The 144,179-nt window shown below is 37.0% G+C and overlaps 1 protein-coding gene across 4 annotated transcripts; it reads left to right on the top strand.

Annotated features, from left to right (window-relative positions):
- The first annotated feature begins 45,361 nt into the window (after nucleotides 1-45,361).
- Nucleotides 45,362-102,153, top strand: LOC131060974 (mitochondrial ATP-independent inner membrane protease subunit 2). Of its 4 annotated transcripts, none has more exons than XM_057994468.2 (5): nucleotides 45,362-45,650; nucleotides 57,360-57,532; nucleotides 63,672-63,855; nucleotides 101,244-101,350; nucleotides 101,597-102,153. In XM_057994468.2, exons 1-5 carry the CDS (start codon nucleotides 45,579-45,581, stop codon nucleotides 101,676-101,678), a joined length of 618 nt encoding a protein of 205 aa, XP_057850451.1. In that variant the 5' UTR covers nucleotides 45,362-45,578; the 3' UTR covers nucleotides 101,679-102,153. The 4 variants fall into 4 exon arrangements, with proteins under 4 accessions (XP_057850451.1, XP_057850448.2, XP_057850450.1 ...); XM_057994465.2 differs by having other exon boundaries at nucleotides 101,553-102,153; XM_057994467.2 differs by having other exon boundaries at nucleotides 63,672-63,861.
- Nucleotides 102,154-144,179: the final 42,026 nt, after the last annotated feature.

Genomic DNA, 144,179 nt, shown 5'->3' with positions numbered 1-144,179 from the left:
TAGACCTTATTTGTTGGGACTCATTCATGCATGCATTTTTCATTCATCATTAACTCTTTAGCTTATCCCTAAGATAATCTTAAGGGGCGGTGTTGGAGTAATTATAGTATAATTATATAATTATTTATTATTTAGGTCCTTTAATTTCTTTTTCACTTAAGCTAAACTTAGGTGCTTTTTTATTATCTAGAGTTTGTTATTCTAGTTTTCGTTCTAAATTTAGTTGAGCATAATTTAGCTCCTACTTTGCATTGCTTTAGTTTTCCTAATTTTGGCAATAGGGTTTGCACCTATGGTTTTATTCATCCTTTATAAGGATTCATTCATTCATTGTTATTGTAACTCTAGTATTGTGTATCTCCAACTCTTTTGTGGAATAATATAGAATTCTCTAGTTGTTATAGAACATACAATGTTTGCTTGATCTCTTTTCTATGACAAGTGTTTTTATTGCAAATGATTCTTGGCTCCTATGGTTGATCATCAACTTCTACATCACCAAGGAGGTTTCATCTTTCTTTTTTTCAATTATAAATTCTCTAGTTAGATGGTCAAGATTGGGGACTACTAGGTGTTGAAAAACTCATCAACTTCTCTATCTAGATGTTCAACAATGTGTTGGAAATAGAAAAAAGAAATGTACTCTTTGTAATACAAATCCTAAGACCGTACATGAATGCATGTTGGTTAGCCTTCACATTATGTACTATCAAAAAAACATTTCTATGTTGTTATGCTTTATCTTATTTTTTCTCTTGTGTATATAAACCTTCTCATGTGATTGGATCAAATCATCTTTATTTTATTTTTAATATCAACCACATGGGAAGATATTATTCTTATGCTTAATCTAATCTATGAAGAGTGCACTATTATGTATCTTGCCTTTAAATAATAACCAATACACCAAATAACATTTTCAAACAAAACGATAGAAACTTGAAAGGAATCCTCCTCCTTTGCATCGAAATGGTAAAAGGATTACATGTGGAGAAGCAATGATTGGAAAAACTATCTTGAGCAATACACTACATGTTAGTCAAATTTCTTAATGAATGAAAAATAAATAGTGCATCAATGCTACCCATTTAGTCATATGCTAAGAGGAATTTTACAATTTCATATAGAAAGGAAAAGATTGTGTCCATAAAAATATCTCATGATTTAAATTGATGTTCATTCCATCATTGACGGTCGAAATATGCAACATAAGAAGATAAGACATTTGTACTTAGATGTAATTGATAGTAAGGTGTGAGAAGTAAGGAATTTGTTCCTGGTTGTAACAAATAGTATTGAAAGAGTGGTCTCTTTAAAATAAAGGAATCACCCTGACATTTATCCATTCATAGTCATGTGAGTAGAAGAACAATAGAGACCATAATATTTTGCTTCTCAACAATGACAAGAATTTCACATTTCAATAGAGGCATATTGAATCAATATTCCATCAAGTATTTATTTCATTTTTATAATATTAAATGATTTTTGAGCTACAAAATAATTAATGACCTTCTTTGTAGTGTTTGTGATCAATCTATGTTTGTCACCATATGTAACCATTCACATAGAATCTTAGATGTAATAGGACTTTGAACAAGATTTATTTGACATCTATAAGTTTTTGTTGTAAAGATTGGATTGGTCTATATTTGTCAATATACATAACAAATCATGCATTAATAGGTTGGTTGTTAACATCCAAAGGACCAATATTTAATATTTCACTCCATTGTAAAATATGTACTATCTCAAACCAAATAGTTCACATTTAAGAAAAATGAGGTGGAGTTATAATCCCCAAGTGAGCATACCATCTATCCATGTATGACAATTTGATTGCATTACCAACGATAACATTCCAACTATAATGCATATTTAATGCAATATATATTCAGTTTCAAAATATTCATCTTACTTTAATTATTAAAGAAATATATAATATGGTAATGATTTAATATGATATGGATAGAGGTTTTCATCTTGTAAAAATCATAATCACATAAAATGTGAATAATATCGAAAGAATATTAGCTAGAATCAGGTCTATTTGGTGGTAGTAATGAGATAGTGATTATAATTAGTTAAGGAATGAATTTCCCTAATTGAGAAAGAAAAACCATACAGAAAAAAACAATGAAGAGCCATCACCAATTATGGAAAAAAGAAGAATCATTCTTTTGTCTGACAAGAGACACAAAAATTTGTATGACGAAGTATTGAATTGGAAATATGATAGCAGCAAGAATGCAAATAATGGAACTATCTTGTATAATTCATTAATTTTTTCATCATAAAATTACATGTCTTTATGTGTATAATACGATTCAACAACTTCAAATAAAATTGTTATAGAATTTGAAAACTAATTATAGCTTATCAACAACTAACGTGAGGTTATTAACAACTAACTAAAAATAATGATAGTGAATTGGAACTTAGAGACATGTTTGCAAGTGTCACGTGGAGCTCTTGGACTATATATCTAGATTCTAGTGAGAGTTTGACATCTTTAGTTCTATTCATAATGAATGTGTTGTGTTGCATCTTCTTGGTTTGGAGATCATTGTTTGGCTCTTTCCTTTTAGAGATCTTGATGTTGAGTTCTTTAATTGTGTTTGGATCATGAAGGATCTTTAGTTGGGAGATGGTTATCACAATGCTTAGAGAGCTTGGTTATGTGGTTCAGTGGGAGATTTGGTAGTGATGTGGATTCATCTGATTAGAGATGGTGATATTGTTGTTTACCATGGAGGAATCTTGAGTATTTGGTGAGGTGTCAATTTATGATATGTTATTTAGAGCATATAATTTATTAGAAGGATGCATTAGATCATGATGTCATGTTTGTGTTTCTAATTCAGCTATTTGAACTTTGAAATGGTCTCGCTTGTTCACTTTGGTTTTGAGTATTAATCATTTTCTTGTAGCTTCATGATTTTGCAAGATAGCATTCAAAGTTAGCATGAATTGATTGGTGGATTCTCATGGATACTAGATACAATTGGGTGAGGCTAATATATCTCATGTTTTTTTGGGATCGTGTGTTGATATGGTTAGTCTTTGATGAGGATTTTAGTAGAAATACCAAAGAGCCTACACCTATTTATGGATGTGAATGCATTATAGACTTGAAGAGCAGATTTTCATTTATTGTAATCTTTAATTACTTGGTGGTGTGTACTCATAATTATAATAACCCATTGTTTCTTTATTTTATAATTATATTTAATGTGCAAAGATAATAAAATCATTTATTTTATATTTTAACATTATTGTTTTATATGAATGGTTTAATATATCAATATACAAATCATTTTAAAATAATAATAATAATGAAAAGGATATCAAATTATTTTTGATGCTATGCTAAGACAATACACATGAAAAATGGATTTAAATTTAAGCTTGGGGAGCAAGCACATTGAAGTCAACCCAAGTAGAAGGGCGACTCAACTTACTACACCCAAAATAAGGCACAAATTGTAAACTATAGAAGGAAAAGAAAATCAGGGGACTCTACAAAAAAAGCCAACATTCTACCAAGGAAGGAGCAGAAGCATTGAATTTTAGCAGGAGATGTAATAAGGAGAAAGAAGTGTGCAAAGTATTGATACTTACATGGGTTGGGTGAAGGAAGACTTAATACAACAATACCATTGACCGTAAACACAACCATAAACTAGGTAAGTCTGTTGTTAGATATTATTTTCTATTTGTCTTCTCATTTAACATTGATTTGAAGTTCTTGATTTGCTAGAAGAATCAGAATGATAAGTGATTAGATAGAGAATCTATGCATTATCTTCACTAAATTGGATTAAAAGAGATTTAGAACTAAACATAATTTTATATGAAATGTCTGGCAAGATTTGTTCGTTGTTTCCCTTGCTTTTATATTTGAATGCTAAAATCACACCACCTACATTAGACATCCTTTACCAAATAATAAAACAATGCCTCAAATTCAACCTTACTTTTGCGTAGTTAGTCAATGTTCCTTTCGACATACCTAGTTTATGTTTTGATATTTTGCAATAATCTACCAAATTTGATAGATCCCTTTATCCTATGAGCTTTGGTGGATTGTCACATTTGATTTGAATATTCATTTTGGCTCTAGTAAGATCACGATACCATTTTTGTACTAGTTTATTGTAATTGAATAAAACTTCTAAATTCTCATGACTAAATCTCTTCATGTATGCATTGATGAATGTTTTCATTTTGATCTATAGAATATCTTATCTATTGAAGCTTCAAAGCTCTGATACCATGTTGAATTTTCAAAGCTTGGATACCATTTTGAATTTTTCAACATAAAAATATTGCAACACAAGCCTGCAAGATCAAACGATAAACAAGAACACCTTCCACAAACAAGAGCTACACAAAAGAGTAATATATTACTCAGAAGCAAAGACTACAAAAATACAACATTAATTACAATTGTACAATGAGGTGCTTATAAAGAAAGCACAAAGCTAAATCTAGGAGAACTAAAGTGCAAGCATGAGGGGCTAAATTAAGTTCAACTCCAGCTAAACAAGATACATAAAGGCTAAACTAAGTGCACAACTAAAATAAGCACTCCTAAGTAAAAAAACAACTAATACGTAAAAATATTCTAACATTATCATGACTAGGGGGATGTTAGAGAACAGTGGACTTCACCTTAAAGTCTACCCACATCGCTTGTATGGATTTTTCTGAAGCCTTTTCAACATTTCTATTTTTCTACAAATATTGCAATCTATGTTTCCCATAGTAGTCTCACAAATTACATCCTGCACCGACTCTAGTATATGCTAGTTCATTTTGCATAAACTAATAAGGATCAAAACAAATATCAATGCGTAGTTTTGTGGAGTTCTGATATTGGTTTTCATGTTAGACAAATTACAATTTGTTATGATAGCCAAAGTGCCATTAACTTAGCTAATAATCCTACTTTCCATGCTATAACAAAGCATATTGATGTACAATTTCATTTTGTTCGTAATATGGAAGAAGATGGAAAGGTGAAGTTGGAGAAGGTTGATACTTTGGCAAATGTCGCAGATGCATTGACAAAGCCAGTGAACACTGAGAAGTTCAAATAGCCTTGGGGCCTAAGCCGTTGATGATGTAGACTCTTGACAAGTGGGAGAATTTTGGGATTAGGTGTCTCAACCTTGAAGTCCTAACATTGGTTATTTAATAATTGATTTATTCTAATTTATTAATTTTCTAAACTGCCATTCACTTTGTGGGTCCTCTTGGTGAGGTTGCATCTTACATGGTAGTGATGAAATGGCATAATCTTCTTTTTAAGGAAATTAGCGTCCACTTGGAAGATTCTACATTTTGGGAAGGTGTTGCCATATATTTCCAATTTGGAGTGGAAATTGATTGGGCAATTTCCTATGTTGAATAAAGAGCCTTGGCTTGTGTTTTCTATTATGGATTGGAGTTGTATTTGAGTAGCTAATATTTATGGTGGAGTTCACTTTTGACAAGTGGTGTGAGGTAAGGAAAGCACCTATTCCTAGTCACAGGAGTTTCTATGATGAACATGCATTGCATTTGGCAATATATCCATGTTGGGTGAGATAGGTGTTAGTGCTTTGGAAACACAACAACGTGTCATGATAATAGTAATTGTATTGTTTATGACATGACTTACCTCTTAGGCTTTCAAGTTGGTTTTGGAAACCATGAAAGCCTACTACTTTGTGTTGAGCTTTATAAATATGTGATGCCTTGGCTTATTTTGTAAAAGAGAGGTTGAAAATTTTGAGAGACATCATTATGCTGCCGGAATTACTCTTGAATCCTATAATACTGTGAAGACTCCCGAGGCTCTGTGAATTGTATTGTAACTATTGTTATTACTGATAATACAATTGAGTCTGGCTTTTGGAGTGTGGGTATTTTTCCCAAAAGGGTTTTCCCACGTATATGTTGTGTTATGTGTTTATTTTGTTTTGAATATCTATTAATGTTTAATTAGATGTGCATCTGAATATGTAATTGTTAAAGGGTTTAGAAATTTTTGCATTCACTTTCCTGATAGTTTAGTGTAGGAAGTTGTATTCCGCTACCTGGTCTCCTTTAAATTTCCTTGTGCATGATTGCTTTACCTTCCAAGATAGGTGTTGAATACGGTCTAACAAAGAAGGTTGATCCTCCTTTTGAGAAAAAATAAGATATTTTTAAGTGCTTTCACCAAAGGTTTATTTCATTGAAATAGATGAATGTCTCGTAGAATTTTTTTTATTAATATGTTTCTTTTCCATATCCCGATAGTAAGAAATTGCATGTTTGTGTTACAAATGCATGTAGATATGTCAGGTCACACTACGGTTCCCTCCTGCCTATTATTTCTAGGTTGCTAGGCATTTCATGTAAGGTCGAGTATCTTCATGTTAGGAAGAATTTCAAAGAAGCGTAAGCTTTTTGATTAGGTGGAAAAGACCTTAACCATGTTCTTATCTCCAATACTTCTAAATGACAATTGGGGTTAGTGGCCCCAAAGACTCAGAGATTATATTTCTTATATCATTAGTTATATATTAATTGTAATTGTACGTCCTTGTTTATATAGAGTTGAATAAATGACATGAGATCCTAAGTTGTATTATCTATATATCATATTTTATGCACTAATACCTAGATCAGACACTTTTACATATGAGATGTAATATGACATTTTTATACATAATGAAGTTATTTTCATGTAATTTTTATAGTTATGGGAAATTAAGTTATAATTTATTTTTGTAATATAGTTAAGAGGTTTTGAACCATACTTTTGGTTTCAAAGCTCTAGGTTCAACACTAGGGGGGCCTTAAGTTCACCATTTTGAGTTGCAAAGATTGGTCGCAGAACCCTTCAATTAAATGGTGCCCAGTGTGTGTTGCGTAAATGTTAGTTGCATGACTCAATTATTGAATCAATGTGAATCAACTAGAATAGCAAGGGAGAGAGCCTACTAGTTATTGCTACACCTAAAAAGAAGGAAAGGTGTCCCTTACTTTAAATCCCTATGCATATATGTGTGTAATATGGTCACATTATTAGATAGGTTTTTGTTGTTGCCTTGTTTGACCTAGCATGATATGTTGAGAGTTATTGTTGTACAGGATTAGTTAGACCTTTATGTGTCTCGAGGAGTTCCTTCTTGGGTGATGATCTCCTCGATGATTGATCCTTGTTTAGCATAGATGTTAGTTGCCCTTGAGTGGTCCTCTTTGCCCGTCTATGTTTATTGTTGGGTGATTGAGATATCTGTTGGTTTTGACTTAAATATTTTGTTATCAGCTCTTTATTAAGCATTATAAATTACATTAATGTGAGTGTTGCATTTGAATGTGAAAGATATTTAAAATAATTTATGTGCATGAGATAATTAAAATTTTGATATTGTGTATGTGCTTGGTATGCATGATACCTTGTTCCTGTAAGGATGAATTATTGCATGTGTAAAATGAAAGTGTTCATAAGTGAAACCTTGGCCAATGTGTCTTATGTGTCTGATATTTTATCGCCAAGAGTAGAGAAAATTTTAAAAATTCCAAATTGACCAAATTTGACCGTGTTCCAATAAAAAAAAATCAGTTTTCACAACCAAACTATCCTTCAACGTCTCTGCCTCACTATTTCAACATCTCTGTCCTTCTTCAACATCTTCACCTAAGTCAAATACCCCAATCAGTTTTCATCCATCCAAATGATCATCAATCCCCAACTAATATTTATATTCAATCATCAATCTAGTCTTGGGTAACCTTCTCCTTCTGCCTATCATCGATTCATTCTCCCATAATCATTTTACTCCCACCTTTGAGGAATTAGCACATCAACTTAATCAGTCCTTTAATCCAATCATCAATCATAAATCCTAATCCAAGGTTAACACTTTCGCAAAAGTTTGATTTAGACCTTTATCTTTAATCAATTAGCAATTAGCTCTTGTGCTTAGGAAAGAATCTCCCCCAAGTACCTTTGCTTAATCATTTTGGGTTGATCAAAACCCTAATACTTTTACCCTCTTTTTCTTAGGAACATAAGGCTATCCTAAGTTGAAGAAGGCTTGGTCAATTGCATTTTATTCCAAAGGTCTAAATTTTACCTAGCTTGGCTATCACCTTTCTTTGTGGTTAACATCATCAATCCCCATCTAAGTTCTAATCCAAGGGCTAAGGTGTCATATTAATCTAATCAATCTTGTCCTAATCCAAGGACCAATCCAACCCAACCCAATCCAAGAAAATCAAATTGAATCCAATCAATCCTCAATCAAATCCAAAGTTGCTAAGTCCTATTCCTCGTCTTCATCTAACATCATCTCATCACCTTTCTTGACCATGTCACATTCATCCAATTCCAACTTATCACCCCATTCTCAATATTTTGAGTTTGCCCTTGCATGGTCTACATGCGCTCAAAAAACAAAAGATGGTTGCCCAAAGAGTTGAACTTCTCGATCACAATTCTTATCAAAGACTTTCTCCAACCCAAATACAAAATCCAAACATCAAAGCTTGGTATGAGAAAATGCTCATGGAAGTTCATAGATCACCTTATCAATCATGCCCACCCCAATCCACTTGCCAAGTTAATCACATAACCTCTCATCCATCTACCATATTTTCATCCATTCCACCTCAACACATTATATCCAATCTCAGTCCATCTCATATCCCTTATCCTTCCCCTACCTTTGACAAGGTAATTCCATCTTATTCCCCATCCATGTCTTCATATTATCCTTCATCCACATACTTCCCCTATCCAACATCTATCCCCCCATCTTCCCCCTCAATCCATAATCCCAATACTCCATCTAACACTAAACCTCTGCATAATCCTCATCCTCCAAAATCCACATTATCCCCATCCTCCAAGTCCGTTCTCCATAATTTTATCCAATAAATACTAGCAAAGGAGACAAAATACTCACCTCTAAATGAAGTTTACCAATCTCCCCAAGTCCTACATCCCCCTCCGTCCCCTCTGAATCAAGACAACCCTCAATCTGCTAAGCTTCATGATACCACTGTCCCCCTATCTACCTAAGTTGAAGAACCCACCTCCTCCTCCATCACACCATCCGCCCAACCCCAATCATGTCAAGCGTTTGATATAGAGAATGCTAGCATTGATTCCTCTCCACCTCAAGATCAAAGAATCCCTCTTTCTCATGATGCCACTCCATTACATGATCCCATCCCCTCCACTCCATCTCAAGAAAAAATAATCCCTCCATCCAATCCTCTCCCTCCATCTCAAGATCTAGTCATCCCTCCAACTCCACCACATGATCCTATCCCAAGTCGAGATCAAAACATTCCTTTGTCTCCATATCATAATCCCAATCCATACAACGATCCTAACATTCCTCCTAATCCCAAACATGATACTCATCCTCCACATGATCCTAATTCCCCACAAGATCCCACTCCTACTCAAGATCCCATCATCCCTATCCAAGTTATCCATGAATCCCATACCTATCAACTTAGCTCTTCCATCTTCATCCACTCTGGTTTCCTCCAACAACTCACAGTCCCTTCCGCATCCCATCCACCTCAAAATGGACTCGTATCTTTTTTCCAAAATAATAAGTATCCCATTGGAAAAAGAATTTGTCAAAAAATGAACTATCAAGGCATAGTGTTAGGCCTCTGTGAACAAGGCATATTGGAACCCCTTCAAGTCAAAGAAAATGATGGTTCATATGGCCTTGGATACAAATCTCATGCTCAAGATGTTGGTGTATCTTCCATCCCTCCTAAATCCATAATCCTTCCATCTAAATCCAAATATTTCCATCACCCATCTTCTAAACTCCTTTTGGGTTCTCATGTCCTAGAGTCCATTCCTTCCTCATCTACGACCAATTTTTGTCCTTGTGTTCCAACACTAAACCCTTCATCCCTTCCATCCAACTTGGGTCCTTACATCCCTCCATCCACCACTCCATCACCTCAAATGATCCCTAAGCAAGATCAACAAAGGCACACATCCTTGAATTCCTTCCAACATTTTCCCTTCATCATCCCATTCATAAAATATCTAAGTCATCCATCCTCATGCAATTGTACCATTGTTGTTGGAAGCAATTTGGATGTTAAATATAAAAAGCATAAAGCTATAAATCCACAAAAATCCAAGGATCGATATGTCCCCTCAAAAATACATGCTCAAGAAAAGAAAAATATGATCCAAAAGCAAGAAAAATCGAAAAGGCCACAAAGGCCCAAAAAGAAAAAATCAAAAACTATGTGGAATTTCAAGCTACTCACAGAATAAATTCACCTCAAAGTAAAATCCAAATTGGCATCCAAACTTGTTAATCCAAAATCTCCCTCCACTCATAAGTCCTCCAGTCCTCCATCTAACAATCCTCCATCTTCGAAATCCATTTTGTGTCCTTATGTCCCAAAATCCACCATCCTAAGTCCATCATCCCCTTCATCTATTCTGGGTCATCATGTCCTAAAATCCACATTTAATCCTCCATCTAATTTCAAATCCTCCCCTCCACAACTTCACCACCCCTAAGGGTGTGTGCCAATGTTGATCTTCCCAACATGTCCATCCATTTATCCACAAATCTTTCACAACCCCATCCATTATTGAATATCCATTTTCCATAATCCCATCCCTTTAATTCAAGATTTTTCATAAATCCTTATCCCCCTCCATCTTCCATCCATTCCATCTCCTCATATATTTCTACCAACATCTATGACCATACCTTCGATTCTCATGGTTCATTATAGTATATCTTTAAGGGAAACTATCAATGGAACTAGATTCTTGAGTCTTCCCTCCATCTCCCTTTCACACATCCACTATCTTCCTCTTATTTTTATCCTTATCCGTCCAAACATTTCCCCAAAAATTCAAAAAAAAAAGGGGAAGAAAAAGAAACAAAAAAATAGTAAAAAGAAACAAAAAAAAAATAGTTAAAAAAAATTTAAAAAAATCCATCCAATGGTGAAAACCACATCTTGTGGCGCCTTGGGTAAGAACCATGATGAAAACTTGGTAAATAAGCGTCATCTGTAATCCCCTCATCCTCTTGCACTCTACACTTGGAGGCAAGCTTCATCCCTACCATCCTACCATCCACATCCTCCATATCCCTTATCCTTTATCCCTGTCCTATCTAATTCAATTCTCGTTTCCTATCTTGGTTCTTGACTATCCTATCCACATCCTCCATATCATATCCCTCATCCTATCCAAATTCATCCTCTATTCATACTTTAATCTTGATCAAGATAGAGGCAAAATAATATTCATGCATGCTTTGGAAAATACAAGCCTTAATTCCTCCACCATCCATATCTATTACCCATTATCCTTCCATCCCATTCATCCTTTATCCACCATCTTTACATCCCATTCATTGTTTATCCACCATCCTTCCATCCTTAATTGCACTACCCTTAGTGGGGAATTTCACTCCTTTGCACAATAGTTCTTGGATCCCCATTCCACCTATCTTTCATCATTTAGTCCTCCATATCCTATCACTATCTATCTACTTAATCCACCCATATCCCATCTAAGCAATATATTTCTCAATTCCATCCTTTTACCAAGCCTTGTTTCTCCCTTGTCATTGGTTCCAATCCATTTATCCTATATCCACAATCCAATCCTATTGTATTCAATCATATTCCCATCCCATCCAATCCTATCCAAACACTTATTCTTATTCAATCATTTCCAATCCATTTATAATCCCCCATCAAACTTCACTCTCCCCATCATATTGAGCTTATTCCATCTATCTGAGCTTATATTGACTTGCGCATAATTTGAATGCCCATCCATATTGTGCTAATCAAATCTTAGTAGAAATCCTCCCATCTGCAGACCCAGCACAACCAGCTTGTCTTTTGCCATCCAATCAATCTATCCACACCCTCCCCATCAGGATGCATCCTTTCCATGCCCTACTCTTGGCAAGAGATATCAATTGATCATGTGCATGTTGTTTGCATTATTGAGCTTTTCTCTTTGATTTTTATCTTGTGTCCCGGGACTATACCTATTTAGGTCTACCCTAATCATCCTATATCTCGGTATGTCTTGGTTGGTGTATACTGGGGCATGTTTGATGGTTTCTCTTGTACGATCCTACAATCTTGCATTTATACCATCATCGGTGTTTTTGAACCTGAGTGCATTGAGTTACCTATTGTCTGAAAGTCTAGTCCACGCATCGGATATTCACAACATCCTGACTTCTATAGTTAATGGTGTAGATAGTCTGTTGCAAAATCAAAACTAGGTTTGGTCTCCACATCTACACAACAAGAAATCCCATCCACTTACTTCATTTCATTCACTCATCTCATTTTCATCCATTTATCTTGGATACTTTAATTCATTTACCCCCCCTTCATCATCTTTATCCTTTTTACATTCTTTCATCCTCAATCCTCTAGTCCTCTAATCCATTTCGAGAGCACACCCGTGTTCCCAGAACCTGCATGTCCTCTCGAGGGGGCACACCACTACCTCCTCGTCATCCTTCCTCATCTCACTTATGAGTGGGACATCATGCTACTAGTCCTTATCCTTTCCATCCACTATGTTTTATTCTTCTTTGATAGAACATTATTTCATGACGCTATATCAAAGAGGGGCAAAATGTAGACACCTAAAATCAATTAAGTTAATATTTAATTAATTTAAGTCTCTCCACATAATTAATTAATTTGTTTGTGCGAGTCACTTTCTTCTTAGAATTAATTAAATCAAATTTAATTAATTTTATGACTATAGCCCCTATAATTAATTTATCAAAATTAATTATTCCCCATTCTTCTAAAGTCTTTTCAATCATTATTTCTTCTAAACTTCTATTAGTTAATTAATTTCAATTAACTAAGCTAATCATGTGATTCCTACAAATCACTTATTCTAATCCTCACTTAGCCTAATTAATTTATTAACTTGTTTGTGCGAGTCATCTTCTTCTTAGAGTTAATTAAATCAAATTTAATTAATTTAATGACTATAGCCCCTATAATTAATTTATCAAAATTAATTATTCCCCATTCTTCTTAAGTCTTTTCAATCATTATTTCTTCTAAACTTCTATTAGTTAATTAATTTCATTTAACTAAGCTAATCATGTGATTCCTACAAATCACTTATTCTAATCCTCACTTAGCCTGATTAATTTTTCTAGAAGCGTGATTATCATTATGCCTCAATTTTAAATTCCTCCACTCATTATCTCTCCTCATGTCACATCCCCCTAACTTTCTCACTTGCACCTATAATCCCTCATTAAGCCACCTAATCAATCCCCTTAATCATTTGTGCATCCCTAATCACCTTGATTAGGGATGGACCAACATTGATCCTTTCAAGGAAATTCAAATTCTTTGAATCTCCCCATGCATCTTCTTCCCAAGGAATTTTTAATTCCTTTAACCATTTAGTCTTCCCACACATCTCTTATTTTGAAAATTTTAATTCCTTCTCCCTTCCCCGAAGGAATTTTATATTCTTTTTCTCTTCCCAATGTACTTGGGATCTCTTCCCCATGTACCTTGAGGGGTGTGGAGACAAGAAATGCCTTTATGGAATATCTTTTGGTCTCCACAACTTTTCCTCTCAATCCTCTCCCACTCTTTCTTTCAATCCTAGCCCTCCATTTCAAAATCAATCTTGGCCCTCCATTTTGGCCTCTGCCAAACTATAAATTGGGGTCTCCTCCCATTAATTTTCATCCATCAAGTTAGTAATATTATGTTGTCCAAGTGTGCTTAGAAATCTTCCACTCATGTCATCATAATGCCAAAATCATTCCACACTTACCCAATCCATCTATCTACATTATCATTCCTATCTTATCTTTTGTTGTGTACTGGAGGGCAATCCACATCCCATATTGGAGCCAATCCAATCAATTAGAGACAGGGCACTTCTATACTTCATCAAAGGCTCAATCATAGGACAAGAGAGCTTCACATGAAGGTATAATGGTTTCTATTGCATTTGATTATATGTTTTATTCTTATTTGATTTGAATATAACCATTATCCATCTTGTGGATTTTCCCTTGGTTTAGTAAGGCTATTGTATATTTCCTTGGGATTGTGCGTCTTAGTAATTAAAGTCCATCATATCTTTCCCTAAGGTTGAGCACCTTAGTTTTGCAAGTAAAATCAGGAATAGTGAGCTACCTTGGCCTTGGGCCTAAAACACGGTAATCAATTACTCATATTGTGAGTGATTCTCATTGTGGGTTTTTTTGGCTTATGGTTTTCCATTTAAATCTATTGTGTTATGTGATTTCATGTTTCATTATTATGAAGATAAGATAATTGTGGTTTGGGGTTTAAGAGCTTGAAGATATATTAGTTCAAGGTTTAGACTGATTCAACCACCCCCCCCAACCCCTCTCAGTTCTGTGGCATGTTCAACAATGTCATGGTTTCAACATCCTTGGAAAGTTTTCTAAGGCACTTAGGATGTATTGAGAAAATATTTTATAATATTTATTCTCACTATTGTTTGTAATACATTCACAAGGGGTGATGGGTTCTACTGGCAATAATTAAAGTAGGTTGTGAATATAAATATTTAATATTGTTTTCCCAATGTGTGAATGCCTAGAATTGGATAATTAGTGGCGTGATAAATGGACAAATGAGTGACCTTTGGGCTTCTCCAAATGGGAGCTTGGAAAAGACAACAAGTGTCTCTTGCTATTCCATCATTTAATATATTTAATGTAATGTTTATCTTCCATGGTTGTATCCCAAGGTTTAGGGTCATTTGGCATGAAGAGCCTTCTTTGGATGCTTTGTTTAGTTGTTTGGAGCTCTTATTGGTCTATATAAACAACTCTTTGGATGTATAATTTAGGAGGAACAAATGAATGTAGAGTTACTTTGTAGGAACAAGGATAGGTGAGAGGCACAAGGAGGTTGTTCATAGGTACACGAATTCTGCCATGTTGGAGGCAAAGAAGAGAATGGAAGTAAAGGTATTTTAATCACATTTATTTGTTGATAATGTATACTTGACATCTCTTTTTGGTGGAATTTATTCTTGCAAGTGTTTCTCCATATAAATATTGTGTTATGTGATGTTCTTATGTTGTTGATTTGTGCCTCATTGTTGCTATCTTGTGGTGATGTTATGATTTTTTTATTGTTGTTAAAAGTTCACATAAGTTAGTGTTAATAGCATGACGGGAAGGCTATTTTTTAGCATCATAGACAAGAATGATCTAAGGATGATAATTCAATATCAGGCAACTTAATTTCATATATGTATAAAAGATTCAAATTTTCATGTTATTGTGGTGCAAGCCTTGTAGCACATCCTTCAATTGGTTTATTGGGTAGAGATTTAATTCCATATCCATTGGTATTGAACCTATATATTTTTTAACACCATACACTCCATGCATGCAATTGTGAAAGGAAGAACATGCATTGGTTCAAACTTCACCTTCTAACCCAGATGCAAAAAATACTCAATATGCAAGGCATTTGTCATAAATTATTGTGTTATATTCAATCTTCTCAATATTCAAGGCATGATACTTCATGCAAAATATTATCCTCAACATGCGAGGTGTCTAACTCATGTAAGACTAACAATTGCCAATTTTGAACACACTTGCACATGCAAAACTACAACTTGCTAATTGTAACAACCATACACGTGCAAAATATATCATGCTAAATGTAATTTCATCTCCAATATGCCCATATTCCATGCAAATATAATATAAAATAAAAATTACATTCATGCCACAACTCCACCTATAAATAGCAACTTTCCAACTTTACTCCTCAAAAATAGAAATTGCAAGTTGTAACTCACAAACCAAAATGAGATAACTATCAAATAAGACTTCAATCAACTCACGCAAAGTGGGACTCCTATCTAATAAAAAATATGAAACTTCTCATCCATATCTTGTAAAAATAGGAAACCTGCCACCATGTCAATTCACATGTAAGATGACAACTCAAGTCGCCACTCCCACAAAAGACATCATCGAGTGCACAAATAACTGAGTTGTGTAGGTAAATAAACTCTGGATAAAATTAAATAAATATTATCAAATAAATACTAGGACTCTAAAGGTTGAGACACCTTAATCCCAACAACTCGTACCTATTCTAAATTTGTATATAACTATCCTACTCTATTGAAACCACAGCCATATACCCACATATTACAACTCTCCCATCTTAGAGTGTTTCCCTCTTGAATTGTATAGAAACATGGCTATTCAGTGCTCCTGTATAGGAATCCTATTCCTATTTCATTGGATTCAAAAGTGGGACATATAAATTTCCATGCACGTGCGATTGCACTATCTACTCCACTAGTATCACCAAAATTTTGCAATGAACTATATGATTGATTACTATGCTATTTACATATCACTTGCAACATGTATGCTAGATCTTATATAATGATATCTTGCTATTTTAAGTAAAAATAATGTATTAATTATCTATCATGTATTTTTTCTCTATTGGACCTCATCTTGCACATATATTTTAATGTTTCAATACCCATTGGGGCCCAATAATTGCTCACAACATGTTATAGCTCATTTGCTACTCCTACTTCTCCCACCACCACCCTCACTAGATCATAAGTCTCGTCATCATTTATAATTTTCTACAAAATAAATGAGACCCTATTAATCTCCTTTGGCATAAAAGGAAAATATTAATGTCTCATCTATATTTGAGGCCATAGGGACAAATCTTGTTGAATGAAAAATTAACAATGTAAAATGAAACTATTGTAGTTAATTATTGTTCCTCCCATTTTTATTATGATCAATAAACTTGATCCCTTTGTATTATTAGTCCTATATACATCACAATACAAATACACTTGTTGTATCTCCTCCATAATTATATATAGAATTTGACGATACAATCACAAAAGCCAACATTCGTCTAGAAGCAAAATATCTATCACACAAAAGAGATCAAGCAAAGATTATATGCTCTATAACAACCAAAGAATTTTGTATCATTACACAAAATAATATTAGAGATACAATTACAATTAATGAATCCTTACAAAGGATGAATGAAGTCATAGGTGCAAAACCTAATGCTAAAATTATGAGAACTAAAGCAATGCAATGTAGGAGCTAAATTAAGCCCCACTACATCTATAACTAATACTAGAAAAGCAAACTCTAGATAATAAAAAAGAACCTAAGTTTAGCTTAGGTGAAGGAGTAATTAAAGGACCTAGTTAATAAATAATTATATAAATGTCCTAATTGATCCAACAAACCCCTTATGATCAACTTAGGGATAACCTAAAGAGCTAATATTGAATGCAAAATGAATGCATGAACGAGTCCCGATGTGAAAGTCTGATTGGGTCCTCATGTACAAACCAATGCAATATAATACAACTCAAACCAATGCAACTCTCACAAATAGAGAAGAGGAGAAAAACCCAATGGGAGAAAAATCCTCTCCAAATGAGAGAAAAAAATGAAAACGAAAGTACATATGACAAGCATGAAGTACTCAAGATGTCCCTGCCAAGTACCAAATCAATCACAAAAGTACAATCTGTTGGCATTTTTGATGTGTATGTTGTGATTGTCATTGATGGACACACACTTACTTTGAGATCATATTTTGTATGTATGAGTTATGCTCAACCGATATTTGTTCCAAACCGATATTGTGTTATAGTCTTTAGGCTATCGGTGTTTTGCAGAAAGTGTTTACCGATCTCAAGCGGTATGGAGACCTCAAGCGGTTCGAGGATCTCAAGCGGAGCGAAGAAACTTAAGCGACAGTTATCATTTTCCCAGTCTTCATTTTTGACAAACCGGTATTACTCTGTGATGAGTTACCAACTGGTAATTGATAAACTTGTATGAACCGGTAATACTCCATGATAAGTTACCAACCAGTATTTTTGTGATGAGTTACCATCCACCGACACTTTGATGGTGATTTTGTGACGTGTTACCAAATGTGTCTAGATTCAATGAACCTAGGAACTTGCAATGTAATCCTATTGGACTGACATGAAATCAAATTCCTTTTAAGGACATCATGTCTAGGGTTTTATATAGAAGTTGGATAGCTTTTAGGGTTAGTGGTGGTTGATGAGTTTTTGTATGTGCGATCTTAGAAGGGAAGATCGAGTCTGTGTGCTGTAACAGACTGTGGATTTACTGAAGACTGAAGTAATGCTGGAATGCATTAACAATGAGCTATCAAGGATCTAATCAAGCACACTGTGCTAACTTTTAGATCATTCACTTGTTGATTACTTATATCTTCGACAAGTCTGAAACCCTTAACCAAGTAGGCTTGGCAAAGCCTTTGTAAATCCTCTACCAAGGTGGTTCACATATGTGGATTTGAAATCCTCTTACAAGGTAGTCTTTAATTGGACCTATCTCCTAACAGAGATTGAGATTCCTAACAGGATCTGTTCTGGTGAAGAACATTATATGACCTTAACCAGTCTGGTTACTATTCTGCAGATAGTTACTTGTGAGTTTCATCTCACCGTGGTTTTTCCCATTTTGGGTTTCCACGTCAAAATCTCTTGTGGTATGGTGATTGTGCTTTTGTGGGTGAATGCCTTATTTGTTGTTTGGTTTGTATTTGTGTTAACCGATTTATTATTCAAACTGTTTCACTGGTTTACTGCTAAACAAGTGTTTAAGTTCAATATTTTCTTGTATACTAATTCACCCCCCCTCTTAGTATTCATCAATTAAGATTCCCCCATAGGAGAGAAAAGAATAGATTATTTGTCCCCCTCATAAAAGAGAAGATCCAATATCGAAGATGAAGTCTCGAGGATGAATGTTGATGAAGATCCAACAATGACATTCCACGTTCCTCCCCTTGGGAAGAAACAAATCAAATGGCCAAGGCAGAAGAAACTCCATGAAAGGAGATGGAAGGAATAGTATCAAGATATGTGCCATGGAAGACTAATCAACCGTCCAACTGTCTAAGTCACGATATGCCAAATCAATTGAAGCAAATCCAAACAACTATGAAGATACTTGATGAACAACCTCTGAAGGCACTGAAGATTGGATGACAAGAATACTCAAACTACCAACAAAGAGGAATGAGATATCCTTAATCATGTCTCCAATGTCTAGAGTGTGTGATGTATCAAATAACCTTGCAACACCTAGCAAGTACTCGTCCTACTCTATTGAAATTGGAAAGAAATAATTAGCCTACTAAACTGAACTAATCTGTGAAGTAGGAGGTGGAGGAGGATCAAAACAAGTCTTAGGAATCACTATGAATGATTGAAACACACACGGCTTCAAGTGACCAAAGCTCTCCTCAAATTTATGATCTACCCTTGATGCATCAGAGATTGGTCCAGATACGTGCTCAATTGAAGAAAAATGAGAGAACTCATACAACCGTGATGCATGATTAACACTGCCAACTTTCTACTATGTATATCTTTAATGAACATTGAATGAGGGGTGAGCTCAACTATCTTGCCTACCCTATTGTAAGTAATTTGGTAAATGGAAAGGAGTTTGTAAGATAATGCATGGACACAAGGAACACTATTGAATGTTCCATCATCAACCTCAATAGAACTACTCCCATAAACACTCATGTAAGTGTTATTACCCATCAAAATCTGTGAAAAAGAACGATGTTGAAAAGAAGAGGACACACTCTCTGATGATACCATATGATGTGAAGCTCATGAATCGAGAAGCTACCTAGAGGACTGAGAATGATTTGATGCAAAGAGAGCATGACCTTTTATCTTTTCTTCACCACATACCATAGATGAAGACCCGTAATGTCTGGATCCTGAAGTGGTGGAAGAGGATGCGCTAGATGAAGACGATTAAATATTATTCTTTCAAAGTTCTTTCCACTCATTAATTTGCTTTGCATAACAACGATTCTCATCATGTCTTGGCTTGGGGCAATAAGAACACTTAGGGTTGTCCTTATAGAGGTACACAATATTTGTATTAGGATTCCCACATCTTCCAGTTTATGAGAGTGGCTTTTCATATCTTCAATCAATTGTGTGTATAACAATATATATAATTCTTACGTTGTTATAGAGCATACAATCTTTTATTGATCTCTTTTGTGTGATAGGCATTTGCTTGCAGATGATTCTTGGCTCTTGTAGTTTTATCATTAACTCCTACATTATATATAATAATATCACTTCATGTCCTAGACTAGATAAAAAAGCCATAATAAATTGACAATCCTTGACCATATATAAGAATCAATACTATAAGTATCAACAACCATTTGTATCCCTTAGACATCATATGAATTTTTTTTTTCTAATGATACTTGTTCTCATGCATGACTTGGTCTACTTGTACAGTATTGAAAAACAACCTTATCTCGCAATTACATGGTGTGATTGTCAACAACTACTCATTGTCCACACATTAGTAATCTCAAACTTTCCGCACAAAATTGAATGCGATGGTCATTTCTATTGGGATGGGTGGATGTTGTTTGTATATAAAATACATCTAATTGTAAGCATTTCAAGCATACACATATCACATATCACATCTAAAAGTTGGCATGTCTCTCATATGTCCAAACCTAACTGTGGCCACCATCTAGATCTCAATAGGTTCGAGCTCTAATCTATGGAGACTATATATAACAATAGTGTGATCACTATCTAATCTCAAGCTCATCTTACACGAAAGTTAACAACAACAAAAATATTAGTATGATACAGAGAAAAAATAACAATACAAAACTAAATTGATAGAAAAATTAATGTTTTTAATATTTTTAAAATTTCCACAAACATCACTCAAATCCACAGATCACCTCTATAGATATAGGTTTACTTCTATAGAAGTAAAGTTGCTTTCAAAGATATTGCCAATATTCATATAAAACATATTATATAATATTTATATAACATTCTAATATTTTTTAATATTGGGACGGTTAAAAAAAAAGGAGAATTGAGACAATTATTGACTATGAAATGTTGTTTGTATTTATCTAGGTGCATAATATCTTAATCTAGGTGGGGATATGTCCTTTATAATTTTTTGTTTCATATAATTGAAAATCTCTTTGTCATGGGCGATGGTGAAAATGAAAGGTCCTTTTTACCTTGTATCCCTTTATATATAGCAACGATCTACCATCTTCCATACTTAATTTTTATCCCAATTGTGCATAATTGACATGGATATTACTATTCATGATGTCTTATCCTATTAGTTACGACATATAATAGAGTCACACATTAAATAAAATTCACAATCATGCACTTATTATAATGATTGATCTTTGAGATAATATTTACGGGCCACACGGCTATAAATGATTACTACACTTACAAATATATTTCATTATGGACATTTCACAATCATATTTTCATGCATTATTGTACAATTTTGATGGTAGGTTTATTTTTATATAATTCCATTAATAAAAATGATAGTTATTGGATACATGTTCATATGGTGTTGGTGTTTATCATTTTACATGATGGATATTGTTCTACGTGGTTATATACGATACACTTGGTGATGCATACCTTACTGACTTACCCATTCTTCAAAATTTGTAGTTTTGCTAGGCGCATATTTAGATTGTTATCAATCCTTCTAGCCCATTATTCCCTCACTTGCACATTTTACCCATGGTTATGTTTATCATCACAAGTAGCCTCTTTTCTTCCTTCGTGCCTTCACCCTTGTCATTGGAAGATATACTCTTCTAGGACTATTCTATAGGTAAGTATTCACATTGTTTACACCTTCACAACATGTATCATTAACATACATGTTTTGCCTTAGCATTGGGGAAAATGTTATGGCTCTACATTGTTTGTGCTTGCATGAGTATCACTTGATATCTCTTATTTGATTACTACATGATATTGTCTTAGTTTTTTTTTAATATGTTTATTGTGTTTTAGATGATGCTATACTTTTTCTCTCACCTCCAATTCTTTGCATCCTTTGCATGCAATCAATTGGAGACATATATTATCATTGTATTTCCTTTATGATTAAGTCTATATTTATGGTATTTTTTGGGTACTAGAAAGAGCGCCATCACCATTTTAGATGGATTATGTTTTTACATGGTTGAATCCCTTGCCATGTTATTTAAAAATTTAGATTGTTTTTCTACATGGTTTAAGTCCTCTCATGCCTCATCTATTTGGTTATTCCTTTTAGACTTTACATTTTATGAAAGTCTTTTGAAAATTTTCTACTTGGTTAAATTCTTTTTTGTTTGGTTAGAGACATACTATTTTCACTGATTTGAAACTCACACTCTACTCCTTTTATTTTTCTACAGATAGTTTCAATAGTTATAATTATGCTAATTTCAAATACTTGACATTTGGAACTCATTGGAATTTTTTCTCTTGTGCTTGCAGATTGTCGATTGGACCACTCATGGTAAGAAGAGTATACCCAATTGACATCCATACTTCCTATATTTCAAGCATTTAACGTACTCATTTTCCATGTTGAATAATTTATTTTATTTTTCATTCACCATCACTATTAATTTGCATGCTAGTTAAAGTTAGAGCAAAATGTAATGGTGAGAAATACAAACTCATACCATTTTTCTTTTATGATTTACACCCACAATAACTAGATTAGCCTTGTACACTGACTAGTGTGAAAGATGAAATACATTTGAGTGTAAGTTGACAAATAACCTTATCCCAACCCTTTTTTATCTTCACACGTCTCAAGATTCTAACCTTACCTACTAAATAGCTCATTTGTCATCTTGATTTACATCGACTACTGTTGAATTAATTTAGGTCATCATTGAGTCCATGAACATGAATACTAAATTGTTGAATTCAAAATTTTAAAAGTAAGCTTAGATTTCCCTCCCTTACCACTTTTTATGGGCCAACTAGAATGTGTTTTCCCCGTAGGGTGTCAGGTTAAGACATTGCATAAATGACAAAAGTACACAGAATATATGGAACTCACAAGTGTTCTATTGATTTATAATAAGCCAGTACATACAATGATAGCAATATGTTCGACTACAATAGCATGTCCAAAGACTGGAAACATATACAATATAAAGGAGTTTGGTCAGTTACCTGGTGCAACCGACGAGTTAACTGTTGATGCTAACACAATTTACCTTAATGCTTAATTACCCAACAATATCATCCCTCCCCAAAATAAATGTCGTCTACGAATGACAAACAACCAAAATGGGAATGATGTACAAGCAAAACTGAAACCCAAAACAACAAATCATTGGGGAGGGCAAGAGGGTGTCCCTGAAGAAGAAGGGGTTGCTGATGTCGAAGCCAACTACACCTACAACCGCATCACCTGATTAGTTTGATAAGCAAGGTTTCGCTCGGCCATGAACTGGTGCTCCTGTGACTGCTTCACCCTGAATACAGCCTCCATGGGCTCCTTTTGCTTCGCCTCCAACTCTGCCGCAAGGCTAGTAACCCGGGTCTCTGTTGTGGTCCTCGTCTTTGACTCAACCGCCAATGCTACTCTCATAGAGCTCAATTCTCTCTTCACTGTGTCTAGAACCTCCTCCGCATGGCCAACCGGCTCGGGCCTGATGCTGGGCCAACTCCGTCTCCAACGACGGGATGCGAACGTCCAGCTCTGCAACTATATCTGCCTGGATCTGAGCCTCCCAGAGTTGGTAATAGCCATCCCGCACAACCTGCTCAATCTATCTCACCAAAGTCTGCACTCGACTCTCTCTGGCCACCTCCTGACACTGCCACTCTGCTCTCATCTTAGGTAGGTCTATGGTCGGTCATCCCCGTGCCTCAAAGCACCTCTAGAATGCCTCTCCTACCCCCGTAGTAGCAAACTCGTGTAGGCTCTCCAAGGCTGGTTGAATAATGGATTCCTCAACTGTGAAGGCTACCAACCATTGAACTGCCCCCTCCATCTCAACAAAAAATTGTGCTACGACAGTAGGCTGGGTCCTCCCTACACCTCCATCCTGAAGGCCCATCTGTGAAGGTATCTCCTCCTTGCCACTAGTGGGCAAAACCAGCTCTGTAGGATGCTCCACCAACTCGACTACCTCTACCTGCGTAGGATGGCGAGGTGTAGCAGGTGGTGGCCCTACCGAAACTATGGGTGGGAAGACATACCTGTACTCGTACGAAGTCCAAAAACAACCCGATGGCATGGTACAACATGTAAAAAGCTTTGTGCTTCAGCATCAAGAAATCGTGGGCTTTATCCGATAACAAACTCGCCCAATCATATACCGTACCTTTCTTTAGGCCCTGCATCAGTACAATCATAGGAACCGCTGCATCCAATGCCCTACTTGCACCAATTAATTGACTCTGCATCAAATCGAGCAAGCACTGCTAGATTTTAGGTTTTAGGAATGTTTTCTTTAACCCTCTGCCCTGTCATGCTAGAATCCTTGCCCAGTCGACTGTCGTCAAGTCATCCCGACACATTTCTTTTAACAGTTGCATTTTCCGTTCTTGGGACATCTTCATTGTATTTTTGTCAATCTTTATCCCTTTATCCAGGATGCCAAAAACCCTCTTGAAATCATCTGGATTGAAAGAAACTATGATATATGTATGTTGAAACTTAAATGATGACGTACGCAACTCTGGATCATAGTGCGCAAGCATGGTTCAAATTCCTTAATAGAAAAGATGGGCATCTGTACTGCGTCATGGACACGTGCTTTGGCCAGGGCTACTTTGACCTCAATGTTGGCTAGGGTTAGGGTCGTTTTCCACCATTGTCTGCACGTACTGCTAGTTAGTCCCTCAAATGTCATAGTGTCTGGCGTGACTTTGTGCGTGCGTACATCCTACACCATGACCTTCCCCCGGCTCGTATCCTACTGGTCACCCATTGAATCCTTTTCGTGTTGTCCTCTTTCTTCCTGGGATTCCTATAGCCTCCTTCGCCAATCTAATTTCTTCAACCTTCTAGTTGCGACTGAATTTTGTTTCCTGCATGAGGTTCAAATGCTAACCGTTCCCAATGTCCTAACTATCTTTTTCACTAATTTCGGTATGGTTGTACGGCTGCCATAGTGTGTACAACATGGCCAATTTTGCTCTTATATGGTTGCAAGATGTTTCGACTTCTTTCCCTGACTATGCTCACGTACTATGGTGGATTTCGCTCCTCATGTATAGTGTTGGATGAAATGGTGTACAAAATATGCACCTGGTAATCAAAACATCTATCAATTCAAAACTATACGAACCTTTCTCTTTCCTTGCGATGGACTAATTTGCCATCGTACGACCCTTTTGCCTTTTTTGACACCAATGACCGTACAAAATTGTAAGACTTTTTTCTCTTTCATGATGCTTGTGTCCGTACGGAACTGTGTGGAATTGTTCAATACTAAAATGCCAGAGTCCGTATGGTGTCCTTCTTCCTGCAACTTCATACAAAATTGTTTCGTACTAACAAGTGATTTCATTGACCTGGAAATGATTTCCATACTAACAACTAATTTCGTCGACCTGGCAATGATTTCCGTACTAACAAGTAATTTCATCAACCTGGCAATGATTTCCGTACTAACAAGTAATTTCGTCAACCTGGCAATGATTTCCATACTAAAAAGTAATTTCGTCGACCTGGCAATGATTTCCATACTAACAAGTAATTTCGTCGACCTGGCAATGATTTCCGTACGAAAATTTCCTCCTCATTAGCCCCAATCCGTATGAAATTAAGACTGTTATTTAGCCATTTCCAATGTATGCCGCACTTTATTTTCCTTCATGTCTCCACTGACTAAGTCCCATTTTAATATTTGCCAAAATTAAAAACATTGCTTGTAAAAGAAATATCAACAATGTTTTTTTTTTTTCAAAAATTTTCAATTTTCACGGTCTGGGCGTTCCCGTCGTTCTTGGTACACCTTTAGTTTCAAGTCGTTGACTGCATCGGGTATTTCCTTGCCATCAAGTGTCCACAGTTTAGTGGCTTCGTTCGTGCCGACTTCACGAACCTTAAATGGACCTAGCCACTTTACCTTGAACTTGCCAGGCTTTATCTCATTGCATCCATTAAACTTGCCAGGCTTTATCTCATTGCATCCATTAAACTTCAGCACAAGTTGTCCAGGAGTAAACTGCATTCTTCACATGTGTTTATTGTGCCACGTTTTCTGCCTCTATTGTGTCATCTCTGTCACCCACTAAGCCATCATTCGTCACTCATCCAATTGTTCAAGGCGTACAACCGCTCTCGGAGACTCTCCATGTCACCTAGTCTGTTGTCAATGGTGATCTGAAAACTCGACACCATGAATTCCACTGGCACCATCGCTTCCTGCCCGAACATTAACTGGAAGGGGGTCTGTCCTGTGGTGACCTTATACGTCATTCGGTACGCCCACAGTACCAATGGTAAGCGTTCCTCCCAATCTTCCTTCTCCACTCCGCAAGACTTGTAAATCATAGAGACGATTATTTTGTTTGTCGCCTCAGCTTGCCCGTTCGCTCAAGGATAGTTGGGGCTTGATAAGGAGTGGAATATCTTGAACTCTGTCGTGAGCAACTAGATTATGTGATTGACAAAATATCCTCCCCGATCACTCATCAATTGGATTGGAATCCTGTACTGTGTAATGATTTGCTCGTAGATAAACCTTACCGTACTGACGATCAAATTATCTGCAAGAGCCCGTGCCTCGATCCACTTGGTCAAGTATTTTTTGGCCACCATGATGTATGTGCATCATCGGGCTCGACTTTCCTTCAAAGGTCCAATGAAATCCAGTCCCCCTCGTTCAAACAGTTCTTGGGCATTGGACGGGTTGAGGGGCATAAAATCCCTCTTTAGCAGCCTCCCCGCCCGTTGGCACGTGTCACAACTCATCACCCACTCCTGAGAATCATTGTGCAGTGTTGGCCACCATAGCCCTACCAATAAAACTTTCCTGGCCATGGTGTCGGGCCCCATGTGCCCTCTTGTCGGGCCTTCATGTGCTTCCCGTAAAACACCTTGAATTTCTTCCTCCAGGACACATCGCCGTAGGACTTGGTCAGGTCCCATTTTATACAAAAAGCCATTAATGAGTTGAAACGTCTTACTCCTTAGTATGACCTTCCTTCGCTCTCCTGGTGGTATCTCTCTAGGAAATTGTGATGTCGATAGATATTCTTCGATGCTTGTGTACCAGGTAGGAAGAACGACAATGTGGAATAAGTGGGCGTCTGGGAAGTCTTCATTTACTCCTTTCGTCGGTTCCCCTGACTTGATTCTAGATAACTGGTCGGCTATCACATGACTTTTTCCAGTTCGTACAATAATGTTGAATGTAAACTCCTACAGCAGTAGCAACCATCAGCTGATTCGCCCCTGAATGATTGGCTTATTCACCAGGTACATTAACGGCTGGTGGTCCACATAGAATGTGAACGGTGTGGCCAGTAAGTAATTTCTAAACTTCTGGACATAGTACACCATCCCTAGGGCTTCCCTCTCTGTCATACTATAGTTTTTTTCTGCCTTTGACAGGAGTCTGCTCATGAAGTATACCGGGTGATCTAGCCCGTGATCGCCAACGTACGTCAATGTGGCCCCAATGGCAAAATTTGATGCATCGATGTGTATATGGAACTCTTTGTCCCAATTCGGATATGTCAAGATTGGCGCACCTACCAACCATGACTTCAGTTCTTGGAAGGCTTCTTCCTGAGCCGTCCCCCATGCGTACGGTTCACCTCTCCTCCTCATCTTGTCCAGAGGGCAGGATACTTGAGCAATTTTTTTGATAAACCGCCTGTAATACCCTATGTGCCCTAGGAAGGATTCGACTTCCGTGACATCTATCGGTGCCTCCATTTCCACTATCACCCGAACCTTGTCCGGGTCAGTCTTGAGTCCAACCTTACACACTATGTGTCCTGACAGCTTCCCTTGAGGCACCATGAATCTGCATTTTTGGGGATTGAATGCTAGGCGGGCTCACCTGCATCTCTCCAAGCATTCGCCAAGTGCGGCCAAATGTGCATCCTGGTTACTGTAGATGGACTAGTCGTCAAGGAACGCCTTGAAGTTCCCTACTGACATCTTATCAAATATGTGAAGGATTATCTGCTAGAATGTCACTGGCGCGTTGCATAACCCGAACGACATTCGGTTATACGCATACACGCCATCTTCCACTATGAAGGTCATTTTTAATTTGTCATCTTCAGCAATGGATATCTGGTTATACCCAAAAAGTCCATCCATAAATGAATAAATTTCATGACTGGCCACTTCCTCCAAGATGCTATCCGTAACTGGTATTGGAAACAGGTCCTTTATGGTGACCGCGTTAAGGCATCTGAAATCCACACAGATTCGGATCTGGTTTGCCTCCTTTTTAAGGGATATCACCATGAGTGACACCCACTCGTTGGTTTGCACTTTAAAAATAATCTCGGCTTCGAGCATACGCTCAATTTCATCATTCTCTCTCGCAGCATAGTTTTTATTCATTCTATATGGCCTCTTCCGTACAGGTACGACCCCAGGTACAAGTGGAATTTAGTGTACGCACAGTTCTAGCGGCACCCCTTTGAGGTCCTTGTACGTCCAGGCGAATATATCTTTGTATTCCATGAATATTTTAACCGCGACGACTTTCAGGACTGGATTCCAGTCGTCGCCAACCAGGATATTCCTTGACTTTACTTCCGTGTCAAGGTTTGTAGGTTTTACGGACTCTTCATACCGGATTGGTTTCGTCATGTCAAACCTATGTGTCGATGCCTCATTGACAGGAGCATCCCCTTTCGTGTATTCCCCATACGCTAGTGGAAATTCATTTTTGTTTGGCTCCTCATCAACCTGCAACATGTTGCACCCATACATCAGCTCATAGTCTTCCATTTGCTAGTGGAAGAGCCCATTAAAGGAATCGGTATCATCTTTCGAACATCCTTGGATTCCCAGAACGCCTTCCTCATCCGGTTCCCTTTTGTACTTTCCTTCATCAACTCTGCCCTCGCCATCCGATTCTAATTCCGACACGAGTTCTTCACTCACGAGTTGTGTTTTCAGGTCAATAATAAATTTTTGCCCAGCTTTGTCCATGGACAATGTGTTACGCTTCCAGTTATGATTCGCTTTAGCCGCCACCAACCACCCTTTACCAAGAATAGCGACGTATCCTTTCTTCGCGAGCGGAATCACCACGAAGTCGAGGACAAATGGTTGTGTCCCAATGGTCACTTGTTGCGCCATGAGCATTCCAAGAGGTTTGATACCATGTTGATCTGCTCCCAGTAAGTTGAAGGTTGATGGCCACAGTGTCGGCTTGCCAAGCTTCTTCCGAGTTTCTTTCGAAAGCACATTCACTCCCAACCCGTCGTCGACAATTGTGTCAATCAAAATGGTGCCAAGTATTCCCATTTCTACCACCGTCGGGTGTCGACCACTATATAGTGTCAGGACCAATGGGTCTGTTGGTGTTCTGCCAAGAACATCCGTATTCCGGGTCACCCGACTCTATGGAGTTACTTGCACTATATGTAAGAGTGTCGTACGTAATTGCGACATCATTTCCAGGAGGTCCTTCATATTCACAGGTACTTCAATCTGCAACATTTGATTCAGGATATTTTCCTCAGCCTCAGAGGGGAAAGTAATTTCCGCTTCCTGAGTGTTCCCCTGTGCCAACATTTCCTTTACCACTTCAGCCTTCACCTCCAGCACCCACTACTTCTCCATGCGAGGGTCCGGGTATGTGGCCTTCTTCTCTTTGTGACCGTGTGATTGCCAATACCCATTCCTCCGTCCTGTCAATGTTGAGCAGGTTCACTTTAGACTTTGGGCAAGTTCCATCATCGTGGTCTCCAGGCCCACACCATTTGCATAGTTTTTGTGGAGTTTCTTCTGAGGTGCATTGCCTGGCAAATTGGCCCCATTGATTGCAAGCTCAACACTGGATCGTTGGCCATCCCTTCACATCATATTGGATCTGGCTCCTATTATTATTGTTATTATTGGTCTTCCCCCCTTGTTGGTTGTTCTGGTATCTGCTAGATGATGCATTATTGTTGGCGGTTTGCGAAGTCCCGATGACTGACTACTCTTGCATGAAGATAACTTGTTGGCTCCTGGTTTTCATATTGTAGGAACATTCCTTTGTCAAATGTCTGGCAATCTGACAAATGTTGCAGAAAGCCTTCTTAGGGTAGGACCCCTTGGTGTGTCTGTCACTCCTACACTTCGTACACCACACGTTGTTTTCTTTAGTCTTACATGTACTCCCCTTCATGGATTTGAATTCCTTCAGCATTCACTCCATATCCTTTTGGAGCGCGTGCACCTTTTTACTCGATTTGCCACCGCTGCTGCTTTCCCCGGCAAAGTCTTCATCATCGTCGGATGAGGATTTATTACTTTTCTTCTTCTTTGACGTTTTGTGTTCACTCTCCAGGTCCATCGCCCTCTTATAGGCATCGTCATATGATGTCGGGGGTACAATTTTCATCTTCTTCCATAGGGAGGATTTCAACCCTTCAACGAACCATCGTTTCTTCAATCCATCTGCCGGTTGGCTTTCCATTTTACCCAACAATTCTTTCAGCCTCTGGCTGTAAGCCCATACTATCTCCTTGGTATCTTGTTTGGTACTGTATATCTCAGCTACGATTTCTTTGTCATCACGGAGCAACCAAAACTCCTCCTTGAATTCTTTCTGCAAATTGGCCCATGTGGCCACTTTTTGCTTGTCAACATCGGAGTACCAATCTATGGCAACTCCACGTAATGTGGTTGGGAACTGTTGTACCCAGTCATATGGGTTCGTCACTCCATTGGCGGACCAAATAGTTTTACATGTACGACAGTGTCGTAAGGGGTCTTCCTTACCGTCCCCTGTGAACTTTGGTAATTTCTGTTTACTTGCCATCCCTCCACTGGGTCTCGCTCCTCCGGTGCTTTGTGTGCTTGTACCCAATGATCCTTCGCCTCCGCCTCCTGCACCTGACCCTCCACTCATGGGTCCTTCAGAGAAGGTTACTGACCCCGAACCGAACAAATTGCCTCCCGTACGGTACCCTTGTGCTCCCCGCCACCTTCGACCATACCGTCACCTTCGGTCATCTCCCTCTAGTTGGTTGTCTCCCTTCGATTGTCCTCTGAAATGGACAAGTTTTTTAGTAGGTCTCTGGTAGAGTCGATCGAGTTTAGATTTCACCTTGTTTGTTCCACCAACTCTTCGCGACTTCTTACCCTACAATGCCATTCTGGCAAACTATAGAGTTCTCCATCAACACCCTCCGTGAGTTCTTCTAAGTTCCCTTCGGGCAACCCTACAACAGTGTAGAGAGTGTAATTCTCTCCGTCTATCTCTGCCTCTGCAACCTCCATGACACCTCCTGGGTTCCCTTCGAGCAACCCCTCAACCGGTTGTCCATTAGCAAGCTGCCTTAGCCTATGCCTTCGTTCTATCTGTTGTCTAAGATTCAACACTCTTTGTGCCACTTCCCATTCGTCACTTTGTATCTTTTTGTTTTTGTCCTTATTTAGTATATTGGGCATAAATCACTTCTGTACATAGCAAGCACACACCATGTATAGAAAACAAAAAAAACCTTTTTTTTTACTTCATCCCTCGTACATAATGTATGCCACTGACATACTCATTACAATGGGGGTGTTCTTATTTATTCTCTCTGATCGTCAAAGTTCATGTATTGCGTTCATCTTCATGGTGCTCCCTAAATTCCCGTAGAATTTGCTATCGTCGGTTCTCTCGGTAGATGTCTTCCCTTCGGTTCTGGAGAGCCAAAAATCCTTGTGCCAAAAGGTTAGGCAATTCGCTCATCAACCGATTCACAACGGGGCTTACTCCGAGTGAACTCCACATAGCATCTTCTGCGACATCTTCGGCGGTGGCTTCCCTCCATATGTGTGTTTCGATTGCCACCTGTAGGATGCAGGAGAAATCTTTCGTGAGTGTCTTTTCCCCCTCGAACAATTCCTTGGGTTCTCTGTCAGGGTCACTCATTCCTTTTGGTAATGGTTGTCCCATTATCCGTGTGCCATGTAGTACGTACTTTTCCCCGTTGCTCCCAGGTTTTTACTTAGGCAACGACGCCAGATGTTTTCCCCGTAGGGTGTCAGGGTAAGACATTGCATAAATGACAGAAGTACACAGAATATATGGAACTCACAAGTGTTCTATTGATCCATAATAAGCCAACTTACATACAATGATAGCAATGTGTTCGACTACAATAGGATGTCCAAAGACTCAAAATAGATACAATATAAAGGAGTCTGGTCAGTTACCTGGTGCCAACTGCCAACAACCGACGGGTTAATTGTCAATGCTAACACAATTTACCTTAATGCTTAATTACCCGACAACAGACTGTAAATTATTTTAAAATGCACTCATGGGTGGTGAACTTAAGGACCAATCTTGTTGATTTGAATCATCTAGCAGCTATTAAGTAATCTATTAAGTGCATTTAGAATTCAATTGCAAAAAGAGAAAAAATTACATTAGCAATGCATCAACATCTTAGGAGTGTATTGCATGACTACTCATTATCTTGATCATTTTTTATTGTCATTGGATTAGCCCACCCAAGGTCTTGTCCAAAGGAGAATAAATCCTCATCTTGCAACTCCCAAATAGTATTTGTAAACACCATTTTCTTGGATATAGATGATATATAGAAAGCCAAAAAAATAAATTGTAAAAGTTCAAATCAAAGAAATTCAAATATGAGATCCGAAGTTCGTTTTTGTACATAAGTTTAACTCTATACAGAACTTATTTTCACACTTTGAAAATAAATCAATTTGTCTAGCGAACCTTTTTTTAACACTGTTAAATTTTACATGAAATTCATAACCGAATACCTTTTATCTATTTTTTTACTTGCTACATTAATTAAACAGTTGTATTATCTATGGTGGCCTCGTGATGTCTCTTTGGTGGGCTGTTAAGAATCTTTCAACTTCCAGGATCGTCCTTCACTCTCATGAATAATCCTCCATAAAAAAAATTGTATTGTTACTACTTGCCATAAGCAATGCTATTGCATTCAATGGAGCCTAACTAAGTAATTACTTTTCACCAATCAAAAGAGAGTATTATTTTTGTTTTCAAAATAAACTTTATTTTTATAAAGTTAAGAATTTTTTTAACCTAATATATTATATAAATGATTTATCTACACTATGATTGGTTTAAAAAAATTTGGTGTTATAGGATCAAATTTTTAGGAATGATAGATTTTTTAGGTTTTTTTGGGATTTCTTTATATTTTAAAAAATAAATATCTATTTTAAATAGTTTTTTGTTTATTTTATTTACAATATTGTAAATAAAGCGATATAGATATATAAATTTTAATAATTTTTTATTTCTCAAAACATGGATAATAAATTAATTATAAGGATTTCATTCACACTATTTAAATTAATTCAAATATAAATATTTTTATTAAAAAAACCTAATTATTATATGTATCTTTATATATATCATTCTATTTTTCGTACTTTTTAAAAATCGACAAAAGACTTAAGCCAGAGATTGTATTGATAATTTTGAAACTATTACATATTGTTTCAAGCAAATATCATTTATGCTAGATCATATCCATTTGAAACTACATCCCAAAATGTCAAAATGATGAATTTCTTACAAAGCCAAGCAACCATAAGCATTTATCCCCAAAAGATAACACCCAGACCCCATACATAGCATTATATAGGAAATATTGGCAGATATGAGATATAATTTGGAACTACATAACTAGACTACTAGATACAAAAAGGAATATCATAATAGCCATAACAAAAAGCACCAGAGATGTATCACACTACCCTGAAGATGAGCTTTCACTGGCTAAGAATTCATCATCGTCATCATCTTGGAAGCCTTGCAGAATTTTAAAGCTCCCAACCCAATCTTCTTGAACATTCACGTCATCTCCTATAATCACCATCGGTGTCTCGTCCTCTGCAAAGCCCATGAATCGCTTGAGGAAATCCAAATTCCTTCTAATGTTCGACTTTCTTAGCTCCCATAAATTTTTGTTACCAATGATTAAAATGGGGAATTGAGGAGTCGGTTGCCCATCTTCTCCAGCACCCCATAATCCACCACACAAGGAATTGCGTGCTTAATATCAATTTATTGCAGAACTCTGTTAGTATTTCCTAGTAGATCTTCTTTGAAGGCCCTTTTACATAGAATGTAAGCCTCAATCTTCAGCTCATCCACCTTAAAGATTGTGATGAGGAAAAAGGTCGGGATGTCAGGATTTACCCGATATCTATGTGTTGCAAAGCCCAATATTTCCTATAAAGCATACATAAACAATTCATGAGACCATTTAGTGATTGTTTTCAGCCACTTCTTCGTTATGGCCCCTATGAAGGCCATTTGTATTTTAGACAATAAAAGTATGATATTGGAGTCCATAGCCTCTGCCTTAGTAAAATTAAATTCTAGAAAGAAGGGGTAAAAATGAATGAAAAAACACACAATTTGAAGACTTCATCCTCTAGCTTTCTCGAGAAGTTTCTAGATACACATAATAAATGTCGGGTACATTTTAGCAAGCCAATTTTGCCAAAAATGTTACCAAAGCTCCTACTCACACGAGCCAACATTACTGCCTGGTTACTTCATGGAGATAAATTTAAATCATGCTTCAAAAAATTAAAGATCCCCAACCCCACTTGCTAATTAGGTAGCTCAAGGACTATGAGTTGCCACCAACTAGGCTCTGCCTTAGGCCTATAGAAGGATTTTTGAAATCCAAAATACTGCCAAAACTGAGAAAGCCAATATCATATAAAAGTAATAACACCAAATAAAGCATTATATGAAACAATAGCATTCCAAACATTCATCAAATAAATAGAATTTAAATGGCATTAGAAACATCTAAGTGAACCCCATCTATCGCCTTATTAGCGAGTTCATCTGCCATCTATTTTCCTTCTCTGTATATGTGGTTGAACATAATTGCTTCAAAAGATTTAATGATATTCAAAGCACTTCTAAGAAAGGCGTTTAGTCTCCAATTGTGAGTTGCCTCTTTCCTTAAGGCATTGATCACTACGGTAGAATCACTTTGGATTTGTAATCTTTGAATACCTAACTCTTTACATCTTAGCAATCCAATTAGTAGTGCTAGAAATTATGCCTAATTATTGGTTCCCTGAACTAAGGGTTCAACCATACTTGCTATTTTCCTTCCATCCCAACTATGGATGACACAGCCTGATCCCAAAATACTTGGATTCCCTCTAGTTGCTCCATCAAAATTTAGCTTAAACCAACCCTCTCAAGGGATCTCCCATATGCAATCGAGTCTAGCTTGTTTACTATCCACCCCCCCTTTACCAAAAAATTGAGGAATTTTGAGACCATTCCAATAGCCCCTAATTAGACCATTCCAACTAGAGATTTTTGTCTTATTATGGTTATGCTTGTCATTTATGCTATTCACTACTTCCACTATGGTTGCTTCTATTCCGTTGAATAGATTTACACTCTACATTTTGACATCTTTAAAGATCCTCTGATTTCTTTCTTTCCATATTTCCCAAACCATGATAGAAGGACTAGTAAGTCAAAGACCACTAAATAGTCTCGATCTATTTAAAAGAGGCCAACTCCTAAGAAGGCTTAAAATATCTATAGGAAGATTTGTTGACCAACCTAATTTGGCACAAAGCCACTACCAACACTTCATAGAATAAGGACACTGTAAAAAAAGATGATCGATAGATTCCTCTACCTGCTTGCATAGTACACATCTAAAAGGACCCGAGATGCCAATTCTCCAGATCCATTCTATCGTAAGGACTCTGCCTTTTAGCATTGCCCATAAAAAAATACTTGCTTTAGGTAAACACCCTTTGCTCCAACACAATTGAAGAGTTAAATTAGAATGACACCATTCTTGTTGTTTGGTTAATTCCTTAAACCCATCCTTGGCTGAGTAGGGACCCGATTTTGCCCTAGCCCATAACAATCTATCCTATGAATCTCGAAATGCCAATTGTCTGGGCCCTATAAAATGTCCTTCAATTATCTGACATATTCTCTATGGGCATGGGCATTTTGAGTAGATATGCATTCTCATGAAAATTCTTGTCTTGCAGGATTAAAGTCTAAATAATTTTGAACATGAATACCCTATGTCCTCTCTAGACTTTCTTTTAACCTGTCGGTATTTATCAGAGAAATAAATAGGGGTAACCTACCCAAGAGTCATCCCAAAAAAAGGCCTTACAAAAATCTACTACATCCCATGTCAATTTCTTCATAATCATCCCCTTACACGAGAGGATAAAATTACAAACTCTAGAACCTCTTGGTGGGGGGGTTATTTGTCCTAAAAATTGCAATCAGGCCCTCACCAATAAGGCATTTACCTTGTAGTATTTTTACCCATTTAAGATGAGGTTGTTCATATTATTTCCAAACCAATTTAGCCCCTAGAGCTCTATTCTGCCATACCTGGTCTTAAGATCCACACCTCCATACTCTTTGGGTTTGCAGATAGAGTCCCAGACTATTAGAACCACTTTCTTTTTCTCATTCAATCCTTGCCAAAAAAAAATTATCATCCTTTTATTTAAGTGCTATGAGGCTCCTATAAGGAGGGCTAAACATGACATAAGATAAATGGGGAGAGCAGATAACACTGCCTTTAAGATAACCACTTTGCCCACCCAAGTCAACAATTTGCCTTTCCAAGATGAAAGTTTCTTATCCATTTTTTTTTCTCTTAGGGGATCCCACAACTTGGATGACCTAATACCACTTTCAAGAGGGATACCTAGGTATTTACATGGGAGATCACCTTTATGAAATCTCATAATTCTCAAAATCTCTATCTCCATCCAAGCCTATAAAAAGAAAAAGAATTCTAGTTTTTCTATGGTGGTCTGTTTACCTGAAGCCTTGGTGTATTTGTCTAAAATGAGCTTAAAGTTGGATGCCCCCTGTAGAGAACCTTCTCCCATGAGCATTGTATCATTCGCAAACTTTTGGTGGGTTATACAAGGGATGTTGCTGGTTATATTGATTCCTTTGATAATCCTTGAGAATTGTGCTATATGAATATTTCTCCCCAAAGTCGTTGTCACAATAATAAACAAAAAGGGGGAAAGTGAATCCCATTGCCTTAAACTTCTAGAAGCCTCAAAGTAATCCTCTGGAGATTCATTTATAATCATTGAGTTTTTCGGAGTAGATCTGCAATAGAAAATTAATTCTATCCACCGTTTATTGAATCCAAAGGCTTCAATACATTTGCACAGGAACCTCCAATCTACCTTATTGTAAGACTTCTTTGTATCTAATTTGATTAGCATACTTGACAAATTTTTTCTCTGTATCGAGTGAATAGCCTCCCGAGCTATTACAATTCCATCTAAAATAGACCTCCCAGGTACAAAACATGACTGCTCTTTCAAAATAATTTGAGGAAGTAATGTTTTAAGGCGATTTGCAATTGTTTTCACCAAGACTTTGTATAAGGTATTAGATAGGAATATTGGTCTAGATAGTCTTCAAATCCTCTTGTGACTTCCTTCTTTGGAATTAAGACTAGAAACACAATATTTATTTCTTTTAAAAATCTCCCACCATTTCTAGCTGCCTCTAAAGCTTCAACCATATCCTAATCGAGAACATTCCAACATTTTTGATAGAAGCTAGTTGGGAAACCATCCAGGCAAGGGCCTTTATCTAGGTGAAGCTGGAACAAAGTTGAATGTATTTCTTCTGCCATAAATTTGGCTGTTAGTCTTTGGTTCTGAAATCAAATATATGGGATTCTAGAAATCTATTATGCTTGCTCCACTAAATTGGATCCTTCCCAATTATTAAAAATTTCTTTAAAATACTCGACGCTTTCTTTGGCTATTTCTTTCGGCTTATCAACCACTAATCCTTCCTCAATGGTAATACTTAGGATTTTATTAACTCCTCTTCGGACCTTTGTTCCAACATGGAAGAATTTTGAATTACTATCCCTAGTTTCCAACCACGTTTCCCTAGATTTGGGTCTCCAAAAGACTTCTTCCTTGGCTAATAAATCCTGATACTCAGCTAGCAACTCTCTTTCTTTCTCATATAAATCTGAATCCATACCCCTCTTGATGACCTATTCAGAGGTCATCAACAACTAATCCTCCACTTCCTTTTTCTTTTAGAAAATGTTTTGAAATTTTTGTCTATTCCATTTTCGAAGTTTTTGTTTTAATGCTTTCATCTTAGAGACAAAAAAGATTTCCTCTCTCCACCAGCTATCAATTAGATAAAAAAATCCCTCATTTTTCATCCATGTGTTTTCAAATTCAAAGGGACTATGAATAGGTCATCTTTCCTCCACAATACCCAATACCACTATATAATGATCCGACCCTACCTGAGCAACTATTGTAGAAGTCATATCCACTTTGAAAGACAACAAGTTGCCTTTGAAGAAAAACATGTCTAACTTCTCTGTAATATTTCTAAAATCTTTGCACTAGCTGTTCCAAGTGAAAATGGCATTACCACACTCAATATCCACCAAATTGTTCTGGTTCACCTAGTCTCTGAAATCCACTTGTATTTGGAGTTCCTTTGAATCCCACCTTTTTTCAGCTAAATGTAGGATTGCATTGAAATCACCTCCTATGATTGTATGTGGATATTCATGACTAGAAAGATGTTCATCTATATCTCTCCACACTGCTCTTTTCCTATTTGTCTGAATAGGCCCATACACATTTATCACTTTGAATTTGATTCCTCCTTTAATACCCCTAACAAAACCTGTCATCCAATTGCCTCTCTCTACTATTACTTCCACATCCAACTTTTTTGGATTCCAAATAATAGATAGCCCACCTGAGGCTCCTTCAACTTGGATTGCTATACCTCTCCAAAAACCTATCCCCTTTTTAAACACTTCCATTTCCTCCTTATTTGGTTTGGTTTCTTTTAAAAAGACCACCTCTACTTGACTTTTGTTTAAAACCACACTTATTTAAGTGCTTTTTGTTAGGAGCATTGAGGCCCCTAACATTCTAGGCGAGGAGCTTCATGTTTCGTTGGGAAGGATCTTCCCTTTCCCTACATTCAACAATGGCGTTATCTTTGCTTGATCTACAACAATTCCATCCTTTATCCTCAGTTTATCTAACGATTTCCTTCCTCTTTTCTTCCCACTAGATTTCCCACGATCCAGATTATCCCTCTAAGGGCAACATAGACATAACCCCATGCACTCTTGACCATCATCTTTTGCAACCCTAGGATCTTGATCATTTACATCAAATAGAATATCTTGTTCCATTTCTTCGATTCCCTTGTTTTCCAAAACATTCTGATCATTTTGAAATTGGCTTCTCTATAAGCCTCTAAGTTGCAATTAGTTGAGGGGGATAAACCTAAAAATTTGCAGACTGCTTCTAATTCTATTGGCTTGTTACCAAACTCTGGGTTTTCCATGCAAGTTACAAGAACTCTATCCTCAATTGAAAGCCCTATCCGAGTTCCACTATTATTTGCATCCTTATTGCTCATATCCTTGGAAAATTTAGATTCAAGTTTTGTCTTTGAGATGTTTTGACTTAATAGATCATTATTTTATTTATTTATTAGGATGTTCATCTACACATTAATCTCATCACTTAGAGTTTCACTATCCTTCTTAAGTTCATTTAATTCTTCAAGAGTTGTCACTCATACTCCTTGATACTCTGGATTAATGGGATCCCTTGCAGTATTCTCCACACCCTGTGACGAGATTATGCTTGAGGATGCTAAATTCTTGCCACCTTCAACCAATTTTAAAATTGGGCTCCTCAATCCATCTGAGGACTCCTCTTGGTTTAATGTAGGTGAATCCATTGCTTGGTGGGAATGAGAGACCATTTTAAACCCCTTGTTCTCTTTATATGATTGAAGGCTGTCCTTTTCCTCCTCTCCTGAAATTTGAGTGTTTATCCCTTCTACATCAATCAATCCCTTACCTAGCTCTATTTGTTCCTCAATGTTTCTCATATCTACTTTTAAGGTTGTAGGATTCTCTAATCCATAGATATTATTAGAGCACATGGAATCCCTCGTCAAACATTTTCCTATGATTTTGTCCTTCAACACCTTAGTTCTTTGAGTCCATTTGACAAACTTCGATAAAATTTCTATGCCTTTGTAGATACCCATATTTGAGTCAATTTCTACAAACAAATTGGCCACATCTCCTAGTTTCCCATTTGGGAAGTCCTTTGCTATGCCTATGAAGGTTCCCAAAGCATCCCCTATTCTGATTAAGCCTCCATATGCTAGAATTCTGCCGGAAGCCCAATCAAGCTAATCCAAATTTATTTTTTGATGAATTGATGTTTACTAGAATTGAAACTAGGGCTCCAATTAATCACATTAAAATTAAATCCTTCGAAAAAATGAGAGCTCCAAAAAGCAAGTCCATTTTCAAATTACCATCTATGCATTCTATTAAAAAATACTCATTTGGCAGAGGGCGAATGCATAACTTGCCTGGGAAAGATTCTTTCCACCATGTCATAATTTCCTCTTGCGATCCATTTGATCCATTTCACTTCACGAATAGAGCCCTTTCCTTCAAGCGTTCCATAGAGGTCTTAAAAAGATTAGGGGGTAGCACAATCATTTTACTACCAAATCTCTTAACCTGTTGTGGGTTTGATTTATGCTGAACTCCACTTACACCTCTGTTAAAACTTGAAGCTCCTCTATTCCAAGATTTGAAATTTCATTGTCCATTTCTAAACTGATTTTGAAATTTGTTGTCTCGCATCGGTTCCTGTTTTAGCCCGAGAGGCAATTTTGAATGCTCCATTACTACCCATTTGGCCCTTCCCTTTCCAAAATCCATTTTGGTTTCCATTAGGGTTTTTCTTCTCTCGAATTTGTGCCTTTTTTGGGGATTTTCAACCCTAATCGAGATGCAATTCACCCTTGTAGCCACCATTTTGTTCCTCGAGGCATTCTCAAACCCATCCCCTGCACTCCTTACAGATTGTCTCCATGAAGAATCGTGCCCTCTCCATGGCCTCTATTGCAGAGGCTCCCAACACACCATTTTTATAAAAATCATTTTTTTAAAAATCATTTTAGTATCTACATGTTGAGTTGTCACTCACACATACACACTCATTATTTATCCCTTTCTATCTCTATCTCTATCTCTATCTCTATCTCTATCTCCATCTCCATCTCCATCTCCATCTCTCTCTCTCTCACATACACTCCTCTCCCTTCATCTCTCTCTCTCTCTCTCTCTCTCTCTCTCTCTCTCTCTCTCTCTCTCTCTCTCTCTCTCTCTCCACCTTTCTCTATATATCACTTCCTATATCTTTATCTTTATATCTGTTTATCTCCCTCTCTCTCACATCCTATACCTCTTTCTATCTTTATTTCTCCCTCTCCATTTTCTCTCTCCTTCTATCTCTCACTCTTTCTCACTCCCTCTATATTTTTCAAGTTACATTTACTTTATTTCACCTCTCTCTCTCTCTCTCTCTCTCTCTCTCTCTCTCTCTCTCTCCATCTCTCCCTCTTTTAATATCTATCTACTTATCCTCTGTCTAATGCACACACACCTTGTTTCTCCCTCCCTATCTCTATCTCTATATCTTTCTCCCTCTCTATAAACCTTTTTCTCTGTCACTTGTCTCCATCACCTTCTTTCTCTCTCACTCTTACCCCCTCTATCTCTATCTTCGTATCTCTCTCTCATCATCTCTATTTATATATCATTATCTCCACCTCTTTCTCACTTATTCACTTAATCTACCTTGTATGATATCTCTATCTCTCTCCTGATCCTCCTCTCTATCTCTTTCTATACACATCTCTCCATCTCTCCTTGTACCTCTCTGACTATCTATATTTTCCTCTATCTACATCACTCTCAATTTTCTCTATCTATTGATCTCTCTCTCCTCTCCCTATCTCTTTTTATCCATATCTTTCTTTACTTATATCTCTCTCTCTCTCTCTCTCTCTCTCTTCCCCCCATACCTCCCTCCCTACCCCCCATCTCTCTCTCTCTCTCTCTCTCTCTCTCTCTCTCCCCTAATATATATATATATATATATATATATTTATCTCACCCTCTATCTTCCCCTATATCTCTCACTCTCTCTCCAACTTTATTTGTTTATCTCTAGTTGTCTTTGTTTGTCTATCTCTTTACCTCTTTCTCTCTCCCTCTATCTATATCTCCTTATCTCTCTATCATTGTATCTCACCACCTATATCTCTCTCTATCACTCCCTCTTCCAATATAAATCTCTCTATCTCTTCCTTTTTATCTCTTGCTCTCTATCTCCCTATATTTCTCTATTTATCTTTCTCTACCTCTCTTAATCTCTCTATCTAGTTTCCCCCTCTTCCTCTCTCACTCATTCTTCATCTTTCCCCCTCTATCTAAAGACATGTCTCTATTTATTCGTCCCTCTCTCTCCCTCTCCCTCTCCCTCTCCCTTTTTTAGACCTTTATATATGTATCTATTTTCCTTGTCTATATCTATATCTCCATATTTCTTCTTTCTTCTTTATTCCTCTATCCTCTCTTTTCATCTATCCACATCTTTCTCCTCTCCATCTCTATCTCCATCTCTATCTCTATCTTTTTGCCCTTCTCTCTCTGGCTCTTCCCCCCTCTATCTCGCCCTCTTTCTTTTCCTATTTCTACATTTCTCTCCTTCTCACCCTTTGCAAATATAACACAAGCTTGTTGGTAACAAAGCTTGATTATTTTATTGATTCCAGATTTTATTTCAATTATGATTGGATCCTTGTAATTGGATGCATAGTTGATTTGGAGCTATCACTTCTCCATTGAGACCTTTGTTGCACTAACATCATTTTCCAAATGGCCTACCAATTGATCTCATGTAATTGTTGGCATTGTGTTGTCATTGATGTCAACCGATATAGGATGGCTACCGGTATAAGAGATGTATGTGCAACAATGTCATTGATGCACACTGGATGTGATGTCTTTGATGTCATCTAGCTTAGTAGGTCACCAGTAAGGGAGAGAATGTCTTTCAACACAATGGCTATTGGAGTCACAGGTACACAAGTTAGTGTTTGACTTGTGTTGAAGATATGGATAGGAGTCCAGTGTGATATAACAATCGGTAAATGATGACAACTATAAGTGAGCAAGATGTTGGTTGGTTGATTGTGATGATGAGGGGGAATGTTAACTAAATCACAACAACACTGAAGGTGAAGTATGTGTAGGCCACCGGTATGCTATGTGGATGAGAAACAACAAGAATCCCACCGAATGAAGAGATGACTGATAGTGATTGTGCCCCAACCGGATCACGTGTGCTTGTTTGAAGATATGCTGCTCAAACAGGGAAGCCACATTGGTGCATTACAGTATGCAGATGCCTCGGAAGGAAACAATTGAAGGTTGATGACATGGTGTCATCAAGGTGGTTAACCGATAAGTATGTTCACCAGTAAAGCTGACGAGGTGACAAGTGAAGAGCTCTTGTCTGATGAAGATAAGCATGTTTGATGATCGACAAAGGTGTTCCATTGACAGAGCAACCAAGTGCAAGGTGATGGCAGATCGGTTAGGGTATAACCGATAGGGTTAGTGTGCCGGTAGATGAACTCGGTAATGGATTTGGTTCGTGATCCTATCCAGACTGACACAGACGACCCAACAAAGATGGATGTCGATAAAGATGCGACATAGAGTTGATGTGGCAAGCATGCATAGACAGGTTGGCATGTTGAGCTGGTAAAGTGTCAGGTGGTGAGGTAGATGGTGACAGATCGACATTTATGTTGACTGCGTGTTTCATGGGATGCGTAGCAAAGGTTTGCATCTCAAGGTCAAATGAACAACATAGATCCAGGACAGACTGATTGACTAGATCGAAGTAGGTGAAGGGTAACACAAAACCATTCTTGGTGATTGACCAAGAGATCAACCGATAGGTTAAAAGCAAACTGCTAAATGAGGAAGGCGTGTTCTGGAAGGCATGACAATGGCAGGGTTGATTGATGTGTTGCAGTTCATCAATCAAGGCAATCATATCTGATGAGATCGGATTGGATTTAGTTTGCCTCGAAGTCGATGAAGAAACCCTAACTGCTTGAAGTTTGAATTGGTTTTTGGCGGGAAGACTTGGTTATAAATATGCAAGTCGAAATCGATGGAAGGTGCTACTGAAAGAGAGTGTTGCCGTTGCTGAAGAGAGCAAAATCAATCAAGTGTCAAAAGACAACCAGAGAAGAGATTGAGTGTGAGAAAGAGAGAATTGAGTTGAAGGGTTCAACCGACAACAGTGAGATAACCGATAGTCAGCCATTGAGTTTGATAGAGGAGTAAACCGATGGTGACCAAACGGATAAAGAGCAGAACTGACAAAGAGGATTGCAGATAAGAGAAGAGCACAGTGAGAACCATAAGAGAACCGGTAAGTTGATAACCAACAATAACCAGATAGTGGATATCTGACTAAGTGAAGTAGACTGGTGGAGAACAGTAGTGTAGCAGAGAGAAAAGATAACCGACAGAGAGAAAAACCGACAAAGAAGAAGAAGAGGCTGAACTAGTAAGGTTGCAGCAATGAGAGGGTGAGCAGATAACCGACAGTGATTTGGATAGAGGATTCAGTGAAGAGATTTGCAGAAGTGTTACAAAGTTCATTTGTGACAAGGCTATTACTTTTGTAATTGATTATGTTCATTGAAGATCACTGAGTTGGAGTTCGGTGCAGGGGTTGGTGCTCCTTGGGTTGGTGCCCTAAACATTGTAATGAGATTTCCATTGTGAGGTTAGATTGGAGCAGTAGATTCCAACAACATTTCTCACCGAGGTTTTTCCCATCTTGGTTTTTCCTCATACATCTGGTGCTATGCGATCTCCCTTTCATGTTTGATTGCATTTGTGTTAGTCTCCCACCTAACTGGTAAGACTGGTTTTCTGTTAGATCTGTTAACCGGTATACACACAAAGGATAAAAAAGGGAAAAGTTGTAAATCACTGATTTACCCCCCCCTCTCAGTGGCTCATTGTGTCTAACAGTGATACACAAATTTATACAAAAAATAGACCAATTTTTTCCTAATTGACCTTCCACACCTCTTCAACACACCCATTACATACCAAAGTGCAATTGTTAGTAATTATTTATATTATTTTATTAAAATAAGAGATATAGTAAATTTTACACAAATATAATTAAAATAATAATAATTCAAAATTATAAAAAGTTAAGAATTACAACAAATGTTTTTATTACAATACTATAAAACAAGCAGTGACCACTCAACATATTTTTTTTTTTGATTTTTTTAATTATTAATCTAATCATTTGTTCCCTACAGTTGGTGTGGATATTTATGCGCATAGATAGATGGCTTGTTTTCTGTTAACAATGGAAAAAAGTCTGCTCGGACCAACAGACACATAATTATACTCGCCCTCTTGCCAGGTAGGATCTCAATTGAATTGTTGGCATACTATATATGTTGTGGAAGAGGAAGAGAAAGATTTTGGTCCATTACAGATAGACAAGATGGGTTCCTTTGCTACATGGTTTCGATATATCATTCACAAAGTTCAATACTCTGTGTCTCTCAGTTGGAAGGTCAGTTGCTTCATTCTCTTACTCTTAGGGTTAATGGTATTTTGAAAGATTTGGGAGCTCTGTATCACAATGCACAAGGACATCAAGATTTCTGTTAACCCCTTAAATATCAGTGACATGGAAGAATAATTTTGTCAAGAGAGTCAATAAATTGCTTGTTTTGCAATGGAAATCATAATTGATCGTTTTGCTGATCAGACCCTGAATGTAGATTATCAAACAATGTGTCCCATCCAAAAAAAAATAGGGGTTACATTCTTATACGGAATGGGTTTAAGCAGAGCCTTATCTCATTCTAGCATTATTAGAAAGACGGTTTCCCGCATGGAATTTTCTTAATATTTATTATAATCTGCTAAAAGGAAAACTATTATATCTCAAAATTCCGAAGTTCCAGGAAATAACGACGTGGAGTTCGAGGGCGCAAAAGTTGAAACCCTTCATTTCAAAGACATTGCAGTGGATTTTTCGATAAATATTTTAAATATCAGCAATTACATCGTATCTTTCCAGTATTTTCAAACCCGAGCATTAGAATCCAAATCATAGCTTGCTTGAGTCGACAGTCCAAGATACGGAAATTCATATAACTTTTACAGAGTTGCTAGAAGTCTGTTGTATCTGGCTTAGGTAATGTTTAGAATCCGCATCTCCAAAGTACCCTCTAGGCTAATATCTTGAACTTGAAGGGTTGTTAGGTTGTGGAGCATCCACTGCAATTTCACTACTTATTCCTGCCCCTATTATATGCCTCCTGACATCCTCCCGCTTCCTTTCCATCCGCAAGAGGATATCTGAAGGATTCACCGGATTAGCATTTACATTACCCTGCAATGTCCTTCCCATGCCTTGAGTTAATTGTTTGGTAATCAATCTTGTTTGCAGTTTCTAAAATAAAGAACAATGATCCTTCATGTTGCCAGGGCATACTGATCCATCAATCTGAGTTTCAGCTTTAAGATTCTTCCAATTTTCACCTTCCTTACGTGATTTTTACCCTTTTCCTTCCCACTTTTGTAGGTTGGCTATCTGGCTATAAGACTAGTCAAGCTCCCTTTTCCATACAGCCTGTCATATTTCCTTGACTTTTTTTCATAAAACTTCGTTCTGTCTATGTTCTTTATCATGGTACATAGATCAGTTACATATCTTCTTTTGGTACATATTTTTCGTCTTAATTACATCTCAAGACAACAGACATTCTACGTGGAAAAGTTCTTATCGATGTCTATTTTTACTTATATTAGCATATAATCTATTTCTGCGATCAAGTTGGTTATTATGTGTATCTATAAAGCTATTAAAATTACCCATATCATCTAGGCATTTACTTTTCAAGATCCAGTCGAGTAAAAATTGGGCAATGTGTTTTCATTTCGAATGTTGCCTTGATTTAGTAGATCCTTTGCCTCGTATATGCTTAAAATTGATATTTCATTCTTGTATTTGTTAAACTTTTTGTCGTTTTAACTCCCATTTACATATTTGGTAATATCCGATATTTAGTAACCGAATTGTGACTAGTTGGCTGTCCTTGTCAGCCTCTTCCCACCCTTCTCTCTCAGTTACTGCCAATGAGATGCTGGTCCTTGAAAATGTAAAGTACTGAACGGAATTTTTGGGAAGCAATTTGTAAGGTATAATAGTGAAAATGGGCCGATTACCTATTCAACCCCCTGGTTTGATAACTTTTATACAGCCATCAGTCTTGGAAATGGGAATCTTCTAGTTAGCCTTTGATTTTAATGTTATCTCCTTTGGTTCTTTTGATTTCCTAGGTTAACAAGGTTGCTTCTTCCCCATATTAATAATTCCCTCATAAGGCTTTTGTTCATCATGATGATGTCTGACCTCCAGTCTCTGACCACATGGACTTTGCTGACTATCTTCTACCCTATTCCGACCTCTCTTTCCTCTTTTGTTCATTGTTATAATTGATTAGTTTAGGTCTTTATTCATTTGTTACACATTGTCCCTTAATCCAACAAAGGCTTCTACGGCTTCTTCTACTAAATGTAATTTGTAATTAATGGTTATCTTTATTATGAAAATCTGAGTGTGAAGGTGTTGTACATTTTTACTCAACACTAAGAAAGTGGCCTTGTTAGCACTGTTATAAACTCAAACGTAATTTAATATGACTACTGTGAACCCAAGAACAAAAACCATAGGTTGAAAATTGAAAATGTTAGTTTAAGCTCCAGAAACCTATGTTAAATAACTTAAATTGGCTTCAGGAATCAAGAAATTGTAGGAAACACATTATTAAAAGTATGATGCCGAGGGCCCAAAATATAGGAAATAGAAACACCAGCAAACATTAAGAAAATCTGGACATGCCTTTGGAAACAAGAAGTTGATATAAACATAAAATATTAATAATTAGACTGTGGAGACTGAATATTTCTTTTTTTATTCTTATTCCTTTGATTTAGGGGTTTTGCAAGTTGAGGATGCACGGTGGACTGCATTTCTTCTCACTTTCCTCCATTTTTTGTTTCTAAATAAAAGGAAAGGAAATGGGATAGGCTAATGCTGGAACTTTCATGCTGTTTCTGGGAAATATTTTGGAAGGGTTTCAGGTAGAATGGGAACTGTATGTGGGCAATAACAGTAGAAACAAAATAGCATAAAACTTTCTGAATGCTCACAGTTATCTTTGGGATAGAAAAATATGTTTTTGACATTCCTTGACTAGCGTAGGGATCTATAGACATCCCCGACATTTTTGGGTTAAAAAAATAATGATAAAAAGTGGGTGTGAGGACTACAATTTTTTTTTTGACATTTTGTCAGTTTGTAGACTTGGGGCTTTTTGTTGTCGTCACCTTTTGTTGTAATGACAACAATGGATATTTAGTTTTTTGTTTCTGCAAAATACACAAACTGATTAAATTGGATGCATTATGCAAATCTCAAAACTCGAAACTTTATGTCATGTACAGCTAAACTTGTAAAAACTTGAATTTCCATATATGTATATACTTTTTATACAGCCATTCCTTCAAAAAGGCCTTACAGACTGCTTTCCCCAAAATGCCATGGGACATTGCATAAAGCAAAACTGAGCTAGGTGAGCACTGGAAACTCCCTTCCATTTTTGAGAAGTTTCTCAGCATGTTGCAGTAGCGTTTTAGGTTGAATGGAAACTGTTTCCGGGTAATGTACATAAAAACAAAAAAAATCTTGAAATTCTGAAAGGTCAAGCTTAGTGTAAAACTTTTTAGTTTTTTATTTAAAGATTTCAAAAAACAGAATTTCTATGGACACTCTACTTTGTTTGGAAATATAAAGAATGTATGTACCACTGAAATACGAGCTTCAGGCAATACATACCAAGCAAGTCTGCAAGTGAAGCATGTTTGCTGCACTTGGACAAATAACAATCTACATAGCCCTGTGCACAGAAATCAGTTGAAAACATTTGATTCACATTATGCAGAAAATAAAGGGTCTATAAACGTTTCTGTGGCATTTATCAACTTGGGGGTTTCCCAGAAACATCTTTGGGCATTGACAGCTGCAAATTGACTTTTATCTCCTGTTTGGAGCTCTTTCCTCTCACTTGCCCTAAAAAACAGAAAAAAGGACCTTAAAACTGATTATAAAATTAAAAAAATATTAAATGTGGTTGTTTGTCATATCCTTTCCTGATTATTGCTGATAATTATGGTTGAATATTTAAGAACATCAAACTCAACAGCATAATCTTATTATTACACCAACAAGGATTTTGCAATCAACAGACAATCAATATTAGTTTAGGATCCAACTAGAAATTATACAGCCAATATAAGATCAAATTTGAATAAAATATAATATTATAAATATATTAAGAGGAGGTCAGTCCAAAATTAATGAGTTATTAGATAACCCAGTTTAGGAACACAATTACCTGCAGTTTCCTGTATAACACAGTTATAATAGCTATAACAGCTAGTAAAAAAGTTTTTCTGAGTATAAACAGAGGCTAATATTTACTAGAAACACATTGACAAACTGAAAACCTCCCACTGGACACTGTTGTTTCGGAATAACAGAGTGGACTGGGTAGTCTGCTGCTGTACACTGTATCCCTGCAGGCTGTAAATTCTGTGTAACTGCCGTGCTGCTACTGGATTGATGCTAATTCTGATTGCTATAATGCCTGTTGAAATTCCTAGAGTAGCAATTCTGGAGCTGGAATCACTTACAGAAACTCGATGGTTTTCATCCCTAATTTCTATTTGAGATGTTCAAGGGTTTTCATCCTTGAATTTCCTACAATCATTTTTTTATTTGTCCTTTAGATTGAATGAACAAGTATTCAAAATAAGGACTTGAAGAAATATGAACTGAATGTATGCTTCTTCTGGTCTCCACTTGTTTAGATAGACTCCTACGTCCCTAGGGCAGTGGCTTCTAGGGTGGCCACCTCCTTACACTCATATTTTTAAATATTATATCAAATATGACAGGTTGACAGCCACCTTTTGGCCCCAATATTTTAGTATAATATCAGATATGACAGGCTGTCAATTTTATTTTTTTGTTTTTAAATCCTTTTATTATTATTTTTAATTTTTTGGCTACTTATAATGTTTACAATAATTTAATATTTCTTTTTCCAGCTTATTGGGAAGGTACATGCCATTGTTTATTTGGAAATTTTTACCGAGCTAAATAAAAGCTACCCATTCTTCATTTCCTTTTCTTGAGCAAGGAGAAGGGCTTTTTAGATGCTTTTATAATAAGAAAGGTCAAATGGTGGTAATGGAAATAGGGAGAAGCAGAAGGGATCGTAAGGAGGGTTTTCATTGTAGGGAGTTGTTTTCTACAACAAAATACACCACTAGATGGCAAGAATCATCTAATTTTCTATCAGCTATGACATGATTTGCATCCCAACCTGCTCTAAATGCAGCCTTCGTCAAAATCTATTTACAATGATCTTTTTCCCCTTTGGAGGCATATGAAGTAACTGAGAAATATATCAGGAGTTGGTTGTCTAGAGTCTTGCTTGCACTGAAAAAGATTTACTGGTATTACAACACAAGAATGAAGGCCCATGTTTTGCAGGAAGCTGACATGTTTGGTGGCTGGTCAAGCATCAAAAAAATGGATGGAGGCTAATAGTCCCAAAGGATGAACTGCCAGACTTACTTAATCCAACCATAAACAAATGAGATGCAAGAATTGTTCAAGCGGCTACAAAAAGAAAGAAGATCAAGGAGGAACACATGGCAAAGTACAAGTAGGCTTGTTGGGAAAGGCTTTGACATTAGTGGAGTGGTAGAAATGGACAACCAAATGGGCAAGGGCAACTTTTGCAGCTAGGACCCAATTAATTGTTATATGATTTCCCTATAGGAAAGACATGCAAAGGATGATAAGCACTATTCCCCATGGTTACTAAAACACATGATGTGAAATTTCAAATCATGTTGCTGTAACAAGAGCAAGAACTAGTTGAAGATATGTCGACTCTAAAACATAGATAGTCACCCGGAGAGAGGTACAGGTGTATTGGATATGGGGACTGGTTTTGTTACACCATTTTTTTAATAATGGGAGGCAGGTACTTGGAGATGGCAAAGCTAATTTAAAAAAAATTAAATTTAAAAAAAATATAAGTAATAAATGTATAATGACTAGGCACTAAAATAAGTGAAATGATTTTTTTTTAACATACTAATTTGTAATTTTTTTTTAAAAGTTAGAAGCTTACATTTTAAAGTATAGATGTTAGAAATAGACAACAATGGAAGTTATTAATTTTTTACAATCATATTGAATGTTGACAATTATAAATTGAAATAGGCACAGTACATATGAAATGTCATAAAGCAAAAAACATAAATTTTATATAGGAATTATTCCTGTGATTTCTTGTAGTAGCTATGTCATCAATCTCCATGTCCTTGGCTAGGTTACTCTCTAGAATCCTAAATATACTCGTCACTCTCAATCTCTGCAAGTAACATCTTCAACTTCAACATTCACATCTTAAACAATGATTTTATTACTTAATATTACTATATTAGTGTCTTGAGTTAAATATGAATTAACAAATAGTTATAAAAGAATTTTTTTTTTCAGTTTAATTATTTTATTAACAATTTTTAATTTATAGTAAATTCTGTTATTTAAAATTTAGAATTTAGTTAGTAAAAAAAAGCTTGAAGTTCAAAAAGTAAAGATAATTTAAAATGTGACCAGATGAAAAAATAAAAAACTAAAAGCAAAATTTAAATTTAAAAATAAAATTATAAAAGTATTACTCTATAGACATATAGTTTACAATGGCTGAACATAAGTTCAGAAATCTTAATAAAATCAAAATTTATTCTGACTAATTGCTGCTTGGCTTCGATGCAAATTTTTTGGTGTGTTTTTTTGCAATTAATTGGTCAAACTGATATTTGACCGAAAAATTGCAATTCAGTTGTAAAAATATAGCAATTTTTTGTTTTAGCATTTCTGCATTGAACTTTTTTGCTAATTTTCCAGAGCAATTGTGGATGAAATTTGACCCTAACTCTAATCCTAACCCTAACCTGATTTTTTTTTTCCAAATTGAAGTCCAATTAAATTGAAAAAATCCTTATATTCTTCTGGTTTGCTGAGTTATTTTTCGAGAAATATTTTTTCTTCTATGGGTCACTTTACACAGTTTGTATATAAGATTCCAAAATCCATATTGTCATTATCAACATATTAACTTAAAAAGCTTGGGTTCCATATTAAAGTTTTGCCGTCAATTTTTTTTTGAATTATATTTTTAAGTGGTGATAAAAAAATGTATAGAGGTTTACATTTTAACTTAAAATTTGAAAATGTAACTGCAAAGTAGTTTTAAAGTAGTTTTGTTTTAATCTATTAATTTTATGCAGCTGTTACTGAATCATCCAACACTTGATCATGTCCTTTAGGGCTTTGAATTTGGGTTTCACCTATGAAGCCCTGATACTTGTCATGCCATTCGATGATAATGCTCAATTCTATTACTACATTTTTTGCTTATTCAATACATGTTTTAAAAAAATCATGACTTGGGGTGTCTCTTTCTTAATCCATTTGCCTTGCAATGTCCTAAACCTACTCACTACCATCAACAATAATGCGTAATTTATCTGTATACGCCAGCTCAACATGATGAAGTTTGAGACATATTGTGTCTTATACACTTCCAAGTTTCAGCAGCTCCAACTTGGAGTATTATTGGAAAACTGCTTAAGATCATTAGTGATTGGCATGGTTACCAGGTTCAAAACATTCCATTTGTTTGGGATGTCAAAAAAAATTGGAAATCCAGAATTTTAAAAAATTTGAAATATTGTTTTAAAAAGATTCAGTGAAATTTCTACAGGAACTGAAAAGTCCAGACTCAATCAAACCAATCCATCCCATCCAAAAAGTCCAGATCCAGCCATATTTGGTTCAAAAAATCCAATTTGGACTATAACATTTCATCAATTTTTTGAACCAACTAGAAAACCCACATCAACATATTTTGGAACATCCATCTCCGAGGGGGTTCAAAAATATCATACATTATGGGACTCCGTGTTATTTTTAGATCAGACTGATAGCAATGAACAGAAAACAACACAATGCACACACAGAACACAAGAGTACCCTGGGAAAACCTTCCTCTTGGAGTTGAAAAACCCAGCAACAAATCACAATCTTTATTATGCAGAAACAGATTGTAACATTACAATTTTGCTTCAACACATGAAGCAGCAGATAACTCAGAACAGCAGAATGATGACATCAAACTAGGGCACAAACAATAGCATTAACTTATCTGCAAGATCTCAGAAGTCTGTTCGCTGTCATGCACAGATTATGCAAGTCAATTTGCTGACCAAGGATGATATTCGCTGCTCTCAGACTTGCTGTTCATGAATAATAAATCGCTGCCTCTAGAGAGATGAATCACAGAAGAAATTCGCTGATCATATGCTGGAGAAATTCGCTAGTCTTGCAGAGATAATTCGCTAATATTATATATGTCTTTGAAGCATGAAATGACCTTGCATATATATGAGCCTTGACGCCTTGTATGCCTTAGGTCGGCCTTGCTATTTGGATTCATAATAATAATTATGCTTTGGCGCCCAATATAGGGTCAGACCAATAAGCATATACAAGTTACATGATATAGGGTCGGCCCTATCAGATCCACGAGTTACGTTTACATGTTACAAGTTACATCGCCCATTTAGGGGCCAGCTTAATTCACAAATTATATTGCCCATTTAGGGCCAGACTAAAGTACAAGTTACACATTGAATTTTGCATGATAATGTGGCCAAGGCCGATAGGCCAGTTAGCCACCCACATGTGCTAGGTCGGCCCTAGAAGGAATCCGACTTAGCTACAACATCAACACTCCGAGACCAAACCCTGCCATTATCATCAACTCCATCAGGCTCCATAATGGCTTTAATGATATTCAGCTGCCTTACACTAGTGCAATTGAATATATTCTTCAAAGTTCAAACAATGGTCTGTCTCCTGCCCATGATAGTATGGGTCTTGGGAACTACTTCGACAAGACATTAATATCGTGCCCACATAGAGACCAATCGGACCATATTAGAATGCTGACAGAAAGACAAATACACCGAAGACAACAAAAGTGAAAGCCAACTTAAAACCCTGATTACACATCATTAATTTCAATATGCTCCATGCTGAATGCATAATTAGTGATACCTTGCGCAAATGGAGATAATAAATGTTGTACAAGTGATAGGACAAATATCATATATTCTGCTGCCGAAGATAACACTGTACACAACTCTAGAGACTTTTACTGTCCAAGAGAATCGGTTACAATGCTAATGGGGAGACTAACAATGTAGCAAGGTTAGATCCTTCAGTGACCTCGCTACTTTCCATATAAGAAATCTCCTTTAGGAGTACCCCTTTATGCACCAAGAAATTTGCAGCCCTATTTTATTCACGGAAACAATGATGGACCTTTAAAAATCAAACTTGTTTTTTTTAATAAATCACTTCCTCCAACAGTGTCCTAAGAATCCAATTAGGAAGGAATTCCCTATCATTGCAGTGCTTTCTTCCTTAATGAAATGATACCCTTCTGTATATGCTGCTTGAAGACCTGCAAGCAGGGCCTTAATCTCTGCTTTCATTATGTGAATGATGCTTCTAACCAGCCAAGGAACCTTATCTGATTGCACATTGAAAGCAGAGAATGTTGCTCTCAATTGATTGCAAACCCAAATAGTACTGCAGCAGAGGTGTATTTTGTTTGTTCTTGCCCAAGAATAGACTTTTGCTGATAATGGCTTTTGGGAGTAGACTTTTGTTGGCAACCATTAGGTCTTTTGAATAGATTATGTATTATCAAGGAAAGTAGTATGATCTAGTTGGATCAACTTTGATTCTTGTTTGACCATCTCTAGTCTTCTTTGTTATAATTTCATGTGCAAATAAGGATTTACTTTACTCCTATGTTTGCTATGCATTGTCATGTCTATCATTAATTCATGTATAGTTTTTATTCTTTTTAGTCTTCCAATTTTTTTCTCAAGTTGTCTGGAAGACAACTCTTTTTCGGGGGTGTAGTTAGAAAAATATTCCTATTAGTTTTAATTTGTTTCTTGGTGGTCAGCAGGATTAGTTTCTCGAATGTAGCAGTTACTCTTGGTAGCTGTCGATCTCAGCAATCGTTGGCTACTTTGTATACTTCTATTTTACTTGAGAAAGGGGACTGTATCTTATGAGCATTCCTTGAACTGAAATTATAAGTGCACATAAATAAAATTACACTGTGAAATCTTTATGCAATTATAGGTATTCATCTATCTTACTCAGTTATATTCAAAGCATATTGAATTAGGCTGTAAACAGAGAATAGTGTGAAGTTATGTAATCAAAAAGAGTTGATGAAACAGTACCTTCTTTGATCTTTCATACTTCACAACAAATGGTGCAACTTACGATTAACTAAGAAGAGAAACCAGAGAGCCAGGGCTAGATGTGTCTTATATAGTTGTGATGTAGTTGACACAAGACATATTGTTTTCTCATTAGATACTACACAAGCAGTCAATTCTTCATCTTTTTACTGGAAGTGGAGCACCTATGGTTTCATTCATTTTTTTGCAAAGCAATCAGTTGGGGTTGAAGAAGGCATAGAACTTGGTCTACATTCATAGCACACATTGATTCTCTCATATAGACTAGAGTGTGCAAGGAGGGTCCTTTAGCAAAGTGGGTTCAAATTTGACGTTATGGAGCAGCTGTACTCTTAAAGTTCAAGGTGATTAAGGCACATACCTTGAGTAATTACCCCAAGCTCTATTTTATGCAGAGGGGCTGGAGCTTGAGAGTGATAGAGGACATGGAGAGCATCTTGGCGAGGACCTGGAGATTGATGACATTTGCTGATATGGGAGAGAAACCTGTTTGTTTGGATGAGACATGATTCACATTTATAATTTCTGTTCTTACTATGTCTATTTGTTAGCATTTAATTCTGTAGTATTTACCCTTAGTCAAGATTCCTGGCACAATATTGGTCTCTGTGTTATCATTTATAGTGTTCAGTTGTTTGTCACAATGACCACTACATATCAATATAATAAATCTTTGCATTCGTTGACATCTATATATTTACCTAAAAATATTGGTTTTTAACTTTTAAGCATTGTACTTTTTTTCAAAAGTTGCATGACTACTGCATTTTTTTTAATATATATATTTATTCAAAACTTTTGTTGATGTCTCCAAGCATGTCTCCCATTTTATAAAAAAATAGCATACTCATACTTATCTTCCATACTGGTACCAGCCCTTTCCCCTTGGTAATTATTAACATTATGTATACATATTCAAATAGATAATTATTATCAACTATTTGATCATAGATATAGTTATTATAAGATAGTCAGCTGTGCACTGAATGCTCAGATTATAATGATTTCTAGTCCAATCCTATTATTTCCTATGTATCACTCTAAATATTTCTGTATTATTGTTTAATATTGTTTTGGCATAGAACACTCTAGATTCTAACAAATTGGAGTATTGTCCCATGAATATCTCCTGGGATCTGGATCATAGTCACTTCATTGAAGATTACGCAGGCTATTCACTTTTTCCATCATAAAATGTCCTGTTTGGAATTTGCTAGAATTCAACAAAATACTTTGTTTGCTAAGATATCACCAAGTTATTTCCTTCTTAGTACATTCTTGATTCTTATTTGATCACCTTAGAGTTATTTTACGATCTTGAGTCTTTGATTTTGCAGTCTTGGTGATCAACTCGTTTCTAATGAAAGTAATTGTGAGGAGAAATCAGTTTCTTTTTTTATAGTTTTCTTATCCTGTGGTTAACAAAGGTTATGTTCCTATATTAACTAAGAAATTTTGGCCTTGTCAAAGGTGAATAGTTGGTATCAACAACCCGAAGTAGTAGGTTTGAATGATGTTGACATTTTTGAACATCATAGCTCTACCATATCCACGTCACCATTTTTTGCTATCTCATTTTAAGTCTTTAGTAGGATGGTTGCTTCCATCTTACCTATCACAGGGTGTGGGAATTTTGTATGTTAGTTAAATAATGAATCATTGTTTTAAAATTTCTAGAAATTCTTTTGAGCTTTTCAAGCTTTATTACTTTGTTATGAGCAAGGCTACTCTTTTTCAATTGCTATCACTTTCCTGATACAATGAATATGTTATGCAGAACTATAAAATAGGTGAAATTACAGACAAGCAAGTGAACGAAAATGTATTTAAGAATGTTTTCCAAGGAAAGTTGACATATTTGCATTATAGCAAAGGGGAAGAGATGGCACCTACTGTGTCAAGCCATGGTGGGACTCTGCTTGTTCGAAGATTACCTACTGTAGATCCAAAGTATGCATTTTTTCTCCAAAATGCTTTAAATTTATTTTGTTAAGTAATCTATCAAGTGTACGGTCTTTTATGGTAAGTTAGTTCATTGTTATTGCTAGGGGCAAATAATCATCCTGTCAAAATTGAAAGAATTCTATACAAATTTTTAATCTGAAAATATCCAATTTTTTTGTGGACTTGCTGAGAGATGATTGACTGTTAAGTTGCTATTTTGTTTCTATTTTTTGGAGAGTTTTCAACTGTCTTTTTATATTCTTTTTTAATATATAATTCTTAATTTGTGATTCATGACGACACACAGTGATGAGTTTTGAACTGTCTTTTTATATTCTTTTTTAATATATAATTTTTAAATTGTGATTCATGACGACACACAGTGATGAGTTTTATAAGACTTAAACTATGTCTCATTTCTGTTGTTTCTCACCAAAAATATATTATAGCTGTATCTTAGATTACATTTTGAAAGAAAATTACATTTGGGCACCAAAGCTGACTAGAAATATATAATTTGTTTTCAAGTGTATTCAATTTCAATGTGCTTACATTATTAATATTACTTTTTGTTTTGGTATTAATCACCATTTAATGCAGATGCTTTTCTGCATTCCTGAAGACTTGAATTTTCTGTTTGAATGAATATTTTTCATTTGAAAATTGTTTTGTAAGAGTAAGAAACATAATAAGTAATTAGCATTTATGATGTGAGTTAGTAAAAGCGAAAATACTTCTAGGAACTTGCGACTCTTGTGACTCTTAGACATCTTTCATGTTATAGTGTCTAGAAATATATGTGAAACACTAATGATGTAAAGAAAGTGATACAAACTACATTATAATTTTTTGACATTTTTATAGAATTTATTTTGGAAAATAATAACACAGAGAATGATTATCAAAATATTTGATATTAATTAAGAAGCGAAAGTCTCCTTAAATAAGAGTTACAAAGATATATCCAATAAGGATAAGATCGACAACTAAAAAAGCAGAGGATGAGAACTTATCTAAAAAGAATAAAAGAATACTCCTAGATTCTATCCTAATGACTTAATTGACTATTATAAACTAATATTACAATTTTACTTTAATACCCACCCTTAATGGTTAGTTATTAATGATACCAAGTTTATCTCGTAATTTTACAAATTTGAAAAGACTGAAGGACTTGGTAAGAATGTTTTCAGTCTGGTCCTCTGTTGGACAATACTGCAATATCACCAATCCATCTTCTACAAGTTGCCGCATCAAATGGCAATGAAATTCCACATGTTTGGTACTCTCGTGGAAGATTGGATTCTTGCCAAACTTTAGCACCCCTTGATTGTCACAAAACAAGGGTGAAAGGCCCTGCTTGAGACATGTGCATGTCTAAAAGAATCATCCAAAGCCATACTGCCTCACATGTTGCTTTCGTTGTTCCTCGATACTTTGCTTCTATTGAGGAAAAAACTACTCTCTGCTACTTCTTACTGGTCCATGTGATTGCACCCGTACAAAGGCTGAAAATTTATCTAGAAGTGAATTCCTTGTCATCAACAAAAACCTGCCCAATCTGAACTTGTGAACCCATTCAGCCTAGGATCTTTGCTTTTGCTATATAGAATGCCAAAGTCAAGTGTCCCTTTCACATATCTTAGCAATCGCTTCTCAGCAACTCAATGTTCTGCCTTAGGTGCTGTCATGAATATGGAAATGTAACAACATATCTTAAACCAGGTCGAATGGCTGTATTTTAGATAAGGCTGCCCGCTAGTTGTGTGAATGTTGACTTATTGGTCACTTTGAGTTTGTTTTTGGTTGAAAGCTTCAACCCTTTCTCTATAGGTGTAGACAAGATTTTGCAATTTGCCATTTTGAACTTGTCAAGCAAACTTTTGGCATATTTAGATTGAGAAATAAAAATACCATCACCAGTTTGCCAAACCTCTAGTCAAAAGCCTTACTTAAATTACATTTGATTTGTTCAATAAAATGTGCCTCAGTACCTGTAATGATGATATCATCTATGTAAATGACCAATAGAATGATATCATTGCCAACGCTTTTGATGTATTTTGGATTTGAAGGACTAATGTGGAATCCCTATTGAACCAAATACTTGTCAATTTTTATGTACCATGCTTTAGGCCATAAAGAGCTTTCATCAGTCTACATACGTGATGCTCCTTTCTTGCAACTTGAAAACCTTGAGGCTGAGTCATGTACACTTCTTCCTCCAAGTTGTCATTGAGGAAGGCACACTCAACGTCTATTTGATGGACTTCCCAATCTTATGCTACCATGGCCAAAACTAGACGAATGGTGCTCTTTTTCGTTGTAGGAGCAAAGGTTTTCTCATAGTCAATACCTTCTCTCTGTGAGAACTCTTTAGCCACCAACCCTGCTTTGTACTTGTCAAGTGAACCATCAACTTTGTACTTGACTTTGTAAACCCATTTGCAGCTAATGAGTTTCTTCCTTGGTGGAATATTTGAAAGAATTCAAGTCTTATTTTTCATGAGACTTTGATGTTTGGTTTCCATGACCTTTTCCCCTTCAAGTTTACCTTTTGCCCTTCAAGTTTACCTTTTGCTTCCTTAAACACCTGAGGTTCATAACCCTCTTGAATGTTAACTGTAAGAGCAAAGTTAAATATATTTTTGTTCTTGCCTCTGAATGATTTCCTCTTGATCATTTCAGCTTCTTGAACATTAGCAACAAGTCTTTTACGTCATTGACATTACTTAGATTGCCTGTTGAATGTCATCTTGATGCTGATCCAGGTTTTCCTGAAGAAAATCCTTTGGTATTGGTATGTGCCTGGGAGATTGCACATTCTCAGAATGAGATTCATGATCAGAGTCATCCACCCCTTGGTAAACTACTATATATATTTTTATGAACATGATCAGAGTCATCCATAACCTTTACCAAGTAAAGATTAATTCTTAACATCTAAGTCATAGAATACGACTAATTTCAAGGATGGAGTTTGGATTTTTTTCGAATTTCAAATTTTTATAAAAAAGGTGTTCAAATTCGGCCATAAATTCGTACGGCCAGAACCTCACTTTTTTTTTTTTATTAAAGCAAAAATTTAGAGAACATTTTTTCAAGGGTTTTTGAAAAGCATTTAGGGTTTCCATTGATTTTTCGGCGGAATTTCTTTATTAAATACTGCTCTCCGCCTCTGTAAACACACAACGTAGATTTTCGGTGGATCTTCTTTAGGGTTTTTGAAGTTGGAGTGCGTGAAGAGGTCACAAGGGAGTGCGTGAAGAGGCTGCGGAGTGTGTGAAGAGGCTGAGTTAAACTGCTGCAAGGGCTTCTTTCTATTCTCCCATGGCTGCTGGTTTGCCGTTGCTGCCGGGTTTAGGCTGAGTATTACATATATTTAAAAATAAACAAAATTATATTTAAAAATAATTTTGATATAAGGCAAATTTTAAACTATCATATATATTTACAATAGTATAACATATATTTAAAAATAAACAAAATGATTAGAAGTATTACATATATTTAAAAATAAACAAAAATTATATAAGGCGAATTTTATCTGATTTTTTTTTTTTTCAAATTTTTTCCTTGTTGAATTTCATCCGAATTTCATGGCTGTCGAATTCGAATTCGAACTTTGTGACTTAGCTTAACATAACAAAATCAAAATTATATATGTTTTTATAAATATAATATTTGTTTTTTAGTAGCCTGAGTTTTTGCTAAGTTTTTCCTGATTTAGACCTGGCTGATTGAATTCTGTTCACCCTTTTGCCACACTGTGTAAATGTTGAATACATGGAATGCTACCATGGTTTATTATGGCTATGGATGGGCTGATATTGGTGCTTGTTTGCAGGAGAGATGATTTTGCTTTACGTTCATCACAGACTAGATTATTGACCAAATTCATTCAGATTTGGTGAGATCTTTTCAGATGCAGATTTTTCAGACATATCAAAGTTGTCCAACCTGATCTGCACAATTTCTTTTTCCTTTTATATAAACAATTTCAGTTCTCAGCAAACCCGTTCCCCAGCTGACATGCTCTGCTCAGTCTAGCAATTAAATTTAAATATAAAATGTTATACTAAAAAAAATATTACATAAACATATATATGGCTAGATTTGAGCAGTAGAGATGCCCACCATATGCGGCACCCTTTACTTACCAGAAGGAAATTCTCCTGCATTTGCAACCATATGATTACTTTTAGTTGCTCGAGATTAGTGTTTCTTCAAGTTTCATGACAGGGAGAGGTGGGGACATGGTTTTGGGGTTAACGGAATTTTGTTTGGATTGTAGGGCAGCAGGGGGATGATTGCTCAAATGATATATAAAAAACAATACTAAATTTCAAAATACAAATATAAAAAAAAAGTTAAAACTAACTTAAAAAGAAGTATAAAGAAGCTGGAAAATTAAAAAATTAGTACAATGTGCTGAATTTGCAATGATAGTCTAGCTATCCAATATTCTGTCTAATAATCACAATATGTTCTTTTTTATTAATTAAAGTGTTTAGTTTTTTTGTCCTGAGTATAGCTCTTGCCTTGCATGCAATGAACATTTCTGTTTAGTATCATCGTAGCATGTGTAGAGTCACCAATCTTGTCTGATCATGGTTAAATTCTACTACTGTTATGATAATGATGAATGAGGGCTTTGTAAAGGTGCATCAAAAATGAATGTGCTTAAGACTCTGGGTATGCACTCAACTAAATTGACTTTATGGATGAAATACTCGGCTCTTGGCAGACAATTTTTAACTTTTAGTTTATTTTTTCTTTTAAAGCTGTTTTCCAACAGCAGGCCATTGGGGATATCCTAACATCACTGGGTTGTCAAGGGACCGTGGGGATGCTTAGGTGTCACTTTGGCATTTCAAATTTGGAGAATATCCCTGGAAGCATTCCCCAAATAGAGGGATATTTCATTTTACCTAGATTTTTGGGATCAGGCAGGGACGTTGTGTCCCTTCCCAAGTCTCTTGAAATGTTCCTGTTTCTGGGGACAAGTTCACAATCCTGGGGATGCCTTGGGGAATGCTACTTGAGATTAACAATGGAAATACTGGATTATTGAATTTAAGAGGTGTTTTCATCCAATAGGCTAGATTGTATAGTTGGAGACATCACTTTGATTGACACTCCTGCTCTACTCAGGCTTTGTTAGGCTTCAATTAGACCTTCTATTTGTGGCCTGATACAGGTCCCTTCAGTATAATGAATACTAGCTTTTACTTTGGATATGAATAACCTATTTCTTCCAGTTCATCTTTAGTAGACAGTAACATATGATTGGTTAATCACAAGTATGCTAATCTTAAGTAACCGCTTCTGGCTATAATCATTAAAAACTTTGGGATATTTGCTCTCTTGTTTTGCCCCCGTACCCAAACAATTGAAATGCTTCCACTCTGGGGAGGGTTTCACAATCTTTGGGATGCATCCTTGGGATATACTACTCAAGATTCATTGTGGCAATATGTATTGTTGAATTTAAGAGGCTTTTTCCCTTTTCATCCAAGAGGCTACATTACTCGTTGGTGTTGGTAGCCTTTGACAAAATCTCTTATTTGTGGCCTCATACAAGTTTCTTTAGTTTAGTCAATACTGGGTTTAACTTTGGATGTTAGTTACCTATTTATTTCAGCTCATCTCTATTTGACAGTAAGTTATGATTGGTGATTCACAAATACTTTAAACTGAAGCAATCACTTCTGGCTAGAATCATTAAAAAGAATGGCAATATCTGTTCTTTATTTCTTCCACTCAGGATTTGTGTTCATTAAATCAAAACAAATGCATTTTCATTTCCTATATTCCTTTATTGTGTCCTGAACTCTGGTTTAGTAGTTATTTTTAGGTAAGCGAAACCATGAATATTCCTTGTATTTGTTCTTTTTGCATTGGCCCGTAGTTTGCTAGGGAAATGACTATTGCATGAAACAGGCAGATTTGATTTGTTTCCAAGTAGATATGTTGGAAGTAAAGTTTATCTTTCAAGCAGAAGACTGAAGAAAGTCAGTGCATGTAGGAATTCATATAGATTTGCTTGACAAAGGTGTTTATTGGTGCATGTTTCTCAAAATTTTTGTTCTTGCTTTTGTGGTTCTTCTTGGAGCAACAGTAACATTGTGTGACCTGGCCACAGGACAGTGTTTGTTGGTGATGTGGTTGCATTGAAGGATCCTCAGAATCCAGATAATTCCATTGTCCGGAGATTAGCTGCAGTAGAAGGAGAAGAAATGTTGTCAACTGATGAGAAAGAAGAGCCCTTCTTTCTAGAAAAGGATCAATGCTGGGTGATTTCTGATAACGAATCTTTAAGCCCTAAGGTAGCGGTAAGCCAGTGATTTGAATTTAACTGGGAAGATCGTTGTATAAAAGATTTGAAAAACTAGATTAAGGTGTGGAACATAATGATATGTACAAGTATGACTTAAATTAAGCTGCATTTTACTAATATTTTTGAGTTTTGGCTGCAATTAAGTGAAACTGGTGGGCATTTGTAGCTTCTTTTATCATCCATAGAAAATCTAGATTCTTTCAACAATAAGGGGTCTTTTCATATTACACTAGGTGATCGAATCTTTTTAAAGTCTCTGACACAAATGCCAGGAGGTTTTCAGCATAGTGCACTAGAGTGGAAGTGGTCACAAATCTTAAGTTCGATGTACTGTTAAAGATCAGAATATTTAGTAATTTTCATATGAAGTTGGACAATGCTCTTTTACCTTCATTTAAGTCATAAACGGGTATGTCTGTAATTGGTCAAATTTTTTTATGTTCAATAAAGGGTTAGAAAACACATAACAGCTGCATGAATTTTTATGTTTAAGTATCAGTTCCATATCTCTTTTTAACCTTAGCTTTTTTTGAAAGGTCTTATGAACTTCAACATAAGTGCCATTTGCTGGATGGAAAATATACTCAATATAGAAAATCATCACCTGGATTTCTTTACTTCTTTATTCCTCTTCTATTTAGAAGAGCCAAAATCTTGGTCTATTGATTAATATGTTTACTATCAAAGCGCTTTGCCCATTTGACCTTTCTCCTGCATTGGCCGAGCCCCTTGGCCTGGCTGACATGAGCATAAAGGTAGCCCTTACATAGGAGTAGGAAACATAATGATAGGACATTGGTCAGACTATTGACAATTGCAGACGAATGTTTTCAATATTGATGATACTTTGTTTTGGCTTCATCTTAATGAGAGGGAATCATTGGAGAGAAGGAAAAAAACATTACCTTTCTCCTAAGTTGAAACCAGCAGCATAACATGTAATACTTCTAGCTCTCCAATTAGCTAGTGCTATCGTTGGCAATTATGGAATGGCAACTGTGGAGATCGGCATTAGACACTTGGAAATCCCTGGCTTCTTACAATATAATAAACTGTATAGTGGCTCATCATTAATCTAGGAGATGCACATTTTGTTGAATGGATACTCATATTGTGAAATATCCCGTCCTAATTGAGGTTAAAAACCAAGGAATATTTGCTGTCCGAGTTGCGTGTTATGCAGTTTTGAAATTTGTGTGTTATGCTGACAGAGTTTTCAGATTGTAATGTAGACCAACACACATGAATAACTCAAGAATAATCAGCTCCTGATTGATTCTTTTGACTGATAAAAAATTAGAGATGCATATACTACTATCTCATGTGGATATATGTCAAACTAGACTCAAAATCATAAGCTAACAGCAAACTGACATATTGATAAACACTTGTCACACATCCTCAGATAATCATGAATGTTAGAATAATGAAGATGCAAAATCAAACTCCTTTCTCCTTTATTTCATTTGGCCATCTAAAGAACATTACATGGGCAACTAAAGATCAAATACATGGACTGTCATTATAGATCAATTTTCAGACATTCTGAGGACACTTGGACTGCAACTAATCTCATACATTCAAACTGATAATTACAATGAAGACTAACTTGTAAATGAACCTGGGTAAAGCGCTGTGAAGAAGCAAGCAATATCACATGTGAAAGAGCCTCCAATGTGCCAGTTCGATCCTCTTTTTATAATGCCCTTGCTGCTGTAAATGGAAGGTCTGAGATGTCAATGTTGGACTGCGGAAAGTACTCCAAACCTCCTTCAAACTGATCCCCCTTATTCCTTGAATGGAGCGCTTCCCTTATTTGATGTGTTTCGATGCCAAATGGTGAAGATATGAACCAAATCAATGATTCACAATGCACAGGTCTGATTCTGATTCCAAACTGATATGAGGCCGATTCTATCACAAAATCTTCTCAAGTTGCCACAAAGGAAATCGCCTTTACCTCTCAATGAAATCACTTCCTTATTGATGAAGCTAGATGCCAAATGGAGAAGATATAAGCAAGTCGAAAGATGGGGCTGACTGGTACGATTTGCTTCAGACTGAGTCACCACTAATTCCTCCACCCAAACACTCCATTATTGCCTCAAGAAGAATCGCTAGTGTCCTCCAACAATACCACTGTCCTTTATTGTGGTATATGAAGCTTCAATGAGCAAAATCCTGGTTAGAGGTTAGGCAGTTCAATTTTTTACTTCAGACCTTGAATATGACCAGCAAGCTCATAATACTCCTCCAATACTCCTGCAAGAGGATCGGCTGCCCTCACTAATCAAAAACTACATTCAAAAGTCCCTAGATCTGCCAATCTGAAAATTCAATGAATTCATTCACAATGGCAAACAGCAAGAACTCGCTATGCACAATTAGGAAGATTGAGGTGTCTCCCTCTCAAAATAGCAACCCCTTGGAAGATCTCTCACCTCCTCAGTTATGCCAACCATCGGGAGTTTGTGTTCCCAAATTATTATCTGCAGAAAACCTTCCGGCTCCACAAGTCTACACAAGAAGAGATACTCAACAACTGATGATCAGCAATGAATCATCTCCCTCTATTTATTACTTTCTTGTCCAATCATATGATTCCTTCGAGAAGATCTCTTCTTATCGGGTAGGTACACTTTATTATTATTTTATTACAAATTAATTTAATTGCACTTATAAAATATTATTATATTAAAATCAAAGTGCACACGTCTCGCAATACGTGTAATCTCCTTATTTCGCCAAAAACCCGATAGACATGAAATGTAAAGCTGTGAATCGATGCAACTCGATCCCCTAATCAATCCTCTTGGCCTACAAGGGTCGGATGATAGGCCAATCCCGTGAAAATCTGAAGACTAATGAGAAGGGGACATTACATATTGTTAGAAGCCTAGATATGTAATGTCTCCACTTTGAAATATAATTTAATAATAAATAATAATAATAAAATTAAAACATTAAAAATTAAATTAAAATATAAAAGAATATAATTAAAATTTAAGGAAGTTAATGAATGGTCAAAAGACATGAAGGAAAAGTTGCGACTCCCTCAAACATGAGATTCAAAAGGGAGAAGAGAACCTCATTTGAGAAGGGGATATAAAGGGAAGGAATCAAAAGTATTTAGTGACATTAGCATCGATCAGATCAGAACTGTTATTAAGTTACAGGCAGTAACATCCTTGTTCTTGGTGGTATGCATGGGGATGTGCTTAATATATGAAGCCTGATAATGTTCTTATGCAGAATTTATTAGTAATATTAATATGACTGTAATATGTATGACAGTCATACTTAATTTCATATATATTTATAATACACGAGAAGTTAGCATACTTATAGTCTAATTCTTGTTATTTCTGTCAGTATCTAAGAAAAATGGACTGAAATGTTTCCAAAGAGGGGCAGTCTTAATCCAATCAATAGGATGATTTCCAAGATAGGGTAAGGATCAACATCCCGTAAACTTTGAGGGCATTGTCTCAAGATAGGGTAAGGGCTTGGATCTGTAAACTTTGAGGGAGCTTATTGTATTTTGGTCTCTAAGTGCTCTGGTAACTTAGACATCCTCTTCTTCCTTAGAACTGAAGTAGTAACAAAGGTTGACACTTGCATTAAGAATTATGGATCATAAAATTAATTAGCTAGTATGATAGAATTAATAATATAATACGGTAGATGAACAATTTACTTATTAATAATTGATAAATTAATTGAACTATGGAATATCACAGATTTGATTCATGTTAAGATAGATTTGTCTCCTAATCAATTTAGTTTTAGTCATAAGTATATTGAAATAGATTAATTATGGTTAAAACAGGTCTAAACCTAGTAGGGGACATCACAAATGGTATGAGAGCTTTTATCCTGCCATCTTGTAGGGTAAAGATGAATCAATAAATCAATCTAATCAATGAGAAGAAATCTAACAATACATGTATTGACCTGTATGCTCCGTGTTTGCATATATCCAAGTGTATGCTCCGTGTTTTGATGTGTATGCTCCGTGTCTGATAAGTTTCCAGCATGCTTATTCCATGTGTGTTTCCCAAGCCATTTCATACAGGAATTCATTTTGAACACTCCATGATCATTGCTTGAGGACAAGCAATCTTGGGTGGGGCGGACAGTAATGCCCCCACTTCGAAATATAATTTCATAATAAATAATAATAATTAAGTTAAAATATTAAAAATTAAATTAAAATATAAATAAAATAAAATAAAGTTATTGAATTGTCAAAAGACATGGAAGTAAAAGCTGTGATTCCCTCAAACGTGAGATATAAAAGGGAGAAGAGAACCTCATTTGAGAAAGGGATAATTTGGGAATCATAAGTGCAGATCTGATTTAAATAAGATGTGCAGATCTCATTGTGAAAGGTTGTGTCCCTTTCAAAGGGCAGAAATAATAAAGAGTTGCACTCTTTCAAAGGTTGCTAATGGTTAAAGGGTGTGTCTCTTGCCAAAGGGCATGGTGAAGAGGCGTGACCTCTCCCTCACATTGAGAGATATCAAGGGAAGGAATCAAAAGCATCTAGTGACATCACCTTTGATCAGATCAAATCAGAACTGTTATCAAGTTACAGGCAGTAACATCCTTGCTCTTGGTGGTATGCATGGCGATGTGCTTAATATGTATGCTTAATATATGAAGCCCGATAATGTTCTTATGCAGATTTTAATAGTAATATAAATATGACTGCAGTATGTATGACAGTCATACTTAATTTCGTATATATTCATGATACATGAGAAGTTAGTATACTTATGGCCTAATTCTAGTTATTTCTGTTAGTATTTAAGAAGAATGGACTGAATTGTTTCCAAAGAGGGGCAGTCTAAATTCAACCAATAGGATGATTCCCAAGATAGGGTAAGGATCAGCGTCCTGTAAACTTTGAGGGCATGGTCCCAAGATAGGGTAAGGGCTTGGATCCGTAAACTTTGAGGGAGCCTATTCTATTTTGGTCTCTAAGCGCTTTGGTAACATAGACATCCTATTCTTCCTTAGAACTGAAGTAGTAACAAAGGTTGACACTTGCATTAAGAACTATGGATGATAAAATAAATTATCTAGTATGAAAGAATTAGTTATCTAGTATGGTAGATGAACAATTTACTTATTAATAATTGATGAATTAATTGAACTATGGAATATCACAGATTTGATTCATGTTAAGATAGATTTGTCTCCTAATCAATTTAGTTTAAGTCATAAGTATGTTGAAATAGATTAATTATGGTTAAAACAGGCCTAAACCTAGCAGGGAACATCACAAGATATCATCGGGATTGATGCATATTGTTATAACTTTGGAAGGGTGCAAATCTTCATATGCTTTAAAGACTGAAGAGCTGATTGGATCAAGTGCTTATGTCAAAGGCAAAGCAAAAGCAAAGATCAAATAGTAGTGGAGCAACTACTAATTTTCTTGAAGGTAATAAGGTGAACTCATATCAAAAGTTTGGTTCTAACTCAAAAGGAAGAGGACAAAATAGAGGTTGTGGTGTTTGAAGGGGCAGATAAAGATTCAATGTAGGAAGGTGGTCAGTGTAGTGTTATTATTGCAAAAGTTTGATCATATAGAAAGATTGTAGATTTGAAGAATTAAATGAAGGAAGGCGACTATGCACAAGAAAACACAAAGAATGCAAATGAAATATTAAAGAAAGGAAAAGATGAAGATCCACCTTGTCACTCTCTTTCATGCAACAAAGTTGAAAACAAAAATCCACTGTTTCTAGATTTAGATTGTTCTACTCATATGAGAGATTGTAGGTAAACATTTTTAAAGATTGATGAAAAATTTAAAAGTGAAGTAAGATTGGGTGATGATAAAGTACTTGAAGTTTGTGGAAAAGGAAAATTGGATATATAGACCAGACAAGGAAAAGGAAAAGCAGAAATTGTTGATATATACCACTCACCACAACTACAACATAATTTGAGGAGTGTTCGTCAGCTAGCTGAGAAAGGACTTAAAACTTACATTTGATGATAAAGTTTGTACTATCTATGATAAAAGACAAGGAAAGATTATTGCCATTGCAAAAATAACAAAGAACTGAATGCTCCCATTGAGAATCGAGGTAAGTGAATCAAATATTTGTTTTGCTAGTATTGGGTATGCAAGTTGGTTATGGCAACATAGGTATGAGCACCTTATTTTTTAGGGGTTGTACAAGTTCACAATTCTATCTGAAATGATAATCGATTAATTACAAAATAAATAAAGAAAGTTACTAAAACTAACAAAACGACTTAAATGACCATTATAAGCTAAATATAACAATTTTGCATTAACCCTCCTTTAATGGTCATTCTACCAACTACACCAAGTTTACCCCTAAATTATACAAATTTGTTCGGACTCAGGGACCTTGGTAAGAACGTTTGCAGTGTGATCCTTAGTTGGAACATACTGCAACAGTACCGATCCATCTTCAACAAGTTGTATGAAGTGACAATGAAACTCGACATGTTTTGTATGCTCGTGGAAGACAGGATTTTTGACAAGCTTTCGCACCCTTTGGTTGTCACAAAACAAGGGTGAAGGCCCTGCTTGAGACATTTTCATGTTAGAAAGCATCCGTTAAAGCCATACAACCTCACATGCTGCTATGGTAGTTCCTCGATACTCTGCTTCTGCGAGGAAAGAGTTACTGCGAGGAAAGAGTTACTGCCTGTTGTTTCTTACTTGTCCATGTGACTATACTTGTATGAAGACTACAAACATATCTAGAAGTAGACTTCCCGTCATCAATAGAACTTGCCCAATCTGAAGTCGTGAAACCAACTATTCTAGGATCTTTGCTTCTTCTATACAGAATGCCAAAGCCAGATGTTCCTTTCACATATCTCAGTACTCGCTTTGCTGCAACCCAAGTTCTGCCTTAGGGGCTGTCATGAAATGGAAATATAACTCATAGAATAACTTAAATCAGGTCTTGTGGCTGTAAGATAGATAAGGCTGCCTACTAGTTACCTGAAAGCCGACTCATTGACCACTGGTGAGTTTGATTTGACTGAAAGTTTCAGCCTTTTCTTCATAGGTGTAGATGAGATTTTGCAATCCATCATTTTAAACTTGTCTAGCAAACCCCTCATATTTAGACTGATAAATGAAAATACTACCACTTGTTTGCCAAACGTCTACACCTAGACAATAATGTAGAAGGCCTAAATCTGTCATATCAAAAGCTTGACACAAATTCAATTTGATTTGATCAAGCAAATGTGCCCCACTACTAGTCGTGATCATATCATCCACATGGATCCACATAGATGACAAGAAGAATGATGTCACTACCAATGCTTTTGACGTATAAGTTAATATCTGAAGGACTTCGTTGAAAGTCCTATGCATCCAAATACTTGTCAATCTTTATGTACCATGCCTTGGGGGTCTGCTTTAGGCCACAAAAATCCTTCATCGGTCTGCATACCTAATGCTCTTTTCTTGCAACTTGGAAACCTTGAGGCTGCATCATGTATACTTCTTCCTCCAAATCTCTATTGAGGAAGGCACTCTTCACGTCCATTTGATGTATTTCCAATCAAATTGTGCTACAATGGCTCGAACAAGATGAATGGTGCTCATCTTTGCCGTAGGAGCAAAGGTATCCTCATAGTCTATGCCTTCTTTCTATGAGAATCCTTTAGCCACCAATCGTGCTTTATATTTGTCAAGTGTTCCATCAACTTTGTACTTCACTTTGTACACCCATTTGCGACCAATAGGTTTCTTCCTTGGTGGAAGATCTGAAAGAACCCATGTATTGTTCTTCAAAAGACTATGATGTGTAATTTTCCCAAAATTTTGTAAAGTGCTTAATTGAATTAATTAATTAAGTTGTCAAAAAATTAATTTAATTTCTTAAGGATGACTTTAATTAATTTATTTAATAATAAAAATAAAGTGAAAATAAAATAAGTCACTTTATTAAATAGAGTTCTCCAAAATATAATTAATATTTTAGTCATCCAAGTTGGCCTAATGTTCTAGATGCTTCTTGGAGTCCTTTATAAGGAGGCTGAGTGGAAGAAGGAAGTCATGATTGAGTTTATTTCTTCTTGTGGAAAATTTTCCTGCTGGCTGTAACTTGGTTTCAGCTTCATTCCAAGGACAAAAACCCTTGTGAATTCGGTGAGTTGAATGGAAACCTAGCTCATCCATTGGAGATTCTGTTACGGGGATCTACTTGTGTTTCATTGTTGATTGATTGGTGAAAAGAGCAAAAATTCTACATCAGATTTGAAGATCAGGTATTAGGGCTCTTCATTTAGCAAGTTGGGCTATTATTTGTCTAGGGTTTCACCCTAGATTTGGAGCGCCATATTGTAGACGAGGTGCAACTTGCCCTAGAGAACAAATTGGGTGATTTTGTGGAGCTTAGGGTTTTATTTCATTTTCAGATTTGGACAGAGCTGTTCACCATCCTTGGAGTAGTGATTTTGATGCTTGCAATCATCATTTAATTAGGGCTTTGACCTAAGATTGGAGCGTGATTATTTGAAGGAGATTTGTGAGTTGTTGGACAACATTTTCACCATATGGAGCAACAAACCCTAGCCGGTTTATAGCAGACTTGAGCACCTCAATTTGGAGCTGCATTCTAGGGTCTTTGTAATTAATTGCACTAGGGTTTGAAACCCTCATTTTGGGCATTATAACTTGGCCATCATTTCAAGGACAACTTTGCATGTTTGGTATATAAACCCTGTAATTTATTTCTGTTTGTGGACAGTAGACTTCTGGGCAAGATGGGTAGTAAAATTTGCATATCTATCTCTATTTTATCTCAGAAAATGTAAGGGAAGTTGTCTTTCAGTATGGAAAATTTCTAGGCAGATATTAAGGTGGTTGTTGTATGTTTCTAAACTTAGAGAATAATCTGAAAACTATTTTGTCAGTTGGTAAATTCAGATCTGATTCTGACATAATATCTGGGATTGTAATTGAGGTTTTTATACATGCAAATAAATTTTCAGAATGTTGTGCCCTAGTTTGTTGAATTTGTTATCTTCTCTTAGTATCCCTATTTGAGGATATTACATGATATTCAAATTCCATTGTCTTTTCCATTCAGGTTTTCCTGTCGCCTCTAAATAATCTTAGGGCTCATAAACATTTTGAATGTTGGTCATAAGAGTAAAGTTCACTGTACTCTACTTGCCCTTGCCTCTAGATGATCTACCCTCAACCAGTTCATTATTCCGGACATCACCAATGAGCTTTTCCCACCACTTAGGCTGCAGGGTAGATTCACCTTTTTCCAAATCAGGATGATCACCACGACTTGGGCTGCCTGGATTGAAATCATTTGGATGCTGATCCAGGTTGTTCTGTGGAAAATCAGTTGGAATGGGAACTTGCGCAGAAGATTTCACAAGGTTGTGATCGTTAGAATCCCCCTCTTCAAGTGGAGCTAATGGAAGTCGAACACCCAAGTCTTTAGCATGCAGAGATTGATCTTTAAGACTCATGTTAGAAGAGAGTTGAAAAGGCCCACCTTCTTCATCAAAAACAACATCCCTACTGAATATTTAACGGTCAGTGCCGTTGATGTGTTTTTTATGCACAATGCAACAAAGAATAAAATACTAAGTATTCTATCCTCTTGAACAAAATCCTCCCAAGTGCTACATTGCGTGATCAAATGGGATGAGTCCAAGGTTCTGAATGCCAGGTCTTGTAATTTTCCCACTTTGAAATATAATTTAATAATAAATAATAATAAAAAAATTAAGATACAAAAAAATAAAAATAAAAATATAATGAATATATTTAATGATAGACATTAAGTTTCCACAATCCATGAGATAATAATCTGCTGTTTCGGATTAGATTGTGTGAATTTTTGCATTGACATTTCGAATCACACTCCGTGATCCATCATTAGGATGATAAGAGTTAGAGATGAAAAATGAACAAGCAATGGATCGGGGTTGCTAAAAAGAGGGAGGGAGGAGGCACAAAGAACAAGGAGAGAGGTAAAAAATAAAAATAAATAATAATAATAATAATACAAGGGAGAATAGAAACAAACAAACAAATGAATTAAAAATATCAACAAAAGAAAAGACAAATAAAAAACAATTACAATAATAATATAAATTGTTGAATTAATGGTAGTGCTCGTTAACCACAGGCAAACATCAGATCTATTGCCTTCCCAACCATAGACGATAAGCTCTTATCGTCACCCCTGAGCACACTACATGTCCTTCATGTTGTTGAATTCGTATCTATTGATGCAATCATGACCTTGCATATATATGAATCAATACCTCCTAATAGACCTCAAGTCGGCCATATATTTTTGGCGCCAAGGAAGGGGTCAGACCTATATATTACAAGTTACATATGAGTCTCCCTTAGTTGCAAGTTACATTTAACTTAATCACAAGTTACACACAAGTGGTTTGCCCAAATAGGGCCTGCCCCAAATTAGACTCATACAACTGAGATATCCAAATGCCAAGGCCAATAGGCCACTTGGCATTTTGTGCACTAGGTCGGCCCTAGAAGGGATCCGACCTAGCTACACAACAACATAAATATATACAAAGAATCTATATATACATCGAGAGACAATAAAAGGGAAAATATTAAGTCAAGATATTAAAAAGGAAATGAAGAATGAATACCCAAAACCTAAGTCACAGGGTTCGCCGAATTTCAACTATGAAGTTCGAAATTCGGCGAACTCCAAAACGTCATTAAAAATTCGTTCAAATTTGCCTTAGATTCGTATGACTGAAGGGCTTAGTTTTTTTCTTTCCTGCCTCTATCAATAACAAAACCGAGTGTGGAGCAGGTTGAGTTTTGAAACATCGCGCAGAGGAAAATCGATGTGTTCCGGTTTTTTCTGTCTATCCCTTATAGTTCTCTTTATCTATCCTTTGCGTCACGGTTCTTTCGATTCTTTCCTTCGCGCCAAGGTTTTTTCCATACCATCCTTCATGAATTTCATAGGTTCTTTCCGTCTCTGCTGCATGAAACTTCTGTAGATTGTGCTCGTGTGCTCCTTCCTCTATTGGTTTGACTTGTTAGGGTTTTCTGCGAACGAGCCTTTTATTTTTAAGTTTTGTTTTTCTTTTAACCTTTTGTTTTTTTCAAATAAAATTTAGTAGCTTTATATTTAATGATTTTAACCCATGACATTCGTTTATTTATTTAATTTTTTATAATATATTTAAATTTAATATTTAAAATATTTAAATTATAATTTTAAATAATAATATATTTATTATTTACCTTTAATATCATTTAGATTAAATTTCAAACATATTAATATTATAATATTCTTTAAATTTATTGAAATTTAATATAATATTATTTACTTTTTAGTTTATTATTTATATATTAAAAAATTAAATTATTTTTTATATTTTTTATAAAAATGTACAAGGCGAATTTAATGTCGAATTTTTTGCCCTTGTCGAATTTCATCCGAACTTCATTGTTGCCGAACTCGAATTTGAACCTTGTGACTTAGCCCAAAACAATCAAAGAATAAACAAAAAGCCAACAAATATATAAAATAAATATAAAAAACTAAAAATAACCCTAGACAATTGCTATACACACACATATAAAATAAATATAAAAAACTATATATATATATATATATATATATATATATATACACTTATACATAAGCAAAAAATCAAGACAAATAAAAATAACAATGCCAATAATAAAAAAAATTAAAAAAATTATATATAGGTGTATGTATGTAGGTCTACAAATATAAGCAAATTATATATATAACTACTTATATTTGTAATCAACATATACATACATACATGCATGCATATATATATATATACACTAAGTCACCGTGTTCGCCGAATTTTTGGCTTCTGGTTTGAAATTCGGCGAAATTTTAAAAAACGTATGAAAATCACAGAAATTCATTGGATAACAGGTCGAGGTTTTGGCCGTTGGTAGATGACTAGTTCTCTGTCGTCGTTGAGAGGTATGGGGGCCGTGGAAGGGCTACAGGTCGACGGTATCCCTGGCCGCCGGTAGGGTTTGAAGCCATGTCGGAGACAAAGGATATAAGCTTAAAATCTCGCCTGATATAATGTTGTTGCCCAATATAATGTTAACTAAAATGCACGATATAATGCTAACTAAAATGCCCTATTTGATTGACCTCCTATAATGAAAGCATTTTAGTATAATGTTGTTGCCCGATATAATTTTAACTAATATTTTTTTTTTGCTTGGTAATAATCGTTATTTTATGGCTATGAAGAAAAGAGGTACAATATTCATAACTTCAAAAAACCTCCACCCATCTCATCAAAATTGCCTACAAGACAGACTACCCATCCATCCTAATCTCAAAAAAAGTTCATCTAAAGATATAACTGTTCAACAAAAAACCTAACATAGTCCATATACATTGACATCAAAATAAAGTGGATTTCACCGTAGTGATCAACAATAGCAATGTCCATCAAATTACACATGCAACATCTTAAAAAATGGGAAATCTAAAGGAAGTTGCCTACAATTTCAACCTCTGCGAGATGAGCTCGCCTTGCCACTCGTGCTGGATCCAGTCTTTGCCCTTCGTGGACGAAGTGTACACCTTCTTGCTTCCGCCTCCTCTGCTTTCGCTTGCTCGATAACCGCCTCCAACTCCTTAATCTGAATAAGCAGCTTCAAGGCCTCCCACCCCTGTCGAGCCTCCAACCTGCAGTGATACTTGCATTGCCCTAGAGCCCATCTCAGAATCGGTATTATGACCTTCTTTATCCCATCACCTTAATGATTAACACCTTCACCAACATCAAAGCCCACACTTGTGACTGCCCATTCAAGCAATGAATCCAATTCCCCCAAGTAGTTGATGGGGACCAAAGCCTTTATTCACACTTCTCACCATTTTCGTGTCTTCACCACTCTCCAAACCCCAAGCTATTAGAAGAGAGTACATGTCCATTCTGGTCTTGTAGCGATGTTTAATTCCTTCAAAAGCTCTACCAACAATCAAGTAGATGCAGGGCACCAAATACTCATCCTAGAACCTAAAGAAACTCTTCACCCTTCGAACGTTTAACTCCTCGTGAAATGAACACAATTGTTTTTGTGTCTTGAGAGTAAAGTTCGCTTCTATCTCTGCCCCTGCTTAAAACCTGTCACTGCCACAACTCTGCAACTTCACCTCGGCACTTAAGAAACACCCAATAAAACCCTCCCCAATCGAAGTCTACTCTATTTTTACTTTGATTAAAAAACCGGAGAATGAGAATAAATCTCATCAACGACTCTCATTCCCTCATAATGGCTCTGAGCTTCATTAATGCAGCGCCGCCAACCTTACCACACATCAACCTCTTAAGTACTCATCCATTACTCGGGAGCCTCGAGGCTGTAATCAGCTGATATCACCCCCTTACCAAGAAATTAATCATCAAAACTTAATTGTCGCATGTCTTCGAATCTTGTTTCTCCAATTTCATTGAAATTCAAAGCCCATTTTGATAAAACATCAGCTTCCTTGTTGCCCGTCCGCTTAACATGGCTAATTTTAAAGTCATCAAACTTATTCAACTCTTCCACAATATTGAGTATTGCATTTTGCAAGTGCCATGCTTCAATCGACCCTTTCATGATTGCTTGTATGATCAACAAAGAAACACCTTCCAGGTGAAGCTTACTCACCCCTGCTTGCCTACAAAGTCTAACTGCCATCAAAGCTGCAGATACTTCCGCAACATTATTTGTCCCTGAATAAAGTTTCTTAGCCCCCAAAAACATCACCTCCCCATTCCAATCCCTAACAATAAATCCTGCACCTGATGGTCGTGGATTACCCTTTGAAGTACAATCAAAATTTGCTTTCGTCCAACCCTCCTAAGGCTTTTCCCAAACTACCTCCTGTTGCAAAGAGGAATTGGATTGAGCCTAGCCACGCCCATTAACGGGCCAATTTCAACTAATATCAAACATCTAATATACATTATTAATTAATAACAATGTTAACTAATATATTAACATTTATTATAAAAGTTGTCAGATTTAACATTAATATATTAAAAAATAAATATTTTAAATTATTTAATTCAAATTTTTAATTATTTATATTTAAAATTTGATAAATTAAAAATTAAAATATATAAATTAAATTAAACTAATTTAATGTTGTTTATTTTGACATTTTTTAGATATATTATTTATATTTTCTAAAAAATCAAATTTATATAAAGTGAATTTAATGGCGAATTTTTATTTCAATTTTTTTCTTCTTGCAGAATTTCATCCGAATTTTATTGTTGGCGAATTTGAACTTGAACTCGAACGTGGTGACTTAGTATATACACACACATATATATATACATAAAGGACAAGGAATGGGAGCACCTAACAAAGGAAAGAGGGGGAAGACACAACGAAGGAAGACTCAAGGATGAAGAAGCAAAAGACCACAAGGGACATGCAATGGAAGAGTGAAACCAGAGGGAGAGAGGTGTCAAGAACGATGATTAGGACAAGCATGAAGGTTTGAAAGCAAGGGTTGCCAGTCAAGACTAAGATCCCACCCCTCATCATGATTAAGGTTAGAGGCATGGTTATTGATTTCAATGGCTTCTTTGAGCTTACGCTGGAATGGGAGCATCTAACAAAAGAAAGAGGGGGAAGACACAACGAAGGAAGACTCAAGGACGAAGAAGCAAAAGACCATGAGGAACATGCAACGAAAGAGAGAAATCAGAGGGAGAGAGGTGTCAAGAACGATGATTGGGACAAGCACGAAGGTTTGAAAGCAAGGGTTGCCAGTCAAGACTAAGATCCCACCCCTCATCATGATTAAGGTTAGAGGCATGGTTATTGATTTCAATGGCTTCTTTGAGCTTACGCTGGAAAAAGTTATCCTCTTTGCACAAGATTTGGGTGCTTTCCAAACATATGTGCTTTGTGGAGGAGGCATGCTCAGCCAAGGTGGATTTCGAAATGCGCTCATGCCTAATGTTGGCACTATGCTCTTTGATCCCGGTGACAAAAGAGCTGCCCGTTTCACCAATGTAAGGAGTGCTACACGAACAAACAATCTTGTAGACCCCAGAATCAAGAAGGATGTCTCTAGAGTCTTTAAGAGGAGGCATCTGATCTCTCAAGGTAGAAATAGGCTTGAAGGCACATTGAAGACCTTTCTTTAAAAGGATCTTGGTGATCTTGTGGGAGATGCCTTCAATATAAGTGAGAGAGGCATAGGGGGAGGAAGAAGAATGGATGGAATTGGAATGCGAAAAGATTCGAGACTTGGCTTGAGAAAAGGCTCTCAAAATTTGCTTGCAGTTGAGCCCATTTAACAAGAACACACGATGAAGATGGTCTAACTCAAGCTCTATAATGTCCTCGTCGCAAATGTGAAAGGCCCTAATGGCCAGGGTCTTGAGAATGCTAGCTTTTTGGGACGGATGGTGATGGGAGGAGTGAAAGTAGAGATCAGTGTGGGTGGCTTTACGAAAAACGCAACGAGCTAATGGGCCATCATTCTTTTTAATAAGGAGAATGTCCAAGAAGGAGAGTTGGTTGTCAAGCTCAAGCTCCCTGGTTAAAGAGATGTTGGGGACCATGCTATTAAAGTGTGCATGAAACGCTTCTAAGTTTTTTGCTCCATGAAGCCAACACACATTGGTGTCGTCCACATACCTCTTCCACCATCTGGGTTTAAGGGGAAAAGAAGAGAGGGCAACTTCCTCAAAACGTTCAATGAAAAGTGGGGCAATGACCGGTGAAAGAGGAGAGCCCATGGCTACACCATCCACCTGCTCAAAGAAGTTACCTTGGAAAGAAAAAAGGTTGATCTAAGGCAAAATTCAACCAATGAGGCAACTTCATCATTGGACTTGCTTGTAACGATATCAATGGCATCTGGGGTGGGGACCTTGGTAAACAAAGAGACAACATCAAAGTTCACCAATTGGTCATCACTCTCAAGGCGGATGTGCTTGATGAAATCAATAAAGTGGGTAGAGTCCTTGACGAAGGAGTCTAAATGGCCTACAAGAGGGGAGATAATCTTGGCAAGGTGAGCAGCTAATTTATAGGTGGGGGAACCAATGGTGTCGACAATGGGTCTAAGAGGGACCCCTGCTTTATGAATCTTAGGAACCCCATAAATACGAGGGGTGACTTCCTTGGAAGGGAGAAGGCGTTTCTTAGTGTCCAAATCAAATGAAGAGCTCAACACTAAGGATTTAACCTTTTTGAAAATGCTAGAGCAAGGGTTATTGCTAAGGATTTTGTAGCTGCTCGAATCAGATAGAAGATCCTCTATTTTGGTGATGTAATCGATTTTGTTCATAATGACTGTCGCATTCCCTTTATCAGCCTTAGAAATGACCAAGTCATTATTACACATCAGCCTTTTGAAGGCTCTAAGCTTAGCTTTCGGGATGTTGCACTTTGGTGGTTTGGCATGTCGTAGAGATACCGCACAATCTTGCCTAACCTCTTCTGCAAGATCCCTAGGAAGGGCTTGAATGGAGTTCTCAACCTCCACGAGGAAGTCAACATAAGGAATAGAGTGAGGAGTCATCGCAAATCCCAAGCCTCTCTTCAGAGAGTTGAAGGGTAGAGGATCAATGTCTGCACTCGATAGGTTGACCACCAGTTGTTCTCCCAATCAGAAATTGCGTGAGGGGTGAGAGAACTCGGAAGCTGCAAATGGGAAAGAGAGCCTAACCGGTCAGAGGGCAGGGAGTTCGAGGGGACAATATGTCGAGAGGGATGGGAGGTCTCAGCCAAACAATTAAGGGACATCCCATCCAAAGCTGAGGAGAGGGTATAGTTGGAGGGAGGGAAGAAGGTGGAAGAGACAATGAAAGCTAGAGAAGATACGCAGGGAGGGGGGTGTGGAGCGTGTTGTGACCATATCACACATTGCCCCATCAAGATGGGGACCCCTCTTTTTTTTAGGTTTTAGGAGTAGTCTCTCTCTCTCTTCGCCCTTTTCTAGTGAGTGGAGTTGAATAGTCATCAAAATGAAGGGTTTAACATAGATCGAGCCAAGCTAAGTTAGATGAAGTTGTCATTGCACTGAAATTTGTCATTTAGGTCTCGTCCCTCTGAAGGTGATAGAGCGAATTTCCTATATAGATGTTTTTAGGAGGTCGAATTGATGATGCCTTCACGTGGAGAAGTTTGAAAACCTTAGATGATGGTGAGTTTCATGATCATGGGAGTCTTGTCCTTAGAAAGGTCGTTGAGCGAATTTCCCACATTATAGCCTTGTCCTTTGAAGGGATGGTGAGCGAGCTGCACCTTGAAGCCTTGTCCTCAGGAGGGTTGGTGAGCGAAATCTTCAACTTGATTCATGTCCTTACCTTGGTCTTAGAGTGATTTTGACTCTGTCCTTACCTTAGTCTTTGAGCGAAAAATTGTTGTAGGTCCCGTCCTTGGAAAGGACATTGAGCGAAATTCTTCTTCTTGCTGATGGTCGACCAAACTTAAAAAGGGTCTTGGAGTGAAGTTTGTTTTAGGTTCTGTCCCTAGAGGGGTCATAGAGCGAAATTCACCTTAAAGATGGTGAGCGAGCTTCTTCACTAAATCTTGCATCCACTTGGACCGAATTCATCTATAAGTTTTGTCCTTAAAGAGATCTTGGAACGAACTATGTTTTAGGACCTGTCCTTGGGAAGGACAAAGAGCGAAAACCTTAGTCATGCCTTGTCTTAGTTTTAGAGCGAGATTGATCAATTGAGTTTGTCTTTAGAAGGGTCCAAGAGCGATTTGAATTTTGTCCTTAGCAAGGTCAGAGAGCAAGACATGTCATTTAGGTCCTGTCCTCATGAAGGACTCAGAGCAAAATGTGTTATATGTCTTGTCCAAAGGCCGGTCATGGAGCGAATTCTAACATTATAGGGCCTGTCCTTGGGAAGGACGTATAGCGAACCCCTTGTCTTAATATTGATCCCCAAGCAAAGTGAAATAAGTTAATGAGAAGCGTACCTTTCAAAGGTCAGGGAGCGAAAATTTTCATTTTGGTCTTGTCCTTAGGAAGGATAATGAGTGATTTTTTTCAAATAGGTCTTGTCCTTCGGAAGGACAAAGAGCGAATTATATGGTATGAGTCCTGCCCTTAGGACGGTCTAGGAGCGAAAATCTCACATTAACATGTACCTTACATTAGACCGAATTACTATTTGGCGCCTAAAATAAATTGAAATTTGAATTGATTGAAAGGAAAGATCAAGTCGGCCAACACTTTGAAAGTTAATTTATATTTTTATTCATACTATATCAGGTCGGCCTTGTATCTTTAGCCCAGATCGCATATATAAAGGACTTCACAAGATCATTTTAAAAACAAATCAAAACATTGTCTTCTATCATCAGCGGATTTTATTAGCAGCTTGAGCAAATTTATCCAGCAGTCAGTGAATTTCAACTTCAAGGACAGCGAAGTATATTTAAAGAAAGCGAATTCAATCATTAGCAAGGCGAATTCACCAAAGAAGCAGTAGCATGAAAGACAAATTTATCATTTGAAAGTTGGATTAAAAGCGAATTTGTTCAGCAAGGGAGACTGTCACATAACGAATTCATCCTTAATCGGTCCAGATTTGTCTTTAGCTATTAAGATTTCGTTCATTAGTTAGTGTTAGTCCTTGGTTGGAAATCATCAAATCATAGGTGAGGACTGCATTTAAAATCAAAATTCAGGTCTGATTAAGAGCAGGAACTCAGAATTCATTCAAGATAGGGTGCATATCAGTCTTATTTAGCAATTGATTTCATATTTTAGATGCAAGGTTCAATTAATGTTCAAGTAGATAGGCCTCAATGCATTAATAATTCATCAAAACACTAACTTGATCGCCTCTCATAGGTAAATCATGGCAGCACCTATGGCAAGTGGATTGTCATCAAGGCAAGTTCTCATCAAGGAAGATCAAAGGAGCGATGACTTAGAGACCAAGATTACATCCCGGTGGAGCAACATTGGAGACACAAATCTAGGAAATTTCAATGTGAAGAAGTTTCGCGAGGCACCATACATCGGCAAACCATCACCTATAGCCAAGAGGATAATAGAGAGCGGCATCATCAAGGCAGACGGCTTCCCTCTTGCAGATCGATGTCATGAATTGATGATCGAGTGTGCCAAGCATTATGACTCACACTCAAGGATGATTGTAGCCTACCTATCAGAGAGAGCCATAAGTGAAGCCTTCCATCTACCAGAATAGAGAGACATGATCTATAGAAGTCTAGAAGGAGCCAAGTCGATTTATGAGGATGATCCTTATGCATGCGTATCGATCATCAATAGGGATTGGTTGCAAAAGAGTAGACCCCGTCTTAACAAGATTCCTAATGGGCCACATCGAATTGATTTTCAAGAAGAATTTAGAGATTTGATCACCTTGCTTGGCCGAGTTGTAGGAGCTCCTCAAGCCTTTTGCTTTGACAAGTGGATGTTCTTTTTCATTCAAATCATTATTCAAGGGAAAGGAATGATTAATTGGGCAAAGGATCATTAGTAATTGCTTAGATGTACAATTGAGAAGGTTGATTCCGACCAAGTCATTCCACATGAGCTCATATGTCATATATTCTTTAGCAAGGAGCTATGAATATGCGGGGCTACCACATAGAGGCTGAGTTGGAAAAGGGCCCAGAGAGATAAGGGTATGTGATTCTTATGAGATATTGCACCATCCACCAAAACAACACTATAGATTGGTCAACGATACTTTCACGATGCACATCACCATGACTCTACACAGAGGAATTCATCAAAGGTTGTCTCAAAACGCACAAGAACTAGTTAAACAATATGGAGTATGGTTTATTCAATTTCTTAAATTTACATATAGAAGGATCCAAGGGTGTCTTTCTCCTCCTTTTATGTTTCCACATTATCCCATGGATAGGATAGTACTTCTTGAGGTGGCAAGGCAATTGTTAGCATGTACCAGATCCTTGAGGCACAAACATGGAGCTGTCATCACTAATTCCATTACACTTGGGAACTCAATAGAAGTTTGCCCTTCCCTTCAAATAGCTGAAAGTGCCGAGCCACAGTTATCTCTCTATTTGTCTACATCATTTGCTTCTAGAGACAACTTTGATCCTCATGGTAATGTAGAAGAGATGGCTAGGAGGAAGTATAGGCATGTGTCTCAAGTAGAAGACTTTTGGATGAATGCACAAGACGATTTTGAGATAAAGAGGAAGATGCACTCTCGGATGCCTCTTGATCTCATTAGAAGATGAAAAATTTATAGTGGCCGATCAAGCACAAGATAGTGGTCGATACATCCAATCTACCTATGAGAAAGAAGACGAAGGAATAAAGATCAATTGGGATGAAAAGGAAGTCACAGATTTGAGAGAATTGATGAATCCGGTTTTGACTTGCACACGAAGATGGGTAGATATTCAACATCAGAAATTGAAGGAACAAGATATGACCATGACATTCAATCTAGAGACAAGGACAAAAGAAGAGGAAAGAGTGAGTGTAAGTGAGAACACTTCACTCAAAAGGATCAAAGAGAAAGAATGAACAAGGAAAGAAGGAAGCTACCAAGAAGAAGCAGAAGACAAATCCGGATCAGCCTCCTAGTGCTTCCTCTAGACATGAGAAGGAAAATCAAGGCGAAGACCAAAGGATCGATCAAAGCATGGTCCACAAAGTAGATGAATCAATGGAATCAACAATACAAAATGACAAGAATGATAAGCAAGATCAAGGAAGAGTGCCTCAAGAGTCATCACATCCGGCCCTTCATATCTAGATTTGTGATGATGAAGAACAAGAAAACAATAATGAAGTAACTTCCCCTCCTAGGAATGAGCCATTGCTCGAAGAAATGTAAGTAAAAGAAGGGAGATCTTCTATTCCCGAATGGCTCAAAGAAGCATTTACTAAAGAAGTAATAGAGGAAGAAGAAGAGCAAGCGTTTGATTTAGAGAGTCTTCTAAATGGATCTCAAGAAGTCATTGAGAGAAGGAAAGCTCCAAAGATGTCTAAGATAATAAGGGATGATGCAGGTTTTAGAAAGATACAGATTGCCACCCCAGCAGTAGACAAATATGAAGATGAGATTATGGCAGAAGAATATGATTTGGAGACATTCAACTTAGGTCCACTCACTTCTGAGCAAGCCATGGAGGAAGCAACCAACTCAATCAAGGCAGTTAATGAGAAGTTAAAGGCCGAAATAGAGAAGAACAAAAGGTTAGAAAAGGAGGTCAATGCATGGAGGAACTATGCCAACAATTTCAACAACCATTGACACATCGAAGTCCGATAGCCACACCACCTCCCCTACTTCCCTTTGAGTCAGCTGATCACATGGAGAAAATGAAGAACTCAACTCAACTTCTAGAGGCTTGGATCAGTAAATCTTTCACAATGGCTAATGAATTTGTAAGAAATATGATGAAGATACTTGGTAGAGTCATTCGAGTTCTTGAGATAATTCATAGCCTCATGGTAACAGTTGATGCCTTCACTCATGCTAAGGGTGTCACAATTCCAGTATTGCGAGCATAAAGGAAAGCACCTAGACAGATGTTGGCACAAGAAGGGATAATTAGGAAAGAATCAACCCCTAGCTTGTTACAGTGGTCGACCTTGCTCCAAATGATGAAACTCCTTTTCGAAGATGTAAGTAACAGATGTAGTCAAGTTGAAGATACCGTCCATCCTATTCATGACAAGATAATTGAAGTGATATGCATCATTCTTGACAAGGAGAAGGTGGACCGATCACAGAAAAACAGTTGGATCTTATGCACACTACTATGTTTCTTATTGACAAGACTGAAGAACTTGAGCAAGGATGGGAGGTCACACTTCTTACAGCCTTTGATGAGGTGATTCACCTAGAGGAACGTATGAAGAATCTACCTGAGATTCCAATTTCTGAAATTGAGAGCATGACGTCCAGATTTATTGAATATGCCAGAAAGGAGAAAGAAAAAGGAAACAAAATTCTAGAAGAAAGTTTGTTGTGATCTCATGTGGCATGTCACCTTCCTATTGGGGGATGCTTCCTCGATTTCCGTGTCAGCATGTGTTACTTTCTCATTGGTTGATTCATGGTGATATTTATCCAGATAGGGTTTTCATTTATGTCAAACCCTAATTAGGGTTTAGGTGGCAAAATCTTGGCCCTTGATCTTCATTCCATCTTGACCGCTAATTGTATTTGGAAGCTCTATATAAGCTCCACTCATTTCATTTGAAAAGGTTAATAGTTAATAGCTAATAGTGAATGTTAAATAGTGATCTTGTAGTAGAGTGTGTAATAGTGGCAAGAGAAAGACTCAAAGAATTGTTGTTGTTTGGCTTTTGGATAAATGAAACATTGAAGTTATGGTGTTTTGCTCAATCCTTAAAGCTTGTTGCATGGTTCTTTCATCTTCTCAAGTCAATCTTTTGATGATAGTTCAAATATTAGATAATATGATGGAATGTTGTATTATATTATGAAGCTCGTTATCCATACCACTAGCTTTCTTGCTGATTGTAAGCGAGCCTTGTGTGGTCAACTGGAGCATTTTAAAGTGTTTAAGTTTGATTATTGCTTGACCATTGATATACATTTAATCGATGGTGTCTATGGTTGGTAGTGATTTGAAAATCTTTAAACATCCTTAGAAGATTGCACTAGTTCTAGTGGAGTTGTTCATGTATGGCGATGCTATAACTAGTTGAGTTTCACTTATATCATCTCTTCATCCATTCATGCTAGAGTAGCTTGGAATTCCTCTAAATCCTCATAGTTTGCCCCTTTTTGATAATCATTTAATAGTTTTAGGAAGAAACCTCATTGCATACCATCTACTAATCAATTGTTGAATCTTTTCGAACCATCAATGCCCTTTGATGAAACAGTATTCACAACGACCAACTAGGCTTATCCACACGTAGAGATCCTACATACACGAACCTTGGAGTCTTTTTGGGTGATCCTTAAGCCTAATCTTCAACATCCAAAAGATTTTGTTCAAGAGAGGGTAAGATACTTTGGTATTTTATTTTTAGTTTGCATGTGCTTAGTGAACACATCAATAGAGCGTATGAGGAAGGTCAGGATCTAGCAGGAGACATCGAGCTCATTAATGCTAGGAATGGAATGAACACGCAACTGAGGAAGAGAGATGGAACGACTAGGCGTACCTGAAGGAGCCAGACATGAAAGTGATTGATTAAGTAAATGAATGGTTAAAAGGCATGAAGTGATAAGTTGTGACTCTCCCAAATATGAGGTATAAAAGGAAGAAGAGAACTCATTTGAAGGGGGTAATTTGGGAATCAGAAGTGCACATCTGATTTAAATAAGAATTGCAGATCTGATTATGAAAGGTTGTATCCCTTTTAAAGGGCAGATATAATGAAGAGTTGCACTTTTTCAAAAGGGTGGTTATTGTGAAAGGCTGTCCCTTGCAAAAGGGCATACATGATGAAGAGGTGTGACCTTTCCCTCATATTGAGAGATATAAAGGAAAGGAATCAAAGCATCCAGTGACATGGACCATCGATCAGATCAGATCAGATCAGAACTGTTATGTTACAGGCACAAATGACATCTAATATTGATATTAATTGATTTCCATTATTAATTTTATGTGCATCCTTAAGTAATAGTGATTATTATTAATTGATTCTTATTATTATAATATTCTGATTAATATATTTGTATTAATAATTACTGGCATTCATGATTTGTTAGGGATGGCGCCATGGTTTGGGAAAAGTGATGAAGGGAAAGGCAGCGACCTTTCAAAGGGGTTGCCACCACTAAAAGGCATGACCGTTGTTGGTCATTCTGCCACGGATAGGGGAGGATAAATAACCTCCACCGCATTTGAGGAAGGGTAACAAAGAATCTTGGAAAAATGGAGTATAAAGAACAGATCAAACCTGCAACCATCAGGAGGATAAGGCGATACTCTGAACAGACATTCATTTCTGAGGTGGAAGCAGAATCAATTGTAACTTCAGCGTACACGAGAAACCGATTCATCCCAATTGAATAACAAGCAATCAATTAAATACACTTGACAGTAGGTTTGAGTAAACATAACTCCATTCAGTTCCAGTGAATCTGTTCAAGGGGATTATAAGGATAATCTTTAACCATCAACATTCAATCACAGCGAACAGGCAATTTCGCAATTCAAGTCAATAAGGCGATTAGGAGGAAGATGACCAGCATCAGCAAGTTGAAGATCACATTCATTTCCAGATTCGATTCACTTCTAGCAAATCGAATCAAGGAGGGTATTCAACACATTCTTAGTGAATGTTGAGACTTGGTCAAGGATATTCTTAGTGAATGTTGAGACTAGATCAAGGACATTCTCAGTGAATGTTGAGACTTGGTCAAGGACATTCTTGGTGAATGTTGAGACTAGATCAAGGACATTCTAGTGAATGATATGATTTCTAGAAAGGAATTAAGGCAGAGATTCTATATCTCTGAAGGTTTATTTAACAAGGAGCAAAACCGGAAGAGGGGACATTACAGGTCTTGACGTGCTCTTGGATAGACTCAGTGTGTATGATGTGATATGCTGGAATCACAAGGGGACTTGCGTTGAATCTTGAATGCTTAAATGTTGTTGGAACGTGGAAATTAACTTGATTTTAAAAAATAGCAAAAGGAGTAAAGGGTTGAGAAAGTTAATCTAAGCCTAGGAATGTAAGAGCGATGGACAATCGTGAAATTCAACTAGACTTTGATGGCAAAGCAACAACTTCACAAAGTTTAGTGCGATCTCCTAAGATAAGCGTATGATGTTCAAATCACCAACATGAACATAGATACCATCAAAGCAATGCATATCAATGAGCAAGTAGTAAGTGAAGTTAAGCTTATAAAGAGTTTAGTTGACCATGCAAGATATTTTATAATTAGTGAAATACTAGTAGTATGAGCATACGAATTCCACCACCAATCATTCACAAAGTTCTTCCATCCATTTAATTATTATTATCTAACATGAGGATCCAACCAGAAACCATGCAATTATGTAGAAGAAACAACACATTCTACCATATCTTCAATGAAAATGATGTTTATCTACAAGTTTGGCAATGATTTCTGCAGTCTCCTACTCTACTCTATTTCTAACTTGCTGCTCTTGATCTCCTAATTATTGAACTATTTTCTATTAACCTTTACAAATGAAGAAGTGGAGCCTTATATAGTGCTCGCATTACAATGATTGGCTCATGCTGATTCGCAATCAGTGGCCAAGATCGAAAGATAGAAACCCTAATTAGGGTTTGTTACACCCATTACAAAGCATTTAATGTTTGACCAATGATATGACCAATAGATGACGAGGGTAGGTACATCGGATTTTGTGTCTCCATGTGGTAAATATTTGCCTCGTTGGATGAGTCAGGTGCATTGAATTTGGACACGTTATCTTGAAAAGATATGATTGGATAGGTGATGACTAGATGCCACCTTAGCTAGCTGTACACCTTCTAACTCATCACAAGTTGTAGGTGATTGAGGCATATCTCTTGATACTCAACATTATCAAGCTCCTGCAGTAATGATGGAGGACATGAGATGAAGGTAGGAGATATTCCCAAATTGCCTCATCATTGGGGATCAATTTTTCTAACTTTGATAACTCTTTTGGGACTATCTCCCTGATGTATTGGCAATGATTCTTGGATTTTTGGAGGAATTTCAAGATTGAAATTTTCTTCTTTAGCATGTGCACTCTCATGTTGAATCTTGTGCTTCTTTGAACTTGGAACACCTTCTTTCATTCAACAACACTCTTGAGGATGTTAATCATTGCATATGCATGTGATGAGGTTATGATGCTTCCCTCTAGCAAGGTTACAATGTTCCTTGTCTTTGCTTTGAGCATGCTGATGTTGATGTCAGAGTCCCCCACACCTTGGCCAATTTGATGTCGTGAAGCAACTTATCTTGGATGCTTAATTTTGCTAATGTTGCAAATCTTTCTTTGTCTTCTCATGTCCTTAGGTTTGAACATTGTGAGCTGATCCCTTGCATGTCCTAATCTCTCGATGAAGTTCCTTCTTTGCTTCCAAAACCTGAAAAACAAACACACCTTGATTGAGACATAGAAGATAACAACTTCGATCTTTAAATCAGAAATGAATTCCCTTTGTTTAATCTTTGAGTTTCACATTTCAAGGTCTAATACACTGATGTTCTAAAATCTGATTTGTCATATTTTCAGTATGAGACTCCACTTTTATGTCTGATTTTTATTGACTTTAGGTCTGATACATGTCTTAATTTTCATTGGTTTCGGGTCTTGGACCTGCTACTGCTCACTACCTTCCCAAGGCATGGATTGGAAGTGACTCCTTAAGGAGTTCGGGCTTTCAAGGGGGCACTTATAGTCATCAAAAGTGATCGGAGATTTAGAGGTGCATTGACAGTGGCAGGTCGAAGATCTAAGGGGTCACTGACAATGACAGTTTGGACTTTTCACAAGGCATTGACAATCATCAAAAAGAGATTAGACATTTGGGTAGGCATCACCGGGAAATGATCGGGGTTTCCATAGGGCATTGATTGAGAAAGGTTGGGGTTTTCATAGGTCATTGATAGTGATGTCTTCCTCCCTTTCTCCTTTGCATCTCCTCAACATTTGATCACTTGCATGATATTCTTGATCTTCGAAATCATTTGTCTCCTAACAACATGAAAGAGCATTTAAGTGTTCACTGGAAGTCTCCAAAGAAGTTCGGGGTTTTCAAGGGTCAATGATAGTAAGTGCAAGCTGATTGGGGGTGTGCGAGGTCATTGACAGTAAGTGATCAAACTTTCTAATGAGCACTGACAATGCAAGGAAAAGATTAGGCTTTTTATTACATAGGTAATTGGTAAAATAATGAATGAATTAAATGATATGGACCATTAATAATAAACAACTAAGATATTATTCTAATACTTTTGAGGTAGCATTGACTAGATTAGGTCCGACTTTTAGGGGGGCATCGAGTGTGGCACAAAAGATGTTAGCTATGCTTGCTCAATTACCTCATTCCCATCAAACATCAAGCATTTGTCCTAAGAAATGTTTATCTTGCTAAGCAAAAGGGGTTACTCATGTAGATTGGACTTTCAGGGGGTCACTGACTGAGCAAGAAAGAGATCAATATCACACTGACTAAAAGAGGTCGGACTTTTAGGGATGCACTGACTATAAGATGAAGTAGGTCGGACTTTTGAGGGGGCATTGACTGTGGGATGGAGGTCAAACTTTGAGGGGGTCACTGATAGTGACCTCACCTATGCAATTTCATTGATAGACACTTCATCATTCTTAGGGCCCTTTGTCATCAACACACCCTCATCCTGATTGCCTATGCTCTGACTATACTCATCTCAAGTATCCTTGAACTTTCTTTGACAATCCTCCATGCTTAGACTTCATTTAATCTCTAATTCTGGAGGCACATCATGTTGATGATCAAATGAAATAATCATCCTAAATCGTTCATCTCCTAAGCCTTGAGGGCTAATTGAACTCACTTCAACTCAAAGAGCGAGACATGACTTGATCAGCTCTTGACAACCTGGGAGCTACACTACCTCAAGTGAAAAGGTTAATAGCTAAAGACACTACAACTGACCTAGAAAGCATAAAAAAGTGGGGGTCCCCATTTGCAATGGGGCGATGTGTGAAAACGTTTCAACAAGTGCCCACATCAATTAGCCGATAGGCCTTATGATTGTCACTGTATCTTGTAAGCATCAACTTCTAACTTTTGGAATCCAGTTTGTTCTCTTAGCATTTGGAAATCAAACGTATGCAATAGAACCAAAAAATTTTAGATGGTTGATTCTTGGTTTCCCCCTAGAGCAAGCTTCCTTTGGGGTCATCTTCTTGATGGTCTGTGTGGGAGACCTGTTAAGAAGGTATACTGTAGTGGAAACTGCCTCAGCCTAGAACTTCTTGGGAACACTCCTGTTCCAGCATACATCAAGCCATTTCCATAATTGTACAGCTCCTCTCAACTACACCATTTTGTTGAGGGGTATAGGGTGTGGTAAGCTGACTTTTGATACTGTGTTTACAAGAGAATCAATGAATTTGGTGGAACAAAACTCACCCCCATTATTTGACCTAAGAGTGATCATAGGACATCTTGACTAGTTGAAGGACCTTCGATGCTCTTCAAGCTTGTCCTTTTGTCATGTCCCCACTTCTCTAGTTGCTATACTGATGTATGGATTTACTTGATATCCATCCAAACAGGCAAGTTTACAGTGTAAGGGGATGAGTGATCAGCCAAAGGGGTCATCTATGTAGACATAAATTACTTTGGTGAACTTTTAATAATATAACTTTATAATTTTATGTTATGAAGTTACTTTTTCTAAAAATAGAAAAAGGTTAATAAAAGTAACTTATAAGTTACTATTTAATTTAATAAGTAACTTTGTTTAAAAAGTTACATGACCCACATCCCTAGGCAAGAATAACTTAAAAGGTGGTTAAGAAATCTCATGATGAAATGACCCTCATGGCTGGGCACCCATTTGGAGGGAGAATAGAAGATTCCTTGACATCTTGGAGATGCCTCTTTGGAGGTTCGATGCTTTATGAAAGGAGGAATTCATTTTGGGGAATTCTATTCTACATTTTTTTTATGTCAATTTCTTGGTCTTGCATGAGTTGCAGCAGTGACTACAGGTTTGGGAGCCTGAAGAGGGCGAAAATCATCCTTTGGCTGCAGGTGTGGGCGATACCCCTCACCCCCAGCATCCCCACGGCAGCATATTAAGGTTCAGATTTGACCATTAAGGGTCAGGGTCAACAAATCACTCCTCCATTAGCATCGGCTGGCCTATGACAGCAGATGTGGGCAGTTTGCAGGTTGCTTTCAACAGTTTTGGTGACATTTAATGCAGGCCGTACCACTACAGCTGAGCCGTACCATTCACCTTGCCTGAGGAGCACAAAATTATAAATTCAGGGTTATTAGATCAGGGTTTTGGTTCAGAAATTATTGTTGTTGAATAAGGACAGCTTTCCACTGGTTTCATAGCACAATAAATTGCTTGTGTGGGCAGATTGAATATTTCTTTGTGGAAATAACCTATAAATCAAGGGTTTGCTCCTAGCACCAGTCTAGGAATCACATTGGGTGTGCAGATCCTCCCCTAAATTTGTTTTTGTAATTCATAGCAAGCACAATAAAGCTTATTGGAGCTGACAGTGCATAGTGAAGACCTCACTAACAGCATTCTTTCAATTCAAGTCAATAAAAGAAGTTCAACCGTGCAAGCTTTGGACCTGTGGTAGGACAATTTTGGCTTTTAGTGTTCCTAAATCTGATTTTTGGATGTTTGGTAAATTGCTGTCAATAAATCAGGCGTCTCTATTTCCTATTTCAGTAATAGTTCCCTCTTGCATTTCAATTTAATTTCATGTTGGTTCCTAAATTTCAAGCATAAAATTCCAAAAAAGTATAAAACATCAAAATTGTCAAAAAACCACGAACAAAATTTTCGCTGTCAAAGACTCAAATTTGTAACAAACCAATCAGATTCGAGCTCTGTCCCAAACGGCATCTTTCACCTTTTGGAAAAGGAGTTCAATGCTACTTCCCTGCTTGGCAAGCTCTGCATACATTGTGTGTTTGCTGCTGAATCTCAGGTAAGCCTTCTACTAGATTCTCTCAGGTCAACTGAGAGAGATAAGATAGGTTGAGATGCCCATAACGCTATTGCCAAAGAGTACTAATAGAAGATGAACTCTTTGCGGTCATTGCATGTTTCTGAGACTCTTTAGTATCAACCAACCGATAAGCCATGATCGCCGATGCCATTTGCAATCGTTTTCTTGGACTCCTTGTCAACAATATGACACTTACGTGTACTGAAGTGGATGTCCAACTTGGGAGAATGGCCCATAATCATGAATGATGCCCTAGAAAATATTAACTAAAAGATGGGTCAACCAGCAAGCTTGACTGGTACGGCCATGTACAAAACTCAACCCAAAACCTTGCAAACTTACTGGAAATCTTTGAAAACAACAACACAATCCAACTCCAAAACCCAGATCAAAAAGCCATTTAAAATTATAAATCTTCATCCTTAAAAACCTCAAATCACCAAGACTTGTGCAAACCAAGTGTATTTTCTGAGTGAAAACACTGAACCAGCTAGGATGGATCTTTTACCACTGAATTAGAAAGATTTTAGAGGGTTTTTGTCCTCAACAACTCTAGGAAGAACTCCAAAGCTCATTCCAACAATATCTTTGTGTGTGTGCCAATATTGAATGAAGAAATTAGAGCCCAAACTCCAATTTATAGAGTTTGAAGGGAAATCAGGGCATTCAAATTTTTAAATATTTTCTCTCCCAAAATGACTCCCATACACCTTTTAAATCAGCTTTGGTCCCCACAACCTAGGCATCCAACTTGGGGACATTCACTTTATGAAATATTTAACAGTTAAGTTAATATTAAAATGTTACTTTAATCATTAAGTGTAAATATTAAAATAAATTCAATCACCTTATTGAAAAATTGCCAAGGCATTGGAAAATGAAAAGTTGATCATTCTGGAATATAACTGATGTTGAAAGATGATGACTAATGCCAACATGAGCACTTACTTTAAATTGCAGTGTTTTTTGAGAGGTGAAAAGAACTGTTAATGTTCGTAACTTCAGTAGATATCATTTCTTGCCGTGGCTGTGAATTTCTCTATATTTGCTGTGTTTTTTCGGAATGTGTTTCAGTTCCTTTTGTATATTCGTTTTCGTCTCTTTCATGAGCTCCGTTGGTATGAGGATCTCGTGTGTCAATGTCTTGGTGTATCTTGTCGGTGCCGGAGGAGTCTCAAGCTGTTTTGTAACTGTCACCGAAATCTGTGTCTCTTTGCTTTCCATCTTCCGTCCTCTCGTGTTATATTGTTCTCGTGCTCCTGTTCTTTCTTTTTGGAATGGGTATTGTAACAGGTTCTTTGAGGAGTGCAGCTATATTCTTTAGCAAGACAATTTTATCATATGCTTTCAGTAATCTTTTGGTGGACGTATTTTTGAAGGGATGATGCCATCTTCAGCTGTCTTGTAGTTTTTCGATCTCTCAATATTATTCTTCCATGTTCGATTGATTTGTGATCTCATCTCATTGTAAAGAGGACATTTTCTGAATGTAAGGTAGAAGTCCTCATTTTCTAAGAGCTTCTTGTTAGACTTAAAATCATTGTATCGAATTCATATTGATTATAAAGATTCAATTTTGGTGTGGCTGGGTTTTTCACCCTCAGGTGGAGGGTTTTCTTAGGATAAGTCGTTGAGTCTCTTGTTTTGTATTCTGATTTTTTTTGTCTTTCTGGTTCTTATTTAACATGGTATCAAAGCGGGGCTAAAGAAAAGATCCAAAACTAGATTGCTTAGTTTTGAAATTTTATTTGTTTGAAGCTCTAGTTTGTTTATTTCAAGTTTTCCATCATGGTGAATGGACTCAAAGTTGAAGACAGATTGGATGGTGCAGCTAATTACACTTCATGGAAATTCAGGATTCTTTTTGTGCTAGAAGAGAATGATCTTCTTAACTATGTGAAGTTTGTTGTAGATGAACCTTCAGATGACACTGAGAAAGCTCGATGGAGGAAGAATAATCTCATGGCTAGAAAGATTCTAATTGATTCTGTTAAGGATCATATAGTACCTGTTATATCCAAATTGAATTCAGCCAAAGATATGTTTGAGTGCCTTCAAAGTTTGTATGAATTCAATAGTACTAGCAGAGCTCTAGCATTGAGACGTCAACTTCGTCATATTAAAATCAGTAGAGGTGAATCTGTTGTTTCCTTCTTTATGAAGATTACAGAATTGAAGGATCAACTCAATGCTATTGGTGATTGAATTGAGGATAAAGACTTGGTTATGTTGGCCATGAATGGTCTTCCTCACTCTTGGGAATCTTTCATTCAAGGTATTAGTTGAAGAAATGAATTACCCAAGTTTGATCGATTGAGGGCTGATTGCATTCAAGAGGAATGCAAATTGGAGGCAAGAGGAATTGGACGTAAATCTTATCATGAAGAAGATCATGTTCTTGCTGCCCATATGTCCAAAAGAAAAGGAAGGAAAGGAAACTTCAAAAGGAACAAAGATAGGAATTCCGATTTAGCTCCTGAATCTAAGAAAAGAATCTCTCTAGGGTACAATGCTTCAGATGTGACAAATTTGGTCATTTTGGTAGAGAATGTCCTTCAAGACCCAAGCCTCAAACTGCTGCAACAAATGTTGAAAATGTTTCTCCTCATAGAGAGTCTAGTGAAAATTCAGAGGGGTTCTTATTTATTTTTGCTCTCTCCAGTAATATTTCTACTGACAATGATACATGGCTTATTGATAGTGGAGCCTCCCACCATATTATAGGTTATCTTGAGCACCTCTCTAATCTGAAAGGAAAAGACTCTCACTTACAAATTATCATTGGTAATGATGCTTCCTATTCTGTGAAGGGTGCTGGTTCTACTTCATTTCGTTTAGATTCAGGTATTCCTCTTCACTTGAGTGATGTATTGTTTGTTCTTGGAATTAAGAGGAATCTAATTTCCATTTCAGCATCAGAAGATAAAGGTTATAATGTTGCATTTGCTGACGGAAAAGTCCTTGCATGGAAGAAAAACTCACTTTATTTCTGCCCGTGAGATTGGTGTTCGCCATGACAGCCTTTATAGACTTTCAGCTCATCCTATTAAAGTTTTTGCTCATGATTCTATAAGTACAAGTGAACCGTGGCACAAAAGATTTGTTCATCTTAATTTCAGAACCTTGTCTTCCATAGAGAAGGTAGTAGTCGGTCTTCCTAAGTTGAATCTAAAGATCATGAGGGCATCTGCAAAAGATGTGCTCTAGGTAAGAACATTAAACATCCGTTTCATAGTAGTGAAAGTAGAGCTAAAGATGTCCTAGAGCTGATTCATTTTGATTTGTGTGGACCTACGTTAGTTGCTTCATTAAGTGGTTTTTGGTATTATGTCATTTTCATTGATGACTTCTCTCGTAAGTCATGGATTTATTTTCTTAAATCCAAAGAGTCTGATGAAGTGTTATCCAGATTTAAAGAATTGAAAGCCCTTGTTGAAAATCTGTCTGATAAGAGGATCAAAGTTTTAAGATCTGACGGAAAAGTCCTTGCATGGAAGAAAAACTCACTTTATTTCTGCCTGTGAGATTGGTGTTCGCCATGACAGCTTGTTTCAAAATTTCTGTCTTGAAGCTGGGATTAAGGGGGAGTTTTGTGTTTCGTATAATCCTCAACAAAATGGAATTGCTGAAAGAAAGAATATATCTATTGTTGAGGTAACAAAGGCCATGATCCACGATCAAGGTCTTCAAATATTTCTTTGGGTAGAATCTTGCAGGATAGCTGTTTATGTTCAGAATCGTAGTCCACATCAAATTCTAGATAATATGACACCCGACGAAGCTTTCTCAGGTTCTAAACCAGACATTAGTCATCTCAGGATTTTTGGATGTCCAGTGTATATTCATATTCCAAAAGACAAGAGAACTAAGTTAGAAACTTAGAACCTTCAGGGAAGAAAGGTATTTTTGTTGGTTATAGTGAATCATCTAAAGCATACAAAATTTACATTCCAGGTCAAAAGCAAATTGAAATTAGCAGAGATGTTTCTTTTGAAGAGGATGTAGCTTGCAAAAGGTCTAAAGAATCTATATTGGAAATTGATAGAGAAGATTTTGTGCCTTCTCAAGATTTGGATATGGCTGTCCCAGATTCCCCCTTCAGAGATTCAGAGGGAGTCTACAGAGATAGAAGATTCAGTTAATCCTATTGATCCAGTTGATCTTGTTGATCCAGTTGATCCTGTTGATCCTATATATACTACTACTGGTCCAAGTAATGCTTCAGCTGATAAGAAGAGACCTTTGTGGGCTAGACATAGTATGCAAGAGGCTGAAAAATATGCAGCCCCACGTGGCACTTTCAGGAAAAGTAAAAGACCTCATAAGTTTGCAGGATACGTTGATTTGATGAGTCATATTATAGCATCTGAACCTTCAAGTTTTGAGGAGGCTTCAAAACAACAAGTATGGAAGGATGCCATGATGGAGGAGTACCAATCCATAATCAAGAATGATGTGTGGGACATAGTTCCTAGGCCCAAAGGTAAATCTGTTGTTTCTTCTAAGTGGCTGTTCAAAATTAAACATGCAGCTGATGGAAGTGTTGAAAAATATAAAGCTAGATTCGTAGCTAGAGGTTTTTCTCAAAATGAAGGTATAGACTATGAGGAGACCTTTGTTCCTGTAGCTCGGTACACCTCTATCAAAACTATTATTGCTATTGCAGTTGTTAAAGGGCGGAAATTGCATCAGATGGATGTAAAGACAACATTCTTGAATGGTGTAATTGAAGAAATTTTTATTGAGCAGCCAGATGGATTTGTGATGCATGAGAAAGAATCACATGTATGCAGATTGAAAAAGGCCTTGCATGGTCTTAAGCAAGCTCCACGTGCTTAGTATGAAAGAATTGATTAGTATTTGTGTAGCTTGGGTTTTCTCAAAAATGATGCAGATCCAAATATCTACTTCAAGGTAATTGATGATAAAGCCTCAATTTTGATTTAGAAGTGTGGCAAAGACCAAATGAAGTCATATTGAGTCAAGGGAGATATGCCATTGATCTTTTGAAAAGATTTGGTATGTTAGATTGCAAGTCTATGGCAACTCCCATGGAAGCAAATCTGAAAAAGTTACATGAGGTTGCAGCTAGTTCAGACTTAGTTGATTCTACTATGTATAGACAATTGATTGGATCTTTGATGTATTTAGTTAATACTAGGCCTAACATATGTTATGCTGTTAACACTTTCAATCAGCTTATGAGTGAGCCTAGACAGATTCATTTTGTTGCAGCTAAACATATATTGAGATATGTGTGTGGTACAGTGGGATATGGTCTGAAATATACTTCTTGTGGAGGTTTGAAATTGCAAGGTTTTTCTGATTCAGACTGGGCAAGATGTGTACCTGACAGGAAGAGCACTTCCGGTTGTTGTTTTAGCTTAGGTTCAACTATGATTTCTTGGTGCAGTAGGAAGCAAGCATGTGTGGCCTAAAGTACAACATAAGCGGAATATGTTGCAGCTGCTACAGCAAGTAGAGAAGCAGCGTGGCTTCACAAATTGCTTGTAGGATTGTTTGGACAACCTTTGGAACCTACAGTGATTCATTGTGATAACCAAAGCTGTGTGAAGCTTTCGGTTAATCCTGTTTTTCATGATAGATCCAAGCATGTGGAAATAAAATATCATTACTTGAGAGATATGGTTCAAAGGAAAGCAGTGAAGCTCAAGTACATTTGCACTGAAGACCAAACAACGGATATTCTTACCAAGCCACTTCCTAGAGTGAAGTTTTGTTATTTCTGAGACAAGCTTGGTATTGTGGAGAATGATGCTCTTGCTGAGAGGGAATCTCAGCTGTAATGAATCTTTTACATGTTGCTAATCGGTTCTTCTCTGTGAGGGAGAAGTTTGAGGTGCAATCCCTTGTAATGCATTTTTCTCTATGACAGAAAAATTTGAGGTGAAAGCTCGCCATAGTGAATGCCATGTTGAGAGACTCCATGACAACATCACGTTGAGTGACTCCGTGATGAGAGCTTGTGTTATTTCACTCATGGGAGTAGCCATGGTGAACATTATGTTGAGTGAATCCATGCACGTTGAGAGAATCCATGATTAATTTATGTTGTTTTCATATTGTGTTTGTCATGTTGAGAGACTCCATGACTTGAAATTAGTTAATGATATCTCTTTGTTAAGAGGGAGTGTTAATGTTCGTAACTTCAGTAGATATCATTTCCAGCCATGGCTGTGAATTTCTCTATACTCGCTGTTTTTTTTCGGAATGTGTTTCAGTTCCTTTTGTATTGTATCATATTCGTTTTCGTCTCTTTCATGAGCTCTGTCGGTATGAGGATCTCGTGTGTCAACGTCTTGGTGTATCTTGTCGGTGCTAGAGGAGTTTCAAGCTGTTTTGTAACTGTCACCGAAATCTTTGTGTCTCTTTGCTTTCCGTCTTCCTCCTCTCGTGTTATATTGTTCTCGTGCTCCTGTTCTTTCTTTTTGGAATGCGTATTGTAACAGGTTCTTTGAGGAGTGCAGCTATATTCTTAAGCAAGACAATTTTATCATATGCTTTCAGTAATCTTTTGGTGGACGTATTTTTGAAGGGATGATGCCATCTTCAGTTGTCTTGTAGTTTTTCGATCTCTCAGTATTATTCATCTTTGTTCGATTGATTTGTGATCTCATCTCATTGTAAAGAGGACATTTTCTGAATGTAAGGTAGAAGTCCTCATTTTCTAAGAGCTTCTTGCTAGACTTAAAAGCATTGTATCAGATTCATATTGATGATAAAGATTCAATTTTGGTGTGGCTGGGTTTTTCATCCTCAGGTGGAGGGTTTTCCCAGGATAAATCGTTGAGTCTCTTGTTTTGTATTCTGAATTTTTTTATCTTTTTGGTTCTAATTTATCAAGAACAAATCCAGAAAAACCCAAAAATAGTGGTGCTAGATGAGCACTTACTATAAACAGTGTCTGGAAGGACTGCGAAGAACAAACTCATAAAAACCTAGAAAGATCTAAAAAACCCAGAACGCTATGAAGAACGTTGTCATGAATTGACAAACACACAGCTGTTGGAAGCCAAGGAATTTTGCAAGAACATTGGAACACTTCTCATATGCTTGGGAATTCAGGGAAAACCCCAAAAACTGGCCAATGCTTGCGGTACAGGATGGCGTAAAAATGGGGACATTACATCCAAGTGAAACTTTAGGAGTGTAGAAATTCTTTAGGGCCAAACGCCCAGCCTTCTAGCTAATATGATGCATCATAGTTAGGCTAACCATGATAGCTGCTGTTTGAGGTCCTATTGTAGAAGCTATAGAGAATCCCTAAATTGCTACACTGGTGCTCTTCTGCTTAGAAGATTGTGTCAGTTTCTGATTGCTGTCTTCAACATTTTTTTATCAGAGATCTTGTGGTTGAATAAGTTTGTTAATTTATGAACATCATGCTTTTTGTATGGTCTTTGTTGTAGTGATCTTGTCCATTGCTGAGTTTAAGTTTAAAATGTAATTTTGAATTATGATGATTTCAGAGGGAGTTACAAGTTATTGTCAGTAGATGTAATTACACTGTAAAACAAGAAGCTATTTTTTGCTGGATATCTTAATTTACCAAATATTGTTCAAGGGGGTATGATTTTTATTGCTTGTAAGTGCATCTATAAGTCTATGCTTGAAATTAACTATAAACAGTTGTGTAAAATTACAATTCGACTGTCCATTCTATGATGCAGGATGCTTGTGATAGTCGAATATTTGGACCAGTGCCTATGAGTAACATTTTGGGCAGGGTGATCTACTGCTTGCGCTCCTCTGTGGACCATGGTCCAATAATAAACAGGCGAGTAATTGATTAGACTTGGAATTTTTGCTAGACATGCTTTGACAAGATTTTCATTTTTTAGTGTACTACTTCGTTGGCTGCTAACACACAGAATTTATCTTTTAGGTTGACATTTTCTTCTTTTTTATGAATTACTTTCTTTTGCTGCTACTACCATGAGTTTAACCTGTAGGTTTCTAATGTTACTTTTATGATACAGTTTGTCCCTGTCTGACCATACAAAAGAAAGTCCTTTTTTTGCAGTGATGTTGCTATGCAGAAAGACTCTCCAGTCCTGGCTATGGAGCTTGATGTTGATGAGATGGCAAGGAACCCCAGGACATGAAGTTTATTCATTGATATCAATCAGATTAATCTGTTGACATATATTATAAAGCAACTGATTTGTGGGGACATAGGCAATTGTTGTCTGTTGGTATGCAAGATAAAAACAGAAGTATGGAAGCTCATGATGATACATGATTCTGCTTGGCTACAGTTTTTGGTGAATGCTGAAATAATGATATTTTTTCACGTAAAAAGATTTATTTCTTAGCTTGCAGCTATATTCTAAACCATTTTGATCTCCAGAAAATGAACTGTCAAAATTCAGTGTTGGTTAAGCCACAAGGAAATACTGTATAGTACTGTCTAGGCAAATGATAATATATGGTATATGGTCATCAAGCCATATTATCTGAGTTTCTGAGAACATAATCAAACTAAGATGTGATAATAATTGACTCTGTTTGATGTACAGGTGAGAGTCGAGACACAATGCTCAAGGAGCACAATGCTATTAATTCCTTTTTATCTTCTCATTTTCTTCTTTGCTTACTTGGATTAAAGCTGAAAACATATTACATTTCCTGCTTCAATCACCGAGGGAATGTAATCCTTGTAGGTTGGGTCTAAACTGACGACATTAGTTATTTTATTTGGGTTAGGAGTAAAGTGTTGTCTTAATTGACAGCAAAAGATATTTTCAGGCATTTGGTCTTATAGTTGCTCACTAAAAAGGGTTTGAATTTGTAACTTTACCGTTGATATTTTTTACTAGGAGAAGGGAGTCATTGTTTATTGTCCATTACAATCTTCAATTTTTTGATTTTGTTGGTGGGAATGAATCTACACACTTTGGTGCCGCACAATGGGTAATACTAAAATTAAATTCCACTTCAATTTTGCACCCCAACTTTTCCTTAATTCCCTTATCTGATATACGTAAGTGAGCTTCAGGAATAGAATGCAAGTGGGTTCCATGCGAGCCAACATCGTTACCTTTTTTTTCCTTTATACCCTTATCTGATATATGTGACCGGGCATCAGGAGTGGAACACAAATGGGATCTATGTGAGCCAAACACCTTTACCTTTGAATCAAGAGTATTGTGACAAAAACATCTGTTTGAGTGGTTATCTGAATATGTACTTATGACCTATATAAAAAAAGGAGTCGCACAAAATGATTTGCTTATACTGGTCTTGTGTACTGACCAATTGTATGCCAAAGAGTACCAAAAATAAATTGTGCGCAAGTTCTCTGCAAAGTAAAACTGCTGAGGAATTATTAGACTGCATCCACCTACTACTTAATTAATAAACCGAGATTTATGTTTTAGACTTCTATCCTTATCAAACAAATTCAAAAGGCCTTAGAATTGATTAACAGGCTGCAACGTAGGCTTCTGATTAAATTGGGAAATTTGGTGACTTCTTTAATAAGGTCATCTATACTTGCCTTGCACAATTTTAGGAATTTTCTTTCTGATTTTTTGCATGACCTGCTCTGTTGCCATGCCCTGTATTCTGTCCTGCATGTTGACAGCCATAAAACAATGCTTTGGACTGCTTTGGTGCCATTTCTGCTATCAATTCCATGCTAATGAATACATCCATAATTCTTGCCACCCTCATACCCAAGATAAGGAAGGAGGATTTTAGTGCCTCTTTTGCCATATCAGGACAACTGTAAAATCACGGAGGGGTTCTTGCAATGCAATATAGCCGTCAGAGAAAGAGACTTGAGCAAAAGAATTTTTATTGATTAAAAAAAGAAAGTAACACATACCTAATAGATTAGTTAATTAAGGCATTTGGTGTATGTTATTTATAGAGTTAAATTAGTTTTTAATCAAAATGGTTAAAATAACCCATATGATAAAAACAAAGATAAACATGTAGTGAAAACATATGCGTTGAACCTTTAATGGATCTTGCCTTTGGAGACCAAGTAAAGCCAAAAGAAGCATTATGAAGGGAAGTATGCGATGCCAGAGCAGGAGCAGGTGAGGGAGCAACAATGTAACAAGGATTTCCTTAAGTGAAGTTGAAAAGGAGGTGCGGAGAGCGGTGCAAACATGCGAAAGAGAGTAAAAGGACAATTTCCTTAATAAGACAACTTGGGGAAATCTGTGACAGTCGAGATCAGGAGTAGGAGGCCACAACTCAAGTTATTCTATCTGAAGGTATGGAAGTCTCTATAGGTAACATTTATAGCGTATTTTAATTTAACTAAAGAGGATCAAAATATAAAATATGAGAATAAAATTGTTGAACGAAAAATATGAGAATAATATTGTTTAACTTAACTATGTGGCAGTGATTAACATTTCATTAACTCTTGCCCCAGATTTGATTGTTTAAAATCTTGGACGGCAGAATTGGCAGGGATTGCCCTCGACCTGATATTAAATTCTTTGGATAAATGCCTCTTTTAAATCATTTTAAAGTCAAAACAGGCAAATACATTTTTTGACCTGGGACTCTCGTTCTCTTGTAATGTTGCTACATGTATAAGACCACAAACACCCCATGTTCTATTTTCATTAAGAATTACTTGTCGATTATCTCAGTCTGAACTAGAATGTTTAATCTGTCACCAACATTTTGGAATGATGTAATCAAAACAAGTGGCTAAGATAGGCACCGTGATGTGGATTGCTGAATCAGTAGAGCAGAAAGAGCTTTCCACATCTGAGAGTTTGTGTAAATATGTAACCCAGTTAAGCGTTACGAGGAATATGGAGACAGGGCCTTGACTACAAATGCTCGATCATTTTGGTGCTATCATTACAGACAAATTGGACATGTGGCCAGAATTTGTAAAATTAATAGAGACTTGGGATAGGGCAAGAATTTAAAACAGTTCTAGAAAGCTGTAATGTAAGAATTTGTAGACCTAAAGAAACTTTAAGGGAGCAAAAGAAGAATTGAAATGGTGGAACCATGGTAGATTATCTGGAAAGGACAATACGCCTTAAAGTACTGGAGTGAGCTGGCAGAGACATTGACGGAGAGCATGAGACAATTAGGAATCTTCTGATGGAAGAGCTACAAAAATACGATACAAGTATGCCTATACTAAGCTATTTCTCTAGTTACTAGCACATCTTTGCCTGAACTTGATGAATTATCTCATAAATGCAATCTGGAAAGAAAAACTGATAGATTGGTTGGAAAGTCAAGGATTAGATTCCATTAGGGAGAATTTTAAAAACAAGGGAGAGAAGCAAACGTACAAGGAATGGAAACCAAGATAATCCAACCTATGGGAGGACAAGTAGGGAGCAGAATTATTCTCGGGAAAAGTTGATAGAAAAAAGGAAAACAATAGGAGGAATAGCCAAAATTGTCTCCGCCAATATAACGTGGCCAAATATTGTTACACCAACCATGGAGGGAGAAAGCTAAAAGCAATCAAAATTTAATAGGAATCATAGGTGGGAAACACAAAATGTCAGTCCCTTTTATTTTGTGTGGAAAGGACAGTCACTCCATCGAGGGTCAATGAGAGGATCAATGAAATTCCAAAGTTGGACTATCAGGGACATGGCTAAACTGGCTCCAAAAAGAGGTTATAAAACTTGTGTTATTGATTTTCATTTTTTTTGAAAAATCAAAGCCGCAGCTAAATCTGTTGATCACGATCAATGATCTATAATTTTTGAAAAATTTCGTGTTATTGACGTGCGGTTTTGGAGCTAGAATAGTTACAACCGACTATCGGAGGGTTAAATTCGTCTGACAATAATCTCTTGGTCAGGTGGTTAATTGAGTGAAGGAAGCAAGGTAGGAAACTAGGATAAGTGGAAATTTTTTGAGGAAATCAAGGAACAACTTATGGAGGAATAGTATTTGGGCAGTTGAGGATGATGGCTATGGGAGAGATCCCGCATTTATGTGGACTTAAAAAATCATTTTTTCACATTTTGAAGCTTTTTATGTGGTCTAGAAAGTCGATATTAATTTTCTCACATTTTTGAGTATCTGTATAGATCTCAAAGAGAGAGATCTTGAATTTGTGTACTTAAAAAAATCATTTCTTGGAGTAAACAAAACAAGTATGCTTGGTTGAAGAGGAAGTTAAAAACGCCGATTATAGGAGCAGCGGTAGCAACGCGGGCTAGGGTTACGTTGGATTTGTGAAAGGTATGCGTTCTCATGGTCGACTCTGGTTTTTATTGATGCATATGTTAAAACCCACGAGTTTTTATTTATGCATTTGTTTAAATACACGTTTTGGATGTATTTGTGGGTCTATATTTGTGTGTGGTTTTGCAAAATTGGGTCATCACGTTTGGATCATTGAAACAAACAAACGACTTAAATAATTGTTGTGGTTAAAGGCCAATTTTTAAAGCCGTCTAAATCAACTATTTGGTTAATTGGTCTCTGCGATTAATAGGCATTGTTTATGCCGTGTACAACTTGGATTAGACAATGTGTGTTTTGACGTATTTATCTTATAATCTATTAAAACTAAGTTAGTGGGTTGGTATTAACATAAAAGAATTGAATGATCATTGATTTCAAAAGCCAGTCATCACACAATAATTGCAAGGAAGACATTTGGATCATTGAAACAAACGAACGACTACCAGAACTAGAGCATCGGTTGCCATTAACCAAATTCTCGCCTTCCAGTTGGTTAATGACATTATTGAAAAAAAAGAAGATGTCAACAGAGAAACAAATGCAATAACACGAAATACACACAAAGTCAATAACACCAAATAACATGCAAGGTCAATAACACGAAATACACGCAAAGTCAATAACACGAAATAGCACACAAAGTGGCTCTAAAAAGGTATGTCACTAACATGCACAGTCAATAACACGAAATAACACGCAAAGTGGCTCCAAAAAGGTATGTCAATAACACGAAATACACGCCAAGTCAATAACACAATTTTTTTCAAAAATTACAGATCGTGATAAAAATCAAAGCCACAAAGAAATTTGATGGTCATGATCAACGATCTATAATTTTTGAAAAATTTCGTGTTATTGACGCACCTTTTGGGAACCACTTTAGCTACAACCCAGATTTAGTTGCGGATGGGACTTTTTGAAAATTTTCGGAAAACTCAATAACACGCGTTTATAACACTTTTTTGGACTACATGTTATTGATCAAAATCGAAGCGGAGTACTTGTTGTGATTATTGATTATAACGTTTTTTATACCCAACGTTAACATCTGCATTCTGATATGTTAATGTTTGTTTGTTATCACCGATTATACATAATCGATAGTATTTTCTTTTCGGTTCGTTTGTTTATATTCGAGTCGGTTCATGAACAACTAAATATGTTTTGTTAATATCGGTTATGAAACTGATTGTATTAATCATCGATTATTATGGCATGATTGATTTAGTTTATCGGTTCTACATAACCGATCATATTGTTTTCGTTTTCCTTATAATACAATTTGTGTTATGAATCGGTTTGTGATTGATTAAGGTTATAAGACACCTTTTGGTTCTCTACAGTCACGTTGTATACTTTGCTATCAGTTATTGTATATTAGCAATGTACATTTCCCTTGGAAGGTTGATAAGTAATAGTGATAATATAGGAAATTTATATATAGCAATCTGTGTATAAGCAATCCATAATTATTACGAACTGGGAGGGATTGGCAAGTATATACAACAGTCGGTAGATATAATAAGATAGAGAAAAATATACTACGATCCGTGCACATATAGCAATTAGTTGATCACCACGAACTTGGAGGAAGTCAATTAAATACAACGGTTTGTCTTAATGAAGAAGTCGCGGACATACATGAACTCTGCAGATTGAATCATCTATGTATTCCGTGGCATATTGAATAAACATACAACAATTCATATTCATACAACAGTTCATTATATACACTCATGCAGATTGAATTCATACCTCTCATTATTGAATTAATATCTAACTTATATCTAAGTGCAAAAAGTGAAATAAAAAATTTAAATTATATGCTTACCCTAATTTGATCCTAAAATTTAACAAATTCCAATTATCTCATTCAGAGTTATGCTGATAGAAGCATAAATCAAGAGAAAATTGTGCTTTTTTGACTATATTGTCCATCGTGCTTTATCCCCCAAGCCTCTTATAAACTGAAAGACTTTGCATGAATTATTTGTGTATAAATGGTTTGTGATTAGTCACAAACACAATGATGTGGACACCAAAATTCAATATTATTTTGAGAGGTTTTTGTTTGCATTGTATGTGCATCCCTGTTGTATGTTGCCATGGACCGAATTTGGCTCTTTACAATTGTTACGGTGTCTATGACTTTGAGTATGTATGCTTTGTGTACTTGCAATTGTTTGGCAATTGGTGTGTAATTCAACGATATTGGTTGATACGTAGTTCACTAGGATGCCGATTCACCAAAAATGGTAGCAGATGTTGGGATTGGAAGTGCAAGATGGTGGTAAAGGTCTCCATCACTTCTCTTCACGAGATATTTGGTGGACCGAAATTTGCGTTGACGATGATTCGACTAAAGACTTGTGCGGCAATTCCACTTGCTAGATTGGATGCATTCATCAAGGGGGAATCGTTGGTCGAAGGTTTTGAAACCAAGTTTGTCGGAAATAGGCATACTGAAGATGATAATAGTAGTGTGCACGACAATCATAAGACAAAGATGTACAACCGGTTAGTAGTCACATTCTTTGGTATGCTTTGTCTATGTTTAATGACATATCAACTCTTGCTGAAAATATGACAGTTTTTATGTTTAAGGTATTTGTTGGCATTTTTGATGATGTTGTGATTGTCATTGATGGACACACACTTGTTTTGTGATCACTTTCTTAATGTATGAGTTATGCTCAACCGGTAATTGTTACAACTGGTATTATGTATTATAGTCTTTAGACTATCGGTGTTTTGCAGAAGGTGTTTACCGGTCACAAACTGACTGAAGACCCAAAGCGGTATGAAGACCTCAAGTGGTTTGGGGATCTCAAAGCGGTACGAAGGAACAAAGCGGTAGTTAACATTTTTCCAGTCTTCATTTTGACAACCGGTAATCGGTAAAATGTATGAACCAGTATTACTTTGTGATGAGTTATCATCCACCGACACTTTGGCGGTGATTTTGTGCCGTGTTACCAAATGTGTCTAGATGCACTGAACCTAGGAACTTGTAATGTAATCCTATTGGACCGACATGAAATCATACTCCTTTATAAGGACATCATGTCTACGGTTTTAGTAGTTGTTGAGGGTTTTGTATGTGTGATTATAGAAGAGAAGATTAGGTTTGTGTGAAGAAACAAAGTGTGGAGATATTGAAGACTAAAGTAATGCTAAATGTGCATTAACAATGAGCTATCAAGGATATAACCAAGCATACTGTGCTAGTATCTAGATCAACTACTTGTTGATTACTCATATCTTTAACAAGTCTAAAACCCTTAACCGGGTAGGCCCAACAAAGCCTTTGTAAATCCTCTAACAAGGTGGTTCACAACTGTGAATCTGAAATCCTCTCACAAGGTAGTCTTTAACAAGACTTATCTCCTAACAGAGATCTAGATTCCTAACAGGATCTGTTCTGGTGAAGAACATTGTATGACCTTAACCAGTCTGACCTTAACCAGTCTGGTTTCTATTCTGCAGATAGTTACTTGTGAGTTTCTGCTCACCGTGGTTTTTCCCATTTGGGTTTCCACGTCAAAACATCTTGTGTTATGGTGATTGTGCTCTTGTGGGTGAATGCTTTATTTGCTGTTTGATTTGCATTTGTCTTAACCGGTTTGTTAGTAAATCTGTTATACCGGTTAACTGCTCAACTGTTTAAGAGTTTGAGTTTAGTATTTTTTGGTATACTAATTAACCCCCCCCTCTTAGTATTCATCAATTGGTATCAGAGCCAACTTTTCTATAAGTCTAACCACTTGGAAGGAGATATGGGGGAATACACTGTGAGGGAACTTACTCATCGGCTCACTTAGACTGAGAAAGCCTATGATGAACTCAAAGTCAAATATAAAGCCTCTCTGACAAAAAGAAGAGAGCATGCTGAGAAACTGATGGAGCTTACTGAAAATAGTTCTTTTGATGAAGCAGACATGGAGGCCCTAGTTGAAGAAGTTGAAAAACTGAATGAATCTAATGCCAACCTGAGAAGGGAACTAGAAGGACTGACTATCACAATGTGTCAAGAGCTTGAGAACCAAAGGAAAGCTGAAGATCTGGTAAAAGAGAAAGATCATGAGATCTCCAAGCTGAAGCAATAAATCAACGCCCTTACCGCTCATCTTCAAGAGAGTAAAGTGGAAAAAGAAGAAATGCAAGGTGAACTAAACATGGCTATTTCTGACAATGCAACCTTGAAAGAATCCAATGCTTCTATTACCAAAGAACTCATTGAGACAAAGGAGATACTTGCCAAATTCAATAAGAGTACTGCTAAGCTAGAGCAAAAGCTTGAATCAACAAAACCTGTAAAGAATACTACTGGACTTGGTTTCTCCGGTTATGAGGAAGGTGAGACCTTTGGAACAAAAGATGTAGCATCAAAGAAGCAACTGACATCAAAGGATAAAGGTAAGTAAAATTTTAAACCTGTTTGCTTTAATTGTCTCAAAGGAGGACATACTGCTAATGTGTGTAGAATTAAGGCCTACAATAACTTTCCTTATTTTCTAAACAATAAGCCTAGATCCAATAGATTCAATGGAAACTGTTATGCATGCAACAAATTCGGGCATAGAGCATTTGAATGCATGTCTGTTATGCACAACATTGGGAGATATCCTCAAAGGACTCAAGGAGTTTTTCCTGAATCCTCTGTGAACCGAAATCCAAATCGGTATAATGCCTATGACCATCAGTCAGGTAGTGGTGGCTATCAAGCGGCAATCGATTGGAGAGCAACCTGTTTGATCTGTCATGGTAGCGGTCACACTGATGCAACATGTAGAAGGAAGAATGGTAGAATGAACAATGAACCATGGAGAACACTTGGAATGGTATGCTATCATTGCAACAAACTGGGACACCCTGCCAAAACCTGCAGAATGAGAAAGAACCTATCAGATGATATACCGGTCACTCCAGAAGGGAGGATTGATGTTGAAACAGTTCAAGAAGGAATGAATAAAACATGGAAGAAGAAATCTGAAGAAGTGTTACAGGATGAACCGGTTTCTGCACTGTGGAAGTCTCTGAATCGGCAAACTGAGCTTCAGAAAAGCTTAGGGGGGACAAATCGGTGAAATGTTTCGAACCCCCGGTTTATATTGGTAAAAGACCTTAACCCATATATGTTACCTGTCAATCGACAGAGGACTGGAAGCGGTAAAAGGCAAAACTAGGGTTTATGCCCTAATAGTGATGCATTTATTATGGTAGGTGAGAACTTGTTTAAAAGGAATTTTTCAACGTCATTTTCACTTATTAGTTTTCAAGCGAATTTTTTTTCAAATGCAGAGCGACAAAAGGCACTTCAACTTGCGATTCAGAGAGATTTCAAATCTTGCAGAAGAATCCAGAGATATTGTCAATCAATCAAGTGAAGAACACCAAGCAGTAATCCAACAACCAAAGTGGTGTGTTGCGAAGTTGCATTAGCAAACCCTAAATTTCAAAATTCTGAAGGTATTTCTCAAAATTCTTGTTTATCAGTTAATCATGGCTTCTGCATCGCACTCCAATTCTAGTGTACCTATGGACTCAGCTGAATTCATTCAAAGAAAAATGAAATACAATGCCCTGTCCCAAATACCTACCGGAGTCATTGTCGAAGGAGATATTTTAGGGTACATCGACTCCAAATTAGAACACCTAGGATCGCTAGCGATTCATTTCCAGCTAGGTCTATTCTGTGGGGATGACAAGAAGATCAAATCAAAATATAACACCCTGCAGAGGAAGAAACTTCAGAATGCAGTTTACTTTCTTGAAGAGTTCACGGAGGAGCACATCCGCATCTTCCTGAGCAGAGTGCATGGTGATAAGATGTATCTCGAGAGGATGTATGACGTTACACCTAAAGCAATTCATGCCGTCACCGATTTCTGCAACAGTGGTGAGGTGCTAGCCCTAAGGAAGGTCATCAAGAATGAAATGACTAAGCTCACTGGTTCTCTGAGCGACCAACGGGGAATGACCGTCAACACCATCAAAGATGATTTGGTCAAGTATGCTTGCATGGTGATTGGATACTGGATGTTTTATGCCAGCAGAATAAACTCTGTCTCTGTTGCTATGGTAAATGTCACCTACAGAATGATCAAGGAGGACGCCTCATTTGATCTATGCACCTGTTTGCAGAAACAACTTCTACTAAACTTGAAGTCCATCAAACATGACAATGCTCTAAGGTTCAAATTTGGACAACTTTTGGTAGGTCTATTTTTCTACTTTCAAGGCTATTTCCTGGGAGTCGGTGATATTCAATGGTCTGCTGACCAACTGGACACCAAACAAATTAGGGAAAGTTTCCAAGCGGTGGGAACTGGATATCCTAAGGTCTTGAATAAATATTTTGATGAATTAAAGAGGAAGATGAGTCAAAGGATGAGGATATCTGGGGATATTGTTAAGAAATATGAAAAGGACATCTGCTTTACCATTAAAGTAGATGAGTGCATAATGGAAGCAGTAGAGCCTAGAAAGGAAGAGGTAGAACCAATGGGATATGAGGTGATGTATGACATGTTGGATGGGTATGCCTCTACCCTAATTGCCTCTCCTCTAAATGCAAAGAAAAAGAGAACCGACACCTACTTGGAAAGGGTAACACCGGTTGAAGAACCTTCAGTGAAAAAGGGAAAGGTAGTGCCATCGGTATCGACACCGGTTACCTCAGCTAACCCAAAAGTGACCAAGTGGTCACCTACCAAGAAGAAACCGAAAGTTGCACCCGCTAAAGTATTTGAAAGGAAGCAGAAGACCAAAAGAAACTCACTAGAGTCTGAGGATACGGAACCATAAGTGCAGCCTAAGAAGACTAGCAAGGAAGAAGGCAAAAACTACCGGCAATGCACCTGCATCATCAACACCGGTAAATACTGACATCTCTTCTTATAAGCCGATGACACATTGTCAGAGGACTATTAAGAATATTAAAAGAAAATTGCTTAGTGATTTGAAGGAGTATTTTGATTATTTTACCGATAGTGAGACAGAGGAAGTAGAGCTGGAAATCATTAATTATTTGTGTGTTTATGACCGGTCGCCATCAGAAAATAGATTTGAGACACCTGATTCTTTGCACAATTCTTTAGATAATAAATTGTGCATTGCCATCGAGAGAGAACAGGAGATCAGAGAAAAGATTTTTGCAGAATACTTCCCTGATGCTTCAAACTCTGAATTGTTTGAAATCATGGACCGATACAAAGGTCTCTTCTTCATGAGAAGAAGAAGCCTCTTTCTACTGGAAGGCAAAGCCTTTGAAGTGGTGAAAGACACACACTTCCATACTAAAGCCGTTGTGAAAATGCATAAAGTTGCTCAAGCAAATAGAGAAGCTGAATAGGAAATGGAAATCGGAAAATCGGATGAGGCATTTGATGGCGAAGGAGAACCAACTACAAAACAGGTTGACACTTTTGATGTGGACGCGTTAGATGGTGAAGATGTCACTTCAGACACAGAGAATGAGAAACAGGATAAAGAAAAAGCAGAGAAGCAGAAGCTGGACAAGGAAAAGGTTGACAAAGAGAAAGCAGAGAAAGAGGAAGAGAAAAAGAAAGAGGAAGAGAAGAGGAAACAAGATGAAGAGAAGAGGAAACAAGATGAAGAGAAGAGGAAAAAAGAGGAGGAAAAGAAAGAAGAGGAGAAGAGGAAAGACGAGGAGAAGAAGAAACAAGAAGAGGAGAAGCGGATTGAAGAAGAAAGAAAGGAGGAGGAAGAGAAGAAAAAACATTAAGCGAAGCAAAGGGAGAAAGAAGAGGAAAAGAAAAGAGTGGAAGAGAAGAAGGAAGAAGAAAAGAACAAACAAGCGGAGATTCCAAAGGCAATCGGTGGTCAAGCCAAACCAGTTGATATCACCAGTCCTATTGACCTCCAATCTGCAAATGAATCAGAGCTGCTGCAAAGCATAAAGCTTGCATAAGAAAGATTGGAAAGATTGAGGAGGAAAAAGGAACATGATGTCATTCAAACTGTGGTTGACACCCTCACCAGTTTGATTCCAGGTACTAACCTCCCCAGTACTGATTCTTCTCTAGCCCAACTGAAACTTCTATGTACTGTTGTAGAGGACCAGGTACAATGCCTAGAAGAAGTTGCCAAAGCAAATGCAAAGAAGAAGCATGACAAGGCACTCAACACTTCCTTAGTTAAGAAACTGAATGAGCTCTGGTCTCAACTTCAGAAACAACAGAAGGATATAAGAGATGCTATGGATGAGGGCAAACTACTGTTGAGAAAAATCAGCCAACCCCATCTATTTTGCGATGATGTGCTCACACAAAAGGATAAACTCCAATAAGATTTGTAGACGTACATAAGCAACTTCAAGACGCCATATGATTCTTTCACTACATATGGGCAAACAGTTCACCGGTATCAGCTTCAGTTTGCCAGGATAGAATTGGAGATCAACAACCGGCCAAGAGATTTGCAGGAACTTCAACTGGTCTTATTACCCAGACTGCAAATACTTCAGAAGTGCTTTCTCAATCTGGAAGCCTTAATGGTAACTCAAGAGATGAGTACCATTGATGCCATGGAAGAACAGGTATCTCATATACAGATGGAAAGTGAGGTTGCTACCTCATTACTTGAGTCATGGTCATTAGCCATGAAGAATTTTATGCAGGATTTTAAATCTATTTTGATAAGTTTCACTCATTATTGTCATAAACATTTATTTATTTTAATGTTAATGAGAAACAGGGGTTATTCTGCATTACTTTATCATTGTTGGCAAATGGGGAGTAGTATTTAAAATTTTGATGCATGTTATGTATACTTTCATGTTACCTCTTTAAGGGAGTAGTATACATTGTATTGTCTGCAAAAAGGGATAATGTATATGCGTAGGGGGAGTAATTTTGATTATGACATATTTTTGTTGTAAAACACTTAGATGTCAAAATTTTCCTAAGTGTTGCCATCATTGCCAAAGGGGGAGATTGTTGGCATTTTTGATGATGTTGTGATTGTCATTGATGGACAGACACTTGTTTTGTGATCACTTTCTTAATGTATGAGTTATGCTCAACCGGTAATTGTTCCAACCGGTATTATGTATTATAGTCTTTAGACTATTGATGTTTTGCAGAAGGTGTTTATCGGTCACAAACTGACTGAAGACCCAAAGTGATATGAAGACCTCAAGTGGTTCGAGGATCTCAAAGCGGTACGAAGGAACAAAGCGATAGTTAACATTTTTCTAGTCTTCATTTTGACAATCGCTAATCGGTAAAATGTATGAACCGGTATTACTTTGTGATGAGCTACCAACCGATATTTCTCTGACACTTTGGCGGTGATTTTGTGCCGTGTATCCAAATGTGTCTAGATGCACTGAACCTAGGAACTTGTAATGTAATCCTATTGGACCGCCATGAAATCATACTCCTTTATAAGGACATCATGTCTACTGTTTTAGTAGTTGATGAGGGTTTTGTATGTGCGATTATAGAAGAGAAGATTAGGTCTGTGTGAAGAAACAAATTGTGGAGATATTGAAGACTGAAGTAATGCTAAATGTGCATTAACAATGAGCTATCAAGGATATAACCAAGCATACTATGCTAGTATCTAGATCAACTACTTGTTGATAACTCATATCTTCAACAAGTCTGAAACCCTTAACTGGGTAGGCCCAACAAAGCCTTCGTAAATCCTCTAACAAGGTGGTTCACAACTGTGAATCTGAAAACCTCTCACAAGGTAGTCTTTAACGGGACTTATCTCCTAACAGAGATCTAGATTCCTAACAGGATTTATTCTGGTGAAGAACATTGTATGACCTTAACTGGTTTGGTTTCTATTCTGCAAATAGTTACTTGTGAGTTTCTGCTCACCATGGTTTTTCCCATTTGGGTTTCCACATCAAAACATCTTGTGTTATGGTGATTGTGCTCTTGTGGGTGAATGCTTTATTTGTTGTTTGGTTTGCATTTGTCTTAACCGATTTGTTAGTAAATCTGTTATACCGGTTAACTGCTAAACTGTTTAAGAGTTTGAGTTCAATTTTTTTTGGTATACTAATTCACCCCCCACTCTTAGTATTCATCAGTATTGATGTTCTTACGGACCAAAAGACAATAGGAATAAGCCGCCGCCTCTGAAGTGGAATCGTGTGTATCAGAAAAAATGAGGTTGTATGTGCCATTTTATTGTCAAGGTGTTATATGGTAGGGCAGACGTGGCTCTTGATATACAAGCAACTATTGCATGTAGACAACAATGGTGCATTCTATCATGGTGTGCATGGTACGAGCAACGAGTTGCACTCGCAATTTGCACCAAATTTGTTTGACGAATGCAAAGCATATATAGAGAGCTTGTTGGCAATGGATGTCAATGTCGATGCTATAATCGACATACACCTTGATGATCCTATTTTTTGTAGCATGTTGAGGAAGAGAGATTCATTCCTAACATGAAAGGACATTATGAACGCGGCGACAAGGGTCCGCTCCATTCGATCACGAAAGCATGCAAACGATGCCATGAGCATCTTAAAATGAAAAAACAAAACAAGATAAGGGTAATTTCTTTTTTTTCTCCAACAACTAGAAGATCCCGACACACCTTTCATTATGGGAATACAAACGCCTTGGATGCTTGACATGATGGTTGGACACTCACATGAGTCAATCATCTCGATGGATTCCACATTTGCAACGAATAAATACGAGGAAAGTCTCCTTAAACTCCTTGTAATGAGTCTTCCTCATATTTTGAAGTTTCCCATTGCATTTAATTGTAGATGGAAATAATTATCATGATTGTTGCTGAAAACAATACCAATTGTATTCATTGCTCGTGTTTGACGAACAACAATTGGGGGTGCCCGTTGCATGGGCAGTGACATCGAGGACCTTGAGGTGTGGTTGGTGGAGTTGCAGAGATGAGCAAAGGAAAAGATGCCTGATTGGAGGATCAATGCATTCATCACAGATGATGCAAGTGCAAAGATTCAAGCGATACAATACGTGCATGTTTCAATTGTTAGAATACTTAGGATCAAATAGTAAGATATGTTGCTCTAGCATTTTTTGTATATTGATCAGGCACGATTAATCGTTGACTTCGAAACATGATTATTTTTCAATGCCATGTGATACTTTGTATCTGGACATGTGGCAAGCATGGTTGAAGAATGTCTACAAGTATGCGACAAAGGAAAGAGCAATGGACATTTTTCGCCGTTTAGGACAGATAATGATGGCAATGCACGAAAGTGAAGAGTGCACTACCCAACAAGTGCACAATTTCTTTGTTGAATTCGTTGATCAACAACGTTTTCTAGAGTACTTCCACAACACATGGTGTCAAGATGGCCGTATTGGTGAGTTTTGTGTTACCTTATATTTTCTCTCCCCGACTTGTTAACTCTTTCATTGCGATAGTTGTCGCATTCGTTTGTTCGTTGACATCTTCCTTTTTTTTTCATCTTTTGAGTAGCAATGTGGGTGAAATTTTTTAGGAATTTTCCTCATGCTAACCTAGACACAAATAATACCATCGAATCATACCATGGAAAATTGAAGGTGTTGCACCTAAGAGACAATAAGAAGATGTGCACAAGGAGGATGGACAATCTGTATCACAAGATTGCTTATAAAGTGGAACCATTCTACAAGAAAAAGAGATTGTTGCAACATTATGGATTCATTAGAAACTATAGGTTGTCACATTTGTGAACTAGCATGGAGAGGGCAAAGGAAATTCCTGATGTCGATTTTGTTCCAGATGACACGAATCCTGGTTCGTACTGCGTGAAAAGTCAGTCCTCTTGCAACTGGTACTTGGTTACGAAATGCGGTGATCACTTGTACATATGTGACTGTCTGTGGAGTTTGCAAGGAAACACATGCAAGCATGCTTTGGAGGTTGCTGCAATGACAGACAACTCATTTAATGATTCGTCTCTCCCGCGTAAGTCGATGTCAAGTGCAACTCAACTTGTTTGGTTCGTCAATGTTTATTTATGGTGATTTAAAAGATCTGCATTTCACTCTAAGATATTGTTTCGTGCACAACCTATTCCTATGTCAACTCCAATATCTAATAACGTTAATGAACACCCAACACCTCTGCTGGTTGTCGATACCATTTCCAGTGCAGAAGCACATATAGAGGATGCTGATATCATGACGTGGAATGAGGCGAGCACAAAGTTGGAGATGGTCTCGCGAACAATGCCACAGTCATGCGAAAAAATAACGACATTTGTAGGTTGTATGGAGAGGTTCATGGTTGATCTTGACAATTCTGATTTTATGGAATTTGATTTCAATCCCCATATTGATCCAGCCGCTACAAGCACCGTTCGAATGTTGCCTTGGTTCAGTGCAAGTAGGGATTGTGGTTGGATTCAGAGGCAACCTAGGAAGAATACGAGCACTTGGATCTTTGATGATGTTATGCACCTTGAGGCCTTTGAGTTCCCCTCAGAGACTACTAGAAGGCGAAAGGGCAAGAGGCTATTCGACGAAGCACCGGAACCGCACGTCCTTGCCACATGATCTATTGTATCTAATACATGTTGGTACATAACTGTGTCATGTTTAAGTGGTTTCTAAACATGTCAATAATCTGCCATGTGTCAGACAAGATGGTCAATAATCTGCCATGTTGAAGACGAAAAAGGTGAATAATCTACCATGTTTAATACAAAAATGGTCAACAATCTGCCTTGTTAAACATAAAATGGTCAATAATCTGCCATGTTTAAGATGAAAAAGGTTAATAATTTGCTATGTTAAAGACAAAATGGTCAATAATTTGCCATGTTTAAGACAAAATGGGCAATACAGGTTGGTTCACAAGTGTGTCACGTTTAAGTAGTTTCCAAACATGTCAATGGTACATATGCTTACTTAGTAATTCTGTTTCGCAGTTGGTGAAAATGGACCACAGATAGGCATGACAATGTTCACTACATCCTTAACATCTAGGCAGAGGAGTCCTCGCCGATGATTGGCTTTTGACTTTGCTCAATCTGGACAAGGATCACAAAATGTCCCTCGCTAACACAACATTGGTATTATTGGTTCATTTTTGGATATGTGTTATTTCTGTATACCTTCCATATCTGCGGACGAGTACATGACATTTTTATATTCATGTCAACAACTAAGATGTGCTATATAGGTCACTCGGTACATTTTTTTGCAACGAATAACACGTCGCGTTATGCTGCTTTGACCGTGAAACTTTTTTGTTTTGCTTTGCATGGGAGGTGGTGGTCGCTATTTTATTTGTCTCATATTTTAAACCTTGTGTCAGTCATTACCTTCGTACTACATTTTTCTTAGCTCCATGTTTAGCTTTTTATCTTTCAACATGTTTAGGAATATGGACTGGATTTGTTTGTTGTAATACTTTGTATTATTGTCCCCAATGTTTTTATAAACCGTATCTTTCTCAACAGGTGCCATTTTAGATATTTGTTCGCCTTCTACAAAGCAATGACAAGCATGTACACCAACAATGACAGGAGGAGGTTGTAATTTTGATTCTACCACTTTATTTTTCAATATTGCGCTTTTATGTATCACATTTATTGAATGCTATGGTTAAATAAGTAAGACTCTTATTGTATGAACATGTCTTGCAATTATTGAATGGCTTAGTTAAATAATTGACATTATAGGAATATTTGTTGCATTTATTGAATGCCATTGTTAAATAACAAGCACTCTTGTTGGATGAATGTGCAGGTTACACCGAGATATGGAAGAGTGGAACCAAGAGGCTGCATAGCTGAGGATGCATCCTCACCTTAGCATTGGATGGTGGGTCGACGTACATGGACATGACAATGGCCAGACATACTATACTGTCCACATAGCATACCTCTTCTTTTCGTTCCATGTTTGGAGACAGAGAAATATATAGGGTGCTATGGCTTGTTTTCAAACCCTTCATCATTCGGCCCATGACTCTCCCGAGGGTGCACATAATGTGCATCGTTAGTTGAGATTCAGATCCACGGAGGGGGCGGGTTTGACTGCCACACCCGAATGATGACGTTGCCACCACCAGTGCCCTTTTTCCCACCAATCTGGTGGTTAGGGATTATACACACCTCTTCACAGGACATAATAGCCCCCGCCCACCGATGAGGTTTGCAAGGATTGAAAGAAGATTATCATCACATAGGAGGTCTCTCCCATAGAATTGTATTATCTTTCTTGGCTGTATGACTATGGTTTTTAATAAAACCATTGAAATTTATGTTAACAGAGGGACATGATGGTATATTTTCGTGGACAAAATTTATATTTTTGGTATTTTCCTACAGTTTTTGTGAATGACTATTTATTTATAGTAAGATTGGTCCATTTTTATTTTGTTTTCTTGCATGTGCAACCTACATGTCAAACTTCAATGTATCCTACATTATTAATATGAATTTAAAAATTACTCCATGTATATAAAAAATAATATCAATAGAGAGACCACACCATTGGTCCCTATATTGCATACATCAGAGTAACACGATACACTATATTACATACATTACACTAACATGATACATTAAATTACAAAAATCACAATAACGCGACATGTTATATTATTTCTTTCTATCTTTCCTTTACAACAACATGTTATAATGAAAATTTTGATGAGGTGTGGTGTTGTTAACAAACTTGATGTGACATTGATATACTTGAAATAAGATTTTATGTATGTGATACAATGCCATTGCTAATGCATATTAATTGATAAAAATGAGGATGCCCTGTTCTTAAAAATTGGAATGCCCACTGACTTGCAAAGTACGTTCTTTGTAACCATAACAAAACTCATTGAAAAGGGTAGATGTTACATGTATGAATCCATAAGACCATTAATTCTTCTCGGGAGGATATTGGGTTTCAGACAAAGGAACATTAAACTCATACACAGAGAAGGAAAAGTTAATTAAATATAGAAGTAATAATCATTTTCTTATACAATTGATATTGCAACAACAATTAAGTGTTAAAACAATTCAATTTATCAATAGAATGATCAATTAACTCATACGCATTATGTTACATTTATTTATACACATTATGTTACTATGTTATTGACAAAATTTAGTTCATTTGCTGCAAATGAAACCCATCAACACACATACATTTTCATTTGAAAAGATAAGTTGAAAATGCTGTAAGAATATGAAATTCATATAACAGATGGACAACAAAATGAGATTAGAACAAAAAATGATATCTTTTAGTGATCTTCAATAAACTGAGTGTTGGTACTCAAATCTACAGGGTCCCACACTCTAGAGAAATAGCCATTGGCTCATGGTTAAGTGGTAGGACTGGATTTGGCCAATGAACAAAGTGTAGCACCCTGGCTACAACTTTCTACTCTTTAGGCTTTGCAAAACCTAGGTGGGTATCCATATAACAACATCACTTTGATATTCTTACTTGCTTGACAAGACACTGTACTTTAGAAGACGTTTCAATGAAAATATACCAAGGAAAGACGGAAAAAACTTCATACTCTTTGGCTCAGACCTTATTTTATGTCACCTTTTGGTAAATTGAAACTTGCTCTAATCTACGCTATTCCTAAACTTAATTCTAGTGCTAAAAACAAATAAATTTTAATGATTGATTGACTCTGAAATTTGGAAAACATGACCAATGCTTACGTTCTAGGGAATACAGAGTCAGAACAAGACCATGAAACTTACAACAATGTGGATTTAGGTTTTAATCTCACAGAGATCTTTGAACATAAATGCCTTGCATAAACATTCAACTCAAGAAACAAAACCTTAACTCGATCTCACACTAGTTCATCCTATGTTGCAATATTTTTTGATAGAATTTAATTCATTTGCTGCAAATGTAACCCATCAAATCATACACATAATCATTTAGAATAGACAAGCTTACAACACTCTAAGCATTTGAAACTCATACAACTCATGAACACAATATGAAACCAGAAAAGAGAATGTATTCTTTATTGATCTTCAAGTCGAAACAAATACATTCGCAGAATTGCGGTACAATACTCTTGTAGAACTATGCCCTTCTATTACTTGTAAGCCTTTCTTTAGTACATATGATCACAAAATTTTCAGAACAATACTCAAGGACTTGAATTCCCTTTTATGACACAAGGGAGTGAAACAAGCTTCAAGCAAATGAGCATAGATGTCAGAAGACCCTAAGTAGGAAGAAGTACATCAAAATGTGTCCTTGCTGATAGCGTGGTACCCTCTTTTTTATTCATTCATTCCTTGCTGCTTGAGAAGTCACTGTCTGGTGTAGCAGGCCTGCAAGGAAGGGAGACAAAATGACAAAATCAAAGACTAGTCCTCTTCTTCTTCTTCTTCTTCTTCTAAGACTTGTTCGAGGACAACACAGTACTTGCTGTACCACCCCTCCATCTTGTCAGTTGGCCATTCAAAAGTTTTTAGGCCTTCCAGCCTATTCATAGCTGTCTTAGTCGCCTGTATTGGTACCCCTTCTGCTTCCACAACAAACTTGTGGTACCACCCCTCAACATCCATGATTATATCCAAAACTATACTATATGAGGCCTCTTGGTCCTTGTCTAATTCCAAGGCTTCTAGAACCCCTGAAATAGCCTTTTGAAATTTTGCACGGCAAGAGACCAAGTCTTTAGTGTGTTGCATGAGTGTAGAAATTGAAGGGATATCCCATCGCTGCAATCCTTTGAATCATTCAAATCTATCATTCATTGTTTGCTTCTCTTTCTCAATGACAGAGAGTTCTTTTATTAATGTATTATAATTATTCCATGCAACTTCTATCTCTTTAGCTTCACTCCCTTTCCTTTGTGAAGCAGCCAGAAGAACCTCCTTTAGCTGTTGCCCTTTAAGAATCTAAGTAGCTTTAATGGGCAAAAAGAATGAAAGAATGGAATATAAATCAATGTCAATTTTTTCTAGGGAGGAATAACTGGCATGGACCTCCTCTAATCTATCCATGAATTTTCCAGATACCTTCAAAATTGTATCTGTCATGATTTCAAAATATGTCCCGGAGGCTTCTTCCTTAGCCTCCTAAAGCTCTCTAGTAGCCCTTTCCAATTCCTCAAGCCTTATTCCCCCCGGGGTCCCTGCCCATGTTTTATTCAATTTCTCCTTTAGTTTACAATTCTCAGCGAATAACAAATTATAATCATGATACTGATTGGCCAAAGTATCCCTCAAAGCAATATGTTTTGCTTCTAAGTCCTGGAGTACCAACTGAGCAAATTGTGCTGCATGGGAAGTCAGAGAAACAACCTCTCCTGTTGTGGTTTCACTGGATGTCATTAAGATTGCTTCTTCTCGCTGTTGGTCTAGCCCAAAAGGAATAATTGGCCTATTTACACTTGATCCCTTGGCCCAAACTGTAAAGGCTTTGATATTTACATTAACTTTGGACTCACAGTTTTCATATTCTTTCATATACCTTGGGTCATCCTGCCTAACAACTTGGTCAAACAAAAATAGTTTCACGTGATCCCATCCGAGAACTAGAATCATGCCACTATTGACCACCATTTCTCTGGCTTCCTTGAGGGTGCATTGATTGTTATTGGGGTCAATATTTACTTCTTCCCTCGGAGCTGCATTTCCTAGTTTTTCTTTAAGCCAAAAAGACTTAAAGTCTAGGGAATTCACAAAATTGTCATCTGACATGAATTCGCTTGCAGTAGCTGTGCTTTCATCATCCACTTCCTCAGCCATAATAACACTTGGGACAAAAGCTCTGTCATTTTCATCCAATTGCTCGACAGGTGCCTCTTCATGGAAAAAATCCTTTGGAGGGGAAGGAGTGGGCACATTTGGATCGTCGGTCTCTAGGATATCAACAAAATCTGAGATCCTAGTTTTACCTTTCTCCACCCATCTGATCTCTCCCACCACTGGTCATTTACCCTTGGTGCTTGACCTTGAAGCCTTTGATTGCCTCTCTCCTTTGATGACAACTCCCTCCTTGTAAAATGTAGGGATGTCGATGACATGACGTTCCTCTAGCTTCTGTCCCTGTTCTCCCACCACCGACCCTTTACCCTTAGCTGTTGTCTTTGAAGATAGGTTGCACCTCTTCCTTGATGACCACCCCCTTCTTGGAAAATATGGGGATTTCTGCATTAGGACGCTCTTCAAATTTCTGTCATTTTGCTTTGTTCTCTCTCCTTTCGATTTCATCTTCGATGATCTTATTTGTAGATCGGAGAAGGATAATCATCCTTGCATTATCAGATTGGAACTTTAATCTGAGTAGCCTTGTGTAGTTCTTATCTTCTTCCATCCTCTCCATTTCAATTTTCTTTAGTGTGTCCCATTTTTTCTTTCTTTGGATGGGTTCGCTGGGCAGAGCATTCCTCAACAAATCTTCAATTTCATAGAATTGATGATGATAGTTCCTATCCTTGAACTTATTTAGCCTTAAGTCCCCTATATATCCCTTAGGGTCACAATTCCTGGCAATTCCCACCTTGAATATGAAGTTTCTGACAAAAAAATCTTGGATCTTTTCCATGTTATCACAACCAATTTCAAATTCTCCAAATATAGTGTCTTTAGGGAGATGCTTCCCCTTCCTCTCCGGGATTTGATCCTTGTCAACCAACATCATTTGCCACATGAATTCTAAGAATTCAACCCTAGAAGAAACAAAAATGGGAAACTTGTGGGAAACCTTTTCAAAACCATAGCACCTAATGATGGTGCAGTCTTGATAGAAAAATAAGCCTCCAAAATTATGGTTAAAAGCCCCCTTTGCATATTGTAAATTTGGAGCTCTGCATTCTTAAATTCTCAACACTTTAACTATATGCCCAGGTAGCCTTGGCAATTCAACACTCAACATATCCATTTGAAATCTTCTTGACAAAATAATCATAGAATAAACAATAGTCTCCAAACCGAGAGCCCATGTCCCACACTTGTGTCCATCTCTGAACCAGCCATGGCAACCCTGTATGTGGATCCAACATCTTGATATTCATCTTTGGGGACTAGACTGACCTATTCTGATACAAAAGGAGATGACACACCAAAGAATAGTGTTTGAAATTCAGTGGAGTCTTTTCATATTTTGATTTAACCAAGCTCTCACACAACTTAGTCTAAAGAATGGTTGCAAAGTCAAAAAGCACATTGGTAGTCGGGTGCTGAATGGATACTGCAAGCATCATGTAATCCACTGACAACAATGTGAGCTCGTAATCCTCTCCCAAGATTTGGCACATGGCATTATATGTTCTTATAAAATATGTTTCAAATTTGTCTAGTGCAGATGGCTCTATCTTAGATGGCAAAATGTAGCTGGGGGTGAACTTGGAGACCTTTCTTAAAAACATTGGTAGATATTCTCTTCTTATCCTTCCCTTTTTTTTTTCGTACATTTTCAACAAGGCCTGCTTGTTGATCCCCTTCATGGCTATCCCATCCAGCCCAAAACATTCTGTGATAGCTTTCTGAGATATGTCCAAAATAACCTGCCCCTGGAGGTTTCTGACAGTGAGGCTTGGGATGTCAAACTTCTTAGCCAATTCCTTGATCATCATTGCCTCCGCAAACACATTTGGGACCACCAACTTCCCTATGTTTAGCTTCCATGGGTTGTAGATTGGGCTTGGTTGGTCTCTATTTTCATAGAAGGTATGAAAAACATCCCACCCCTTTGCCTTATGATGACATCTCTGCACCCAGCTTCCTTGTCTCCCCATCTTATCTTTGTCGACTCTAATGTGCTCTAGCCAGGGAACAACTCCAACAAATCTTGGCTTAGGACCCAGGTTGCTCTGGTTTGCTTCCGGGCTAATTCCTCTAATCTTATCACAGTATCCCTCTCAACCTCAACAACTATTTTGGGAGGCTCAACTGAGACAACTGTTTCTTCATGGGACTATGGGGTTTCTTCTGCAATGGAGGTAGACTCAACCTTCTTTTTGGGAGGGGTCTTCTTCTTCACCTCCTTTTTGTTTGGTGTTTCTTCTGCCTTCTCCACCACCTTAGTTGGCTTCTCTGCAACTTCTTCCTTCTCAGTCATTGGAGGGGTCTTCTGTATGGGTGCTTCCTCTGCAGAAGCCTTTGCCTCACTATCTTTATTTGATTTTCTCTTCTTCAGAGTCGACTTTCTTGCCTTTGGGGCCAGGGTTTCCTCTGTAATGGAGGTAGACTCTGCCTTCTTTTTGGGAGGGGTCTTCTTCTTTACATCCTTTTTCTTTGGTGTTTCCTCCTCTGATCACTCTGACACATCAATTATCACCTTCCTTGAACCCCTCTTCCTTTTGGCTTGCTTTGGGGGAGCACTAGCCTCACCCTCGTCAGTTTGGGGAGGCCATGACTAAACTTGTAGAGAGCAGAAAATAAAACCTAGGGCTCTGAAAACACTTGCAATTCTCGTGGGTACTTCAACTAAAAACACACAGAGAAAAAGCTTGAATTGCATTTACTGGTTTGTTGGTCATGATTGGACGCCTTTGAACGGGTTGAATTCACCCTCTGCTCGCTCTGCAAATTCTCTCTGATCACTTGAATGCTTCGCGAAGATGAATGCGACAAAGTTCTTTCTTTTATTGTGACACCATTTAATTCCTCTATGCGAAGCAAAGTGGTCGTTAGCTCAGAAGTTTGAATTTCCACTGTTGATGATCAATCGAACGACCACGATAATCCCTTGACTCCCTCTAGACTGCTGACTTGCCACCATCCTCTTTCACCACCTTGAAATCATCGTGTTTACTTAGCCCACACGATCTTTTGCAACTTTACTCACTGCTCCAGAATAAAATTTTACTATCTCCGACTTCGTTTTTAATCCCGGAGCTCTTCTCTCTGTCTTTCGCATCTCTCCGAGATAAAATTTACATTGAGTTTCATTCTTTTCTTATCCCAAAGTAGATATTTGTCTTTCTTTTATTTATTCTCACCGAAACCCAAAATCCAGTCGCCACTACACCTTGTGCCTCCCGAGATAACTTTTCACTTCGACTTTGTTTGCTATTTTTATCCCGGAGCTTCTCAGGATGCCTTTCTCTGCCCCCCGGGATAAGCCTTCTTTTTTATTTCTCTTCACTTCTTTATCCCGAACCATTTTTCTTTGATCTATGCTATCCTCCGGGATAAAGATCTGCTTATTTACTAACTATCTTATCTTGGAGCCCCAATTACCATATGCATATTCTCACTGAAATCCAAAGTTTGGCTCCGCTGTATTCTCTCTCCCTCCAGGGTAAATTTTTCTTAGTTTTCCTTTATATTATTATCCCAGGTCCACCAGAAATGCTTTGCTAACCGCTCTGGGATAAAATTCTCTTTGTCTCTCGCTTTACATTTTTTACCCTGGGCTTCGCTTTCTTTTCCTCTGGAACCTTCCGGGATAACCTTTTCCCTTTATATTTTCTTATCCCAAGGCACAATCTTTAACCTTGAAAAGTCACTCGAGGCAAGGAAAGCACTCCACATCTCTTTGTATTTCGGGGCCTTTCGGAACCAACTTGAAATCTCCCTGTGGCAACTTTTATTTGCTGACTTGACTCTTAGAAAGTTTAATTCTCCGGGGCAAGAAATGAGATAAGAAGAAGTGCATTGCTTATGTCGGGGGACTAGAAGGGTTAAAGAAATGGGGTCCGGGATAATAAAGCATAGTAAAACAAAGAGAAAAAGCTTATCCCGTGGGGATCATAATGATACATGACGAGTCAATAACACGATGTGGCAATAACATGACGGGTCAATAACATGATGAGTCAATAACACGACGTGTCAATAACATGACGGGTCAATAACATGATGTGTCAATAACTCGACAAGTCAATAACATGATGAGCCAATAACATGATGTGTCAATAACTTGATGAGTCAATAACATGATGAGTCAATAACATGACGAGTCAATAACATGATGTGTCAATAACTCGACGAGTCAATAACATGATGGGTCAATAACATGACGAGTCAATAACATGACGTGTCAATAACTCGATGAGTCAATAACATGACGTGTCATAAGGGTCTCCAGTATGTTGCCTAGGATAAGAAAATAGTGGAGTAGAGAAGGAAAAGTTATCCCGGGGAGCGAAGAACGACATCCAAAGGTTGTCTGGGATAAATCTTACTGAGTGATAGCGGAGAAGGAAAGTTGCCCCGAGGAAATCTCTAGCTAGTCCCCATAGGCCCCGGGATAATTTCATAAAGGAACGAGGAATGCTTTCCTTGCCCCAGGCAACTTTTCAAAGTCAAAGATTGTGCTCTGGGATAAGAAAATACAAATAAAAGGGTTATCCCATGGGGTTCAAAGAAAAGGGAAAGAAGAGCTCGGGATAAAAATATAAAACCATTGGCACGAAGGAAAATACCCTGAATTGGGTAGCGAAGTATTTTAAATGATCCCAGGATAACGGTAAAAAGGAAATCTAAGTAGAGAATTATCCCGGAGGAAGAAAATATACAAAGAGTTAGCTTCAATATGCTGGCGTCCGGGATAAGGAAAAGGAATAATAAACAGAGAAAGCCTTATCCTAGAAGGCCGCAAAGACTAAAAGAAAATGGCTCTGGATAAAGAAGCGAAGGAAATACAAAGGAAAGCTTATCTCGGGGGGCTAAGAGGAGCATCATTTGAGGCTCTGGGGTAAAAGTAAAGAAAAAAGACAAGACGAGATTTATTCCGGGGGACGAAGGGCGTAGTGTTCAATAAGTATAAGTGACAAAGATGAAAAAAATTCTCTAAGATAAAAGAACAGTGATTTCTAAAGTAATTCTTATCCCATAAGGATGAGATAGATAGAGAAGAGGGGCCCAGGATAAGAAGCAAAGACAAAAATGATGAAAAGTTTTCCCGAAGAAATGAGAAAAGGTGAAAAGTGATGCCCGAGATAAGGAAACACGGTGATTTCAGAGCCTTTATTGCCTTGTGTGGTGATTGACATGACGTAAAAAAGCAGAGATGACAATTTTGTGAATTCCCTGGAGTTTATGTCTTTTTGGCTTAAAGAAAAACTAATAAATGCAGCTCTAGGGGAAGAAGTAAATATTGACCCCAATAACATGACGAGTCAATAACATGACGGTTCAATAACATGACGTGTCAATAATATGACGTGTCAATTACATGACGAGTCAATAACATGACAGGTCAATAACATGACATGTCATTAAATCGACGAGTCAATAATATGACAAGTCAATAACATGACATGTCAATAACTCGACGAGTCAATAACATGACGAGTCAATAACATGACGTGTCAGTTATGTCTCAAATTTGTCATGTGAAAGTTGTTAAAAGTTGTCAAGTTTGGTCTCCGACGTACATTTGGTTCAAAAAGTGGTTAAGGGAAGCTATACCTACCATCAGAAGGCTTAAATAGGCCTTGGATGGTTGCCCATGAAGAGTTGTTGAAATATTTTTAATGTATTGAAGAGCAATCAATAGAAAACAAAAACATTTCTGCACTTTCCTTCTTGTTCCCTCGTAACAGTCTGATCTCAACCTTCAAATCATATTGATTCCTCATTCTTTTACTGTGCAAATCAACTTGGAATGATAAATTGAAGAGTTCTTTGCCATTTTCTATTTGTTTTTCTATGATTTGGTTTTAAATTGAAGGAGATCTAACAATTTTTGTCAAAACTGTTAAAACCTTGATCTAGGATAAACAACGCCATTTAAAATCTGTATCTTTCATGTTTTTTGGCTAATAAGCCCACCAATGGGCACAAAGCTGTATTATGTTGTGTTCTATCATTATCTTAAAATTGTAGGGGTGTTACAAACAAATTGCACGTGGGTTTGAAGAGATTTGATGATTGTTCTATCTCTCAGTCAGAGAAAGAGCAGTGTTGAGAGGGTTTGGTGTCAACGTGTATGTCAGATGATTATTGTGTGTGGATGCTTTGCATCATGATGTAATATAAAAAGGCAAAGATGTTTAAATTCTTTGAATATGATAAAACATTCAAAATGTATAAATCAACTCAATCTGATGCATTGGATATTGTAACCGTTCAAGGTGTTTAAATGAACTCAATCAGATTTGTAACTAGTGAAGATGTGTAAATGTAATCTATCATATTTCTTTTTAACAACAATTGAAAATGTTCAAATCAAAACAACTTGTTTTATTGAAAATAAGCATACAAAAAACTAGTTAAGGTGTTCAAAATAACTCAATCTGATTTATTCAAAATTACCGTTTAATATGTTTAAATGAAATCAATTTGTTATGTTGAAAATAACCATTCAATTTGTTTAAATTAACTTCAATGTGATTTACATAGAATAACCATACATGATACAATAAACATGGGTTTCATTGAAATATAACATTCCCATATCAATTCAAAATGTCTTTTTATGTTTTGGTAAATAGTCTGCATCATTTCTGACGTCTTATTGAAGAGAAGCCAGCCATATAATCTAGAACATTTTATATCAGAACAAGCCTCTAATGAAGGCAAATGACAACTAATCAATAATTTTTTTGTCCCCCACTCCTCGCGGTAACAAGAGGCACACCCTTTTCATCAACTTCATCGCTTGCCAAACTAGTTGCCTCCTTGAAACTCCGTTTCCAGTGTTCAATGTTTGTCTCACATGCATTCAACATGTTATTAAACTGGTCAGCTAAAAAAATGTTCTGTTTCATTATCGCCTCACGCGCTACCTCCACTTTCTCCGTCATCATCTGGTGTTATGCACTTCCATCTCCAACTTGACATTCCTATCGGTCAACTCCATGATATTCTTCGTGAGTTCACTGCACCTCCTTTCCAGTTCAATAACCTTCTCCTTTAGCCTTTCACTTTTAGCCTCGGTAATTTGAACCTTGTCCATTAGCAGTTGTACATGCAGGGCATCAAACTTCAGATTGGCCATGCAATGAGGGCTTTGATGATCCTTTGACTCTGGCAAGGGGGTGTTGCTTTTTTTGCCATCTTCCCTAAATTGTGAGAGGTGAGAACATTGGAGGTTCCATGCTTGGGTGTTGCTTTTGTTGCCATCTTCCCTAAACCATGAGAGGTGAGAACATTGGAGGCCCCATGCTTGGGTGTTGCTTTTGTTGTCGTCTTCCCTTTCCCGTCAGAGGTGCAAACATTTGAGGCCCCGAGCTTGGGTGAACTCTTTGTAGACTTTCCATCCACCTCAAGATGTGTTTCAGTGACCTTTCTTTTTCCTACCCCTGCTTTTCCCATTGCCGTCCCTGCAATCATTAACAAAAGAAGGCATAGTAGTAGACAAAAAAGAAAGAAAATATAAAAGACAATGAAAGATGCAAGAAAGAAAAGTGTAGACGAACATGAAATGACCAAGTTTGTCTTCCATTTTTTATCTTTTGAAAATGAGTAACTAAATTCTGAACTAAAGATGTGATGCTCAGTGCCCAACAATCGAGGCTGCAATTACTCTGCCTCAAAAATATTAAAATCGTACACCATGTTAGTGACATTTTGCAAAATTACAACACTTACACACAAAATCAACGGGCAATAACGCGTGAAAAGGTCAATAACATGATGTACGATTTTAACATTTTGGATGCAAAATAGCTATCAGGGGGAGGGGGCAGTGGGTGCCATGTTACCTTGCAATTGGGAATGCACCTTCTGTGGAAACTGCCTCCATCACTCACTGTTCCTCCACCTGTTGTTTTCAATCAACATTAAACATCTTTTTCACGAAAGTTTTGTGTTGGTCTCATAATTTTGTGTGTTTATATTATTAATTTAAATTATTAATTCGTTTTAGATGGTATGTTTAAAAAACAGTCAATAAGAAAAGTTTATTCAATTGTCATAACTTACAACAGAAACATGACATGTTCGACAATTACAAAAAACAAATTCAACATACACTTGGACAAAAGAAGAGACATGGAAAACATGGCAGTAACATATATGAAAACATATTATAGCAACACAGAGGAATTTGTCAAGTACGATAAATTGAGAAAAAGGCTATGTTGCATTATATTACAAGGCATATTAGGATGCTGCACCACAGTATCCCCTGAGATGCATTACAATATACACACAAACAATGAAAAAATGCACAAATAATTATTCACATGTATGTACAAACAAAGAATAAATGCAGAAATAATTGTTCATAGATACACACAATGTTTAAACAAATTTCAGCTTCCAAGCAGTTGAGATAGGGTGCAAATGGTTTATGAATATTATTCTTGCACTAGAGTATCTGGCTATAATTATTACTATCTACAGTCTGAGCTTTCAAGCTTCTATTTTGAGTCCCACAAGGGGGACAAACACAACAAAAATATATTTATCACCTCCTCTGCCTATTTTGCACAACAGAGTTGACACCAGAGTAGAAAACTTGATGCTTCTTCGGGTTCTTATGTAACTCAGGAGGGGTGATGTCAAGTGTTCATAGCCTCACACTTGTCCATCTGATCGCAGGATTGCATTTAATTTCTTAATTTTTCTGGCTTAGCAGTTTCGACAACTATAACCTACCACATAAAAAGCGACATCAAATGACTACTACCAATATTGTTGCATTCGAAAAAGTTAAATGGTCACATGAGAGAACAGAGGAAAGGATCTTGCAGTATTAACGCAGATGGGACACAGACAAGGTCTTTGATATCCCACACCTCCCATGACTTAAGGGAGTCCGATAATGACTTGGAGAAGGAATGCGAATAAGGCAGCGAGGCATTGCCATCAAAGACATCCACGATTTAGACTTTAGCACAATCTCGTTGGAGCGGATTGTTGTGATATTGCACACCCCTCCCAACCCCATCAAAAATACCTTTACCAACAAATTTCCCATCGAGTTGAAGGTGCACTTCATCTCCAACAACAAGAGTGTGCCCGTCTTCATCGATACAATCTTCCTCGTCTTGCATAGTTGGCTGCATGAGTAACGTATCCATATGCTAACATAAATAACATTTTTGTATAGCTGGCCATCAACATAACTAAATCAATTCATGTCAACACAATAGAACAATACCGAAATAGGTGGGTGACACAAATTATCCCCTTCGTCCCCATTGCGGTCTACAATTGCAAAGTCATTGTCGTTTCCCGTGGAATGTTTCTTCCCATCAACGTTTCCTTCTGTGGCAGTATGCTGCAAATTCAAAAGGAGTGTAACTATAATATTAAACCATATGAAACCATATGAAGGAAAAATGGCTGCAAAACTACCCGTCAAGAACACGAAAATCCGAAAACACAAAAGTTTTAAAAAATTAGAGATCCTTGATCGAGATGGGCAGATTTAGCAGCGACTTGTTTTTTGGAAAATTTTCGAAAAAGTGAATGACAAGAGATTTATAACTCCTTTTGCAATCGGTTTAGTCGCATAAAACTGCATGTATTACCTGTTGATATTTTCTTGTATCTTCCAACATCTGCCCCAAATCAAGACATTGCCCTCCATTCTTCTTGTCTTTGGGTACACTCAATTTTTCGTTCATCATCTCATTCTGTCGCTTCATCCTAATGGACGTCTGAGGTTTGCGGGATACTTTTTCAGGCCTACTACATACAGTGTTAGCCAGAGCTCTGGAAAACTGTGGGCTCCCTCCACTAACCTCATCAACATCAGCCTAACATCATAGGGATGGAACAATCAACGCAGAAGCCTATGGAGTAGAAAGAATAATATGCAATGCAAACACATATATGAACAAACATTCACCTTTGATGACAAATATTTGACGTCAACTGAAGTCATCCTTTTTTTTGTGGCAGCCTTTGTCTTCTTTTGCCTCCCCAATGAATAAGGTGCACAGTCATTGAGTCACACATTTGTTGCAGGAAGTGCATACAATCCTATATTCACTTCAATATCGCCTTCGCTGTTACAAATCGCCTGCCCAACAACCTAGGATAGCTCAATTATGTTTACTTTGGAAAATTACATCCATTATAGTGAAGTATAAAATAAAACAATCACTAGGAATCAACTCTCTTCCAAGCTTCTTTCTTTCCATTAACCGTAAAACCTTGTTCAATCTCTCCTCCCTCAATGGACTGCTATTGTACACCCGCATTGCTTCATTTATCTCTTCCTTCCCTTGGGCAGGAAGCTCATCAAATGTTTCTATCCCATAATCTCTACACACCTGATCAGTGACACAGTTTTTTTGCATATTGTACCGTATTGTCATATGGTACTCGACATCACCCACCTTCTTATTCACATATCTCCGTGCTGTCTCTATGCGGTGCTGACTGCGTTTATTGGTAGCGCGCAGTGCACGACTGTGTCTTAGGGCCTCCAATAATGGGAGGTTGTGCACTGACAATCTATGTAGGTTCAATCTCCCCAAATCCCAAAATCTACGACCTCCATTATACGAACATTCGTCGAAGAGACAAAAGTAGAACAACCTACCATCAACATATTCTCTTTTGTGGTCGGACTTTTGCTCCACAGACTGTACACAACAAAACATTACATTAAATTTGCTGGAATAAAGTATTATAGAGATGATATGAAATACAATAACAAATAGTACACCTCAATACTGCCCCCTCGTTGTCCCTATTCGTAACCATCAACACCCTGCCCTTCGCTGTCCTCAGTCATAGCCTCGTAATTGCTACGAACGTCCTCTTTTTCACTATCACCATGATCCTCAACCATATTCTCGCACTCCTCTACATTCCCAATGGCCTCATCTTCCCCACCAACATACACGTTATCATGCTGTGATTGAATAAAAAATCAGACATCAACAATGCTTTTAACTCCATATAGTAGTCTTTTTTTCCACTTATGAAGCCCTACTTGTAGTAATCACAACACACACACGTGGAAATAAATTGTAAAGTACAAACAAGAGACATGATTACTGATATGGCCATGCAGTCAGTTTGAAGACCACCTGTCGATGGCTTCAAAATTGAACGAACAACTGGCGCCTGCTTTAGATTTGAAGCCCCATCTCCCTCCTGAGTATACAAATTCGACCTCCCAATCACAAGACTTAAAAAGGATGATAAAATCAAGAAAAAGTACAGGTTGTCTCATTGATTGAATCTGTTGCACTTACATGAAAGTAGATGTCATATGGCACAACCAACCGGGCAACACGACCAACTCTTGGTGTGTCATCAGATTCAAAGAGAGGTGAAGCAATAGGAGTAGCTTCTTTGAACATAGCTTTGAAAGCATGTGACATCTTTGATCTGAAAAATAAATAAAGATCGAATTTATATCAAAAGACACTATCAATTGTAGATGGCTAAGAATGTCAAGTTCATATAAATAAATATTTTATTTATTTAATTATTATATCCTAATTATTGTAATAATCATAAATTTTAAATGGCTTGTCCTTTCCAGCAGCGTGGCTTTTAGCTATTTTAAAGAAATGAGGTTGCATTTATTGGTCTGTCTTATTAGAGTTGAGTTGACAATATAGAGATGGTTCTAAATATGTTGGCATTCTAAGCCCGACTCACATAGAAGATTGTAATCGAGTGCTTTAGATTTGGGATTAGATTTTTAGAGCTTCAGACAGAGAAATGCAGAGATTTTTCCTGGATTCCCGGTATGTTCTAGATGTTCATCGGACTTATATAGAGAGCATGTTGGAGAGGACGAGAGCATACAAGTTTTTTATAGTGCAGAAGCCAAAGAAAGGGCATAGAAGATGGCGAGCTTGTAGGGCTCAGTTTCCAGAATTGTGAGGAGCTCCCTGAAGTCCAGAGCAAAGATCTTTTTGTCATAAAAGTATATATATGATGCAATCCATGGCATGGTGGAAGTCGCTTTGAACGTAGATAGGCACTGGTGCGATGGGTTTATATATGAGGCTATGTTGGTTCCTCTGGTGGACATATTAGAGTCAAGGGAAAGGTGTTTCGAGCTAATGGAGGGACTCGTGAAAGGAGTTAACGGAGATGCTATGACAGAAGCCATTTTTGAGTTGCACGAAGGGGTTAAAGAGAGTGTCCTGAAAGTATACTTCAATGCTGAAAATTATTTCTCCTTGAATTCAGATGAAGGTAGTGAACAAGTGGGTCTGAAGAAGACAACAGGGAGGATTCAGAGGATAGTGAGAAAGAGAGGGTAAGAAGAGAGAAGAGGGAAAGGGAGGCTGAGAGGGAGAGGATAAGAAATTTTGGGGAGGAGGCATGGGAAGTGTTCAGATGAGCAGTGATGAATGGTAACCTGGTTCCTTTTCATAGGCTTAGGAACTCAGAGGATTGGTGGATTTTAGAGGCATCTACAGAAAAATCACTTCAATTTGGGTGAGTATGCAGCGCTGGTCCTCTAGTTCATGAGAGGTTAAAATCTGTTTGAATGCAGATGTTCGTGTGGGCTTTAAAATGTAGCGCTAAGGCCTGAATGCAGAGTATTGATGATAGGATTTGTAAATTATGTTATGTAAGTGTGTCTTAGAAGGTTGTGCAGTGAATGATGGTGAGGTTGATTGTGTGTTTAAGTATGTTTGTGTCTAGTTAGGGAAGGATGAAAGGTATTTCAAACTGCTAGTATGAGTCAAGTTGAAATATGAATCTCTTTTTTGAAACAATATAGGGAGCTATCCCCATTATAGATAACACTTATCTCAAAAAATAAAAAATAAAAAAATTATAAATTTTAATTTATATAATTAATTCATTTTTCCTCTTCTAAGCCTTTCATCATTCAAATAAATATTTTATTTTATTTCAATCATCATTTCCGTAAATAAAATAAATATTTTATTTATTAAATTGCTCCCACTTCCTCTATTAAATAAATAAATTTTTATTTGGAAAATTGAATCATTTACTTTTCAGTCTATGATACATGACATTTATCTCTTAATCTTCGTTTGCCCAACCCCTTCATTATTTTATTATTTCTTCTACATGCCAGCTTATTATTTAATCATTTTGTATACACACCCTTTAATTCTAGCCAACCATCTTAATTCTATCCCTCCATTTTCTAAAAGGTCTTGTATATAACAAAGATTATTTCATCTTCGTCAATCCTAATACGCAATTTAGCAATATGCCAATCTAGTATTGGAGCCTACTCTATGTATTCTAGCATATTTTTTTTTGCATCCATCATATTTCATAGATTCATTAGATTCTTGTGCACGTGCTTTTTAGAGCATCATTTTTTGAACACAAGGTCTTCAGTGATATAAGTGCAATGGAGTATATTTTACCATATGCGTGTATTGCTTAGTTCATTTGGCTTTGCATTGTGTGGGTATTGCAAGTTCTCTATTGACGATGATCAAGTAAGTCCATATCTTGTCTCCGAAATTTTTAGATATGTTTTTCTCTATACACCTCAATAAAAATGCACCTTGAAGACAAAGGTCAAAATGGCAACACAATCGGTGATTCACACATTACGAAATGAGGCTCGTAGATGCCTATGTTATATACGACCAGCAAGCAGTGACCCTCCTAAGTATTCGTATGCCTGCCACTCGAGTTCATCGTTAACAGTAATAAGAAATGGTTTCATTGCATTTGCAACAAATAATGATTATGATCCATCAGTCATCTTCTCAAAAAGGGTGCATGTGATGTCCCCATCCAAGTTATAATGTAGTCACTATACTTCGTTAATGATCGATAAAAAAACATACAAAACATTGATAATCATTCCATCACAATCTACTGCGTAGCGATTTAGTTCCTCTCTCTTTGATGCTAATTTTTTTTAGTCGATAAATAGTTGGATAGGCCAACACCTTGTATTGATGTGTAGGAAAAATTTACAGGAATCAAAGGTGTCTATATGCTGTTAAAACCTCTGTCAAAGAAAAATGCCCACACACTCCTCATGCAGGCTGTATCCCTTGATTATAAACTTTTAGTAGATGTATCTATGTACCATTATCCCTCTGTCACATACATGATAAAACAAACAAAAAGAAACCATAGCATTTCGCCTGCTCAAAGTGAGCATAGGGAACAAAAAGAGAGCCAATATGCTCCATATCTACTATTAACTGCTTAAAGTCCAAAGATTACAAAAAACTTTCTAAAACCAAACAACAAGAAAAAATAATAGATCTAAACACAGGGAAAGAGAGGGCTAACATCATTCCTCGTTGCCAGAGGAGTCAGATATAGCTTCGTGCACCATCTGTGCAACATGAGCTTACGCAATCACCGGGCAATCCATTCTGCAGTGCACATGGGCTGGACCAACAACAATTTCTTCAATGAGCCTCATGTCCTCCAGTATCCACATTTCACGTAGGCCCAAGCCTAATTGTTTCCCTCCTGAATCTGACCATCTTCGGTCACACTAATATCTTGCCTCCCTTGAAGATTTTCATCACGAATAAATTGCCCATGTCAAAGAAATCTGGGTGTGTCATACAATCTACCACATAAAGCAGGAAATTCAAATTGTGTTGTCTTTCCAGACTGTTCCAGTTGAAATCCTCCAGTTCCATGGTTTGAATTAACTGGAATTTCCTAACTTTATTCGATCCCTCACACAACATGTAATACTGATTAGCCATGGGGGTACATTTCTAATCATCAATGTTGTCCAACACTGAGTCAATTTTCCCCAAAAATAAGTGGCGAAAAAGCTTCGGGCACAATAGCTTCGTTTTGGGTTTCCCGACCCTCATTTCGATGCACAGATCCAAAAACATAGAGGTGATCTTCATGTTCACTTGGTATCTATGCTTGGCATGGATAAATTTCTGCCCTAGCACCTTTTTGACAGCATGAAGAACCAAAGGATGATTTGACTCTAGAACCATCAACAAACGCTTGTCCAAAATATTCCCAAGAAAAGACATCTGCTGCTTTGTGGATTCTAGTAGAACATGAGTGTCCATTGTGACAACATCCAAACTCAGAAAACACTCTTTGATGCTAATTAATGTCAATAAATAGCACCAATTCATTATTGGAAAGACATGTCTCTTTCAAAATAAGTATCTATTCTAAAGATTCTATCTCATCTCCCATTGCACTCCACATATAATTTCAAATCGGTATTGGAATGTCAAAAACACATGGTACTCTTTCATTGAGGAACATTGCTAATCTATATTTACGCAAACAATTAGATGAATGTAAACTCTCTTATCCAGATGAATATCATATATACAAAACAACTGTTGCAATGCACACATCATCTGCAGGAATTCAGATATAAGGTTCATGTGAGTAACTTTGGTTTCATGAGGCTAATTTCCATAAATAACATTTCTATGGATTTCAAAACAGGGAATAATATCTTATTATCTAAGATGCACATGTACAAAAAAGACTATAAGGCAGCACACATTGCATTGATCATTTTCTTCGTTCACTAACACATTAAGCTAAGGACCATCAATATTACTTGATAAAATATATGAATTTTATTCAAACATTTCTACCGAATGAAAGAATAATATGCATCAATATATATATATATATATATATAAAGCCTCTTATAAGAAATTACACAATCCCTAAACATTATTAATAAGGAGATAAGTACAATGCAAATAATATCAAAGTATGTAGAGGGAGCAAAAACCTAGAAATTTTGGACGTTTCAGTGGACTTCTCAATCGTCCTTCGAAATGAACAACCTGCATGGATAACTAGTGTTAGTGGTAGTCTATAGTGGGAAGCAAATGCAATTCAAGACACATAGAATGAACCTACATGTTCAAATCTAAAATTGCATTTAACATTCAATATAAACTAACACTAAGTAATGTATATCACCAAAATTATATGTGTCAGTTAGCCATAGTGCCAGAGCTATGATGAAGATAGCGTACAAATGCATTTGGTATAAGTGCTTAAAACATAATACAAATATAATGTGTCCTAATAAGCTAGCAGTGAAAAAGACAAATATTATTAGTCCATGAACAATGAATACAATGAATAATAAAAAAAGTAAACACAAACATAACAAGACCACAACTATCTCTATGCAGCCCATCTTGGGTTTTCCTTCCCCACTTGCAATGCAGCTAGTCCTTTGCCCCTGCAATCATGTAAGCTTGTGCATTGACAATCTATCCACATTCAACTTTACTAGATCCCATTATTTACAGACTCCTTAATTTATGGTCACAACCTTGATGGTTTGCAAAAGACCGATTACGTGTTATACACACCCAAAAATCTGACGACCTGACATATGGTGTGGACATTTTTTATGCTAAGTCCATGTCATTAGGGCCTACGCGATGTCCATATTGTCACTGCCCATGTGATGGACATTCTTGCCTTCCAGGTTAATGGCTTTGCATGTTATTGACCACACAACATGAAGAGATAAACATTAAATGCATTGTTATTGAACTAACCCTAACAAAGTCAAGTCTCCAAGTTATTGTCCCCAATTAGCTGCGTGTTATAGTACTATATCAGTTGTGGGAGACAATTGTCTCCCACTACTTTCCCACCTGCCCAACAAAGCACTCTGCGATCTCTTGGCGGTTTGACCGATTACATATTATACGCCCCTCCAAACTAGGCAGCATGACGTGTTGTGCGGACTGTTGGGTCTCAAATCAACAGATTGGATAGGTTCTAAGGAAATGCCAACTCCTATGATCAAACCCTCCAATTGACCTAGCCAACTTATAGAGTGAACCTATTTGGTTACTGACTCTCTCACTTTAGGCTTTGCAAGACCTAGGCGGGTATACCTATTCACTAGTGGCTTTTGATGACTAGTGCCTTTTATAGCAGATAGGGTATCTTGATCTAACTTCCTCCTATCTCAGAATGGCATAAGTTCCTAGGATGGAGATATAGTAGATGAGTTCAAGCTTGTTGTTGTGGAAGCTATTCAATCTTTGTGCTTGAAATTTATATGTATACACTATTGCTAATCTATTCTATATTTCCTACTCAGCTACTCCTATTGCTTTAAAGTAAGATGTGAACTGCTATGGTGATAAATTGTATTTTATAGGTGACCAATGCCTTCTTTGCTATTTGGGCTACAAAGTCTTTATATTTCTTTAGGACTTATTGTGTAAACTTATGAGACAATTTTTAAACCCACCCCTTTTGGAAGGTTTGTCTTTACCGTTTCTTATGAGCTCTACTTTGATGTTTATATTGTAAACCACTTGAATGAATTTAACCCCAACTTTAAGAGACCATCCAAGGAAGAGTTACATGGAACAATTACAATTCACAAGTAAATCCTTTTGATCCAAATCTACAATATGAAACTCAAAACTTCACTAGAAGAACATAAATAACCTTATCTCCTTTAGATAATATCACAAGCAACTGCCTGCAGAAAATGCAACAATCCACAACACATACACAAAAGAAAACAACTGATTGTATTATATATTCGTCAAAATAGTACAATGGTGAACCCGAGGCTATGTTCTATATCCCCTTAAATATTACAAAATTTCCCTCATTTATATAAGAGTATACAATTTCACCAAGAGGTCCGACTGTTCAGTATGTAACTACTAACTAGTGCTTTTGTTAACAAACTGAAAGATAAGCAAATTTAACATCCCCACATGTTCTATGTATTTGTTATCCTTGTACATTATAATATCATTTTTCATTCTCCTCATATCAGTTTCTATCAGGAAATAATTAGAGAGAATGTGATTCACATAAGGTGATAAATCTTTGCTTCGGTCCAATCCTACTACTGCTCGATCTTTGTCATTAACAAATTCTTGTTTCCACTGCTCCAATGACACCAATTCACCGTCATTGTAAAAAGAGGGCACCCTAGGGGTATTCCCATTGTCCAATCTTTGAAGCTCATTTCTTAAGTGATCTGCAAACTCATCATGTGACTTCAAGTAAGTCTCAGCTTCAATCCTCTCACCAAGAGTCATTAAACTATCATCACTCATCATCTCCTACAACCATGATCTAAGCCTTTCATGTTCCCTCAAAGCTTTGGTTGTCCCAGTGTATGTTTTCTAATAATTCTCTGCAACTAGCACCACACTCCTGAACCTATGCTCAATGATTTCATAAACAAGTTTATCCATCTTCTGCTGCATCTTTTCTATTTGCCGGGATGATTTTTCTACCTTGCTCCTCCAATTTATTGCATCCGTCTAGACATCCATAACATCTTGGTCAATACCATATGTCATTCCTGTTTCACTGGTGCCTGTCCCAATCTGTAGTAATCGTGCTTGCAGTCCTTGCCTCTCTTCATTAGCCCTTTCATATAGGTTCTTATATGTAGAGTTTTCTCTGACAAGAAACTCTATTTGATCCTGATTTAGCTTGGCCACATCCAAGTTTAGTTTGGCAGTGATTCTGGGATATGTCTTCCCAACTTGTTGTATCATCAAATGTCCGAAAGCTTCTTCTATGTGAACCAATGTGGGCCTCTTATTTTTAGGGTAGATAGCCCATTGTAAAAGAGCCTTTTGATCTGGATCATATCTTGATCCCCTGAAGAGCTTATCAATTTCATCTGGCATCATTTTCTTACTTGGATCCTATTTTTTGAGAAAACTGTCAAATAATAGGGCAGACTTCATATCCCATCCAGAATACAATAGCACACCAGCCTCAAGAAACTGTCTCCCTTTTTCAGGTGTCATTTCCTTGATTGCAAGGTCCATTTCCTCTAGTAGCTTTTGAACCTGCTACTCTTCGTTGCTATCTTTCATGATGTTTTTGATCTGCAGTCCTTTATGTTGATACAGGAATGTGGTAAACTCTTTGGAGGCAATAAAATCGCTATCAGCAATGAAATCCTCATATTCCAGGATTTTAATATCAGCAATATCTCGGACATCGAACTATCCTGTTGTCAAATCTATCTGTGTACCCTTTTCAAAACCAGGAGGGTAGTTTTCTCTAGGAGAAAATGGAATAGCACTAGATGTAGAAGCAGGGGACATATGAGCTAAAGGCTCTGTACTTCTAATGGTATCAATATACTCCCCAAAGACACAAGGGGGAACTCCTTCAAGTATTTCCAATTCATGCTCCATAAGTTTGTAGGCCAACTCCAAAGGGTCCTCAATCGTTTACAATACATCTTCATTCATTTTACCTCTGAAAAGTTTCCATCTGTAGGCCTGCATCACCTTCTCAAATCTTCCTCTTTTTGCTTTGGCCTCTTCTCTATCAATGTTCTTAATGAGATCATCTGGCGAATATGACTTATGTTCTCCAACCTTTAGCTTCTGTGATGACCGAGCTGTCCTTATATATCCCTCGGGATCAAAATTTGGCCTTGGATCTCCCATCATCATGCCATAACAATTCAACTTTGTCTATAGCAAGCTGTAACTTCTGGAAATTTTCACAATAAAGTCTGAAAAAACTAACAATCTAGGCACAATTGACTGCTTCCCATGGTTTGTCAGATGCTCTGCACTCACAATTGATAGTTGCCTCACAATTTCCAGGCAAGCCACTCTGTTAGGTACTGTAAGTGGCAATAGATATGGTCTTCCTTCAAACCCGTATACCCTTATTTGTGTGCAATCTGAAAAACAATACCAATCTCCCCAATTATGGTCAATTGAGGAATCTTCACCAGAGTCCTTAGGTCTCAAGACTGTCTGAATTTCTGGTGCAAGGGCATGATCACATGTGCAACCCAACAATCTGTACAATGTTTTAACAAAGAACTCTTCAAAGTGCCAATACTGATTATTGGCATATCTCTGGTCCCATGAGGAAACCCACAATTGAATCGGTTTTCTCACTCCAGCCTTGTCATAGGCTCTGACACATAATTCTTCCAGCCACAATCCTTCATCTTGTCCTACATATAACAACATATGCATAAGAAGGGAATAATGCTTAAAGTGCACATTGATCACATCCACTTTCAACTTCTCCAACCCATGATTTAGAGCCTCAACGAGGTAAGCAGTAAAATCAAAGAAGCGAGGGTCTCTAGACTACAAGTCAACACAAATGACCATGGCTGCAATATCCATTAAAGGATGGGCTTTTATCCCTAGAACTTGAGCAACACAGTAATAGGTATATTTGAAGTAAGGGTGGAAGGAGTTGACATCATAAGGGGCTTTGTCATCTTGACTTAATGGCACTAAAGACCCTGCATTTCTAGGCCTATGTATGGGGAGTCTCCATCTTTTGTAAATGTGTTCTAGGTCAAAGTATTCATTCGTCAATTTCTTGAGGTCAATTGGTTCCTCAAACCCCCAATCTAACTCAAACATAGTGTCAATAACCTCCCTTGTAATTGAAAGAATTGGCTCACCCATATAATTATATATGGTTCGGGTTTTAGGGTCATAGTTGTTTGCTAGGGCTTTCATGAAATCTACATTTACAAAAACATTAGCCACAACTAGTTTGCCTAGGTTTAATCGCCATAAATTATTTATAGGCTAAGGAGAAAATCTTCTGGCATATCCATATACAAACAACTCATATCCCCTTAATTCGGTCCATGTGTCTCCAAGATCCTCAAATCTATCCTCCAGACCTTCCTCATCTGCCTTAATCTTTTTGG

This window comes from Cryptomeria japonica, chromosome 9 (genome assembly GCF_030272615.1).
Source record: "Cryptomeria japonica chromosome 9, Sugi_1.0, whole genome shotgun sequence".
Lineage (NCBI taxonomy): Eukaryota > Viridiplantae > Streptophyta > Pinopsida > Cupressales > Cupressaceae > Cryptomeria > Cryptomeria japonica.
Note: the sequence above shows the minus strand (reverse complement) of the source record. Positions and strands in the feature narration are given on the sequence as shown.

Coding starts and splice junctions, on each gene's coding strand:
- LOC131060974 (XM_057994464.2), top strand. CDS start 45,579: ATGGGTTCCTTTGCTACATGGTTTCGATATATCATTCACAAAGTTCAA. Junction 45,651..57,359: donor CTGTGTCTCTCAGTTGGAAG/GTCAGTTGCTTC, acceptor TATGTTATGCAG/AACTATAAAATAGGTGAAAT. Junction 57,533..63,671: donor TTACCTACTGTAGATCCAAA/GTATGCATTTTT, acceptor ACCTGGCCACAG/GACAGTGTTTGTTGGTGATG.